Source organism: Balaenoptera ricei, chromosome 11 (genome assembly GCF_028023285.1).
Source record: "Balaenoptera ricei isolate mBalRic1 chromosome 11, mBalRic1.hap2, whole genome shotgun sequence".
Taxonomy (NCBI): domain Eukaryota; kingdom Metazoa; phylum Chordata; class Mammalia; order Artiodactyla; family Balaenopteridae; genus Balaenoptera; species Balaenoptera ricei.
This window is the reverse complement of record NC_082649.1, coordinates 29271605-29415783: the sequence shown is the minus strand read 5'-3', so window position 1 is coordinate 29415783 and position 144179 is coordinate 29271605. Positions and strand designations below refer to the sequence as shown.

The window sequence follows — 144179 nt, the reverse complement described above, 5'->3', positions numbered from 1 at the left end:
GGCTAGAAATGAAAGGAGAAAAAGCTGAGAAGCTGTAGAATGGTAATGAGATCAAAGCATATAGTAATCACCAGCATTTGGGATCTTTATTGTTCTATCAACCTGGGTCCCTGAGCAAAGACCCTCTGTTGAGGGTCATTTTCTTGCTTTAAAAAAATTAATCCATTTTATCATACATATATAGACCTAGGCAGTATATTGTTTTGGCTTTCGAACTTTATAAAAAGTATATCAAAAAAAAAAAGAAAAAGAAAGGGCTTCCCTTGTGGCACAGTGGTTAAGAATCCACCTGCCAAAGCAGGGGACACGGGTTCGAGCCCTGGCCCGGGAAGATCCCACACGCCGTGGAGCAACTAGACCCATGCGCTACAACTACTGAGCCTGTGCTCTAGAGCCCATGAGCCATAACTACTGAGCCCGCGTGCCTCGTGCCCGTGCTCCACAACAAGAGAAGCCACTGCAACAAGAAAGAGTAGCCCCAGCTAGCAGCAACTAGAGAAAGCCCGCGCACAGCAAGGAAGACCCAACGCAGCCAAAAATAAATACATTTAAAAAAAAAAAAGGTATATCATACTGCATACATTCTCCTGGAACTTGCTTTTTTTCAATCTAGTTCACCTATGTTCTTATTTATAGCAGTGATTATTTAATTACTGTATAATATTGTACTGTATAAACATCTCAATATTTTATCCGTTCTACTGTCTGACATTTGAGTTGAGTTCAGGTTTTTTGCTGCTATGAATTATGCTGCTATAGTCATTCTTGCACAGGTCTACTAGCATACATTTGCAAGAATGATGAGAGAAATAAAAATGAAAACAGTAAGATATCATTAGGTATAAAATTATTTGAAATGTCAAAAATGAAAAGGTCTATCAAGATCAAGGTTTGGAGTGATGAGCAGCAATTAAGATCTTGTTTACATTGCAGATAGGAGTATAAGTACCAACACCATTTAAAATAACTCCACATTATTGTTAAAGCTGAACATTGGCATACCCTGTAGCACATCTCAGTAAATGTTAAATGAATACCTGAATGGGTAAGTCATCACTCAGAGAGTTAGTTAAGATACTTTCAACCTCTTTTTCAAGTTTGTCCCTTTTCAGTCTCCTAGTGACTTTTCCATAATCAGGATTTTGATCCCTGGCCCACCGTTTTCCTCTCTGCCTCATGTCCTGCACCATTTAGGTTACTTCAATTCCCAAATGGATGACCCATCCAACACGCTAGCCTTCTCTTTACATGACATCAGTTATGAGGACTAAACAAGCTAATAAGTCCAAAGTACTTAGAACAGTGCCTAGCACAGAGTGTTACATAAATGTTCATTATTGTTGTATTTCCTTCAGTGCTCTTCCAGAAAAATATGACAATGGTATATAATTCAGGTGTTCTTGGTTCCTTGGCCAAATATATTTGTATACCCATTTCCATTTCATTTTTATTTGGGGCCAAGATATTTGTTTTCCTAGCATACTTTTCCAGATTTTCCAGTGGAAGTCCCCCAGAGTGAAAGATCAAATGTCCATGAGTTCTGGGTCTGCCCAAATCATCCATTATTCAAGTAAGTCACACCTCCTTTTCCATTCCTTTGGAGGGATAGTTCCACTCTGATGTTACCTGCTCATGGTCATTACAACACCTAATGAAATCTGGACTTCACCCCTTGGAGCCATGCCTGTACCTCCTTTAGTGAACTTCATCTCCCCTTAGAGTTCTGACTTTATAAATTGTCCAGGTGTTATCAGCCATTTCTACATTCTCCCCTTCAATCACACTGCCACCTTGAAACTTACTGACCAATGCTCAGAACAGCTTACTCTGATCTTGTTCTTTTCTTCCTCCAGCCATCCGAAATTTCTCTACCGGCTTACTGTATAGCTGTCCCAGTCATCAAAGGCAAGTTCCACTATTGAATTTACTATTGATTCCCTTTCTATAGCTTTAAGAGAACTGCTGGAAACTTTCCTCCTTTGTCAGGATCAAACGTGTGTTAGGCGTTGCTATTTTGGGATTGAAAGCATGTGTAATTGGCCCTGGAGTTTACCAACTAGATTCTCTCTAAACCAGGAAGGACTTGGAGAGCATAGCGAAGATTTAGATGAAGTGGCTTCCATACTGATTATGTGAGCCATCAAGCACAGTCTTTCATTTTTATCTCCACCAGGCAGAGGTCATCAAAACAAGTCAACTTCCAGGGTCTGTGAGAGGACTGTGCCCCAAGCAGCCTGGATATATTGTTTACAGGCTTCTGGGAAAAGGTTTGGAATGGGATACGGGGGGGTCTCATAACATTGCCAGGAGACAGCTTGCTCAGTCAGGAACTATAGCATAAACTGGTAAAAAGAGAACAGAAAGAAAGGTGGATGAGTAAGAAGAGTGGAAAAGAAGAATCAGATAACAAGGGTTGGAAAGGGGTCACACACTAGACCATGCACGCCTTAGAATTATTGAATTTCAGAACTGAAAGTGACCTTAGAACTTGTCTACTTTAACCAGCTCACTTTACAGTTAGGAAAATTTAGCTCATAGGGGTGAATGGATTTGTCCAAGGTCTTAGAGCTGTCAGCTGGATGGAAAATCCAGTTGTGGGAAATCAAATTTTTTGTTTATATCAAGAAGTTTATCATAAGATGCAAAAATGCTTCCTATATTGAAAGTTAAAATAATATGATAATGTACTATGATAAGATCATAATAAAATTAAATTAAATTAACCAAGAGTTAATGTCGTTCCCCTGATCGAGATCCCATGATTATTATACGTAGGTTTTAATCATTAGTGGCAGTTTTCTCTGGTACAAGGAATTAAAGGTATTTTTTTCCTTCTACTCTTCTGTATTTTCATTTCAATCACATATTCCTTTCACAGTCATTAAAAAAATGTTTTACCCATTTGATTTAGAGTTATTGGTCCCCATCGGGTTGTTCAGAAGGGAACAGTAAATTAGATAGTCTAACATCTCATTTTACGATATGGGAAACTTGGCAAATTTCTTTTGGTTGCTATTCTTAGGAAGGTACCATTTTAACATTTTGTTTCACAAAGATTCTCAGATACCTGTTCTGCTTTCCAGTTTCCAAAGCACTAATACACAGTAATCTAGGAGACAGAACAAATTCCCATGGGAAAAAATTCCTCTATATGTCAGTCATGTCAAAAACACAGACCTGGAGGGGAGGGATATATTGGGAATTTGGGATTAACAGATACACACTACTGTATGTAAAATAGATAAACAAGGATAGTACGGGGAACTATATTCAATATCTTGTAATAACCTATAATGGAAGAGAATCTGAAGAAGAGTTTTTATATGCATATGTATAACTGAATCACTTTGCTATACACCTGAAACTAACACAACATTGTAAATCAACTATACTTCAATTTAAAAAAATTTTTAAAAGACACAAACCTAGGAGGATTCTAGAAAGATGGTGTGTTCAGTTCCAGACCACCCCAACAGAGTGAGTTACATGAATGTTTTGGTCTCCCAGAGCGTATAAAAAAGTTATGTTTATACTATGCTGTAGTCTATTAAGTGTACAATAGCATTATGTCTAAACAAAGTACATAGCTTAATTCAAAAATACTTTATTGATAAAAAACACTAACCATCATGTGAGCCTTCAGCAAGTCATAATCTTTTTGCAATAGTAACATCAGCGATCACTGATCTCAGATCACCATCGCAAGTATAATAATAATGAAAGAGTCTGAAATATTGAACGAATTACCAAAATGTGACACAGAGACATGAAGTGAGCAAATGCTTTTGGAAAAACAACACCAGTAGAGTTGCTTGAGGCAGGGTTGCCACAAATGTCCAATTTGTGTAAAACATGATATCTGTGAAGCACAATAAGAAAACGAGGTGCACCTGTAACAAAATATATATAGTCTATATAATATAGTACATAATACATAGAATTATATATAATACATTTTTCTAGTTTAATTGTGATATTGACACGTAACAACTTTCAAGTATGCCGTACAGTATTGTCAACTGTACACACTATGCTGTACATAACATCTCCAGGACTTACTTACCTTGTAACGAAGTTTGTAACTTCTGGCCACCTTCACCGATTTCCCCCACCACTCACCCCCCAACTCTGGCAACCACCAACCTGTCCTCTGTTTCCATGAGTTCGTTTTTTTTAGATTCCACATACAAGTGAGATCATATGGTATTGGTCCTCCTCTGTCCGACTTATTTCATTTAGCACGATGCTCTCAAGGGCAACAGCCATCACGATGCCCTTCCTCTCCCTTCCCTCTACCTGTTGCTAGAATTCCCATGGTCCTTTTGATCCATCCAGCTGAAGGGGAGCTCTAACCCCAGCTTTCAAGACAGCCATGAAGCCTGTGAATGGAGACTGTCTCCACACACTGACCCCAGGTTGCCCTCCTTACTCAGGTGTTGTCATGGTGATCCACCCTCTATTCCCCGCTAGAACCTTCCTTCTGTTCTGTGTTACCCGTCAACTCCTCCAGCATCAGGGTTAGACTCTCTTAACTTTCCGCAAACCCAAGTATTTCATACATCTTTCCCAGCGGGAAACCTCAGTACACCATTTTGCACCTCTCCACTCCAACCCGTGAGCATTTCCGTGACAACTTCCTGATAACAGTATTTTTGCTGTTGTTGTCCTTTCATCATTTGTTACACTGAGGCTCATGTTAACATGTCAGACAAAAACAGCCGTGATAAGTCACTAGAGACATTTAGGGGCAAATTACTCTGTTTAGCAGAGTAACCCTGGATGTCAGACCAGGGCATGGGCGAGGGGGCATGAGGGCAGCAGGACTTAATTTTCTGTTTTCCTCCATGTTCTTGCCGGAGGAGTGGGATGGCTCACTCCATGTGGCTCTTGGTTACACCTGCTTGGTAGGGAAGAAAGAGTTGAATCTGGAGGGAGACCTGAATTCATTGCTAACTCACTCTGTGGCCCTGGACTCAGTTCTTAATGCATCTACCTGGGCCTCGGTTTCCACATCTGCAAAATGGGGAAGTGAATATCTACTCCGTGAGATTGTTGTCTAAAGCACCTGGCATACAATAGAGGCTCAGAAAATGGTTACTCACGACCAGCCTCCTTGTTCTAAGACTCCATCCTTGCTGCCCCCTTCTGAAGCGCGGGGGAGATGTGAGCACACATGTTTGGGAGGGCCTTGGACAGACTGGGTGCCGTGTCCACATTCAGAGAGACACCCTGGGGTGTGGCGAGCCTCTTGCTTTCCTTTCCCCAAGTTACTACCCCCACCGGCTTCCTACAGCTCACATGACTCTGGGGCCACCGCAAAGCTTCCTGCCAGCGTCCTCGCCCCTCCCTGAGTCCTCCCAGGGCAAACATGTCAGCACTTGGTGTTCAGAAACAAAGCTTTGAGGCCCATCCAGGTGCAGCCAATGGCCATAAAACTCACTTGGCCTGGATCCACATTTGGCAATCAGGGAGCATCAGAGGGTACGCTGCAGAGACATGTGATTCAGGGAAAGAAATCCCCTTTCTCCTTTTCCTTTTTAATTTGTTCTATTTGCAGAATGCCATCCATAATTGCTTAATAATTATATTCATGGACCAATCTCTTCCTGCCCCAGACCTCTCCACACTCATGCTTTCAACTTTTGATATTCCTGAGCAACAAAGATTTATGTCCCCACCGCATACATCAAAGTTAAGAAGACAAGCCCTCCGGGTTCCATCATGCCTCTGGGGTTATTCAAGCTATTCATCTGGTTATATTCATGGACACAGGAAACCAGCCTCCCTACTGTTGTGAGGCCCAACACTGTGTCCAACTGAGTCTCCCTTGGCCTCCCTCATTCAATCCCCTTGTGTCCCTCGTCTGTTGTGGTCAGCCCAGCCTGCGTGGTACTCAGCTGACCCCTCAGGCTGACCGTGGGCCTCTACCACGCGGGTGAGCAAAGCTTTTCTGTAAAGGGCCAGATAGTGAATATTTTAGGCTTTAGGAACCAAGAGACAAAATCAAAGAAATCATGTAGGTACTTATGCAACCCTTTCAAACGTAATAATTTTTTACTTTTATTAATTTCAATTTTTGTTCCTGAAGGTTCTATTTGATTGTCCAGTTGACCCAGTCATTTTCAATAATCTCTTATTCTTTTTTTTTAATTTTTTAAAAATTTATTTATTTATTTATGGCTGTGTTAGGTCTTCATTTCTGTGTGAGGGCTTTCTCTGGTTGTGGCAAGTGGGGGCCACTCTTCATCGCGGTGCGCGGACCTCTCACTATCGCGGTCTCTCTTGTTGTGGAGCACAGGCTCCAGATGCGCAGGCTCAGCAATTGCGGCTCACGGGCCCAGCTGCTCCGTGGCATGTGGGATCTTCCCAGACCAGGGCTCGAACCCGTGTCCCCTGCATTGGCAGGCAGATTCTCAACCACTGCGCCACCAGGGAAGCCCAATCTCTTATTCTTTACTCATCCATTTGATAGCATCTTTTCTTTGATAAGCATATTAAATATACTTCAATTTATTCCATAATCAATAACCGAATAGCTGAAGTGTCTGGCAGGCCGTACCTGTTGTCTGTTCTTTTTGCTGGTTCTCTCTCACAAGGCCTTGTTTCCTCAAGTGCCCTGTGATCCTTTTTTCAGTTGTGAACTCCAGTTCTGTGGAATTTTACATCTGGGCATCGGTAAGGTCTATGATAAAGGTGATTCCTTCAGTGTGGATTTGATTTGTTTCTAGACTGAGAAACTTGGCCCCATTAAAACAAACTATCAAGTAGGGTTTTTCAAACTACAGGGAAAGTGTGAAGTTGGCTGCAAGCCTGCAAAAGGTTAACCGGTAATCATAAATTCTCAGCTTGTTCCTCCTATTATCCAGAGCCTGTTAAGGCAGGCAAGTTTCCTTTCTATCCTCTTCAGTGGGGAAATGGAGTTGCAGGAATTCCTGGTTTCAACTGTCACCGAGGAGATATCCTTTGGGGTTAAAGTACTTTATAAGAGGGTCTCTGATCTGACTTCTCATGTCCTCTGGACTTTGTCTCACGTAGGCTGTGCAGATATTAAAACCAAGTCTCTGGGGGTCACTTGAGGGTAGAAAGATACCCACAGGGGAGCCGTCAGCTTCAACATTCACTTATGTCTCTGCTTCCTCATCTGTTCATTTATTTTGCCTCTTACTTTGCAATCAGCTTAGTGATACATTTTGAAAGATTTAAAAAAAAATTTTTTAAAACGAATTTTTTACTGAAGTATAAGATTTTTAAAAATATTTTATTTCAGAAATTGTAGGTATTTTAAAGAAGAAAACTTTTAGGATATCCAGGTCCCCCTATGACCTCTTGTATATTTTTGGAAAGCTCTAATCTCCCCAGAATATGAATTCAGTGGTACCAGCATTCCAGCTGCTCCCCAGCAATCCCACCTTCTGGTGTAATTCCCTTCCACGTTGCATCAAGGATGGTCTGTGTGACTGATAAAATACTGCAGAAGTGATGCTTTCGGCGACTCATAAAAGGCCACAAAAGGCACCGAGCTTCCTGTTCACGCCTTCTTTCTTCCATCACTTATTCTGAGGAAAGCCAGCTGCTGTGTTGTGAGAACACCCATGCGTGGAGAGACTCGTGAAGCTGAGGCCTCCTGCCAACAACCACGGCCCCAGTCAAGGCTTCAGAGGACACCACCCTGGCCAGTATCTTGATGGCAACCTCATGAGAGACCTCCAGCCAGACCTACCCAGCTAAAGCAGCCCCTGAATTCCTGACCCTGAGGAACTCTGTGAGTTACATGTTTATTGTTTAAAGCTGCTAAGTTTGGGGAGAATTTACTGCCTAGTAATAGATACCAAACATAAGCTCTGTCCTACCTGTGATTCCAAAAGTGTAGAAATGTTTTATAGCAATAGGTCCAGAACTGCTTCATTACAATGTAGCTCAGTTCTGTGGGTGGGTTTATACATTAATACCTAACCACAGCTTCTCTTACGTAACTACCGCTCTTCAGACGTGACATGCGTGAGATGTGGGATGGGGCGGTTCTGTAGAAGGGACCCTTGTGCTCTGGAGTGAAGACTGCGCTTCAGAGGGGCCTGCTGTGTTTGGGGAAGGAGCGTGGGTGATGCCACGGAGTGACTGGGGTCACTGAGGTGCAGCCTTTCCCCACAGCACCGCTCAAACTGTGTTCTCTGCTTGCAATCCTGCCTGGGCTTCTCTGGTTTTCCAAGCCCTGCCCATTCTTCACTCAACTCAAGTCTCACCTCGTGTAACCTTCTGTCACTGTACCAAAATAGAGTGATGGTCCATTCTCTAGGGAGCTCCTGTCGCTTCCGTGGTCCACAGCGCTCAGGCAGCACAGAGCCTGCACTGCCTACCTTCAAAGCTAGATTTGAAACATCTAGGCATCTATGTACCCCATACCCTAGAACCTGGCAGAGTACTTTGCATGTAGTAGGTGCTCTATACAATGATGAAGGCTGATGAAGGCCACTCTGGGAATGGTTTACCTCCCAAGAAAAGTCTATGATCATTTAGTTGGTAGCCTTCAATAAGATGTTTTATTCTCCTAGCTTCCTCACTGGTGAAAGAGGGATACAATTAGAGAGAAGTAGTTAAGAAGTTCCCATGGCCACTATGAACAGTTACAGAGTGTGTACCTCTACAAAGCTGAGGGGGAGCTGGAGGTTGAAATCCAGCAGCTACTCTCCCCCGCTCAAATCTTGTGTCAGCCCAGAGGAAGGGGCACATTTTTGTAATTCATCCACTCTGAAGGTGCCTTCTGTAACATACACAGGATGTTCACTGGCTAACAGGGCCCTGAGCACTTCACAGTAGAGAGCGGCGTGGTCTTGCCAACTACAACCTACCCTAAAGCACAAGCCCATGGGCTCTACCCTTAGAAGTCCTGGATGGTCAAGGAGGCATCAAAGAACCCAGGCAGGAAGCTGGTTCTGTGTCTTGCCCAAATGGTAAAGAAGTGAGTGGTATTTTCTCTCTTCCCTATGTGACTGACTGTATCTGGCCATGACCTTGACTTGGGTACTTTTTTCCTGGCTAGGATTCCTGTAAGTTGTCACATTTCTCTCTCGACTCCTGTTCACTCTCTCTTTTTTCTGTTTTTAAATGCTCATCTGTTTCCCGGTTAAACCAGTTTTCAGTGTTGATATTTAATACATCTGCTCATAATAAACCCTTCAGGGTGTTTCTATCTGTGCAAACAGAAGGAAGTCAAATAAATGGGCCTCACAACTGCCACTTGAACGAGCTGCCTATGATCCCAGGGCCCTTTGCTTCCATAGCACGCGTGCTCCTTTCCACCTTCTTTTTAACGTCTTCCGGCACACCATCAGCAGCCTCCTATGGCCAAGAGAAGATACTCATATTCCCTTAAATTATCAGAGTAAGCTCTTGGTTATTTACATGTAAATGAATTGAATCAACTTTTTTGTTTTCTTCTTCTTGAGTAGAAACCCATTACAGGATGAAAACATATAGGGAGAGGCAAGTGGACAAACTTCTACTTCATTTATTTGCCTCACTGGAGCTGAATAGCTATTATTTTTTGAAGTTAGTAGCTCTTACATTTTGGAATATATTTCTGTCCCCCAATAATATTATCATGAAAATCAATATTTCTAAGTAACATCATCATCTTCATTAGCACTTACAAGGATATTCTGTGCCAGGCACTGAACTGATTTTCTTTATATGCACAGATCATTTAAACTTTACAACCACCATATGAGGTTTATCACTACTACTACTATTTTTATTATTTTACAAATGTAGAAATGAAGGTTCAGAGAAGTTAACTTGCTCAAGGTCACAAACATACAGCTTGTAAGTGGTGCAGCAGAAACTCAGAACCCAGCATGTCAGACTCCCAAGCCCACTCAATAGTCAACATTCCAGCAATATTTACAGAGCACCTGCTAAACCCCACCATGATTCTAGGCACCAGGTACACAGTGGTAATCAAAACAGACTCGGTGCCTAGAAGAGCTTACAGTTGAGCAGAGGAGACATAGTAAACAAATAAACAGGCCAATTTTTTTTTTTAATAAATGTATTTATTTATTTTTGGCTGAGGTGGGTCTTCGTTGCTGCGCACGGGCTTTCTCTAGTTGCGGCGAGCAGGGGCTACTCTTTATTGCGGTGCACGGGCTTCTCATTGCGGTGGCTTCTCCTGTTGTGGAGCACGGGCTCTAGGCGCACAAGCTTCAGTAGGTGTGGCACGCAGGCTCAGTAGTTGTGGCTTGTGGGCTCTAGAGCGCAGGCTCAGTAATTGTGGCGCACGGGCTTTGTTGCTCCGTGGCACGTGGGATCTTCCCCGACCAGGGCTCAAACCCCTGTCCCCTGCATTGGCAGGCGGATTCTTAACCACTGTGCCACCACTCTGCCAATTTTGTTTAGTGAATACATTTTTCATGGAAATCATGAGTGCTAGATTTTGTTACGCCTCATTCAGCAATAAAAAAAAAAACCCTGAAATTCCCCAAAATGAAATTGGTCAAAGGTCACAGTCCAAAGAAGTAGGCCAATGGTATTGAAACAAAGATCAACTTCAAATGTAGATCATTAATGGCACATGACAACTTTCTTGGCGGGGAAGACTTTCTAAGGTATCCTGAAGATGAGAGAATAGGGAAAAGGGAATACAATCAGCAAAATCCTTAAAAAGAAATGGAAACAAAAAAGAAGACAAAGTCAATTGAGCACATAAAATGAATTGCACAGCCTCAGCCTGCTCCCATCCTGGCCTGGAGAAAGATGACGCAGAGTGAAGATCAACAGAGAAGAAACAAGTCTCTGAAAACTGGGTAACTTGCTGCAAAAGATTTCCAAAGGAAGCAGTGTAAAATAAACTTGGGAGGGAAAAGTCACCGAAATACCTTCTTAAGAACTCTTTTCACACAGCAGAAGAGCAGAACATGCTGTTGCTTCCACCTCAGCACTTCTGAGCAGTTGTGTCCATATTTCCACAGTTACACAGAACGTGTTTATATCTAGGATTAATCCCAGCAACTGAGACAAATAATCCTTGACTACAAATCACAGGAAAGTTTTAGGGCCCAAGTTCCACAAGTGGGGACTATGGGGGATCAAAGTAGACTGTGTTTGATCTTTTTGTCTTATATCCTAGTAAACTGGACAAGAGGACAGCAATATAATTGCGATGATTGTCAAAAATAACTAAATCAGAATCCCTGACGACAGGGTCCGGACGTCAATACGTTGGATGTACTGGGTTGATTTTAAACGTGCAGCCAGGGTGAAGACCTCTTGGCTTCGGCGAAAGAGCCGGAGGGTTGGAGTCAAGAAACTGGGTTTGAATCGCAGCTAGAAGGTACCAGCCTTGAGGCCTTAGAGCGAGTTCCTCACCTCGCTCATTCTGTTTCCTCATCCACAAAATTGAGCACATCTACCTTATGAGCTCTTGTGAGTATTCGATGGGACTTTGTAAGCCAAGTATCTCATGGTGCCTGGTGGAGGGGTCATTAAATTCGGGGAGAGTGGGTTTTGCACATAGCCCAGTAACAATAAATACATGTCAGATTTGAGTGATTTTGCTAATGGCCACCCATTCAACTGTGCCTGGATAATTAGGAGATGCCAGAATGACTTATTTCTTCTCCCATCACACACACACACACACACACACACACACACACACACTCAACACATTACACACACACACACAAGGCAAAAGTATCCAAAGGAAGCTGCAAATAATTTCTAGTTGGGGAACAAAGCACCCAGGACCAGGGGAAAGGGAGAAGAGGGAAGTAAACTATGGTCGTGAAGGGCTGGATGAGGCGCTACAACATCTCAAGGTGCTGACAAGACAGGCTTAGAACAAGAGATGAAGAACTGACATCTTAGAAAGCCAGACAATACTTTAGCCTGAGAGTAGGACATACCTTTGGCTTGGGACACTGGAAAGAAAAACCAAATGAGTTAAGACATTTCTCCAAAGGAAGACGGGGATCCATCCTGCATTTTTATGTTTCCAAATGATATATAGCTGATTCCTTTATAGAGTCCTTATTGTCTGTAGCAAAGTGGTTGCTGCTAAACTCAAGCTATCTAGTCTGAATGTATTTCAGTGTTTCCAGTAGTAACAGCTAACAATTACTGAACATTTTCTATGGAGCAGACACTCTGCTAAGCCCTTAATGTGCGTTCAGAGGACAGAAGGTAGATAGTGACTACAGAATAGATACCCGTGTCTTCTTACCATTTTACAGATAAGCATGATTTGAGAGTGGGTGGTTTGCTAAGGCACACGTGGTTAAGCTAGTGATGGGAACACAACACGGTCTGGTCCTCTGATTCCAAAGCTACGGCTCTTAGGATCTGTGCTCATACCTGCTGGTGCGACAGTCCCTTTACTAATCAACAAGAATTTACCAAGCAACTTCTTTGAGGAAGAAACACTGGGGGATGCAAATGTGACAAGCTTGCTATCGTCACATCTTGTACCCTTCAGTGAAGGATCCAGAAAAGTGCACAGCTATCTGTTAAAAAGTTAAAACACACACACGCACACGCACACACACAATACAGGGTGCTCAGTTAAATTTTAATTTCAGATAACCGACAGAAAAATTTTACCATAAGTATTCCCCCTATTATATCTGGGCCATAATTATACTAAACCAATGTACTCATTGTTCATCTGAAATTCAAACTTCACTGAGTGTCCTGTATTTTATCTGGCAACCCTGCTGTGTGATAGGTTTCATGTCAGAGATTCAAAGTAGAAATTCAGAAGAGAGAGAGCTCTGGGAACAACGAAAGCCAAGATATAAAAAATGGTGAAGAGATAGAACACTGAGGTAACTCCAAAGAAAGATCACACCTAGTTGTTCAGTTAAGGAAGAATTGGGAATTCCCTGGCAGTCCAGTGGTTAGGACTCCACACTCTCGCTGCCGAGGGCCCGGGTTCAATCCCTGGTCAGGGAACTAAGATCCCACAAGCCGCGTGGAACGGCCAAAAAAAAAAAATAGGAAGGGCTCACAGGCGGCATTTGCACTTGACCTTAGAGGTGAATAGAGTTTGCCTTTATATGAAGGAGCAGAGATGGCATTTCAGGCCAAGGTAATGGTGTGAGCAAGGGCACGGAAGTGGGGAAAAGTCAAGTTATAGCTGCATCTAGTTAAGAACAGTGAATTGAGCTGGATTAGGAGCCAAGTTTTTCTGTTTCCAGAGCCCATGCCTAAAACATTCTACCACTGAGAGGAGACCCAGGTCACACAAGGTAGAAGCCAGGGACAACGGTTGGCTGGGAACAGACTGCCCAGGGATTAGAACGCCAGGCTGAATCCTGTGGCCTTAATTAAGAATAACTCAGTATGAGGAAAGATGCAACCATCCAAGGCCACTACGTGCCCAAGCCATAGCTAACAGAGGGATTCCAGGACCTTTGGGACTGAGGATCAGGAGAGAGGCAGGGTCACAAAGCTGTCTGTCCCCACCACCCCAAGCTCATACACTGCATGGACATCCTCAGGACCTGTAACTTGGTGTGACTGAAGACCAAGCAGTCCCATGGCATTTTATTGGCCAAAGATGCATTTGGCTTCAACTAAATATCAGTATTCCAGGCACCGCCTCCATTTTGCACTCATTTTTACCAGAAAAGCTGCAAGAGTGGGCTCTCCGTTGTAAGTCAGAGAAAAAGAAAAAAGCAGTTTAACAAGCTCGTCCATGATTGTGCTGACTCTGAAAATGCTTTTCTGATGAGTAGCTCGGTCATGACAACAGTCATTCTAACCTTATCTTGGCTACAGAAAAATGCATCTTTTCACCCAATTGCTCTAGGGATTGAGATGCAGACATTATCCTGCTTCCCATACCCCTTTTAGAGATGAGGAAGCCAACTCTGAAAGATAATAGTTCTGCTCAAGTTCATGAAGCTGTCGTTGGGGAGGACGAACGTGAGCTAAGGCCAGGGCTCTGTCCACTGTGCTGCTTCTCGTTATAAACGTTTGTCCAACAGCTGGCCCAGGAGAGGGCACACTCTGGGACTTAGGTACAGCACATCTAAGGACAGAGCCTCTGGGGACTGAATTTAGGATTTGTAGAGCCCTCCCAGGCCCAATCTTCTGCGAACCAAACATTCTTAATTCTCCTTCCCAGCATCCCTGGGAGACTCGGGAGGTTGACGTACAGTGACCTAAAGTCCCTGAGAGCTGGATTTTCTAAGTGTGGGTTGAGATGTTACAGAGGATGTGTCAAGACACATGGAGACATTTCTTCCACCCACTCTTTAGCAATTCATCAGTCTGATTAACCCCTTTCCTTTCTGGGGTTTAGCCTCCAGCCTCATGACTCATCCATCAACCTCAACTCTCTCCTCTATGGAAACCATCACCTCCCTTAGTTATGAAATAGTGAGTAAATAAGGAAAACAACTAAGATATCAGAACACCATAGGGACATCTGTACCACTCAAACCGATTAGAAGGTGATGGCCTGGGAAATCCAAATTGAAGGAAAGCGTGGAGCCCTTGCCCGCTCCTAGCGCTCTATGGCAAGAGAAGGCAGATGCTGAATTAGGAAGCCTGTGTCCTCATTCACACTCCTCTTCCAATTCATTGTGTGATCTTGGGTGAGTCACTTCCGGTGAGCCTTTGTCTCCTCATCTGGACCAATGTACGAGGCAGCTCACTCTGTGAAGTTCTATAACATCAGGTGAGAGTGCCGGATCTGGCATCATACAGCCTGAATGCATAACGCTGGTTCCACCAATTGTTAGAGAGATGAATCTGGGCAAAATACTTAGCTTCTCTGGGTCTCATTTTTCTTATAAATAAAATAAGGATGCTAATAATGTCATCATCCTTAGATTTATTGTAAGGATTAAATGACATAATATGACTTATGCCCTTAGCACAGTGCCCGTCACATAATTAGCACTTAATTAATGTTAGTTATTGTTGTTACAGGTTAGTGATTCTCAAAGTGTGGTCCCTAAACAAGCAACATCAGCCTCAGCTGGGAACTTGTTAGAAATGCCAATGCTCAAACCCATCCTAGACATTGTGTACCAGAAACTCTAGGGGTCTGGAACACAGCAGTCTGTGTTTTAACAAACCTTCCAGAGGATTCTGATGCCACATGTTAACGTTTGAAGAACCACGGGTGTAGATGGTTCTAAGATCCCTTCCAGTTCTAGAATTCTATTATTTCCTTCAATTGTATACATTTATCCAAGGCCCAAGGAAATCATTATTATTCACCCATGTTGTTCCACAAACATTTATTAAATCTCTCTTTATACTGGGACCTGGGGATAAAAAGAAAAACAAGACATAGCCTAAGGCCCGAAGTAGTTTACAGTTCATCTCATGACAATTTATACATTTAAAATCGTTATATGTACAGTTTTCTGTATTTGTCCATGGATACTTGAGGTTCACTATAAGAAAATAATATCTTTCTTTTAAAAAGTAGTTTCTTGTAGTTACAATTTGAGGAAGATGTTAGCTAAGTGACCTTGAATCTCAGTTTCTTCAATTCTAGAACAGGATTAATAATATCTCACTAATTTGTTGTGAAGATTAATCTGATAAAATGTGATGACATGTATGAAATGACATAGTTGGTTACAGATGCCCAGTAATAATCAGTTAGATCTCAATTTGAATGTAGTTTATAACTAAGTATCGTTGATGAGCATTGACTTGGCTTTATGGTGTATATTATTGATACACAAAGTAGAGGAAAAATAGATCAATTCATGATATGTTGAAATCTAGCTCCTGAAAGTTATAAACAGTGTCATCACTTTCACTTTCTTTTTTCTAGAATTCAGGCAATTAAGACCCTCAGAAGAAACTTTGTACTTCAGAGATGTCAGAGAACTAGCTGGTGTTTATCCAAAAGGACTTCTGATTAACCAGACAGATGGCAGATTCCAGAAGAGTTTCACCCCTTTTGTTTAAAATCCAGAACCTACCCAGAGCTTGAACTGGAAATGAGGTTCCCTGCAGTTTCCAAAATTCAATTCGACAAATATCAAAGACCTGGATGGACTGCCTTTGAAGTCCACAGCTTCTTCGATGAAGAGGGCTCATTCAGAGCCTGAAAACTTTCTACCCATGGGGAGAAAGATAGCAACAATCAATCTGTTGATATGAAGCATTGTGTCTGCTTTTTGTTTATCCGCCAGAGCTACTAAAGAGTGTTTGTCTTGAAACGCTTCAGGTAGAGATTTGAAATGTGAACCAAGATTTCACTGAGCCAATAAGTCCCAGGCAGGGAGGAAAGGTCTGCTAAAAGACTAGTCTGTCACCTTATCTACAGATGGGTACATTCCTGCTATTTACTGAATCATCATTTCTCTGGGCACTAGAACTTCTGTCCTGTTCCTCACCCTTCCCCAGCCCAAATCTAAGTGGCTTCTCGCTTGTCTCTGAATCAGGTAAGCCTTGGAGTTCTAACAGGGCAGTATAGTCCCAGGTCCTATGAGTGAGATAGCAAATCAAAATAAGAATGTCATGAGTACTTCGATGTTGAAAACTTCAGCTAAAGAAAAACGGACAACCTAAAAGTTGTGAGTTAAGTTTTATTTGGAGACCTTACTGAGCACTCAGCCCAGACTTCAACCTCTCAGTGACTGGCACATAGTAAGTGCTCAGTAATTTTCCTGGAATGAAAAAGAGTGAGGGTAGTATATGACAGGTGACAAGTAGGTTGTACAGAAAACAAGATAAGAAGAGTGACTGAAGAGTTTGAGAGAAGGAGGAGATCATAGTGGGCCGGAGCATCCAACAACATCCTCATTTTACGTAAGAGAAAACTGAGAAACAGGGAGGTTAAGTATGTTGCCCAAGGTCACACAGCTAGTAAGTAGTAGAGGTAAGATTTGAATCAAGTTGTCAGACCCCAGGCTCTACCTGTATAAACCTTTTGTATTTTAACTGTTATGTATTTAATTTACAGAATATAAAAATACAAATATGAGCCAGTGATTTCATGGATATTCTTGTTTAGAATGAGGATAAGAAAGCAATGAGTCCATTTAAAGAAAATAACAGAAGAAAAGTGGTTGTCTGAAAGGACAAAAATCAGGAAGGTGGAATGCTAATGACCAATTAATGATTATTTTTATAAAACACCTAATTAACTATGATAAAAGGTAACAGACCTGTAGTTTACATACCTGCGCAGATAGCTGATGAGGTGTGCTCTATCTTCAGGTTGACTTGACTGAGTGAAAATGTATTGACTGGTTAAACCTTGTTACTGTAACCTTAGGACCTCTCATTCCACTGTCAGTAAATTCCTTTACACTTTGGACCTTGGCCTTAAACACTTTCACCTTTTCCTCCCCTTTCATTTCTCTGTACTACTGAACACCTACCTTTCTCTTTAACCTAGCTTTTCACACTCTCAGGTAAAGTTTGCTTCCTAATTTCTCCTATATCTCAGTCAAGGAAGGGCACATTCTCATTACCCTCTACTCCACTGTTGCTTCTGGATCACCTCTGCATAACTTTCTACCTTTTAAACTCAACAATCTCTCCTCTCTTGAAACTCATGTCAGATTATCACTTTCTCTCCATCTTTGCCCTGCTGTCCACCAACTTTCAAGTTACTTTTCCACACTCTGAAGACTCTGACCCCAACAATATTTGAGTGTGACTACCCTTCTTGAAAAATCTCTTCATCTTTTCTTTGCTGACTTTGTGTTTCTCCACTGAAAAGGAGAGATTTCTTCAAGGTCCCCCTCTTTTTCCTTTCTCCTCTCTCCCTGGTGACCTTCATGTCTTCAACCATTACTTCTTGTCAAATGGCTCTCAAATCCACATCTCTTGCTCAAACTTCCTCTGAGCTACAGTCTGGAATTTCCAAATGTCTCTTGGCAATATCTCCAAAATATCCTGGCAGCTCAAACCGTATATGAAAAAAAGAAAAGAATGCGTTCACTCTCTTCCTTCTAATCCTGGCTTTCCCTCTGTGCCCCTTGTCCCAGTGAATGGTAGTGGTATAGAAGAGAATAAATCCTCTCTTTCATCATCCCTCAACGTACCTTTGGTCACTATGCCCCTTCAGTGGATCATCGTCTTTCTCTTCTTACAGTTGCTCAACCAGGCTATCCTGTGTGCCTTACTTCTCAGGTCATACTGCACCAGTTAACAGAACAGACTACTAGACTAACGCTAGAACACGACATACTCTCTCTTAGGTCTCTTCCAAGTGTCTATTTTGTCTATAGCATGGAGTTAAAATTTTTTGATTTGAAAGCCAACAATCTCTCCCAACCTATTTGTCCCCTCCTCTCTTTCTGTATGCACCCTATTGTAACCAACCCAGAGTTCCTGATGCCACCTGAAGAAACCATTCATTCTTTCAAGAAGTATTTATTAAGTACTTGGTATTAGCCCACCTCTGTCCTAAGTGTTGGCAATATAATGGTGAACATGACCTCTGCGTTTAGATTTAGATGATACAAGCAATGAAAATACAGTGTTGTAAGCACCAATCTAGGAAGATAGCTGGGTACTATGGGCATTCATCTAGAAGCTCCTGACCACACAGGGGCAAGATCTGGGGAGCAGGAAGATACGGAAGACTTCCTGAGCTGAGACCTGAAACGTAAATAAGAATTATTCAGATATAATATGGGAAGGGAGTGTCTATTACAAGAGAAGAAAATGTATGCATAAAGAATTGGGGCAAGAAGGGATGGCCAGAGAAAGGGAACTGAGAATAGAGATTAGAGAAGAAGAAGGAAACACAAGATGTTGTAGAAACCAAAGGAGGAGTGAGAAGACAGGAGCAGACCACAGCATCCATGTTGCCAAGAGGTCAAATAAGATGAGGATTAAAGAGTGTCCATTGGATCTGGAACGGAGAAATCATTGATGACCTGACCAGAAGCCCTCTGAGCAAGTGATGTAGACAGAGGCTAGATCACAGTGGAGAGAGGAATGAATTAAAAGTGAGGCATTGGAATTACAGACAAATCTGAGGAAATTCAAAAACCACTACATCTTTATGCTGTATCCTCATTTACACCACTTTCCTCCTCTCCTGCTTCTTTCCCTATTTTACCTATACTGTCATCCCCAATTCTCTTCCTATTGAAAACCTAGTCATTTTTTTAAAGATCAAATCAAATACAATCTTTTTTGAAATTTTTTTCCATCTATTGTCTTATTTTATTTTATTTACTTATTTTTTAAATAACAGAACATACTTTATTTTTTTTAATTAATTAATTTATTTATTTATTTTTGGCTGCTTTGGGTTTTCGTCGCTGCACGTGGGCTTTCTCTAGTTGCCGTGAGCGGGGGCTACTCTCTGCTGCGGTGCGCGGGCTTCTCTTGTTGAGGAGCACAGGCTCTAGGTGTGCGGGCTTCAGTAGTTGTGGCTCGAGGGCTCAGTAGTTGTGGCTCATGGGCTTTAGAGAGCAGGCTCAGTAGTTGTGGCGCACGGGCTTAGTTGCTCCACGGCATGTGGGATCTTCCCAGACCAGGGCTCGAACCCGTGTCCCCTGCACTGGCAGGCGGATTCTTAACTGTGCCACCAGGGAAGTCCCCAGATATAATCTTATTTTGAGCTTCCTGCACTCCTGGCAGTTAAAACGGATTACTCAGTACTGGCTACATAAATCTTTGCTGAATTAGCAAACTGTTCTCATCGCACTGATCATATGGAATTTCCTTTGTATGTCTGTTATAGCACTGACTTCTTATTACCTTGTAATCTATTTAGTCATACACACCTGTCTCCCTGACTGTACAACTTGATGATGAACTAGCTATGTATTAGTCACCTTTAAACCTCTCATAGTTTCTAAGTGTGTTGGGCAGTGGCATCATCCAAATTGAACTCTACCGACTGTTCTCTAGCTTGCATTGATGTAAGCACATGCTATGTATGCCATGATCTTTGTCCTTGGAGACAATGGTTTTTAATGGTATCTATAATCCTAGGATTTGTTAGAGTCATCTTTAACCTCTCAAAATCTTTCCATTATTATTCACATGCTTTACATATTCTAAATTCTATAAAATGTTATCAGATTGGATCTCTGTATGAATGAATACTCTACAAGCCAACTTTCTGATTGAAGGAAAACAACCCACTCAACTTTTAAGCTCAGAAGACTCAAGTAGCAACTCATTAATGAAATTAAGTTAATATTCACACATATCTCTCTTTCCAAAGAACAACCTAGGAAATGTTAAGCCAAGCCAAAATAGAAAAATGACATTGAACTTTTGGGTTTCTAAGGACTAAAACCAAAAGAATAAGTCATATTCTTAAATTCTAAGTACCTGATGATTATTTGGATTTGATTGATTTGAAGAGGGCAAGGACCATACAATGTTCGATGGATTTATTATGTTGTAGACTGAAAGACTTCCAAAAACTTTCAAAAATTTAGTAGTTGGGGAAATTAAGAGCAACTTAAACTCTGTTAAATTCATACAATTGATAAACTCCAGTTTTAAAATATTTTAGAATTTCTATTAGCATGTTACATAATTCTTCGGCAATGGAATCTGGAACTTTTGTCACCTCCCCCCTTTCAAAGCCCCACCTTTCACCGCATTTTAAACAAAAAGCACAGAAGTAGCCAACTCATCTCTGGGTCACTCAATAGAATTGGGATTAAAGTCCAAAACTCCATTTCTTTAGAAAACAAAATTCGGAAGCAACTATGGTTAAATGTTAATATCTGACAAAACTGGGTAGTGGGGACCCAGACAATAGTGATATTTCTCTCTGTTCTTTTCTCTTGGTGGGAAATGTTTCATACCTTTAAAATGAGAGGGAAAATATTCATGTCATCCAAAATTACTGGAGAACTCAATAACTGAAAGAATTTCTTGTACTGATTCTTAGTTACCCAATTTCTGTACTTGCCCCATGAGCACTTAGGGCAGAGCTATTTCTTCAGTTTCCAGAGGAAGAAACAAAAGTAGTTAAGAGAAACCAAATAATTCTGGAGTAAGGGTAGGTGCAAGTTCAAGTCAGAGTTAAAATTCCTGGAGTATCAAAGGACAAGAGGCTGCCTCCAAATACTGAAAGGATAATAGACATTCAGTTAGCAGTGATTTGATTAATTGGTTGCTTGTTTAACAGGAGCAAGAGCTCAGCGCTTTGAGAAAGATGGCAGATGTCACCTTTCATTCATCACTGACCATGGCAGTGCTGGACCAGACTCAGGCGACCTTTGTGTGACTTCAGGAGCGGTGAGAGTTTAATGTGGAAGCAATCACACTCTCAAGGGGCCGTGAATTTATAAGGTGACTTACCTGGGGTTATGGGTACTGTTAATAGCCTCCGTGTGGAGCAAAGTTAATAAATCCAGTGATAGGAAGAACTACAGAACCTAAGGACAAGAAAGAGCAAAAATATCCCCAAGGAGATTAACATCCAATCTTCCTCATTTTGCAGCATTTCTGTTGCCGAAGAGGTGACTAGATGGTGCTGATTTTGTTGGTGGAAGAGTCCACCAAACAAGAGAGAGAATGCCTGGTGGTCCCAGTCCAGCTCTTTAAATCTTCTCTGTCCTTCAGTTTAATACAGCAGCATTTATTAAGCACGAGCTTTTACTGAGTGCCAACAGTAAGATACTACACCGTCTTTTCTCCCTCACCTTCTCAATGTGTTATCTCTCTATCAATCCTTCTCAATCAATCCCAATCTCTCTCTCTCTCTTTCTCTCTCCCTCTCTCTCTCTCCTTCTCACACACACAGACTCACACACACACACACACACACACACACACACATTCCCAATATTGCTAGCAATTTGTTCTGCCTACAAGAAACCCATGTTCAAAGTCTATGAGGCATCACTTTAAGCAGCTGTAGGGAGTTGAATGAGCCAAGGAAGGCCAACCTCAACTCTAAGGAAAGATATTGGCTGAAAAAACTAACTGAGCTCTTGTCAGTGCTCATTTCCTCGAGGCTGTCTTAGGACTCCTTAGCAGTGCTAACTCATAACTAAGTCGCTACAGTCAGCTGACCTTCCTCAGCAGCGACAAACACAACCTGAGCCCACCTTTCTAGGTGCCAGCTGTTCAGCTCATCCCCAGCGTCCTTGACTGATGCCTCCTTCTTCTCTCCAACATCGTCTCCCACTGCCCATGAAACCCTGCCTCAAACAGGCAAGTCCAGGCTCATCTTGGACCTCTTCTTTCTCGCATGCATCTCGGTTCATGTTCTCCTGGGAAATCTCCCTGTATCCACCCCACACAACAAATCCTCCCAGCCCTCACATCTCCACTGCAGGCATAACCTCTAGAAAACTTCCCTGGACCTATCAGCTCCTCAGCTGAAAGGAGGACCCTTGTGGCATTGACATCCTCTCCCCTCTCTGGGTAGTTACTACATAAGCCTCTCTGCAGGACTGCTCACCTGTCTCCCTTAACCAGACTGAAATCTTCCTTCAAGCTGAAACCCTGGCTTGCCCTGGTCTGGAACAGCACGGTGGGCCATGCCAGAGTCACCAGTACTCGACTTACCCATCCCCTGTTGACTATTGCTGCTGTGGGATGAGGATAGCAGGAAAGAGGGTCTGGCAATTCAAGGATGTGGGGCAGATCCGAGGATCCAGAGATGCTATGACTTAGGGACCACATGAGTCCATGAAACATATAGAATTTCCCTTAGCTTTGTCTTAACCAAGGGCCATTACACGGTGCAGGAGGATTCTAGTGACAAGGGCACAGTTGGTATGTTCACTGAAGCTTCTTGGGAGAAGTGTAGTTCAAATGCATCCTCTTAGAGAGCGGTCAGAGTCACAAGAAGCAAAGATGTGCGTGTGTCTATGTGCGTGAGCACGTGTGTGACTGCTGTTTGCAGGAGTGGTTCCTACATGGAGGTGGCATTCATGTGCCCTCCCTGGGCAGCCACAGCCCTGGTTGGAGCCAGGATTCCACCCCAGCCAGAGCTGAGGATGGGAAGGTCCTCAGGAAATCCTGAGGGCTGCAGCTGGAAAGGACTTAGCAAGAAGCCCAGGCCCCCCCCATTGCACAATGGAGAGGTAGGACCGGGAGGTGATGCTGAGCTTGGACCAGACTCTGGGTGAGCGAGAATGTCAGCTCAGACTCTGTTCCTGACCTGACTGGGGTGGGGCACAAATGCCCTCCGGGAGCCTTCTTTGTCACCTATAAAACACCACCAATGACCGAGAGGAGGAATCATGGGCTCATGCTCTCATTAAGTCACCCTCCCAGGCTGGGCCATATACAGTGTCTTTCCAAACCTTGCCCCTGGGACTGGCAGTGGAATTTTTCCTCCACAGCTCCATGAGAAGGAGCCAGAGAAAGTTAGAGAAAGTTTCAAGAAGGGCAATGAATGAACAGGTGGGAGAAAGGGCTGCACAGAGGAGAGCGGGTATAAGATGAGCCAAAGGGAAACCAAGGTCAGCCCTGGACACGTGACGGCAAAGACCAAGTTGAGCAATGCTTTTCTCCTCTCTGCAAGGGAGGAGAGCCAGACTAGGCAAGTTCTGGGAGTTGCCTCTGAACACTCCAGTCTGCGGAGTCGTTTGGTTTCCGTGACCTGGAAATGGTGGGTGAGGGAATGGCATGGAGGCAAAGCTGGTAGTGGGATGAGTCCCAGACACACACAGTCAGTGCCCCCGAGTGAGTCCATCCTTCCTAAGCAGGCTGCCATCACTGTACCTGGGGGACAAACGCTGGGCCAGACCTCAGAATAGGATACCTCCTTCAGGACTTCTCGTCAACCTTTGGTCTGAACTTGCCTAAGACCAAGACGTCCTATGCCTCAGCCAGCCTAATCCTCCTAAAAAATGCTTTCATCTCACCCCTCCCCGGATTAGATCACTCTCCTGGCTCCAGAGTGCCTCCTGCTTCAAGTCTCAACTTCTCTGCCCCCTTCCAGGCGCCCCTAGTTCAACCCTGCCTCCTTCCCCATCCTCAGATCCCTCCCCTCGCTGCACACTCACTCTGTCTGCTCATTCATTGCCTTTCTCTCACTTCTCTTACCCAGGAAATCCTGTCTTCTCCCTCTGCCTAAAAATAATCTGCTTATCCATTCAAGCGTGGCTTGGGCTGACTTCTCCCATGAATCCTGCTTCTTTACGAATTCACATGGATCTCTCCCTTCTCAAAATGTCATTGTAACAATCCAGAGCACACCCGGGAATGTAGACTCTGAGCTCCGGGGAAAGAGAGCTCCCGGGCAGCAAGATGAAGAGTCAATGGTCTGACTCGCAAGTCTGCTGGGCAGGTTCACACAGGGCCTCTGATAGTCCGTATGACATCTTTGTGCCCATTAGAAAGAGGTGACCCACCTGCACAGCGGTACACAGCAGCCCTGGTGCCAATCCCTTGTCTGCTGCCCACTAGCTGTGTGCCCTGAGACAAGTCCTTAATTTCTATTAGCCTCAGTTCCTCATCTGTAAAATGGAGGTAATAGTGCCTACCCCACTGGGTTATTCTAAGAGTTAAGTATGAAAGCTGATATAAAGTGCTCAGCGTTTGAATCCATGGAGCAGTCACTAAATGTTAGCTATTACTGTCATGAGCCTTCACTATCTCTTTGATGAGATGTCTCTAGAAAAAGGAAAGGTCTTCAGTAATTTTTTAAGACAGCCACTGATGCCTCTGCCTCCTTCTATTCTTTTTTCTTTGCCATCGTATCACCACATCCCATAATTGGCAATTTCAAAGACCCTGGAACCAAAAATAATATAGCTGTGGGGAAAAATTACATCTGAGGAGTAAGAGGAATCAGATTTAGCCTAAGACAATCCAGGCATCAGGAATACAAGAGAGAGAAGAAATTAACCTCTAAAATGGGAGAAAGGGAGTGAGAACATTGTCCCTGAAGCCAGTATTCGAGAGTGGGGAGGTATGAGCACAAATGAAATGGATGTGGAAGCCGAAGCATTATAGGGCTGACTTGGGCAGTTCTTAACGATTAAATGAATTGACTTTGGAGTTTGACACCATAGGGTTCAAATCTTCAGTTTGCTCCTTACTAGCAGTGTGATATTGGACAAGTTGCTTGACCCCTCTGTGCCTTAAATTTCCTTTCTAGGGATAGTAGGTGAGTGGAACCAATTAAGGGAGATAGCATGCTAAGTGTCCCCATATTTGATAGATATTTAATATGTAAGAGGCCCTCTGTGGCATCCACGGAGAGGAGAAAGCTCTGCCCATTTTTCAGCCATGGGACCATTAATAACCCTTACCATCTCCTCCAGAATAAATCATCCCTGAACTGAGTCAGGGTTCAGGACAACCAGGATTCACGTTGAGGAGGAAGCAGGAAACATAGGGACAGTTGCATTTATCACAGTAAATATGTGATGCCTTGTCAAGTATCCGACACATTAACTTTTGTTGAAGGCATGCATAAACAAGCAGTTAGTATATAATTTAGCCTGGAATATTACTTAACCAGAGCAGAATTCATAATCCTGATGAGGATTTATTTTGTATTTTTTATTATGAATAATTTATACAAAAGTAGAAAAGTTTCATAAACCTCAGCGTATTCATCACCCAGACGCAACAACAGTCAACTCATGGCCAGGCTTGTTCCACAGACATCCCACTCTCTCCCTGCCCAAAGCCAAATTATTTTGAGGCAAATCCAAAAGACCATAGTATTTCATGATGAGGATATATTTTTTGTAAAGGAAAGGGAGAAGGGACACATACCTTTTACATAAGTTTTACTTTTCCTAAAACAAGGCATGCACGGCAAAGAGGAGGCAGGATGAGCAGAAAGTGACTAATTTTAGTCCTTTTTAATTGCTTCTTCACTTTATATTTACACCATTTATTCTTTATCATTGCTGTTATGTATGTTGCCCTGTAATGTGTAGCTTTAGTCGTCTCACTTGGATTTGTTTCATCAACTCCAATGGAATCGAAAACACATGGCTAGCAAGAACCATGTTTTCCTCTCACTGAATTTAATGTACGGGCTAATGTTCTGTGTGACATCTGGTCTACCTTTCCACGTCCCTTTCCTCTTAACATCCTGCCTTCCACCATCACTAATCTCCTAACCTCTTAATAGCTTCCTAACTTCCTTCTATTAATCCCATCAACATTGACTGGGCGCAGATCTTGGCGTACAGTAGACAAAATGAAAATGAGATGGGAACACCTAGCAGACCACTGGAGGTTGAAAGCTGGCAGGAAGGTGGTGCATGCAGCTGAGTCTTAAAGGATAAGAAAGAATTAGCCAATAAAGGAGGAGGTGGAAGGCAGTGAGGGTGCAGGAAGATCATTTTAGGCAGAGGAAGCAGCCCTGACAAGGGTCTAGGAAGAAAATTTGGGGTCTCTTTGGGGAACTGCAAAATGTACCATGTAGCTGGACCAATAAATTTGAGTGGCTAAAGGGGGGAGAATAATAAGGGTTGAAAAGGTAGAATTAAACATAGTCCAGTCGTTGGAGAACAGTAGTGGTTGGTTAGGGTGGGGGCTTGTTGGAGTAGGGCTGGTGGGAGTGAGGAGCCCAGATATGATGGAGACACAGCTAGGAGGCACTCTCCAAGTACCTGGAAGTCTTTTCAAGTCCTACAGCATCTCCTGGGAAAGCATAACCTCCCAAGACTAGCATATCTGTTTGCTAGTTTACTAAAAACTGGTTCCTCCCCCAGATATTTTTTTTCTTGATATAGAACCTACATGTCAAAGTAGGCATAATATCCAAAGCAGATACATTTATTTTGTTTGCAAACATTTGTTTTCCCTGAAAATATTCTCAAAACAGAAACTAGACCAGACCTTATTATTATTAAATACATTTTTAAAATTTATTTATTTATTTTTGGTTGAGTTGGGCCTTCACTGCTGCACATGGACTTTCTCCAGTTGCGGTGAGAGGCGACTACTTTTCGTTGCGGTGCACGGGCTTCTCATTGCGGTGGCTTCTCTTGTTGCGCAGCATGGGCTCTAGGCACGCGGGCTTCAGTAGTTGTGGCTTGCGGGCTCTAGAGCACAGGCTCAGTAGTTGTGGTGCACGGGCTTAGTTTCTCCACGGCATGTGGGATCTTCCCAGACCAGGGCTCGAACCTGTGTCCCCTGCATTGGCAGGCGGATTCTTAGCCACTGCGCCACCAGGGAAGTCCCAGACCTTATTATTTTTATCTATTTCTTTTACTTGGTGCAGCAAAATGCTAATTAGGGTGGAAAGTTGGTGATGTAGACAAATCATTTTTATGGTGGTGGTTGTTTTTATTAGGTTGACTGTATCTGTAATGCACCTGTGGAAATATATTTGGAAATGTTCACTTCATAGCCCTTGAGCTGTTTAATCATGTAGCTGAGGCTCTGAGTTAGATTTGTAAAACTCAAAATGAAATCAATTGACCACTGAATTGGAGTGCGTAGATAATCATTGCCATGGAATTATCTATTCTTTTGTCACTTCCCCAGTTTGCTCGGCAGTTGAAAATTCCACACTTTGCACTTGAGTTGTTGCACTTGACTACTTTTAGAGCTCAAGGGCTGGAGGGTTGTTTTTAAGTTTCATGGGTCATGAATTTGAATTGCAGTGAAGTATGCAATAGAGCACCTTGGAGTGAGAAGTGTGATTAAATGACCTCTAAGGTTCCTTCCATTTACATAATATTCTAGTCCCTGGACCACAGAGATCTGGAGCTACAAAATTTAACTATCTATATCTATATATTAGTATTATCACTTTTAATGTTCTGTAAAAAGGGAAAGGCTATTTTCTACCTGAGCCCTAGTGTGATCAGGAAGAGACCGTGTACCATGGGATAGGCTCCTTTCTGATGGACCCCTCCCCTCCAGGGATGGGGGGCAGAGCCAGAAGTGGGCTGGAGTTAGAATTAAACTAAATTTCAGGAGCATGACTCAACAACAAGTTTGGATGGTGGAGCTAAGAGTTTGACCATGTTGAGATCTAGTTTCATATTTTATGATATTTACATTCAGGGACCACAAAGAATCTTGTTCCAGGACAATTCCAGTTCCCCTGCATCCAGAAGTGACTTCGTTTCCACTCACTTGCTCCCCCTTTGAATCAGGGGCACACTCACCTGTCTCCCTCAATTCCCATGGTTTTTTATGCCCCGATTGTATTGTCTTGCTTGATTGCCATCCACCCACCTCTCATCCTCATCTATAACGGCAATTGTGCCCCCAACTCCAGGGATAGATCTGATCTTAGGGGAGGAAGGGCTCTTTGGGGAGAACTTGGAGCCTAAAATCCCTGTCTTTAAATCCCCCACTCTCAAACCATCATGAATGGGTTTCCACCCCTATTTCCATCTTTGAGGGGCTGCTTGCCGAACCCATGCTGCTGGCCTTCTAAGTATTAACATCTCTGGGCTTTGGCTCATCTCCTACCCTACTCCTGCTTGGGGCCACCAGTGATTTTAAACTGGGAGGCCTTGAAAATTGTCCTTGTGACCTACGAGTTCTAGATCCCTGGGACACACACCCTCTGGAACCCTCCTCCACCTGTCTCCCAGCTGGGCTCCCATGTGGACCTTCAGGTTCTGTCTTGACTCAAGCTAAGCTCATAATCCATAATCCATAATTCCCTAGTCTGTCCCAGCCCCTGCCAGGCCTATGACCCTGGACTTGGTTTCAGGCCAAGGAGAAAGTGAAGGTGAAATCTCTGGCTCTGCCAAAGCCTTGCCTCCGTTATCAGCTCCACACTATCACTTTCTAATTGCTTTTCCCTGTATCGATTTTATTTCTTATATGTCCAAATGCTGGTCTCTGACCCAGAGCTTGACCTGATGATCACGGTAACAGTGTCTGTCTTATGCTTCCTGCTTCCTTGGAACTCTCAGGGCCTCTTTAGCCACTGGGATATTACCTTACTCTGATAGATGGCTCAGATGTGCTCAAACCTCCCTAGTCTTAACCAACAGCAGCTGTGGGCTAAGGACTTCTGACCCCAAATCCAGTGCTCTTTCTAGGATGCCACAATGTTATGATTTATACCAGTGCCCTACCTTCCCACCTGAAAACCACAGGCTCCCTGGATGATGTCCAGTGTTCCCTACAAAGGTAAGGGCTACAGTTCTGGCTAAACAAAAGATCACATTTACTTTTCTCAAGTCAAAGGTCAAGATGGGACCTTGCTGCATCTACAGGACTATACAATGAGATGGAAGCCCCAGTGGCCCAGGTGTTGCAAAAGTCTGAGATTCTATGATATAGTCAGTGCAGGTTTATGACTCATGATATCTTATTTCACTTCTTTGAAGTTGGCAAACCTTCAATCAAATATACAGATAGAAACATAAATCAGGATAACATCACTTCCCAAGTGTTCTTGTTTAGTCATATGTTCATAACATCACTTCCCAAATATTCTTGATTAATCATACCTTATATTATGCTCAAAGCCATGAAGAACGGATCAGTTGCAGGTGGGTTCATCAGTGCAATTAAGCCATAAGATGTTGCCCCAACTGTGCTTGGTAGTGTATCGATTCCTAGCAGTTACATAACATTTTAAAAATTTAATTAATTAATTAATTAATTAATTTGTCTGCACTGGGTCTTTGTTGCTGCACTGGGCTTTTCTCTAGTTGAGGCGAGCGGGGGCTACTTTTTGCTGCGGTGCACGGGCTTCTCACTGTGGTGGCTTCTCTTGTTGCGGAGCACGGGCTCTAGACGCGTGGGCTCCAGAGCGCAGGCTCAGTAGGTGTGGCGCACGGGCTTAGTTGTTCCGCGGCATGTGGGATCTTCCCGGACCAGGGCTCGAACCCGTGTCCCCTGCATTGGCAGGCGGATTCTTAACCACTGCACCACCAAGGAAGCCCGCTAACAGTTACATAACATTTTACAGCAGGGTTATGTGTCCTAAAGCAAGTCTGCAGGGTTGAGTGGGACTGGCTATAGCAAAATGACAGTTGCAGATCCCCAGGTTACCCCCCTGTAAGATTTATCCATCAGATCTGGGGTGAGGCTCCAGAAGCACTCTCTTCACGAGCTCTTAAATCAGCAGTTGTGCAAGCTGACTACACATTGGCATCTCCTGGGGAGCTTTAAAAAATGCTCATGTCGGGGTCCCATCCCTGAGAGGCTGACATAACTGGTCTGGAGTTTAGCTTGGGCACTGGATTTCTCAAAGCTCCTCTGGCTGATTCCAGTTGCTGTAGATTCTGACCAGGATTGGATTGCCTGACGGTGGAAATCTCTTTAGATCATCAGAGATTTTTTCCTTCTCTCCTGCGGAACTGGTGTAAGCTTCTCCCATATCAGTGCTACTCTTTGTAAGCCTCTTTGAAACCGAAGCTTAATCTCAGGCCCCTCAATGTGATCTGGGGGTCAGCAGCACCCATGCCAGCCAGGCACCCCCTCCTCTCCCCGGCCAACAACTGAAAAAGAATCTGTGCTGTTAAAAGATCCCCAAGTGTTTCATTGCTTATTAAAGTTTAAGAAGCACAGCAAAGTGGCCTCAAACTATGCATTTCTAAAAGCTCCCAGATGTAGTTCGGCTGGTCCCCAGTCCACAGTGGCAAGGATCTAAAGCACTTTTCTCAATGTGACCCGATGAGGGTTTCCAGAAAAACTGTGTGGGAAGCTCGATCTCCACGTCACCACGAATCTCCTGAATCGAACTTTCCGGGAATCTGCCTATTTAGCATTCCCAGACGAGGCTTACTTACATGAAAGGTTCAGAAGCACTGAGGCATGTCCAAGTTCTCCTCAGAGGAGGAATCATTCTCTTTGAAAACCAGCCTCACCTAGTTGTGTCAAAGCTCCTCTGTATTTAGCCTAAGTTGGTCTAGAGAAGACAGTATGACTCTCTAAAGAAAAATAGTCTCTTGCTTAGCCTTTCAAATCACTGAAGGTAGTCTTTCCCTTGCCTCCATGGATCTTCCTCATCAAGTGTAGATTTCTCAGCCATTGCTCCCAATTCTGTTTCTTACTCTTCCCCCCAAACCCACAGTGGAGACCTTCCAGTTCAGCAGACCCCTCAAAGCAGGGCAGCTCCAATCAGAGAAAACCTCCAAAGTGAGCAAGATAGTATACAAATGAGATTATCATCAGCTCCAATCAGAACATTCTATTTTTTAATACTGCAGTTAAAGGCAACCTTTTTTTTTTTAAAGAAAAGCTATATATCATGTTAATTCAATATTCAGCTTCTGTTTAACCACAACTCCTATGTCCCTTTCCCCTGGGTCATCAAGATATGCCACCCCTTCCCTATATTTCCACAATTATTTATTGAACTTAAGCATAGGGCTTTCCTTCTAACCCAGATAAATTTTATCACCATGATCTCTGTGTCCACTGTTTCAGCCTGACAAAAGAGTTCTGGATAAACAGTCCTGAATAAACAGTCTTGGATTCAGATTCAAGTCTGATCTCTACAACTCTGCCGTTGGCCCTTAAGCAAGTTCCTTAGCCTTTAAAATAAGCCTATTTTTCATCTATAAAATGGGCACAATTATAGTCCCTGTCTTATAGGATAGTTGTGAGGATTCAATAACATAATATGAAAAGTACTTTGTAAAGTATAAAGCTGTGTAAAAGATTAATAAAAGCATCTCCAAGCTATGAATAATTTATAAATTACCGTTAACGCTGATTCATTCACTTATGATGTTCTCAACTCCACATAAAATAAGTGGCAGTCCTGAAATCCTCTGAAAAACAAAAAATCTGCCTCCTCCACTACCATCCAGGACCCATTCTGGCTTGTTTTCCTTTTGTGAAGAGTTTCTGTCTTCTGTTGACAAAGAGGAAAGGAAACTTGGCCCGAGAACCATGAAACCAAATCCCAGGATGGCGCTCTAGAAACCAGTCACACGTAAGTGGACAAAACCAGAAAACCCCTTTCATGTCACTGACGTGGGTGTCAAAGTGTTCAGACAGGGTATCTACTTCCAATTTCTCACTGAAAGAGGAACTCAAAGTTGCTGAGGGTTCTGGCTGTGGGAATTCTGTAGAGCCAGGGTTCCCAAACTAAGGGAGATAAGCAATGAAATATAAAATATAACATAATAGATAAAATATAATGTAATATATCCCACCAACATAAGATGTTACCCTGCCATACTGCCAAGAAAGCCCCCTGAAGTTAATCAGGGGCAATAAGGTTTCATATAGAAGCCTATGAGCTTGTGTAGATAGGCCCATGAACTTATATAGACCCACCCATGAGTATTAATTTCCAAGATGGAAATGAGTTAAGAAGAATATAATCCAAAACCTAGTCAGTATTTATACCTCTCCACCTCCAAATCCTCATTTCTTAAAGCAGAGACAATCTCAAAAGCAGGAGCCTCCGATTTACCCCCAATAAACTAGGAAATGCTTGTTCATCCTCAATGCTTGGAAGTCTTTCTCTATGAATCTCTAGGTACTTTTCCAAACACAAACCTTCGCTAATGTGCATGATTCACAGTTTAGGAACGCTCAGGTTTTTAGAATACACTTTTCCAAGAGACTAATCAAAGAGTTATAACATGAGCACACAAACAAGGCAAGGATTAAATATACTCAACTACTCAAGTAACAAACACCTAATATTTATTAATAAATTAGTACACTTGAAGGCATTTTTCTGATATCAGTCCCTCACCACTACCCACAAACCCCACCCACACAAAGGGAGTCCACACCACCTTTGCATTAGAATTCAGCAACTAAGCATCAAAGAGCACGTTTATAAATGGGAGCAGAGTTGCAAATATATCAGACAAGAGTTCTTACAGCTGCAGCCATTTTCAACTAAAGTGATTGAATGAAGGAAACCCACCAAGACCAAGGCCTTGAGGGCAGACCGGACCTATTGACTATGTGTGTATAAAAAACAAGACATCTTGTAAAGCAAAGCTGGACAAATTCCCTTTGGAAAAGGTGCCATTTGTCACCAGCACTTCAATTGTGACTTTCCAAAGTGCAGCAATATGTCCCAGAACAGCTCAATCTCTAAAAGTTGACGTTCAAGTTCCTTGGTGGCCCAGTTGTCAAGCCACTCAAATAGCAAGTCATGATGGCTTGTGAGGATTTCATGTCTCCAGCCCAGAGCAGATTAGCGTAAGGGGAGCACAAGTAATCAAGCATTCAACACGGTGTCCAGGTGAAAACCATACAATCAGCAACAGTGTGGTCAAGTTTCAGCCATAAATATGAACTATCCAACAAGGCATGTTAAAAAGATACCTCAAGATCTAATTGCATTACAGTAACTCAGTGGGGTCTTATGTTTCTTGAACCCTTAAGAAAATTCGTAAATGACAAATAATAAAATAGTAATAATAATAATAATAATAATAAAGCAGATGTGAATGTTGAGACATGAAGACAGCTTATAGCATTCACAAGATGCTATGACACTTTTAAGAAGTTAAGAGCCTCATAATCCAGTGTGTGGGAAAAGCCACACTGTATTTGTGATACATTAAGTGAATTTAAAGTGCATAGAACAATTTTGAGAATACATACGAAGGCAAAACAGAGAAAATATGGAACCTAAAAAAACTTCAGTGGTGGATATTCTGAAACAGTTGAAAAGGTTTATATGCTAACTTCCCAGGAGGGTTTTTAAAAAGAAAGAATGAACTCAAAACACTGGCCATATACTCTGTTAAACACACACACGCGCACACGCGCGCACACACACACACACACACACCAAAAAACAAAAATTAAAAAAAAATAAGAATAAAAACGCCACCCTGCCACTAAATTGAGTAATTTCCAGAGTGCAGTATTCCTCGTGTTCTACAACAGGTCGGGAAGATGGCTATAAACAGAGTCCAGGAGGGTCTGGCTGGCTTCCTGGCTCTTGACTCCAATGATCTCAAACAGCCGGTCCAGCTTGTCCTCAGCCTGAGGAATCTCTTCAATCACCCGCAGCTCCTCGGGATTCAGGATGTGGAGCATGTCATCAAAAATAGGCTGCAAGTCGCAGGGGTCCAGGCGCACCTGTCGCAGCACTGTGTCCTTCTTTTCTGCAGGGAAGAGAGGAGAGGGGACAGCTGTAACGGGACTGTATTGGGGGACGGAGGAGAGCTAAGATGACAGCGACCCTCTCCCCAGGCTGTCCCCATCCCACCCCGCGAGGTGAGGGAGTGAAGCTCAGGCACATTTTTAAACACCACAGTGGTTTTTACCGACGTTGCACGTAAGATAACAAACAAGATGTGCCTGACAGAGATCAGACAAGGATCTGCTTATCTGCTTGAATGCGTTGTTGATGGAACATGACATTTGCCTAGACTCAAATGACGTCTCCGAAATTCTCCTAAAACTCAGGAGAATGCTGAAATACTTAAAGAAACTTTAAAAAAACAAAAACAAAAACAAAACTTCACTACTTTCCCCATCTGTAACTTGTTAGTAAGCAAAGATATGAGCCCAGCCTTTCCCCTCAAACATTCCAAGTCAATAATCGGCTTATCTGACTTCCTAATTACATTGCCGTATTTTAAAATTAAACTGCTAAGAGCAAAAGTACATAAATAAGAAAATATTGCTTCTTGGGTCATATCTTACAATGGAGTGAAGAACTATAACTTCTATTACCATTTATAAAATGTATTCTCTAAAATATAATATGTAACATAAATTATAGACTAAAATATAAATCTTTATATAAGTATAGAGATAAATGAATATATAAAGTATAAAATAGAATTATGTAAAATAGAATTATTTTATAAATATATAAAAAAACAACATAAAATATAACCCTTTCGGTAAAATATAACCGGTGTCACCCAAACTAGGAAATTTCTAACAAAAACCTGTCATCAGTATAGTGTACATGCTAATTCCCTACCCTGCTATTCAAAACTGCAAGTGGCAAATTATTTACCGAAAGTACCAACCCATGATGTTTAAAATAGTGTTATTTGCAACCAAGCCTAACAGAGCGAATTTTAACTTGAGTCACTAAAACCTCTACTCCAGACTCTCAAGATAAGTTATACTTTAAATCCCCGGATTCTGCAAGCCTAGTAAATAATTTGCACACACACACAAAAAAACCTGCCAGACTACATGTTATCGGACCTTCCCCGAAACACACACTCGATAGCATCATGAGGCTCAAGGGTGACCGATACTCCTGGACGCAGGCTCCTGGCCAGACGGTCCGGGCTGTAAAGATTTTCTAGACAGGTCCCGACTGGCTCATAACGTGGTTTCTCGCAGGTCAGCCTCACCTCGGAGTCCAGGGCAGGTCATTTAGATGACCCAGCCCCTACTGGAATGGGGAACTGATGGAGGGAGAGATCCCACGGGCTCTTTGAGGGGAGGCTGAAGAATGAATGTGGGTCCGAGCCATCCGTACCTTTGGTTATAAAGGATCCGGTCCTGCTCAGCGCCGAGGAGCCGCTGGACGTGGAGTCACAGCGAAGGAGGGGCTCGGACTCGTCCACGAAGAAGCCCTTGTTCTTATCCAGCGGGGAGGGCTCCACCGTCAGGAGTGTGGAATTCTCAAGTTTCGGGTTGGGGCTGGCAACCGGGCTCGTGCTAAGCGGGCTGGGGCTCCTCGGGAGAGCCAGCTTGTCAGTTTCCAGCTGTGGAAAGAAACAAACAATTTTGAATTATATACTTCAAAAATTACAGAAACTGGGACTTCCCTGGTGGCGCAGTGGTTAAGAATCCGCCTGCCAATGCAGGGGACACGGGTTCGAGCCCTGGTCCGGGAAGATCCCACATGCCGAGGAGCAACTAAGCCCGTGTGCTACAACTACTGAACCTGAGTTCTAGAGCCCGTGAGCCACAACTACTGAGCCCGCGTGCCTAGAGCCCGTGCTCTGCAACAAGAGAAGCCACCGCAATGAGAAGCCCGTGCACTGCAACGAAGAGTAGCCCCGGCTCGCCGCAACTAGAGAAAGCCCGCGCACAGCAACGAAGACCCAATGCAGCCAAAAAAATAAAAATAAAAATATAGAAACTAAATGGAAAAGCATCTGAAAAAGAATATACATATACGTGGATAACTGCATCACTTTGCTGTACATCAGAAACTAACACAAGATTCTAAATCAACTATACTTCAATTTTTAAAAAAACAAAATAAAAAATAAAGATAGAAATAATTTTTAAATTAAAAAAATTATAGAAAAAAATGAAATTAAAAGCCCTTCTTGGATGCTTTTTTTTGGTTCCACTTAGTATTTTGTGGATAAATTCTCCCATTTTGAGAGTCCATAACTTACATTATTGCTAGATACACACACACACACACACACACACACACACTTCAAAATGCACGAGAGGATATGTATGAACATTAAAAATTAGTAAGCATATGCACCAAGCTGTTACCTCACAGGAGTAAAACTGGGCAAGAAAGTGAGGAGGAAGATCTCCAACAAAAATATAATTTTGTACCGCTGGAAATGGTCTTAGATATTATCCAGCATATTCCCCTCTGTTTCGGGATGAATTATGTATGCGCCCCCAAAATTTGTATGTTGAACTCATAACTCCTTGTACCTCAGAACATGACTATATTTGGAGATAGGGCCTTTAAAGATGTAATTAAGGTACACCTGGGCCCTCATCCAATATGACTGATGTCCTTATAAGAATAGATCAGGACACAGACACACAGAGGGGAAGCCATGTTGAAGACACAGGGAGAAGATGGCCATCTTCGACACGCCTAGGAGAATCAACCCTGCTGACACCTTTATCTCAAACTTCTAGTCTCCAGAATTGTGAGAAAATACACTTCTGATGTTTAAGCTTCCCAGTCTGTGGTAGTTTATTATGGCAGCCTTTGCAAACGAACACACCCTCTCTTTACAAGTAAGGAAACAGGCCCAGAGAAGGTAAGTGACTGTCTTTAGGGCACCCAGCCAGGAAGTGGCAGAGCTAAAAACTAAACCTTCCGTTTCCTGATTCCCATTTCAAACTAGCTCAGGAAGTAAATAAAACTGCTTGAAAAAAATGAGAACAGGAGAACACCAGAGCAAAAGCAGCTGGAAGGAGAGAGGGAGAACCACCTCCACTGGAGCCAGTGGATAGGCTCTTCAGGACGTAGGGGAGACCGTGAAGCTTGCATTCCAGGGCAGGGATCAGAGAGAAAATAACAAGAAAGCAAGCAAACAAGATGGTTTCGGGGGCTTCCCTGGTGGCGCAGTGGTTGAGAATCTGCCTGCCAATGCAGGGGACACGGGTTCGAGCCCTGGTCTGGGAAGATCCCACATGCCGCGGAGCAACTAGGCCCGTGAGCCACAGTTACTGAGCCTGCGCGTCTGGAGCCTGTGCTCCGCAACAAGAGAGGCCGCGATAATGAGAGGCCCGCGCATCGCGATGAAGAGTGGCCCCCGCTTGCCACAACTAGAGAAAGCCCTCACACAGAAACAAAGACCCAACACAGCCATAAATAAATAAATAAATAAATAAACCCAAAAAGTTAAAAAAAAATAATAAAAAAATGCTTATAGGTTTCTGTTAAAAAAACAAAAAAAAACAAAAAAAAACCCAAGATGGTTTCAGATGGAGACAGTGAGCAGCCAGTGGAGGCTGGATTTTAGGGAGGTAAGAATCAACACAGGAAGACACTGCCACAGGAGTGGGCAGGTGAGGTGTAATCATGGCTTGTACCAGGGTGCACAGTGGAGATGGGCGTAAGTGATGAGTGGTATCACCCCATTTTGCAGGTGAAATGACTATGGCCCAGAGAGGGCACACAGACCCAGGGAGAAAGTCAGTGCTCAACTCAGGCCAGCTGGACATCTCTAGTTGTCCCTGTCATTTGACACCATACCCTGGAAATCTGGAGACACTGGTGGCATCTCCTAGTCGGCTGACTTATATTTTTATTGGTTCTTCCAGCACAGAGGCAAATCTGGGAGCCAGGTGGCCAGATGACACGGGGCAGGTTGCAGACAGTGACGTGCGCTCTTCCCGGAGCTGTTAATCACCGCTCATTAGAAACCTCATGACTCGACTCCCACTTGTCAAGGGAAACATTTTCAAGTTCCTCAATCAGGAAGACATTGACCCTTGTTTCAAAGGATGACGTTCACCAGTTGTAAAACGCACAAAGCAAAGCACAACTGCCTCTTTTACAAGCTTTACGGCCTGAGAAATTCTTGCAACTGTGCAGATTCTAAAGGCCTCTGACATGGCAAATCTAATGTTCCGACAGCATTTTCCCTGTACAACCACCCACATCCTGCTTCTGCAATCTTAAGGCTTGGATATCACGCATTCCCACCAGCCCGCTTCTGATCCACAGACAAGATTTATGGATACGCTTTTAAGATTTGAATTCATTAGGCCCTGGCATGCATGTGCCCCTCCTCCCTGAAAGTGCACATGGCCATTCATGCCAAAACATGTGTTTTATTCACTCAATTAGACAAAGAACACTTGTCTACACTCTGGTTCTCAGGGACAGTACATCGGATGACCCGGCCAGTCAATATAGTGCACTGTTCTTGCTTAAAAAAGAAATTCCTGCCCACAAATCACATGCCAACAGCCTGAGAAGTCCACCCACCTATTTCCTGAACTCAGTTCAAAACCTTCAATATTTAAAATATTCCCCCCAATTTTGCCAAAGGATATTATCAGCGGAAATTAAGTACATGACTTCTAACATAATTTGGAAGGCAGAATGCTGAATTGATGCTGTCCGATCATTAACAGTGAGTCAAGTGAATGGGAAAATGCCACTAGGAATGGTTTTAGCATCTCCACAATGGAGCTCACAACCACAGCTAAAGCCAGAGACCATCTGACAAGCATCTTTCTAGAAAATCTATTCCTCTACCAAGTATAGGTATCTGTCACTATGTACAGGATAATACACAGTAGCTGGTTGCATTCCAGATTTCTCTAAAGTTACTTGCATTTTTTTCCTAGCAGGGAAAAAAAAAATTTGCCCCTAGAAACTTACTTCTTTCCTCCCTTTACCTTACTATTGACAATATCCATCAAAATTGTTTTTGCAGCACTGCAACTCAAGCATTGTGTTGTTACCTGTGATTTCTCTAATAAGAAATTGAAGCCTCAGGATGTGTGGAATAAATTAATTCTTTATTTTCTTAGTTCAGAAAGTTCATGGTTCAGTATTGAGTTTATAGCCAATAAAGAGCACTTATAATAAGATTCAGATACTAAAAAAGAAGACAAATGCTCTAAACAAGAAAGCTAGATGTCCACAGAAGTGGGTTGTATCCTCTTGGAAAAGATTTGAACATAAACTTATCAAAATAGTCACAAAAGAGATCCTGAGTAAATTAATTTATTCCTTTTTCTCCTTTAAGCTTCCCAAATTCTCTACAGGACCATATTAACTTTTATAATTAGAAAAACAATAAATGTTATTTTTAAAAGCAGTCACCACTGATAAGTATATTTTCCCTCTGTTAACTGGAAAATGTGGCTGCAACAGCTCTTATTTATATTGGTAGCCAAGGAACAGGACAGTTGGAAAATCATCTACTTGGCTGAGCTCCTCTCTTTACTTTTTTTAAGCATTCACAGGCACAAAAGGACAACACTCCTCCCAACTTATTGTGGTGAAGCAAATATTAAGACTTAAAAGAAAGGCCTCTGGGAAAACTTGGCCAATGAAGGCAATGGATCCACCAGATATTTGAAGTCCCTTTGGAGAAACTTGAAAAGTAGAGTTCTTTTTGCTCTATAGCCATGTGGTAACCATGCTAATTTAGAAGACTCATTTGAGAAATCAGGGTGAGACAGTTAAGACAGACCAAAAAGGGGGAGAAGGCAGGGATCATGAGGGGAGAGGTCTCTAAGTAACCCAAATCAGTACGAGTCTATTGTATGAACTTCAAGACCATGAAATTTATTTTGGCCAAATGAGCCCCAAATGTCCTCCTGATTAGCTTCCATACAAATACACTTTGTCCTTCCAGATACTGTATTTATTGGTCTAAACTGATAAGAAAAGAGAGATAAGTGGTTCACCTTACTGGACAGCTGAGTCATACCTAAAACTCCATTGCTGACCTGACTATTTTCCTTTTGGATTCCCAGAACCACTGAGTATGAGGAACCATCCAAACGGATTAGGTAAACAAGCTATTGATTAAAATTTGTGGGCTTGAATGCCTCTGGGCTACAGAGGTTTGAGCAGTATCGGTGAGGACAATGATATAACTTGTCCTGGGTTGCCCTGGAAAGAGCCATTTCCAGCTGTGTCCTTGCAACCGTCCACTCCTCCCTCAGCCAGCTCCCCAAACTGACATGCTCGCTTTGGGTGTGCAATCAAATCACAACCTGGAACTGAACCTCAAAAATAACTCTCCTCTTAACAAATATACACTACTATAGATAAAATAGATAATCAACAAGGACCTACCATATAGCACAGGAAACTCTACTCAATATTCTGTAATAACTTATATGGGAAAAGAATCTGAAAAACAATGGATGTATGTATACGTATAACTGAATGACTTTGCTGTATACCTGAAACTAACCCAACATCATAAATCAACTATACTCCAATATAAAATAAAAATTAAAATAAAATAAATAACTCTCCTCTTTTAACATCAAACAAAATGCACTTCCCTGTTGATTGGCCTTTCCGAGGATGACACACTGTGGAAGGCTGAAATGTTTCTCCAGCCCTTGGGATGGTGGAGCCATGGATGCTGAAGCCATTGTCATGGCGAGGGTGGTATATAAGTGAAACGAGTTTGAGACTACTTTGCTTCTCTCCTGTGATGGAGCAGCATTTCTGAGGCTACTCTGCAAACAGGAAGGGGTGGAAGACTCCAGCCCCAGAAGCCTTCTTTTCAGCGTGTTTCATGATCTTCATAGTCAACTCCTAAAAATCAAAGTCATGACAATCCTGGAACATCATGGCAAAGGAAGAAAGGAAATCTACCACTAACTAGCTGTGTGGTCTTAGAAAAACCGCACGCCTTTTCAGATCTGTTTCCTCATTTCCAAAAGAAAAAGGTTACTCTAGGTCATCTCTCTTCAAATGGTCTTATGGTTTGTCTCACTATGGCTCTTTCATTCTCCCCCCTCCCCACCTACAGACCCCAACTCCCTTTCTCCTTCCAAGTTACTTCCACTGGTTCCTCAACTAAGGTTTACCACCGAGTTATTTTCAATTACTACCTAATTACAATCTCCCTGTGGTTGTACAATTTGTTTTCATAAAACTAATTAACAACTTTGATGCATCAGTGATCCCCTGAAATGAAGCCTTAATTACCCAGCCCTGATGCCCCTTGCCAATCTGCTAAAATGGTTCAACTTAACCCCTTGGTTCCTGGCATCACCCAATCAGATTCCACAAGATCCTTTTCTCTCCCCTCTGTAGCCAGATATGTCTGATAGACTCAAGAAGAAAGCTCCTTACAATTAAAAATCACCTTCCTACTGAACTTTCCCTCCAGACCTCATCCAACGCTTAGAAAGAAGGAAGAATTCTTATGTTACATTTGTGAAAACTTCTGTCACTTTAATGATGGTTTTCAAAAACCCATTTGCTAAATTCAATGGAAACTAATTGCTATTCCATCTGAATTGACCAGCTTGTTACTCAGATCCAGTAAACAAAAAGGGACTTTAAAAAATAAGCCATCATCAATACTCTGCTAAACAACTCAGCATGAAATATATGGAATCCATTTGATGTTAAGGTAGCTCTTATTAGCTCCATTTTACAGATTAGAAAACTGTGGCTTTAAGAGGTTTAAGTAACCTGCCCAAGATCACAGAAGCCAGGACTCAAGATCAGGTCTGGTCTAGTTTCCAAGTAATCCTCTTTGCTGAGTCACGTCACTTCCCTGTCTGGACCCACTGCATTTACAGAAATTGACAAACCCTGTAAACTCAATACAAAGACATCACAGGACCACAAGGGGCTGCCCTGGCCCATCAGCCAGGGTGAAGGGGCCAGAGCCAGGGTCTGCAAGGACCTGTAACTCAATGGCAGATCTTGCAACCCAGCTGGATGACTGCCCTGAGATAAAGATGAGAGATTATGTAATGAAACTTAAAAGCTTTTGCACAGCAAAGGAGACCATAAACCAGACGAAAGGACAACCCTCAGAATGGGAGAAAACATTTGAAAATGAAGCAACTGACAAAGGATTAGTCTCCAAAACATACAAGCAGCTCAGGCAGCTCAATATCAAAAAAACAAACAACCCAATCCAAAAATGGGTGGAAGACCTAAATAGACATTTCTAAGACATACAGATTGCCAACAAACACATGAAAAGATGCTCAACATCACTAATCATTAGAGAAATGCAAATCAAAACCACAATGAGGTATCACCTCACACTGGTCAGAATGGCCATCATCAAAAAATCTACAAACAATAGATGCTGGAAAGGGTGTGGAGAAAAGGGAACGCTCTTGCACTGCTGGTGGGAATGTAAACTGATACAGCCACTATGGAGAACAGTATGGAGGTTCCTTAAAAAACTAAAAATAGAACTACCATACGACCCAGCAATCCCACTACTGGGCATATACCCTGAGAAAACCATAATTCAAAAAGAGACATGTACCACAATGTTCATTGCAGCACTATTTACAATAGCCAGGACATGGAAGCAACCTAAATGTCCATCGACAGATGAATGGATAACGAATATGGGGCACATATATACAATGGAATATTACTCAGCCATAAAATGGAACAAAATTGAGATATTTGTAATGAGGTAGATGGACCTAGAGTCTGTCATACAGAGTGAAGTAAGTCAGAAAGAGAAAAACAAATACCGTATGCTAATGCACATAACATGGAATCTAAAAAAACGGTACTGATGAACCTAGTGGCAGGGCAGGAATAAAGACGCAGATGTAGAGAATGGACTTGAGGACACGGGTGGGGGGGAAGAGGAAGCTGGGACGAAGTGAGAAGGTAGCATTGACATACATACACTACCAAATATAAAATGGATGGCTAGTGGGAAGCTGCGCATAGCACAGGGAGATCAGCTCGATGCTTTGTGACCACCTAGGTGGCGGGATAGGGAGGGTGGGAGGGAGGCTCAAGAGGGAGGGGATATGGGGATATATGTATACATATAGCTGATTCACTTTGTTGTACAGCAGAAACTAACACAACATTGTAAAGCAATTATACTCCAATAAAGATATTAAAATTAAAAAAATAAATAAAGATGAGAGATTTATGTAAATAACCAGACACTTCAACTGTGGCCAATAACTGTTTTCTATTAGAAAATATTTCCGATCCCAACAGACCAGTGACTATTTTAAAAAAGCAAATTCAATGTCCACTAAAGGTTTACCTCAAAGGAATTACAGTCACAAATAAAGACATGACTACAGCTATTTAAGGATGATGATATTATCTGAAGCTTGTTTCCCCCATTCTCCCAGCTGCCCATGTAATCAAGATCAAATTAGATTTCATGACCTCCCAAAGGTCCATGTAGGTATGTAAGATTGGGCTCTGATAAAAACGAGCACTTTCCTCCTTGCTATACAAATATCTCTTGATATCTGAATCCATGTGGTTCCTACCTTGAGAGAACAGGAATTCGGATGATAAGAAATGCTTTGTCATCCAAAGCTATGTGGTTCCGGGACTTCAGATCTACATGAGGGTTCAGATAATGACGGTTACCAGCCCTATCACAAAACATGTACCTGAATCTATTCAATTCCTAAGTTCAGATGCTAAAGAATACCTGTATACGATGATTTCTCCCTAAAAAAAATAAAACAAATACACCGCCTCCAACAGACAAGAGGGAAAATAGGTAGGTTTCTTTAAAGTTCCAGCTGATAGGGGACGATGACTTTAATTATTCTTCTGAGGGTGAATTCTTGTTCAATCCAACCCAGAGAAAGGGGTCTTAAGAAGAACAACCCAAATTTACTCAGCAAAATTTTTTGCAAACAAAAAGAAAAAAATTAAGAGGAAATTGAGAAGACGCTGATTCCTAAGCCTTTAAAAGAAGGGCTATCAGTTATAAGAACTTTGGAGGGAAGTCTTAGAAAGAGGAATATGGGCTGGAAATATATACACACATATATAGATAAAGCAAAGATGTCAAAATATAATAGTTGAATCTAGGTGGTAGGTTCTGGGTAATTGTTGTACTGTGTTTTAACTTTTCTTTGTTTCCTAAGTCTTATTTTTAAAAGTTAGGACAATAAATAAATAAAAAAGAAGGGCTAAGGGCCAAATAACCCGAAGACAGAAATTCCCCAAACTTTTCCTAGGCTTCTGATTATTTAGTCTTTTGTTGACCTTCCTTCTTTCTTCTCCAGCCCAGCCCAGACCATAGGAAAGGGAAGCACCGAGGGGCTTCCATTGCATAAGTAGGGAATAGTGCTAACACTTAAACGTAAATCATCAGCGGGCAAGCGGACACTGCAGCGTTATGCTGTCTACATCTCCCTGGGTTCACTGGAGGTCACGGGATGGAAGCGGGAACAGGAGTACAATGCCAAGATGCCCTGTTCAGCTTCCCTGGGAACCCCTGCGCTAGACCACAGAGGCAACAGAGCTGAGTGAACACTGAGCTATATGCACTGCCCAGGTAAGCTGCAAGCCAACAGCAGAACCTGCAGAACAAACTCACCCACCCTCAGGAAGCTCACAGGATTAACGTGACCAAAAACTGCCCAAACCACTGGGGAATTATTTTAAAAGACACCCTGCACACCCCCTACATCTGTCCAAGCGCAGGATAATTAAAGAATTTTGTTTCAACTGCAACCTCACTTAAGATTCCATTTAAACATTAGCCCAGGCAAGCTGGCCATGGCTGGTTTCTCCTTTAAGTACGTCAAGCCCCAATCAAGGCAGTTGTCCGAGTCCTGTGTATACATGTCATCTGCTAATTCTGATCACGTCTAACAGTTCATTTCAAATCCACCCACATTTAAGCCAAGGTGCGGTTGGTGGCCAATCCTTGCCTAGCAAGAGAACTTAAAGAGAACTAGGTGCACGGCTGGGCGGGGTCGGGGGGGGGGGGGGGTGCGTGCAGCCACAGGAAGCCACAAGCAGTGCTGTGCAAAGCTGCCAAAACTGGTAAGAACCAGCTGGCTCCGGAGGGAGGAGAGGAGGGCGTGGCCACCAGCTGCTGGCACATGTGTCTGCAAGCAGTTCAGGCTGCTGACATCAACCGTAATGTTGCAGCCCTGAGCTGACTCACCGACTAGCTTTCTCAAAAAAGGAAGTGAGGAGAGTAAGTCAGGGGGCTCCCTGGGTTCAGAGCCCGAGCCCGCTCACACTCAAATATACCGCCCAGCTTTAAAAGAGCACAGCCCCATCATGATAGGAGGAGATCCGGCTGTTGGAAATGCCTCGGGTTTTCATAAACTTCACTCGATGAGACCTATTAGGAAGCCTTTCCCACAAAAAAGCCTTTGGACAATTCTAATCATGAAAAAAGGTTGCAAGAATCATAAGCTTGCCTTAAGACAAGATAGAAGTATCCAACTATATAAAAGGAGGTCTTGTGCATTTCAAGTTTGCAAGGCACCTGTGTACTTAAGCTATGTACAGACACTTACTGTACGGTAGTTTTGACCCTTTATTTGGGCTACATTAATCTTACAGTATTTATCCACCCAACCCCAGACTGAGATACTGCTCCAAGGGGCCTTCAGTAGCTGCCAGTAAGTTATTTTAATGGCTGTCTTGAAGTTAACAACTGTTATAATGAAATAGTCTGCCTGGTGCTAAATAAAGCCTTTAGAATGTTTTTTTAAAAAGTGTGGAGGATAGAAAATAATTTCATGAAGGAAATGCATGACCTTGAAATAAGAAGGCTCAAGCCGATCTTTGTGACTCAAGTTTTCTAAACGTCCCAAATTAGATTAAATTAGTGTTGTTTAATAAAACCGTTAATTGGATTCATGCCATTAGAATTAGACTATACGTGGTACACAATGCCACAGGTACAAAAGGGGACCCTGAAGATACTTCCCCCTCACTAAACCCTGACTTTAGCTTCTCAGTACACAGCCCCCAGTGTTAACTGCTACCAATTCCCCGTGTATTCTTCCAGAAATGGTCTATACTTATACCAATTGGTAGGTACATATATTCTCCACCCCACTCCAGACCTTCTCTTTCATTTTTTACAATTTTTTTTTACAATATGGTGGCAACGTATACATACACACTGCCCTGTACCTTGCCCGTTTTTGTTTAAAAACACTTGAGGTTAGCACATAAAGAGCTGACTCACTGTTTTTGATAAGTGCATACTGTTACACTGTGTAGATGTTCTATAGCTTACATAACCAGTTTTCTATTGAAGGGCATTTGTGTTGCCTCCACTCTTTTGTTATTAATGAGGGATACTACAATGAATACTTATACTTGCATCATTCTGCACATATGTGGGATGTATATAAGGATATATGTAGGATGGGGTTGGGAAGGGATGGATTGGGAGTTCGGGGTTAGCAGATGCAAACTATTATATAGAGAATGGATAAACAACAAGGTCCTACTGTATAGCACAGAGAACTGTATTCAATATCCTGTGATAAACCATAATGGAAAAGAATATGAAAAATAATGTGTATATATATATATATATATGTATAATTGAATTACTTTGCTGTACAGTAGAAATTAACACAACATTGTAAATCAGCTATGCTTCAATAAAATAATTTTTTTTTAAAAAAGAATATATGTAGGGCTTCCCTGGTGGCGCAGTGATTAAGAATCCACCTGCCAACGCAGGGGGCACGGGTTCGATCCCTGGTCCGGGAAGATCCCACACGCCGTGGAGCAACTAAGCCCGTGTGCCACAACTACTGAGCCTGGGCTCTAGAGCCCACGAGCCACAACTACTGAGCCCACACGCCTAGAGCCCGTGCTCCACAACAAGAGAAGCCACCGCAATGAGAAGTCCGAGCACCGCAACGAAGAACAGCCCCCGCTCGCTGCAACTAGAGGAAGCCCGCGTGCAGCAACGAAGACCCAACGCAGCCAAAAATAAAAATAAATAAAATAAATTTTTAAAAAAGAATATATGTAGGACGTATTCCTAAGAGTGGAATGTCCGTGGTCAATGGACATGTCCTTAGGTAGATGATGCCAGATGGCGCTCAGAAGGGTCAGGGCTGATGTACACACCCAATGGCAATGGATGCTGTTCCTCTTTCCTTATTCCCTTCACAGTACAAGAATGGTGTCATACCTTTCCCTCTCTGCCAGTCTAAAAGGTTAAAGTTGTATCTCAGTGTAGGTTTCAATTTGAATTTTTCTTATTTGAGCAAGGTAAAAAAAAAAAAAAAAAAATCTGTATACCTTTAAGAACCTTCAGTATTTCTTTTCTGTGCACTGTCTTGTTCACAGACTGCCCATTTTGCTTTTGGATGGTTGGTTTCTTAATTAATTTGCAAAAGCTCTTCATTATTAAAGGAAATTAACCCTATATTGCAAACAACTTCCCCAGTTATTATTTTGTCTTTGATTTACATATGGTGTTTTCTGGCTTGTATATATATTGTTAAGTAGTTGAATCTTTCTTGTATGGCTTCTGTGTTTTATATCATTCTCAGAAGAGCCTTACTTATTGTTGTGATTATAAAAAGAAAAAATTTCCTCCATCTTTTTCCCTAGTACTTTTTTCCCTAAGCCATTTTAATGGTTGGTCATTCCAGCCTACCCCCTGACTCAGCCCAACTGTGGATAAATCAAAGTTCCTTCTGTTAAAAAAAAAAAAAAAAATTAATGAGGAATTCAGTAGTGACAGCTGTCTCTCCTAAGGAAATGGTGAGGAATAAGCGATTAAAACGTTGAAATTAACTAGTGTACAATAAAACCTACTGCTGACTGAGATACAATTCCTTATCAGTAAGTGTACATACTTTTGGAACTTGGGTTATAACAGATGAACAGACAGTCTCACAAACATAGGATGGAGAAGCTAGGTCAAAACTGAAAGGTATTAAGCTTTGTCTGAATATAAGTTTTGGCTTTAAAATAAAAAGAAAATATGATATCCAGCACTGGTAATTGATTGGGAAAATAAGCTTCTTTTCACAATATTGATTCTGATTTCCCTCCAATGCACATTTTGAGAAAGCCAATAAGGGTGTGGATTAAAGGGGTAGAAAATGTCATCAACTGATAGACACAGACTTTTCTGAATGTTGAGACACTGTGTCTCAGGAAAAAAAGAAAAGCCCACTGCAAGTCCTCTATGAGGCAGTCTCACAGAATGTATTCTAAAGTTTGGCTCACATACGCATCCCTCCTATAAAACTGCCAGCATCTTGAGGGATGATTCCCTGTTTTTGTGTTTTGGGGTGTGTGTGTGTATGTTTTCTTTTTTATACTGTTTTGAAAGGTTACTTTCCATTTACTGTTATTACAAAATATTGGCTATATTCCCCATATTGTACAATGCATCCTTGAGCCTATCTTATACCCAATAGTTTGTACCTCCCATTTCCCCCCCTTATATTGCCCCCCCCACTGGTAACGACTAGTTGTGGTTTTTTTTTTAACATCTTTATTGGAGTATAATTGCTTTACAATGGTGTGTTAGTTTCTGCTGTATAACAAAGTGAATCAGCTATCATATACGTATATCCCCATATCCTCTCCCTCTTGCGTCTTCCTCCCACCCTCCCCATCCCGCCCCTCTAGGTGGTCACAAAGCACCGAGCTGACCTCACTGTACTGTGTGGATGCTTCCCACTAGCTATCTATTTTACATTTGGTAGTGTATATATGTCCATGCCACTCTCTCACTTTGTCCCAGCTTACCCTTCCCCCTCCCCATGTCCTCAAGTCCATTCTCTACGTCTGCATCTTTATTCCTGTCCTGCCCCTAGGTTCTTCAGAAACGTTTTTTTTTTTTTTTTAGATTCCATATATGTTAGCATACGTTATTTGTTTTTCTCTGACTTATTTCACTCTGTATGACAGTTTCTAGGTCCATCCACCTCACTACAGATAACTCAATTTCATTTCTTTTTATGGCTGAGTAATATTCCATTGTATATATGTGCCACATCTTCTTTTCCATTCATCTGTCGATGGACACTTAGGTTTCTTCCATGTCTTGGCTATTGTAAATAGAGCTGCAATGAACATTGTGGTACATGACTCTTTTTGAATTATGGTTTTCTCAGGGTGTATGCCCAGTAGTGGGATTGCTGGGTCGTATGGTAGTTCTATTTTTGGTGTTTTAAGGAACCTCCATACTGTTCTCCATAGTGGCTATATCAATTTACATTCCCACCAGCAGTGCAAGAGGGTTCCCTTTTCTCCACACCCTCTCCAGCATTTACTGTTTGTAGATTTTTTGATGATGGCCATTCTGACTGGTGTGAGGTGATACCTCATTGTAGTTTTGATTTGCAGTTCTCTAATGATTAGTGATGTTAAGCATCCTTTCATGTGGGTAACGACTAGTTTGTTCTCTATATCTGTGAGTTGCTTCTTTTTTGTTATATTCACTAGTTTGTTGTATTTTTTAGATTCCACATATAAGTGATATCATACAGTATTTGTCTTTCTCTGTCTAACTTATTTCACTAAGCATAATACTCTCCAAGTCTATCCATGTTGCTGCAAATGGCAAAAATTTGTTCTTTTTTATGGCTGAGTAGTATTCCAATGTATATAGTGTGTGTTTTCATTTCGTATAGCCGGTGCCTGGTACAGGGATTGAAACAAAATGGGTGTTCCATTAACGAATGCTAAATAAATTGCATGTCTTAAACTATCTCATCTTTAAAGGCTACTAAAAAAAACAAAAAGCATGTGTAAGTCTGTGTGTGTTGGGGAGGGAGGGTATATCAATCCCAAGATCCCAAGAATCTGTTTCCCAGACTTTTCCCCCTATAACCTGTACTCTTCAAGCTCAACTACCATATTTCATTAATTCTATGGTGGATATTTCTTTTCACATTTTAACATCTCTGAAATAGGGATGTATCTAACAACTATAATTAGCAATGTTTTTATTGCTTTCTTAGTGGTACCTAAAATAACCGTACATACATGGTTGCCATGACATTCAATGAAATACAGAAATATATCTTAATTCTAATACTGACCTATATCTCACAGGGCCATGAAGCTTGCTAGATAAAAGCAGATGCAAAGCACCCAAGACAGTGTTTGGGACACAATAGATACTCAGCAAACACTGGTCCCCTTTCTCCTTAATCTCCTTTTACAGAAAGTAGAGTGGTATTGCTCTTGAGTCAAAAAAGGAGAGTGTAGAATTCAAATTCCAACATGGAAAACAGTAGCTAAGATTTACTGAGCCCCCCTAGTAGATGTCAAGTGCACTACAATCATTACCTCTATTATGTACACCTATCTCACCAGATGCTTACAAGACGGCTACGAATTCAAGAAGTAGGGAATTCCCTGGCGGTCCAGCGGTTAGGACTCGGTGCTTTCACTGCTGTGGGCCCAGGTTCGATCCCTGGTCAGGGAACTAAGATCCTGCATGCCGCATATTGTGTCCAAAAAAAAAAGAAGGAATTATATATATATCTGTTCTTATTTTCTAGGTATATTTTGGTGGGTCGCATACCCCTGCCTTCTGATGCTATCTTACAATTCCTCGTGCACACTTCTATTATACATTTGCTTATCCCACTGAATTGTCATTATTTGCACGTGTCTCCATCTCAGTGAGTGAGCTATTGAAAGGCACACACCTTTCTTCTTTACACAGTACCAGGAACACAGCTGGTGCTCGACAAAAGATTGTTGACTAACTGAATGAAACCTTGGAGTATGATAACAAGTAGAATGGCCTGAAATGTCATTAAAAGTCTAAAGGCTTATTCATAGACATGGCTGCTTTGTACACAATGACCACCTTAAACACAAGCATCACTCAATGTACTTGGGCCTACTGTGTGTCAGCAATGCCTTTACAATGTCCCCTTCTCACCACCTCACAAGTTCCCCAGAGCCCACAGTCACACCCTGCAAATTAAGTAACTTGACCTGAAATGACCTTCCACGCAGTGGGCACTCAGCAGAAGTCAGGGGGGCTCGACACACGTGAGTTTAGCTAACATCTTAAGGCCTTAGGACGATAATCCCTGTTTTCTAAGAGATGATCAACTGGCAAGTTAAAGACAGATTTGAAAAGCCAAAAAGTCAACAGCTAAAGGTACAGCTGGTATTTGCCTCCACTCACCCCCGCTATATTAAATTTCTGAAAAGAGCTGGTCTCAGTCACACTGTAGATAAAGACAGCTGCATCCTGCAGCTGGTAAGCAAAAAAAAAAAAAAAAAAAAAAATCACGTAGTTCCCTTTGCAGCAAAAGCAGTGGTACCGTCCTCGCAAATAGAATGCCCAGTACTCACCTCACTGATAGATTCTCCCTGTTGATTATACAGAGCAAAACCACTCAGTCTCCAACACAGAGTCCACTATAGTTGAGAGAGAGGGAGAAAGAGAAAAAACTCTGTCCCTGGGATGTAGGTTTCTTATGCGGTTTCTGGAAAGGATTAAGAATCTCTAACAAAGAATCATTCTACTACATAGACGTTAACCACAGCAATACTGGCTTCAGAGCCACTGGTTGGTACATTACAGTGTAGTTTTAATCTAGTTAATCCTATGGAAGGAGGGCAGGGGGGGTTGAGCTACCCAAACCCCCTGCCTGATCAACACCAACTCTTTTCATTTATGAATCTCTGGTCAAAGCAGGCAGCTAAAGTAACACTTTATATTATTTTAAATGATTGTGGTTGTTTTTAATATGATCATTTCTTTTTATGGAAGTGTAGTTGATTTACAATGTTGTGTTAGTTTCTGGTGTACAGCAAAGTGATTCAGTTATACATAGGTATATTCTTTCTCACATTCTTTTCCATTATGGCTTATTACAATATAGTTCCCTGTGCTATACAGTAGGACCGTGTTGTTTATCATTTTTAAATGTACCTAAAATTCCTTTTTCCTCCCTTTCTCAAAATGAAACTATAAAGGAATGCTGGAAAATTCAAATCACCATGACTTCCAAACCTAGCCAGTAAGCATCACTTTCATTACCTCATTTTTTTTACATCCCACAGTTCAACAAGCCATTATCTGATTTAATTCTGAAAAGCACTTGAATTCCCATTTTAAATAGAAAACTCTGAGTCAGAGAAATCATTTGCCCAAGGTTTCCTAGAGAGAAAAAAACAAGTTCAAGGTGAGGGGAAAAAAAAAGAAAATGATAGCACTGGGTAAGCCTATTTGAATATACAAAGTCCCGAAAAAAAAAAAAATGAAAGGAAACCTAGAAATCCAGTTGCTCAATTTCATGTCCTTTTTCTGACAGCCCTTGAGAGCGTACTTGTCTACACACACACCATCACCTTTGCTTCTTCACTAGAGAAAACATCCCTGCCAGTCTAGGAACGCTCACTCAGGCAGTAAGGAATAAATATCTACAACTACTGGAATTTCCAGTTCTTGGGCACTGAATGCAGATGGCAAACCTCATGCTCAACCATCTACCCGTCAAGCAGTCTTGGGCTTGGCTGTCCCTTCCCACCCGACACTGAGTAACCCTTGGCCTTCAGGATTTAAAGGATCCATCATGTGAGGTGGAGCCAGTCAGGAACATTCTTCCCCCTCTCTTGCCTCTAGAGCCTGGGAATAATTGCAGTGATTCATGGTAAACATTCACCAAGAGCTTTCTGTGGGTCACACTCACCTAATTTCACAACAACTCAAAGGACAGGCACTAAGGGTGCTCCCATTTTCTCAGGATAAAACTCAGGCAGAGAGGTCAAGTAATTGACCGTTGAGTTCCCAGTGTGATATGCTGCCTAGACAGGAATTTAACCCGGCACACATCTCCACACTGACGTCCTGATTTGCAGCCTTAATGTTGATAAACTGTACATCCACCAATTCCCTCCTCTCTCCCTCCTGGGTTTACTCCCTTAGATTAAACATTGATATGAATACGTTTCTTCCCTTCAATGGTAAGCTTCCCTGACAGCAATGACTCTGTCTTCCTTGTCTTTGCATTGCCCAAAGTCCCTGGTGTAATATTGCACACGTAATTCGTTATGTAATATAGATTTAAAAATAAAATCACATCCCCTCCTTTGCTATTTATTTAGCAGGGGAAACTTAAACCCACGCAAGAAAGTACTGAAAGAAAAATAACTGTCAAGCTGAAGTTCTATTTTCCAGCTCACCTTCAAAAACAAAGGGCAAATAATGCAATTTATTTTAGTCAGTGGGCATTTTCCAGATGAAGAAAAACAAGAGTTTATTGCTGGAAACCTACACTAAGTATTCTTTAGGCCAAAGAAAAATGATCTCAGGCAGAGATGGGGAATGAAGAACAACAGAAAATATCAGTAAGCAGGTAAATCTATGTGGGTCGTGACTGTGTAAAACCATAATAATTATGCCTTTGGGAGGTTTAAGAAATGTGTAGTGTTAAAACGTATGACAACAAAAACACAATACAAGAGAAGGATAAACAGGATTAAAGTCTTTCAAGGCTGCTGTGTGGTCTGAAAAATAGTAGAAAGTACACATTTATAAAATGGCTCATAATTTAAGTAGGCGTGTTGTCACCTCTGGGGTATCCATTAAAAGTAAAGAAGAAATGTGTAACTAAGAAGTTAAGAGGAAAGGTAGAATAATAAAAAAAATGCTTTATGAACAAGAAAGGAAAGGGGGGAAGAGAACAGATAGGACAAATACAAAACAAATAATAAGATGGCCAAATACACGGGTAATTACGTTAAAAATGTAACCACACTGAAATTCTCTAGTTAAATGACAAAAACTGTCAGAATAGATTTTTTAAAACCTTAAATATATGCTCCTTACAAAAGACTTTCTTGAAATAAAGCCACAGAAAAGAATCAAAGTAAAAGGACGGAAAAAAAGAGATAACATGAAATTTGGAAGGCTGTGTTAGGTTTTTGTTTTGTTTTGTTTTTTAAAGAGTTTCAGCAAAGTCCCAGTAACTTCCAAACTATTGTCCCACTGCTTTACTGCTTCTCCCAAAAGCTCATGACCAGGAAGGAAAGAATTCAGATGATTCTGGAAGGCTGGGTTCAGTTTTGATGTTGAACTTGAAAGAAGAGCGAACTGAAAAACCCAGCTCATACCTCAGAGAAGGAAAGAGTCAGGCAAGTGAATGAATACATAAACTGTGATAAATCCAGACAACTGAATATTATTATTTGGTGCTTAAAACAAATGAGCATTCAAGTCATAAACAGACACAGAGGAAGCTTAAATGCATATGACTGAGTGAAAAAAGCCAACCTGAAAAGGCTACACACTCTATGATTCCAACTATATGACATTCTGAAAAAGGCGAAACTGTAAGAGACAAGGAAAAGGTTAGTGGTTGATGTGGGAGAGAGGTGGGTACTGGAGAAGAGAGAAATAGGCAAAGCATAGAGGATTTTTTGAGCAGTGAAAGTATTCTGTATGATAGTATAGTGATGGACATATGTCATTATACATTTGTCCAAATCCATAGCACATATACGACACCAAGAGTGAACCCTAAGGTGAACTATGATGGACTTTGGGTAATTATGATGTGTCAATGCAGGTTCACTCTTGGTAAAACTGTACTATTCTGGTGAGTGAGATTGATAACGGGTGAGCCTGTGCATGTGTGAGGGGAGGGAGTATACAGGAAACTCTGTAACCTCCCTCTCAACTTTGTTTTAAACCTAAACCTGCTCTAAAAACTTGTTTAAAAAAAAAATGCAAAGGAACAGTACACCAAAAAGTAAATTTTACTGTACAATTTGTTATGCATAAATTTTTTTTTAAAGTAAGACTCTGGATGTGTTTAACTCAAAAATGGCTAATAGGCCACCATGGTTAATAATGGACCAGCTGTTCCTGACAGAGGTAACTAAAAGGAACACCAGGGCTAATCCTTTGAGTGGAACATAACATAGGTGTTCTCAGGCTCATGAATAGGAAAAAAACATTAACCATTTTAAACACACACACACGGAGTCATTTTTGCATATTAAGAGCCTATTAACTCCTGGGGCAAAGTCTCAAATTGTCAGCAGTACCACCGTACACACAGACTACAGATCCACTAGAAAATGGAAACTAGGTCTCAATTATGTCCCCTGCGTTTTGATTCTCGTTTGACTCCACAAATCTGAGATAAACTATGAACAAACTGTGCAATCAATAATAGCTGGCAGCCAGAAATCCATGCTCATTGGCTGTTAAAATTAGAGTAAGAGCAGGGTCCACAACACTGCCAGACAATGACGGACATGATTAAAACATGGAACAAGAAGCTTAATACTGCCTTCTCAGCCTCCATCCTAACATGTAGGCTACACTAGAACCAAGGAGAAAGCTACAAGATGTCTTGATGTCACTGTTTCTTACAAAATAAACAACAAAAAATAGATACTAGAATCTTTTGTATATGGAGGAGATAAGAGGAAGGAAAAAACTAAAAGGAACAAGAGCTCGGCACTCGGGGACTAAGGGTTTTGGTTTCTTATTCATTGACCCAGTGAATTTTGCTATAATCACTCTCCCTGACATGTAGTCTCCTAAATGGAGTCTGCACCTTTAGCCCTCTTTTCCCAGCACCTAGGACAGTGCCTGGAATAAAGTAGGTGCTCCATAAACATTGATGAAACTCAATGGAACTATAAGAGAAACATACCAACGTCATTTGGTATAGACAATACTCTACCACCATCATTACCATCATTAAGAAGTACCTTAAAGACTAGGCCCAAGGGGCTTCCCTGGTGGCGCAGTGGTTGAGAATCTGCCTGCCGATGCAGCGGACACGGGTTCGAGCCCTGGTCCGGGAAGATCCCACATGCCGCGGAGCAACTAGGCCCGTGAGCCACAACTACTGAGCCTGCGCGTCTGGAGCCTGTGCTCCGCAACAAGAGAGGCCGCGATAACGAGAGGCCCGCGCACCACGATGAAGAGTGGCCCCCGCTTGCCGCAACTAGAGAAAGCCCTCGCACAGAAACGAAGACCCAACACAGCCAAAAATAAATAAATAAATAAATAATAAAATTAAAAAAAAAAAAAAAGACTAGGCCCAAATTCTAAGTGATTGCTGAGTGTACACAGAGAGAGGAGACAGATCTGCAGAACCCGAAAGTAAAGTAAGTTTTAGGCAAATATGACCCAACATAGCAAACCTCAGCCAGTCCTCCCAAGGAAGAATGGATGGCACATAAACCACTGTCTGCTCTTCCTCAATTAAAATGAGGATGGTTCCGTCTTGCAATTCAGCACGGTAAAACAAAGCCCTACCTATCTTTCCTCATGGGCCCTTTCAGCTGTCATTTAAAAAAATGTTTTAAACCACAGAAGTAATGTTTTCATTACAGAAAATAATTTTTAAAAATCACTTCTAATTCAACCACCTAGATTTAATAAGATAACATTAACATTTATGCATTTTCCTATGTTTATATTTGTTTTTTCTAATGAGAAACCTTCTTTTGAACCCTTAACAAGACATCATGATCATCCTTCCACCTTATTAAATACTGCATTGAAGCGACATCAATTACATTTTCTCTTTTTTGAGAAACATCGCATCAATTACATTTTCTCTTTTTTGGAGGCATTATCAAGGCGATCCCGTGGCTTATTCTCAAGCATCTAAATCCTTCTTCAAATCTACTGCTCGCCCTAGCAGTTCTTTCCTTAAAGCCAGCACTCCAAGTAAGCACAATAATGTTTTGCCTCTTGAGTCCCTTTGTTTGAACTGCAGCCATTTTACTCAATTGGGGGTCAAACATCTCCCTCTCCTTTCCCCAAATCCAGCTACTCAAAGCCTTGTTTTAGTTGTGAACCATACTTAATTGAGATCGTTTCGCAGAAAGTCACAAGACACTGGTGTGTGCCTTTGAATATTTACCCCCGAGTCTATTATTAAATCTTTTTTCTGAAATTCCACATTTCAAAAAAGTTAAAAATACACCAGGGGCTTTAAAGACTACCTTCAGAGTCAATTAGCACCGATGAACTTTTATCTAGTCACTTAGATAAAAGATCCACCTGATGAATGTTTATTTCAATAATGAAGAAACATTACACTGTTAGTATAGAAAGATAAAGGCACTTGGACTTCTTAAATATATAAAACTGAGTCCCTTGATATACAAATGTGGTACAGAATGATAGTAGATTAGAGTGGACAGGGGGAAAATCTCTCCCTTGCACTTTTAGGTAATGAGTTTGGACCACTGGAAAAGAACACAGGCAGAATTGCCTTTTAAATTTTAAATGGGTTTTATCAAGTCTCAGGGGCAGCGTTTTTCCTTTGGGAACACGTTACAAAACTTCAATTGAAGTCTAAGAAATATGATTCAATAGCCAAATTTGTATTTAATTCATGGCCTTTCAGGGAAGCACCTCATGATTAAGGAAAGGCTAAGTAAAATGAGTTACATCATGACCATAACTACGATTTGCAGAACACCTTCAATGTGTCAGGCATTTTATATACTTTATTTCCAGTTTTTATTAACCTTATAAACTTGGCTTACAAGGGAGGGAACAGAGGCAGAGAAAGTTGAAGTAACGTACCCTTGGTCACCCAGCTAGTAAGTGTCAGAGCCAGGATTCCTATCCAGTGCTGTCTGACTCCAAAGCCAGGGCTCATGGACCAACGATTATAAATAAATCACACTCTGGGGTCCCCTCAGTTTCATCTGAGGCACTGATTGGACAAGCCCAAGGAGAAATATCAATCCTGTTACTATAAATACTGCCAGCGCCACCTGCATCCTTGGGGGTACTCAGGGGTAAGACTGAGCCTTCTTAAACCACATCACAGAAAATATCGTCTGGAAGGGGAAGGGAATAGAAAAAAGTCTTCCTTCTTGCTTTTGTTCAAAGTGTGTTATGCAAAATGAAACTGTCAATTGGGTAACAAGGAATAGATCTAGCCATACAGTCTGATGCCAGAATCCACTCCAAAGGCAAAGATTCTCAACTTTGTACATCAGAATCACTTGGAGAACTTTTAAAAATACTGATTCTTAAAAATACTGGTTCCTAGTCCTGTCCCTAGAGATTCTACAGTGACTGGTCTACAGTGGGGTCCAAATACCAAAATTTTTTAAAAGTTCTCTAGATGATTAATGGAAAACCATTGAGAAGTACTGCCCTAGAAGAGGGGTGTATGTGTGTGAGTGAGACAGAGAGAGAGAACCTAGACACCTACTATCAGTTCTTTCTCCTTATTACATATACCTGGTAAAATCTGGAGCACAGGGACCTAAAGGTTAGTGGGAAAGACACACAATCCGGGTTGCATTACCTGGGCTGTATCTTCCATCAGGCCACGGATCTTCTCCACGACATCGTTGCGCCGGTGCTGGCGCAGGGCGCTAATTAACTGGGCCAGGCTGGCCTCGGGGCCCCGGATGGTCCAGTGCTGCAGCGCTGCGTAGGCCCGCTCGTGGTCTGCCGTGTACCCGTTGGAGAAAGCGGCCACCTCCCTCTCGCTGGCATTGCACAGAAGCTGATAGATATCCTTCCACTGGCTTCCCACTTGGGCTGCTACAAGCTTCAGGATGTCAATACCTATACCAGACACAAAATAAAATAAAACACAAATACAGATATGTGAGGTCTTTACAGAAGGCCAATCTGTTTTAATGAACTTAAAGAAGCATGCTTTCCCATGGCTCTCGACCGTCAAAGGGATGCAGTGCCTCCTACTGCACACGCAGGCCATCCTGGAGACTAGTTAGGTGCCCTCCTGCAAATGTCACTTCCAGAACATGGAACCAGAAGAAGCAACCTGGAAGAAAAATAAATCGCCCCTAAACAATATTTTGAAAGTCAAACCCAAACAAAGTACTCAGAATGATTCCTTTATCGCTGCTAAAAACTGGAACCAAATACATTAGAGACTCAGATGAAAAAAGTGGCGACTTTATAAAATCTAGAAAAGGTAAGCCACAGGTTCAAACTGCAGTGGAGTTTATCCAGCAGTGTCTGGGTAATGGGTGGTAAGAGTCTGGCTATGGTGTCCAGTATATCAAACTGATGAAATTCCCAACTGATCCAGCCCAATGGGGGCATTCCTTCAGAACTTCTAACTTCCCATGCTCTAAAATTCTATGCTCAAAAGGCAACTTTCTGATCGATTAGTCAGTCTCCTAAAGTTGACTTGCACAGTAATAATGAAGACAACAGCAAAATGACAATATACTAACAATAGCTATTATCTTCCAGGTATTATGTGAAGGCATTCGCTCATTAACATTCCAATTGCCCAGGTAAGAAAAAAAAAAAAAAAAACAACAGAAAAGTCAAGCAACTTGCCCAATATCACAAAGGTAGGTGGGTTGGGTTTTGAACCCAACTCACTGGATAATATTATAAATGGAGTCATTCTGGCTCATCAGTTACTTATAAACTCAATCAGCATGGGTCTGCAATCCCCAGATCTGATGAACAGAGGGTGAAAATGCCAAAATCAAATCTTGGGATTTGACAACTCAGGATAAGCACCTGGCACCGACCCTCTGTGAGGTGGGTTTTTCCCTGAGTGGCACACTTTGGTGTCTTCCTCTTTAAGGCACCTTCTCTCTGCAATTACACATTGGCTTTTCCCAAATTTATCCATGGAGTGTATATATAACCCCACAGTAAGGGCTCTGGTAGGTATCACAACAGGTGAATGAGTCTTCTGAATCAATACCATATCTTTGAATGAGGCCATACTCACAAACCCAGGTACCAGATACCAGAGTTATTATAGTTAGCTACAGCTAACAAAGAGGATACACAATGGAATACTACTCAGCCATAAAAAAGAATGAAATAGGGACTTCCCTGGTGGTGCAGTGGATAAGACTCTGAGCTCCCAGTGGAGGGGGCCCGGGTTTGATCCCTGGTTAAGGAACTAGATCCCCCACGCATGCCGCAACTAAGAGATCGCAAGCCACAACTAAGGAGCTGATGAGCTGTGACTAAGGAGCCCAAGAGCTGCAACTAAGGAGCCCGTCTGCCGCAACTAAGACCCAGTGCAGCCGAAAAAAAAAGAATGACATAGTGTTATTTGAGCAACATGGGTGGGCCTAGAGATTATCATACTAAGTGAAGTGAGACAGAGAAAGACAAATACCATGTGATACCACTTATATGTGGAATCTAAAATATGACACAAATGAACTTATTTACAAAACAGAAACAGACTCACAGATGTGGAAAACAAACTTATGGTTACCAAAGGGGAAAGGGAGTGAGGGAGGAATAAATTAGGAGTTTTGGATTAGCAGACACAAACTACTATATATAAAACAGATAAACAACAAGGTCCTACTGTACAGCACAGGGAACTATATTCAATACCTTATAATAAACTATAATGGAAAACAATCTGAAAAAGAATATATATGTGTATAACTGAATCACTTTGCTATACACCAGAAACTAACACAACACTGTAAATCAACTACACTTCAATTTAAAAGTTGAAAAAAAGTCTTTAAAACATTTACTACTCAAAAAAAGGGGGGGGGGGGCGGAATTCCCTGGCGGTCCAGTGGTTAGGACTCTGTGCTTCCACTGCAAGGGGTACGGGTTCGATCCCTGGTGAGGGAACTAAGATCCCACAGGCCACGGGGCGAGGCCAAAAAAAAAAAAATGAAGTCAAGTTCCCAAGTGAAACTTGGGGAGGAAAGCAAAAGAAGAGAAGAGGAGCTTACGGTGGTGGTTAATTGAATTTTTCAATTAACTAGAGGCTAGTCTGGAGGGAAAGAAAAAACGTTTTTTGCTCCAATCATTTGTTGGGGAAAATATTTATAAAATGAGCTATCAACTTTTGCCTGAGAAAAGAGCAATAAGAATTCCTGAAGTTTCCTCGTAAGTGGAGGAATTTGTGGTTCCTCCATGGAAACCCTTCCTCTGCCACGCAATCCCATTGAAGCAGATGACTTGGAAGACTTGCGTGTACATCCTGAACCAACCCTCTGAAAATGGTTTCGGAAAGTAAGTTCCTGGTAGCAGGCTGCTTTCTTGTCAACTGTAAAAGTAGAATGCCACAGATTGAGACCCGACTGTACTTCCCACACTATTTTCCCTGGCAGTGTGAAATACACTTGAACCCTCTGCTTTTCAGTTTTCATAGCAATGTTTAGCCAGATACAGAGCTTCTGATTTCAAGCAGACAGACACCTCAAAAAAAAAAACATGTCTTATTTAAAACCCCGCAGGTAACTTTCAGGAGCAAGCCAGCTCTTTGCGGTTGGTGTGGTCGATTCTTCCAAACACCAAAAGGCTTCTTAGCCCCTGAATCTTAATTTAGGTCAAGTTAACGAAGGCCCACAGTGTCTTACATGGAAACATGACTGTGTTTTCTTGTATGTGGGCCCTTTGCTTAAATCTTCCTAGCGCCAGTGACAGTGTGGCTTTGGGCAGACCACTAACTGTCACGTTCATTTCCTCATTTGTACAATGGAGATACTCAGTATGGTCCCTGGGAATGAGCTGATTAACATTTTCTATAGAGTGGATTTATTTTTGGAAGTACCCCATCATTATAAATGTTCCATACACTGGGCACTACAACTTCAGACTAAATGCATTTCTGATGGAAACACACAGGCTTTATAGAGTAATTACAGAGTTTAAAAGGCTTACGCTTAACAACAGCTCCTTCTTCCAAAAGCCAGTATTTATACTTTTTTTCTGCCACAAAATTTTTTTTAAAAAAGGAAAACATGAAGAATGGGTGCAATGAGATTTTCCTTCAACTACAATTGACTGGAAGCTAAATTTTAGGTCCACAAATCAGATTTCACCTTATTCTTTTGCTATGTAAACATGGAGTCAACTTATGTGAGCCAGCCTGGATCAACAAGGTTCCTCACCACGGGCCCCTCCCACTTCGGAGCTGATAAATACAAAGATGTCAGAGACAACCACTACCTCCGGAGATCCCAGCCTCTCAGCCTAGCACAGTATCACAAACCACAGCAGCAGGAGGGAAGACCAGTCTGAACTAGCCCACGACTTTGGTGTACCCTGCCCCGATCCCGCTATCGCCACCAAAGGGAAAAGAAAAACCTGCAGAATATTTCAGGAGTATTTGTGGGGCAGCCACTGTGTCTTAACTTTGTTTTGCTGGACTGAAAGCCCTTGGGAGATTTTCAGACAAAGAGTTTAGCACCAAGAAAATGAAGTCACACTGATGAAGCACAAAATTTGATGGGATCTGAAAGTGCTCTTCCTTTAGAAAACAAGTTTCAGGCCAAACTAAACAATACAACTAAAGGGAAAAGCAGTAGAATGATTAAACTAAATTGAGATAGCTACCACTGGGGAGGGAGGGGGGTATGTTAGCTGTCCACTACTGGACAGGGGCACAGAGGGGACTTCAAAGGTATTCCCGAGGTTCAATTTCCTAAGCTGGATGGTGGGGCAATGGGTCTTCTTTTTATTTTATTATTGTATTTGATATTTATGTTATTATTCCTTTTAAAACTACATACATATATATAATACACATATATAGACATATATTTACATATACTTTATACCTATACATACTATGATGTGGGATACATAATTTTTTAAATGTTTAATTTTATTGGTGAGGAATCTCATGTAGAAAGGTTAGTGACTAATTCAAGGTTGCCCAGCTAGTTAGTGGTACCTCTGTTGTGGTTAATAGGGAATATGGTATCGCAGAGGAACATTGCTATTCGCTGGAATTATGCTCCTAGGGCATAGTCCACATGTGAATGCACTCGGCATAGACGATGGTGTGTGTGCTTCTTCCTGGCCTGTTATTACTGACCAAGCAGATGCTTGGAAAGTTTTTCTTTAGGGCTAGCAAGTGTAGTTTTTTCCTTTAAAACTATGGTACCCTTTTTTTTAAAAAAAGGAAGTTTCAGCAAGCTTTTTCTATACAGGGCAAGAATAAATATTTTAGGCTTTGAGAACAATACAGTCTCTGTTGCAAGTTCTCAACTCTGTTGTTAGGTGACAGCAGCCATAAGCAGTACAAATGAACCCATGTGCTGTAGTTCTCCAACCCCTGAAACCGTAGCAAATTAGAGAGACCATAGCTAGACTGTCAAATGGCAAAAAGATTTAGAAAAGCATTGTGTTAAAAGAAACACAAACACACACAAAGCTCCCAAAATGAAAGTTCCTACCCCAATGATTAATCTCAATGTGAAATGATAGTAAAATAGAGACCAAATCTCTGGCTGGGTGCCCTGGTCATCTGTCCATCAGCGTTCCGGTAATTTTCATCTAGAATGGAGATAGTCACCATGTGTTGAATTAATCTAACTTGTTTAGCATGATGCCAAATCTCTTTTTTCTTAGGTTGAAAAGTAATACAACCGTCAACCCACGGAAGTGCTGATTGATAGGCAACGAGCTTAACTTCGCTTTTCTTGTGATGGCAGGTCCTGGAGCTCTGGAAAATGGCTGAAGTTTCCAAAGAAGTCATGAAGTAGCCACGCCCTATAAACCAGGGGCTGTACTTGCCAGGGGCTGTGTCTGAGAAGGTGGTCCTGGCACCAGGGAAATGGCTTGTGACTTTTAAGGTGCAGGTAATAGAAAGATCATAAACTTGCTAATCCCAAGATACAGTTTCAAACTCCATGACTTGTTAGTTGTGTGACCTTGGGCAAATGACCTCTACGATTTCAGTGTCCTCATCAGTAAAATGAAAATACCACCTCTTATCTCATAGGCTGGGTAAGGAGATGTATGGGGTCAGGTATTAAACCCGTAAAGCACCTTGCTTCTCCTTCCTCTGTCCCCTCCAGTTCTGGACAAGAGTCACTGGGGCAACGAAGCTGACAGGCGGGAGGAGTTCTGCATAGACATGAGTTCTGCATAGACATGGGTTTTAGCACCAGGACCACAGGCGCTGAACAATGAAGCCGGGCACCAGCATCCTTGCCTCCTGGGTTTTTCAGAACCTCATCAGTATATGTCCGAGGGGGCACCACTGCACAAGAGGGGCACCACCCACAGAAAGGCACACGTGAGAGGTCAACGCTGCCCCCCCTGCCACACACAGGGCATCACAACAGGACTCGGGGGGTTCTTCTGAATGAGCGGACTCTGCCCAGCTCTGATGTGAGGGAGCTCAAGGAAGAGGCACGAGGTGAGCAGTTGGGTTATCGTGGAAGACATGGCATTTTCCCATGCGTTATAAAACCCTGAATCAGATATAATCTGGGTGACAACCCTCATCGGAGGCTCAAGGTCAACGTCAGTATGCAAAAAAAGTTCCTCCTCTTTTAATACGAACCTGAATTGACCTTTATAAGAGAAGGTATTAACGCTCCTTCCTTTTGGAGATAAATATCTGAAATGAGTGCCATCATTAAGAAGCCATGGTAAAGCCTTCCCTGGAAGAGGTATGAAGGACAGTGACGACAGAACTGGAGGAAACAAAGGCCGTCTGGACCCCATGACACAGCCCTCTGGATTTCATGCTGTACAACCATATTTCGTACAGAATGGGTACATCGAAGAGGCGAATGTGTTTATAAGCTTTTTGCTGGTACCACATTCTCATCATTTAAAAGATTCAGGTATTCCCACTGCATCTCCCATCCTTGTTAAATGTCATGGCAGTTATCATTATTCTGCGAGGAAAAGAAATGGCGGGGGTGGGGGGGTGAGAACAAATAATGAGAAAACTCCCATGGAGGCAATTAGTACACAAACTCCTCCCGCGACAGATGACTCCACAGCTATCCCTGTGCTGGTCTGCTGGTTTACACACACACACACACACACACAGAGTCTCCTGAGACACACATGTCGAAAACAGGCCATATGAGCTCAAAACGACTTCCCTGCTACCAACAGCCTGACCCCAAACATGCCCTTCATCGGCAAGTGCTGTGACCCCAGGCTTGCCAACTGCGGACACAAGGGCAAAGATGGACACGACACATAAAACATTTGTACAGAACAACAACTTGTAAGTCAAGTTCACAAATGTGAATAAAAGTCTGGCTTTAGCATGCCATGATGGTCTTCCCTGTACAATGGTCATGTCCTCAGAGATGCCTTTTCTGGCCACCTTCTGCCCGAGCCCCACGTCTGCTTCGAACACCATTATCCCCAGCTACTCCCGGAGCCTAGCACATAACAAAAGTACAATGAATATCTCTGACTGAATGAGTGAATGAATGAATGAATGAGAGCCTTTTTACATCCCTCCCCTCTTGCCTGAAACTCCTCCCCACCATCTGTTATCCCATTAGCCCTGTAACTTAAGTCCCTGAGAATGAGAGGGACCAAATGCTATCACATCCTCGCTGTGTAGCCCTGCCAGATCTACAGTCTCTATGATGACAAGAAGGAAGGCCCACGTGTGGCTGCCAATGGGGGAAACGAGGGCTTCCTGGCACAGGAACCCAGCTGTTGTGCAATAACCTCTCCCTCTGCTGGCGCCCTCTTCCCATTGAGGGCGGTCCACTGAATCCATGTCAGGGCCCAGAGCTCACGGTCTGTCTGGCCTGATAACATAGTAAATGCTCCTAAAAGCAACAACCCCACATGTGCATGGCTTTTTTGCAGTAACCAGCATGTCATAGGATGGTTAAAACATGCTATATCAGGACTTCCCTGGCGGTCCAGTGTTTAAGACTCTGCAATTCCACTGTAGGGGGCATGGGTTCGATCCCTGGTCAAGGAACTAAGATCCCGCGTGACCAAAAACAAAAACAAAAGACAAAAAACACACTATATCGAAAGTGATCACTCCCAAAGCATCACACAGGAAACTGCTTCATCCACGCCAGGAACTTGGTTTGCCCCAGGTTAAAAATACTCCTTCCCTATGGGGGTAAAAAGTTGGAGGAACTGTTTAGATTTCATTTGAAACCCCAAAAGTGATTTCCAAAGCTGAATTCATCAGTATCTTGTTGAAGGTTCAATGGACAATCATTACAAGCTCAGATGAATCTCGGAAGCCGCTAAAAACCACCGTGCAAAGGTCTCGCGGTTAATGGAAGAACTGTTTACCAAGGGCAAACTCTATCAAAGCAGTCGGAATGGAAGATATAAATTTCCATTTCCAGATGGAAGATATACATTTCACTGAGGCTGTGAGGACAAAACTAATAACCTTTTCTTTCATTCCAGGAGGAAAACAAAACAACACAAAACAAAAAATGCCCTCTTCCTCCCTGTCTTAGCCTCTGTATGAAGCCGTTCGTTTATTCATGTAATGAAAATGTACTGAGCCCTTACTGAGCACCAGACACGATTCTGGGCACTGGGGACGTGGCAGCGAACGAGGCAACACAAAATCCTTTTTCCTGGTGAAGTCTGCATTCTGTTGGGGAACGCGGGAAGTAATAAAATATTCCATACGCTGCACAACCAGGAGTGCGAAGAAGTAAGAGACGGCAGGGGAAGGGGACCGAGCTGCAATTTTAGATATGGGGCCTTCTCCCTGATATCTCAAAGAAGGTTCCACTGAGCTAACGTTGGAATCAAGCCCTAATGGAGGTGAGGGAGCAAGTCCTGCGGAGGGAACAGCGGGTACAAAGGGAGGGAGGGTGCGGGCATGTACGAGGAGGGCAGGAAGGCCAGTGTGGCTGCAACAATGAGCGATGGGGAGGGTGGCGGGCGTCAGAGGCCGGATACGGATGGCCAGGAGGGGAGTACAGGTTGCACTGGGCCTTCAGGCTGCGGCTCCGCGTGCAGTGAAAAGTCACTGGGGATTTTGACTTTTCAAGGACAGGACCGCGACGATGTGACTTACATTGGACAGGATCACTCTGGCCGTTGTGAAAAGAATAAACTCAAAGGGGCCCATGCAGAAGTGGAGCAACCAGTCCAGAGGCCATGGCAATGATCCAGGAGGGAGGTGACAGTGCCTTGGGCCAGGGTGGTGGCTGTGGAAATGAGGGCAAATGGTCGCCTTCTGCATCTGTTTTGAAGGTACTGCTGATTGGATTGGCTAATGACTTGAGCATGGGGTGAGAAAGCAGGAAAGGAGTTAAGGACGCTGCTAAGGTTTTGCTCGGAGCAGCGGGAAGGCCAGAGGAGCCGTTTTCTGCGCTGGGTAACTGATGCGGGATTCAGGTTTTCACATCTTAAGTGGGAGGTGCCTGTTGGACATCTGGGTCCATCAGGCAGGTGGGAGGCTATCTGTATGTTGAGTTCAGGTACAAGATCCAGGCTGGGTCGATGCACTTGGGAATTAGCAGCAGATAGATGGCATTTAAAGCCATGGGTCACCCAGGGAAGGGGTGTGTGAGGGTAGAAAAGAGGGGTGAATCCTGAGCCCTGGGGCTCTCCATTATTCAGAGGTGGGGTCCAAGAGGAGGAACTAGCCAAGGAGCTGGAGAAGGAACAGCTGGAGAGGTGGGAGGAGAGCAAGAGAGGGTGGAGTCCAGGAAGCCAAAGGAAGGAAGTGTTTCAGGAAGAAGGGAACCAGGGGACCCAATAGGCCGTAGAGGAAAACTCAGAATTGAACAATGCAGTTAGAATCGTGCTGTCAGACTACGTGAAAAAGAGGCAAGACTGGGGCTAAAACATTGCTACCATATTTTAGAGGTGCTAAAACATCTAAATGCACTTTTTAAAAACTGAAGTATAGTTGATTTACAGTGTTCCAGGTATACAGCAAAGTGATTCAGATATAGATAGATGGATAGATAGATAGATAGAGGTATCCTTTTTCAGATTCTTTTCTCTTATAGGTTATTACAAGATATTGAATATAGTTCCCTGTGCTATACAGTAGTAGGTCCTTGTTGGTTATCTATTTTATATACAGTAGTGTGTACCTGTTAATCCCAAATTCCCAGTTCGCCCCTCCCCAACTCCCTCCCCCTTTGGTAACCACAAGTTTGTTCTCCAAATCTGTGAGTCTAATTCTATTTTGTAGATAAGTTCATTTGTATCAGTGTTTTAGATTCCACGTGTAAGTGATATATATGTTTTTAACCAATGCCTTTCCGTAGCTTGGTGGCAGTGTGCTTTTTTCCTTAGTGGTATATAAAATAACGGTGCGTCTCACAATCAGTGGTGTCTTAGATTTGACGAAATATAGTAAGAACTATTATTTTTTTAATTTATAAACCTGAACCCACCTAATTTTTACAATCTGACATACCATCAACAACCTAGTACGTCAAATTCTGTTCATACGCTGCAAGGGTAACGACCAATTACTCGTGAACAACAATCAACAGAATTAGAGAAATTTCTCCTTCTCTGCAAAATCTGCTTACATAATACCTGACCAGGTTGATTCAAGGACACTCATTTGTAAGGATTTTCTTTTCTACTTGTATTTTAGCCCTACGTGGGGAAGATGCTTATGTGTTTTTCAGTGTCCCAAACAGCTTAAATTCAAAAGCTGTTCAATAAATTAGAGAATAAAATATACATTTAAAACATAAATACCTGTCCTCTAAAGCCTAGAGGAAGAAGCCATTGGTGGGTGGGCCTGGGGAGGACAACAACCTTCCAAGGGCAAAGGCCACACCTTCCTTGACTCTGTGCATGAGATAATGCTTTTGAGGCTGTCGCAATAAGAGGCTTTTCTCCTGCAGTGGTTGTGTGTGCTTTATAATTCTCAAACATCCTAGAGGTTCAACCGAAAGGTGCCATCCGGCTGGAAGTAGCATTACGGGAAGCAAAGGTGGCAAAGACTGGGGTTGGGGAGCGGGGGATGGAGAACAGCCTGCCTGTTCCTGCCTGCTCCCCGAAAATGACTACGGCCCTGGGGGCAGAGCAAGGGCACAGCAACCTCTTAAATGGAATAATCTGCTCCCTTCAGCCCAGCTTCCCGGTGTTTATACTTCAAGTCTACTTCCCGTAGGAAATTTGGGCTGACAGACAGGATGACTGTCTGGAATTTGGAGTCCAGGAGCCTTCTGGCAAAGGAAGGAGAGTTTCTTTGGTTGCAGCTGCTGCTGTCTGGGGCTGAGAAAACTACCCCCTAGTTCAACAGATGTGAGTTCCGATTAGCACGACTCCATCACCTCTGACTTATCTGAAACAGTCTTTATGTTTTCAAACAGCTCTCAGAGCCTTCAGCCATTGGGTATCTGGCTTTAGAATTTTTCCATTTCAAGCAATCCAAGAAAACAGTGAAAAGGAGGAAATCGGGGTGACTTCTATGGAGGAAAACTCATTATTGGTGACAATTTTTCAGTTGTTTTATTTCAGAACAAGCTGGGTTTTGCTAAGGGAAATAAATTTTTCTTGATTGAGCACAATTTTAAAAAATCAACCATAGAAACTAGAGATTTCTAACATTGGAAAAATTAAAATCCAGATTCCAAGAACCAGAAAAATAAATTCAGATTCTAAGAATCAAGGGGCAGTGTCCAGAGTCAGATCAGTGCCTGAGTTTAAAGCCTAGCACTGCCCCTTTGTAGCTGTGTGACCTCGGGCAAGCGATTCTCTGTACCTCAGTTTTCCCACCTGCAAAATGGTGATGATAGTTGTCTACCTCATATGGTCAAGAAAATTAAGTTAATATTTATAAAACATGCTTAGAACAGGATATGGCATTCAGTAAGCATGATACAAGTCTTTGTTAAAGAAAAGCAGACAATGAAAACTTAATGGTTGGGCTTCCCTGGTGGCGCAGTGGTTGAGAATCTGGCTGCTAATAATGCAGGGGACACGGGTTCGAGCCCTGGTGTGGGAAGATCCCACATGCCGCGGAGCAACTAGGCCCGTGAGCCACAATTACTGAGCCTGTGCGTCTGGAGCCTGTGCTCCGCAACAAGAGAGGCCGCGATAGTGAGAGGCCCGCGCACCGCGATAAGGAGTGGCCCCCGCTCGCCGCAACTAGAGAAAGCCCTCGCACAGAAACGAAGACCCAACGTAGCAATCAATCAATCAATAAATCTTTAAAAAAAAAAAAGAAAAACTTAATGGTAGCAGAAACCTTTCTCATAAGGTTAGAAAATTATATTAGTAAGTCACAGTTTATTCCATCTTTTGCACCCCAAAATCACCTCAAGATCTTGCCTATGTGGGTGGTAGCAAACACTCCCTAATCTCACTTTAGAAAAATGTAAAGTGGAAAAGTACTTATTATTGAATTCCTAATGCACTTCATTCGTTCTTCATTTCTCAACACTGCTTATGGTGGTTTTAAGAATTCAGGCGAAATGTTATGTCATTCCTGAAACCTGATTGAAGAGTATATTGATGTTGTTCAAATACATCCAAGGCACAGATTTCAGTTACTCAGCATCTGTCCCTAACCAACCCCTGCAACTTCGGGGAAATATTTATAAGAGAAACACAATCACAATTCCACTCTTACAGTTCAATTGCATCTTACTGCTTCCCCTCGGAAGAGGATGAAGTCTGCAGAGTTGCGAAACTGGGGGATGGTTTTGCTTCATAAGCCCCAATAAAAACCACTTCTCCCACACTGGGCTAATCCTAAAGAAGGAAGCATTTATTCACAGCCTATTGTTGGAATTTGTAAGGACCCAGAACTGAGAACGTGGTCGTTACTGAGTAAAACCTAAAGACAACAGAGATGGGAGGGGATGTGTTTCTGCTTGTTTGCTGGGTAAGGCACGATGATGTCGGGTTTTGCTTTGCTTGAGCAGTGAGTTGTGGATGGGGGAAAGGATGGAAGAAATTAAAAAATATATTACCAGAAACTCAAGATCTAAAATAGAGCTCAGTGCCAGGACAATATCTGAACCTTTTAAGTAAGTGCACTAAGCCAATTCTGTCCTGTTCCTTAAGCAGCACTGTTTTCCCTAAGAACAGTCTTTAGGTACAGATTGGGACGTCAAAGTTATGCAAAAACATGGATGGACCTAGAGATGATCATACTAAGTGAAGCAAGTCACACAGAGAAAGACAAATACCGTATAATATCACTTATATGTGAAATCTAAAAAAATGATACAAATGAACTAATGAACTTATTTACGAAACAGAAACAGACTCACAGACATAGGAAACAAAGTTATGGTTACCAAAGGGGAAAGGGTGAGGGAGGGATAAACTAGGATTTTGGGTTTAACAGATACAGACTACTACAGGACCTAATGTATAGCACAGGGAACTATATTCAATACCTTATAATAACCTATAATGGAAAAGAATCTAAGAAAGAATATAGATAGATAGATAGATAGATAGATAGATAGATAGATAGATAGATAGATATAACCGAATCACTTTGCTGTACCAGAAACTAACACAACATTGTAAATCAACTATACTCCAATTTAAATTTTTTTTTAATTTAAAAATTAAAAAAAAAAGAAATAGCATCTTAGTATCTCGTTCTACAGAATGAGCCCTTTGCCTTTTTGCTGCTGCAGGTACAAAACGGTCTGCTTGAGAAAACATCCGCCAGCTGCCTTCACAATCCCTTTTGCAGTCCACTGAAAGGAGATTCTGTCTTTATATAACACGTGCTTTAAGAAACTACACAGGGAAGGATTACTGTCCCTGTCAAATGCTTCCGATCTCCCTAAGATCCAGGACTACGAATGTGCTCATGGGAACTAAGTGCAGTTTAAACAACATAAATCCAATTCCTTTGCCTCTCACCCTTTTCTCCCCTCATGTTTCTTCATAGCCTGAAGTCTGAAAGAAAAAGGGAATGCGATTGACGAGAGACACTGCCCGTTTTTTGCTCCCTTTCTCACTATCCAGAAGCTCCTCCACAAGTATTTCAGGGCAATTTCCACGCCTCACCTGCTTTCCAAACTTCCCCTCAAAATCCCAAGGGCAACTGGGAACCCAGCTTCATACTTATCACAGATAGTTACAGGTCACAAATAGGAAGAGAGAGAAGTGGGGAAGGCAGAAGGGAGGAGAGGAACAAAGCAAGGAAAGTCAACAGCAAGGACCCATATTAGAAACGGCAACGAGAGAATGGCACTGGCTACCGTTCTCAAGCCATCTCTGTCCTTAACTGGGACAGGACCACTGTTCTGTATGATCCATAATCCTAACAACGTGAATGAGGTGACTGTTTGAAGATCATTTGAGACTTTCTCAGTGCAATGGATGGCCAGTGTGTACACGCTAAGTGTCACTCTCCTTACTTTGGTGCTTTTTGTTTCCAAACCGATCAGACAAGAAATATTGTTTTCCGTGTAACTTCCCAAATAGCATGAACCCACATTAATCTTTAAGTTGAACATTTTGGGCCCCCACTTACCCCATTATGCTTGGGTTATGTTATCAAAAGAATTAAAGTTTTAAAAAATGACAAAAAGTGACTTCCCTGGTGGCAAAATGGTTAGGAGCCCTCCTGCCAATGCAGGGGACATGGGTTCGAGCCCTGGTCTGGGAAGATCTTACATGCCGTGGAGCAACTAAGCCTGTGCGCCACAACTACTGAGCCTGCGCTCTAGAGCCTGCAAGCCACAATTACAGAGCCCACGAGCCACAACTGCTGAGCCCGCGGGCCACGACTACTGAAGCCCGCACGCCTACAGCCCGTGCTTCCAACAAGAGAAGCCACCGCAATGAGAAGCCCGCGCACTGCAACAAAGAGTAGCCCCTGCTCGCCACAACTAAAGAAAGCCTGTGCACAGCAACAAAGACCCAACACAGCCAAAAAAAAAAAAAGACAAAAACATGGCACATTAAGCATTAACAATAGACTTACATCTTGATGTTACTTGGACCTGGTAATAAACTCTTAAATAAATTCTGAATGGACATTCAATTCCTGCTGCTGAAAAGGACATATTACAGGAAACCACAGTACAGTCCCAATCTACCAACAGAAAACTGCTATGACTCCAGAAAGGAAGGAAACATACAAAATGCCACAGCCCCTCAGTCTCCCATCCTCCTGGCCACCTAAGGTCTCGTCCTGGGTTTCCAACACTAGGATTCCATGGAAGTAGGGTAGCGGTTTTGTGGAGTTCAACTTTAAAACCATAAACCCATGGAAGGCAGAGAGGGGTGAGTGGAACCAAAAGAAGAGGCTCTTGTTGGTGAGAAAGATGGGAACCACTGGCCTGGCTTCACAGTGCTGGGGGTCTACATGGCATTCAGGAGCACGGCACCACCTGCTTAAGGTGGGTAAGGGTCAAGTGAGGTCCTACACGACCTCTTATACAGAATACACAGGACTAGGCGATTTTATCCCCACCCTCATCCTCTTGAACAATTCAGCATGAAATGGACAAGGACCAGAAAACGATCTTATTATACAAGATTATCTGCTGCCCAGAACTCACTGCAATCAGATCAACAAGGTATTGTTTCCAGAGGCCTCTCTGAGCACCTGGAATGGTTTTTCTGAAACAGAACCTCTCTTTGTTATGGGATTTTACCTGGGTGTACCTTTGAGAATAGCAATTTGGAAACAGACCTTCCTTAAAAAAACACCTTAAACATAAACTTCCCAATGCACAATCCCGGGGAAAAAGGTTAAACTACTGGAAGAGATAATAACATCTGAGTGAGAGGACTGTGATTTAGTTGGAAAAGTGTATTGCTGAAATACTGCTTTCTCGGAACGTAGGGTCAGGTTTTGTTTGATTTGGCACTTCCATTCTTTCTACAAAATAAGATTGTTTCAAGGACACAGACATAGTAGTTTACAAGGTTACAGTGGCCATAAGAATGCCTAAGATCATTGTATTAAATTGCTTTCTGCTGCTGGACCAGATTTACTTCTACAACTCCCTGTGTTCTCAAGAATTCTGAAAACTGCACTGCAAGAGAGTTTAGAACTATAGCTGACCATAATCTAATCTATAAATCCAGCTACTAAAGGAATGGAGTCGCTTCTTTAACAAAGTGAGGGCTTCCCTGGTGGCGCAGTGGTTAAGAATCTGCCTGCCAATGCAGGGGACACGGGTTTGATCCCTGGTCTGGGAAGATCCCACATGCCCCGAGGCAACTAAGCCCGTGTGCCACAGCTACTGAGCCTGTGGTCTAGAGCCCTCGAGCTACAACTACTGAGCCCGTGTGCTGCAAATACTGAAGCCTGCGTGCCTAGAGCCCATGCTCGGCAACAGGAGAAGACACCACAGTGAGAAGCCCGCGCACCGCAACGAAGAGTAGCCTCCGCTCGCCACAACTAGAGAAAGCCCGCGCGCAGCAACGAAGACTCACGCAGCCAAAAATAAAATAAATAAATAAATAAATTTATTAAAAAATAAAATGAAATAAGAGGAGAATTCCAAATATTTACATAATTAAGCACGACGTGAACACTGTTTTCTGCTAATTAGATATATTAGAACAAGTGTTCTGCCTGGCCACCTTAAAGGACAATTTAATGAAATATCGGATCCTAGGCAGGATCCAGAGGAAAAAGTATGCTGTCTGTCAAGGGCCTTACTGGGTCAACTGACAACTATGGAATACGGACAGCAAATTAAAATATTGTATCCATGTTAAATTTACTGAAGTTGAAAACTGTGCTGGTTTTTTAAGAGAATATCCTTATTGTTAGGAAATACATACTGAAGAATCTAGGCATAAATGGTCATAAAATGGTTCAGAAAAATTATTTTATGTCTGTATATATGTGCATATACATGCTATATATTGTGTACTATGTAACGTTATATTATATAACATTATATATAACATAGATTATTCTACATGGCACATTTTATAATATAAAATTTATATTTTTATAGAAAGAGAGCAAATGATAATGCAAAAGGGCAAAATGTTAACAATAGGTCAATCTGGGCACAGGTATATAGATATTCTTTGTACTATTTTTGTAATTTTTCCATACGTTTGAGATTATATCCAAATTAAAATTTTTTATTAAAAAGGAGGAAGAATTGGAGCCTCCCTTGCCCAGCTGGTTGCCTGCAAAGGGTTGTTTTATTCAAGTCTGTGTAGGTTCATCCCAAGTCAGGGGTTCACCCCAGTCTGACTTTCACTTGGTTTGATCGTTCATATAAATTAGCAAAAAGAAGCAAAATGAGTTGTTTTTTTAAACTTTCTCTACATTTCTGATTATAAAAGTAACATGTACTTATTATAGAAAATTTGGGAAAAAGACAGAAAACTAATAAAGAAGGAAAAAAAATCCACATAAATCTCACCAGATCCCACCAAACTGGAAGAAACATCATCGTCATTTTGGCATATTTCCTTCAGTTTTTATTCCCAAATTTTAAGAGAACTAGGATAATATTCTATAAAGTGTGTAGTGTTGAGCTTTTTTCCCCCCATTCTTTAGCCTAGTATAAACATTTTCCTATGTCATGGGTAAAAAAATAAAAAAATTCATAATAAAATCTTCAATGTCAACATAATATTCTACTATATAGATATGCCATAATTTACATAGCCATTTCCCTAAAACCAGCCCTTTGAGTACTTCCAGTTTTTATTTATTATAAATAATGCTGAATTAAAAGCTCAAGATCTTTGTGCTTAAATTTTTTTTTAGTATTCCTGGTTTATATCTTTATGATAGATTCACAAAAATAGAATTGCTGGGCCAAAGAGTATAAACATTTTTAAGACTCAATACAAAAGGTCAAACCACCTTTTAGGAAGTTAAGCTTACCCCTTTATCTTTAAGGAAAACGATCCCAAATGGGATTATCAAAACTTTGAGCTGAAATATCATTTAATATTAAAGAAAGGGACGTTACTGCCATAGTCTGAAAACTGTAGTCTTCAGATCACACTTAGCTGCTAGGACAAGTTCTATAAGCTATTTTTTGCCCTCAAAAGAGGAAGAACTGAAATAGTCCAGCCTGTATCCACACACACTGACAACTAGGTAAAAGATATAGGGCCCAGCCTCAGATGATAACCGATATACTAAGCTTTGAATGTCTAAAACCCAAAAGACCTTTCTATCTTCCTGATAGAAATGGGATCCTAAAAATATAAGGGGGAAAAAGTACATGTGAGAAAAGTGATAGGAACCTAAAAGCAAGGTTCAAATTCAAAAAGGCAAATTTAAGACAAGTTGTTTTTTTTCCTCCCTCAATTTTCTGAGCAGTCTCCTGTGAAGAAGCAAGGGCTCCAAAGTCAGGAGACATGGATTCAGTCCCATCTGTCCCAAACAAAAGACTCCCCTGGGTCAACGCAGCCAAACCTCTCTGAACTTGATTCCCTCACTTGTCAAATGACAAGGTCGAACAAAGTCCCTAAAGGTCACTCTCACGTCTCTGATGCCAAAACACTGTCCTCTAAATGTGCCATGGGAACAGGTGGCAGAGGAGTTATTCTCTCTGAACATATTATATCGAATGCTGACCACACAACGAGAGATCAAACAGCACTTGGTATTCAAAGATTCCAGAAACTTTGCATTTCCCATTCCTTCCACCCACAGGGACTAGGGAGGGAGAGGCGGGGGATCTGGTAGCGAGGGGAAAAGATGGGAGGCTCACCGTGGCCATTGCAGTAGTAGATCCACTTCTCCCGGTTCTGGGTGGGGGTCATGGATTTCTTGAGCCCCGCCTTTTCCACAATGGTGCTGGGATCCTGCCGGGGCCCCTTCTTCAGAGTCCTCGAGCTTTTCCGGATACTGCACACCACTATCACCACGAGCACCAGCAGCAGGAAAAGCACGATCATCCACGGCAGATGCTCATTGATGTCGAAATGCTTGTGCGGGTTCTGCCTGGGATGGCCCCTCTTGAGGCCTTTGATGGGCGTGCTGGACTTCTCGCCCCCAGTGGCCTCCATGGATGGCAGCAGCTTCAGGATGTGTCTGTGGTGGGGGCCTTGCTGGTGGTTGACTACCTGGAGGTTTGGGAGGGTCTTGTTCATGCCTTCCTCCCCCTTCGCTGAGCTTGTGTTCCCAGGGACTGTCCCTTCCTGGATGCCACTTGGCACCTTTGGTCTAACAGAGGCAGAAGAGTTGGATTCTGTTGAGTTCATGCCTAGAAAAAAAGAGTAAGGAGGGGGGAAGAGCTTTTCTATATGTGGGGCTCTATACATTCCCTCCTCTTCCTAGTCATCTCCAAACCAGGCCAGATAATCCAAGAAAAGATGACCTTTGGAGCCTAAGAATAAATGGCATTGTACATTTTCATAAAGACCCTGACAGCACCTTTATGTAGAAGGTAAAAACTCAGCTTAACAGCTAAACTCACTTCCTCATGTCAAAACCAAGGGCATCCTCAGGGATCCAGTGTCTGAGCTTCACAGCAGCTTCTGTGCTGCACGTACTGGGTCAACCCTTAATTGTTTTGATTATTCAGAAAACTAGTTCCAATTGAATTCCTTTGTCCTTTAGTTTCTTTAGTGCTACTCTCCCACCAGTTGGCTATTTCATGATGCAGTGGTAAAATGGAGAATATGACTAAAATAAAGAAAAGAGCTCGAACTCCAATCTAAGTTTGACTAGTGAAAAGTTTGGTGAGACAGGTCAGTGAATAAAATAAGGCAGGACTTGCTTAGTACGTGCTAGTGATAAGAGGAACAAGATTTGGGCAGGCAGCTTAGTGGAATGCTTTCAGAGAAGCTTCCACAAGCATTCTCTATTAAGGAGTGAAAGCCTGGGAATTTGAGTCCCAAGAGACGGGACCTGGCCTGAATCAACCCCTGAGGAAACCTGGGCAGGTCACGGGATCTCTCTGAGGCTGTTTCTTCATTTCAACTGGCGTTTGTGAAAAGGCCCTCCTTATGGAGTCATCAGGAAGGTCAAACGTAACCACACGTGAGAGTCTGCTGGAAGGCGCAGCTCACATTGGCTGTCATCTCATGAAAATTAAATTTAATCAAAAAGGATTTGAAAATAAAAACAATGTTATTCTTGCCTGAGGTTCAAAATGAATTCTGAGGAAAACTGGGATATACTTAATGGAGGATATAAAGTCCTTTGAAAAAAAGAAATTATTTTCTAGATGTGAATGCTAGTTACCTTCAACGTGACACGGATGTACTTGTTTCCTGAAGCTTCTGCCTTACTTTCCTTTTCTGGCCCACCTCAGATCCAACATTCATCCCTCCCTTCCAGATGTCATGGTATTTTTCTCCCCTTCTCCTTCTGACCTTCAGGCTGTGTCTCCCCCGAGGATTGACTGGGTGTTGGAAAACTTTTAATCTAGAAGGGACCTTAAAACAGCTAAATCACTCATTTATGGTGTCATATGATTGACAAGTTTGTAACCAAGGCCTGGAGAAGTTCAGTGACTTCCATAAGGCCACACGCTGACCTTGTTTCTCTCAGTTTTTATTTTCTAGCTTGATGTCACCTAGTTCTCAGATACTTGCTCCCCCCGACAGATAACTTCTGAGTCTCAATGTTTCTAACAGGTCCAAAGAAGCTAGACTTTAAATAGCCACAAAACGCAAGCCCTTTCTTCAAGGGGTGACTTTGGAATAGACCAGATGGAGAAAACATCCTGGGTCCAAGCCCATTCTCAGTACCTCCACGGGGCACAAAGCCTTCCTCACATACATAACTCATGAGGTTAAGTTACCTTTGGGAACATAAGTGGAGGAAGGGACTTCGTGGGATTCCACGTGCTCAGGGCGGGAAAGGCTGATTGTGCCAGGGGAAGGAGGGGTGGTGCTGGAGAGGGGTGGGAGCGTGCCACAGACGTTGTCTGCCTCCTTGGTCCCCAGCCTGATCACCACCAGGTTCTGACTCAGACAGTCTGTGTATGATCTGCATCTCATCACACTGGAAGGCACATCAGAGAAGGTCCCCCGAGCACACTGCTTACACCGTACGTCCTCCATCTCTGTCCCCTTCTTCCGCACCCCCCAACCCACAGGGCACGCCGTGTGGGGGGCGCAGGTACCATTTGACTGGAACATGCCAGGTGGGCAAGTGCATTCTCGGTCAGTCAAGGCAGCACAAGGTAATTTCTCAATCATCGGCCAGGGGCACGGCTGACTACACCCGTGGCATTTCTCAATACCATTCTCGTGTCTGGTAAAGGTCCCCATGGGGCAGCTGCTGCAGACACGCAGGCTTGTGTTGGTACAGTGCTCAGACACATAGGTTCCTGCCGGACACTTGTCACAGGTAAGCACCTGGCCGGTGACACGGTCGACATGGTGGTATTTGCCAATGAGACTTGGGGCCTTCTGTTCCGGCTGAGCCCTGGTGGTACTGAGGAATCCAAGCTGAAAGAAAGAAAAAGCAGGTGGGGGGACAAAAACCAAGAAGGTGTTACACGGGAAGAGGAGGAGAAAGGATGGAAGAGTCCCAACCCCACCATCATCATTCCCATGAAAGGTCTGAGCCGTTCTGTACCCTTTTAACACTGCGGCTGCAACATAACAGAGAGAGAAACAGACCCCAGTTCCGTATGGGGGCCTGACCTCCTGGCTCTGAAGCTTTGGTTTTGTTGCCTGACCTTTGCCTCAGCTTCCTTTTTTTTCCATCTGTAAAATGAAGCTGACAGTACCTCTCGAACTGATTGTAAAATCAATGGAGAATATGAATGTGAAAGCACTTTGGGACTCGTATTAAAAATGCTACACAGAAGTCAAAATCCTAATGCACGAGGAAAATAACTTGCTGAATAGTGTCCTCCTTCTATGACCCAAATGTTGCGTGGCCATTTCTTGATACCAGGACAAGTCAGCTGAGAAGCAGGATGGCAAATATTTGAGCTGCTACTTCCATACATAACAGGGGACCCGGTTGGAGTTAACCAATAGACAAAGGTAAATGTTTTTTGCTTGTATTTTGTAAAACAGAGGCAGGCCCTTGGCATTCTTAACGAGCTTTAAATAATAGAATTAATGCTTTTAGATGCACATCCTGTTTGTTGAGCCTCCGAAGGCCACAGTCAACCTGCAGCCACCTAGGAGCCCAAGCACAAAGCTTGGGGAGGAGGGCAGTCAAGTTCAAAAACAGTATTTAAGAATGTTCCCTATGAAATGTAAAGACAAATTTAGATGATACCGAAAATCTGATGTTAGGGAAAACACCTGAATCGAGAGACACAGTCACTGAGAAAAGTTCAGGAGAACAGGAGCCAGAAAACCTGAGGCTGGTTCTCCCTGATCGAGATCCTTACTTCTCTCCTTGACACAGAGGCAGGGAAACTAAATCAGAGCTTCAGACAAAGACTCGGGCCTCAAACTCAGCATCAGAATTACCTGAGAAGTTTTTTAAAAATCCACATCCCCAGCCCATCACCTGAGATCATGTGGCTCTGCAGTGTGGCCAGGAATCTGTTTTGGTTTGGTATGGTTTGCTTGTTAAGCTTTCCAAGTGATTCTCATCCCCAACTAAGTTTTAGACCCCCTGAACTACGACGGGCCTCCTCGGGCTCTAATCACCTATGATTCTAAGACAGCCCAGTTCCACGGTCAGAGCCCTTCCCTCTGCCTCTCACCCAACCTGGCACTTTTTACTGTTTTAATATTGCTCTTTTTTTAATTATTATTTTTATAACAAAAATAAACATTCTTGTAACAATTTTAATAATTATGAAACAGAGTGAAATGTTTAAGTCTCTGCTCAAATCCACCCATCCCCAGAGAAGCGCACTGTTCATTTTGGCGTGCACCGTTCCAGACCATTTTCTGAGCATTTACACATAAAACACACATACACGCTTTCAGTTGGCCAGTTCAGCTACTTTGGGTTTGGTTTTGGTTTACGTATATAAAGGGGACAGGCCATACCCACCATTCTGTGACTTGCTTTTGTTCACCTTCTAATACTGCATCACTGAAATCGTTCCATGTTTGAACACATAGGTACTTCCTTCTTTATAATGGTCAAGTTCTCTTCAACAGTATGGATATGCCTTTGAACATGCGCATGGCAAAGAATTTAGAGATTCTTCCTTCTGAGGACATGTAGATTGCTTCTCTGTCCATGTGTCAGTGTACACATGCGTCATTCTATAACCCGTATTCGCCTCCTTCCCTTCCCACTCCACGCCCCAGTTTCCCTTTTCTTTCCTTCTCATCCCAAATGACAGCTACAACCATGCTGCTCTCAGTCTTTTGAGAACCCCTGTCTTCAAGGACCAAAGAAGTCTCCATAAAACCCATAACTAGGAACCTCTCACTCCTTCTCCTCTTTATTACTATGAATCTACTAGATACGTATTTTCAGCCTACGAGAGCACCAGACCTGAAATACAAAGAATACCTGGGCAAAGATTTAGAGAACAGAGGACTTGTGTTCTTGTCCGGACTCTGCCTTAAGATCCATTGGACCTGGTTTTACACGCTTGCAAAATTATCAGGTTGGACTAGGTTGTATTCACCTCTAACCTTCAAAGTGTCTGTGATTGTTTACCAAGTTCCACCTTCTCTACGAAGCCTTTACAACCATTCCTAGACACCCAGATTCCAAGCCGACGAGCAAACTCTTCATCGCATTTCCTGTTTCTTCTGTTCATCATGTTGGTGCCTAATGACACATTGCCCTGTAATGTTAGTTGATGGCTTCCTCAGTGTATATATTTATCTTCCCATAATGATTATAAGCAGCTCGAGGCCAGGGTCAACCACGTAGATTGCATTTCCTCCCTTGCTCAACCACCTCAGTGATGAAGGTCATGGAAATGATAAACAAAGCATCCTCTGAGCCAAGGGTCAGCAAACTACCTGCCCCCTGTTCCTGTAAATAAGTGTTATGGGAACCTAGGCATTCGTTCAGCTATTGTCTATGGCTGCTTTCATGCTATTAACAGCAGAGTTGGATAGTTGCAAGAGAGACCATATGGCTGCAACCTTAAAGTATTTACTATCTGGCTCTTTACAGGAAAGAAAAAAAAAAAAAGCCTGCCAATACCTGTGTTCAGCAGTCAAAAGAAATGTCAAAAAATTCAGGGACCAGGAGCTCACTCACAGAAACACTCATACCTCCTCGGAGAGTCTAGCAAAGAGTATGGAGTTCGTGGCTTCCTTTCTTGACACCCATTCCAACTGACACGCCAAATCTGATCCTTCCATCCTCTGCTTAAAATTCTCAATGGCTCCCCCCACATGACTTACGATGGAATGCAAAATCTTTACCAGAGTTAGGACTTCCTCCGAGATGCCGTCCCTGCCCTCCCCTCCCCAACTTAAAACTGGTCTCATATTCTCCCCTCATATACATTTTTTTAGGCTAATAAATGTTTTATTTTTTTTAATTTATTTTATTGAAGTATAGTTGACTTACAGTGTTGTGTTAATTTCTGCTGTCCAGCAAAGTGACTCAGTTATACATATATATACATCCTTTTTCATATTCTTTTCCAGCATGGTTTATCACAGGATATTGAATACAGTTCCCTGTGCTATGCAGTAAGACCTTGTTGTTTATCCATCCCCTCATTCCTGTTTTTCCTATACGACTACCCTTATTTTGTAGTTACACATTCATCTGCTTAGTGTGTCTTCCCCTCTGGACCACAAGCTCCATGAGGATAAGAATAGACTCTCTGTTACATTCTGATGCTCTCCAAGTCCTTGAGGATAGTACCCAATGTGTGGTATAACTGGCAAGGGTTTGTTGGCTAAATGAATGAATGGCTTTGTAGACCATAAGTAATTAGAAGCAGCAAAGTAAAGGGTGGGGATGGAAGAGGTTGCTGGGCCTGAGCATGGATATAAAGGCAAGTGAGAGAAAACCAAAATGCCTCCACCATGTAGCCGTCATCACTCAAAAGAGATAAAGCAGGCTGGCACCCTTTGGTGGAAGGGCAAATAGTTAGTTTCACCTCCAAAGCCCCTGAGGATATCACTCTGTTTTAACAGAACCAAAACTGGTTTATAAGAATTATGCTCTGTGTGGTGCTTAAGAGGACAAGCAAACGTAATGAAGAATTTCAAATATCTCCCCTTCATTTCATAAAAAGATTACACTAACTTGGTGCTTGCAATTATAAGCAGTACAATGAGATTATTCTCCAGAAGTCACCTATGTCCCATCTTAGTTTCAACTTTAGTTATCTGAAAATTTTCATGTACTTAGGACACTTATTTCACCACCAATCATGGTTAAATGAGCAAATATCAGTGTACCACCCCAAACTGTACAGGATATGGGAGCACTATAAATACTTATGAAGTGATTAAAAGGGAAAACCCAAGACAAAGCAAATTTCAAAGGAGGGAAGAGGTAGCTCTAAAATGACCAGCTATAAAGGCCTCCACACTCACCTTGGTGATACACGTCACACCTGTCCTGTTATATCACTTCTACTCTAGGGGCACAGAGATGGACCCAAGAAGCACCAGATGTGCTGATACATGTCAGAATACTGATGCCTATTTCTCTTTAACAATTCTTATCGCATGACGTCATCCTTCAAACAAATGGGGAAAAAATTCCATGCAGTTTATAAGTACAACGTGTTTATGTCATTCTTGTTCCCTATCAAATTCCAATCACTTTTTATGGAAAATGAGCAATTGTTTAACGCTGCCTAAAGCTAGTACATCAGAAGGAATCTCAGCTACTGTGGATACGATAACAAAGAAAAGGGAACCAAGTTATTCCTGAGATGGTGACTATAAGACATACTAATAGATGCTCAAACAGCAAAAGCCTGGCAGGGTAGAGACACCCCCAGAAGTTCTGACCATTTTATTTTCAGCATCACATTAAATTTGTAATCGCAAGACACCGACTGCTGGGAATTCTCTAGACTTGAAGAAAGAAAAAGAATGTACAAAGAGAAAGGCACCAGGGATAAAGCTTCTACAAAGCACAGACAGACCTGTTCTCAGTTGTGTTATATAAATTTGGTTGGCTCTGGCACTGCCTGCTATCCTCTCTGATATAAAAAAGCCTTCTGTTGCTAGGGCAAAAGCAGGGACTGCTGTTAAAGCTGGCAAATCTAGAGAATGCTGAGGCTAGAATGTGCTGACAACAGGACCGGAAGGAGGCAAGCTCAGGGGACACAGGGGAAAAGGGGAAAAAAATGGGCAAGACTGAACTAACCCAGATGCTGTCTTCCCTGGAACCTACAATGCAGAAGGGTGTGTACTCAGCCTTCAGGCCTTGGACCACAGAAACGCATCTCCCTCCATCCATCACGATGGCTAGTTCTATAGGCTAAGACCCCACCTACATGGAGAAGCCAAGTTATAAATAAGACAGTGGTAAAGGTGTAGGGGAAACATGCCTCTGGGCTCACTAAGAATTTATAGAATCCTCATATAAACCAAGGCAAAACTAACACCACCAGCCAGGCCAGCAACTCCAGCCTGAAAGTATAAACAAAACCTAATTTAGCCTGAAGCATCTGAGCAAGCCCAGCTCTACCAGATCCTGATTTGGAGCTGGGGGGGGAGGGGGTAGGGGGTAGGGGGGGTAGGGCATGGAAGTGGTTTGACCTGTGTCTCCATTTCCTCATTAACATAATGGAGATAGGGCTTCCCTGGTGGCGTAGTGGTTGAGAATCTGCCTGCCAATGCAAGGGACACGGGTTCAAGCCCTGGTCTGGGAAGATCCCACATCACGGAGCGGCTAGGCCCGTGAGCCACAGTTGCTGAGCCTGTGCATCTGGAGCCTGTGCTCCGCAATGAGAGGCCGCGATAATGAGAGGCCCGCGCACCGCGATGAAGAGTGGCCCCCGCTTGCCACAACTAGAGAAAGCCCTCGCACAGAAACGAAGACCCAACACAGCCATAAGTAAATAAATAAATAAATAAAAATTTAAAAAAAAAACATAATGGAGATAATAATAATACAATTAAATAATTTTAATAATAATGCAATAAAAATAATACATAGGGTAACAATCCTAGGGTTGTTTTCACAATTAATTGTTACTACACATAAAGCAGGTAGAACACACATGACCCAAGGACGTTCTCCATGAATGTTAGTTATTTTAATCATCACTCCTATTATCATTTTACTCTAGTTGAGCTTCAGTCCCTTGGGATTAGACAACTTTTTAAAACGCCCCAATTAAAACACAAATATCCAATAGAGAACAAACTAGTGGTTACCAGTGGAAAGAGGGAAGGGGGAGAAGCAATATGGGGATGGGGAAAAAGGGTCACTATGGGATTATACGAATACGAATCATGTGTATGAAACTTTTGAAAATTGTAAAGCACTACAGAATTTAAAGAATCTTTCATTCAATAAAAAAATAATAATAATGAATAATACCTGTTTTTTTACAACACTAACTAAAGAATAAACGTGTAGCCTCCTTTTTATTAAAAAACAAAACAAAACACGGGAGTTCCCTGGAGGTCCAGTGGTTAGGACTACATGCTTTCACTGCAGAGGGCATGGGTTCCATCATCCCTAGGTGGGGAACTAAGATCCCACAAGCTGTGTGGTGCGGCCAAAAAAAAAAAAAAAAAAAACACGAAAATATCCGATTCTGGATAAGTGTGTCAAAGACTCTAGATTAAAAAAAGAAAAACTGCAATCCTAAAACACACCCTACTAGGCTAGGAGCCCACACAAAACAAAACATACAGACTGCATGGCAAGGAGGTAAAAGACAAGCAAGGACCAACCGGCGTTTCCAAACAGATTTAGAATATAAACTTACTATACAGCAAATGAGAAAACACAAGAGGAGAAAGGATTTGTTACTAGTAGGTACACTGGAGACAAAGGGAGAAGAAGTTAAGTCAGCACTTTGCAGAGTGAAATTCCCTGATCTTGTCCCACAAGATGTTCACGATTCTAGGGTCTACAACACCGGTGAACAAACTCCGGCTTTTACATTTTCAATAGTTGGGGAAAAAATATCGAAAGAAGAATAAAATTTTGTGACACATGAAAAAAATAATTTGAAATTCAAATTTCAGTGTCCACAAATCAAGCTTACTTGGAACCCAGCCACACCCATTCTTCTGGGCATTGCCTAGGTCCGCTTTCAAAGTACAGAGGCAGAGTTGAGTAGTTTCCATAGAGGTCACATGGTCTACATGGCCGAAAATACTATCTAGCTCTTTATAGATAAAGTTCACCAACCCCTGGTCTAAAAGTTTAGGAGATGCTCCTGATTGGAGCCCTCTCTTGCAGAGGCACAATTAATGGCAGCCTGATGATGGCTCCAAGAGGCCCAGCGGGAGGGCTGCAGAAAATGGTGAAACTTATTTGACCATGAAATCCTTTACTCACACTAGGAGTATGAACATTCTGCAGAACACACTGATGTAGTTCTCACCACCAACATGATGCTGAATTCCAGAAAGGTTAATAAACCCAACATTAAAAAGATCAAATATAAAATTTAAAGTAATAGCAATAGTTGATTTAGCCCATCTGTAAAGAGATCGATGTCTAGAAATAAAGACACAGACGTAGAGAATGGACTTGAGGACACGGGGATGGGGAAGGGTAAGCTGGGACGAAGTGAGAGAGTGGCATGGACTTATATATACTACCAAATGTAAAATAGATAGCTAGTGGGAAGCAGCCAAATAGCACAGGGAGATCAGCTCGGTGCTTTGCGACCACCTAGAAGGGTGGGATAGGGAGGGTGGGAGGGAGACGCAAGAGGGAGGAGATATGTGGATATACGTTTATGTATAGCTGATTCACTTTGTTATAAAGCAGAAACTAACACACCATTGTAAAGCAATTATATTCCAATAAAGATGTTAAAAAAAAAAAAAAGGAGATCAATGTCTGACTGTGAAAACAAAAATCAACAACAAAAAAGAAGATACTCTCAGACACAAAAGACAATACTCTCATTTTCTGATACTCTCAGAAAATAGGTTTAAGAAATTAACTGAGGGAACTCCCTGGCAGTCCAGTGGTTAGGACTCCACACTTTCAATGCCATGGCCTGGGTTCAATCCCTGGTCGGGGAACTAAGATCCTGCAAGCCGCATGGCATGGCTGAAAAAAAAAAAGAAAGAAAAAGAAAAAAGAAAAGAAATTAACAGAAATGTTTGCATTATGAAATATAAAAACATTAAAAGCAGACTGGAAAAATATATGCCATATACAGCTAATAAAAGCTTATAACTGAAAATGTAAAGAATTAATGCAAAGGAGGTTAACACAAATTCCACTCAATAGTTGAGACAGAATAATTACAAGGGAAATTATCCCATGGATAAATTGATGATATCCCTAGCAACTACTGAAATGTAAATTTGCACAGCCAAGGACCTTTACATGTCTATATTAAAGCAGCATAAATAAATTAAAATGAGAAACTTCAATGTTGGCAGGCTTGTGGGGTAGAAGGTACATTTATAGGTTCCTGGTGATGCTCTTAATGAATTTAGTTTTTCTAAAGACAATCTGGCAACACGCAGCACGAGCCATAAAATGGTTCATTCATTTCCTGCGACCCAGCAATTCCACTTTGGGGAATACACTTCAAATGTACCTCACTTTTGGGAACAACCCAAAAGGAAAAAGAGCAACTCGTCTGTACAGAGACAGCTCTATCAGTGCTGCTCGCCTGCAGTAGGAAAACAATGACAATAACCCAAGTGTCCAACAACAGGGGGATGACTCAACACACTGCCAACCAGAGAAGAGGTGGGCTTAAAAACTGGCGGGCATGAAGACTGCACTGACATAAATCACAGCACCTCAAACTCACATCCAAACTTTGGGTGCCCCAATCCCACCCACTCCTTCCCCAGCCTCCCCTTCAAAGGAATCAGACCATCAAAGACTCAACTCAAGAACCGGAGAGTCATGGGATTTCCCTGGCGGTCCAGTGGTTAGGATTCCGAGCTTCCACTGCGGGGGTCACAGTTTCGACCCCTGTGCCCCCCAGGGAACTAAGATCCCACAAGCCACACGGGGCCAGGGAGCCAGCCTTGATGACTGCTTCCTTTTCACTGCACCTGCCCGCTCGTATTTCACCATCAGGAAACTCTCTTCAAACTCTTGCAAATCTAACTGGTAACCCCGCATCTTTACTGCCACCACCCCAGAACCATCATCTTTCCCCTGAACTATGGCAAAAGGTTCCAACTGGCCTCCTGCATCTACGTTCCTCCTTTCCAACCCATTTTCCACAGAACCGCCAGAGTGATCTATTAAAAAAAAAAAATCTAATTAAAGCCATATTATAACCCTGCTTCCCACTGTACTCTGAGTGATATCCTGACATATTTGTATCTTTAAAGATCTTGTACAATTTGGCCTCCGCCCACCTCTTCGACCTCAGTCCGTGCTCCCTCTGCCTCTATTCGCTGAGCACCAACCACAATGGGCTTCTTTCCAGTCTCTGGACATGTAGGCCATTTCCTACCTCTGGGCCCTTCCACGTGCTGCTCCCTCTTACTGGAATATTCACGCTTCTGCTCTTTCAGAAGATTAGTCCTTAAATATCAACCCTTCTGTCTTCCCTGATAAACTATAACCTTCAAGAGGGAGGACCCATTAATAGCCTTTTACTATCACATACCCAAAGTCTAGCAATGCCTGATGTTTAACAGATGCACCATCAATATTTATTAAATGAATGAGAAATATATCCCTGTAAGATCACAGAAAAGTAGCTACATAAAGAAACACAGAGCACAAGCATGTACATATTAGTTTTAGCTGTACATGAATGGTTGTGTAACATCCAAGAATAAGAATGAATTGGGAAGACACATAAAGAGACGTCCACGTCCACTAGGCTCTTCTAGTCTGCCAACTTGCTTAATGTTTACAATGTTCTTTGTTGGGAATTCCCTGGCGGTCCAGTGGTTAGGACTCCGTACTTTCACTGCCGAGGGCCCAGGTTCAATCCCTGGTCACAGAACTAAGATCCCACAAGCGGTGCAACGCGGCTAAAATAAATAAATAAATAAATAAATAAATAAATAAATAAAATGTTCCTTGTTAATAACTCAAATACCCTTGAGATGTAGCTCAAAGTCTTGAGAGATAGATCAAGCTCCCACTACCCTCTAACTTGTCTAGAATGAATGAACAGTTAGTTTACAGCAAAATCCTTCTGGAATTCATTCAACAATCATTTATTGCTTAACTACTATGTGTCAGGGCATTGAGCCAGAAACACAAAGATGAATAGCACATTGTCTGTCGTCAGTAAGAAGCTGAAATGGAGTAACGCTGGCCCTGAGCATTCCATATGGGGAGGGAAGCATACACAAATCTCGTCCGATTTGCTATTTCTCCTGGACCAGGTACACAAGATTTCAACCAAAGAGAGAAGAGCCATAGACTTCCAGAAGTAAAGGAAGAGCAAGGAGTGACTAACGACCAGTTAGATTATTCTGGGAACCTGTCACCATTTGCCTTTGAGTATTTTTCCCCCTTCCCATCCTCCTGCCTCTCTTAATCCTGGTTATGCTGAACTGGCCATACCTAAGTTGATAACAGATTATGGTCTTGTCTCTAAAGGGTTCTTTGGGAAACCAGAATGCTAACCTCTTTCCTGGAACCAATGATAACATTTCTTCTCACCTTATGCCTTTCTTTAGTCTACTCGGCACCTACAATCTATGAAAACCTTGCTTAGGAGAGCACTACAAGCGTGATAAACCACACACAAACACATCACATACAAGACCATGCAAATCATGGAGCCCAACCAGTTTCTAAGAGACCTGAAATGAAAAGTTAACAAAGAAAATACTAATAACAGATGAGGCAAACCCATGCACTGATCCTATACAAATAATCAGGCTGGCAGCAGAGAAAACACCCCAAGAGGTCCTCAAGTTCTCAGGATGAGTTGAAACTGCCGTGCTAAGCAGAGCCCATGTCATACTGTTACTCACTAAGCAAATATTTTTCAAAATGACCCAAGGAGCAGGAAAGCAAAGCGTCTATTCCCTATTTATAACATTTCAATTTGCAAGAGTATCTTTCCATCTTAACCATGGCACCATTCTTCGTCAGAATCACACCATAGGAAAATGCTTGCCAATAGCTCCATGCCCTCCCCTTTCAATACACACACACACACACAGGTTGCTCTTACTTTATAATCAGCCCTTTTGGCTAAACTTCCAAATGCCATCGTGGAGCAGAACTGTTCCCCCAGTGGAAAGAGAATGTTCGACTCTCAGGTAAAAGCATTCCTTTAACGGGAAACAAAATTCCAGTAAATTAAGGTTACTTGTGCCCTACCCACATCTTGGCAGAAAGAGCAGTGTGTAGGAAGCCAGGTTGGCCTAGATCTGAATTCTCTCTCTGGCAGTTGACAATTGCTTGACCATAACTTCTCCTAAGCCTCATTTCCTATAAAATGGGGCTAATGCTACTACCTCATGGACTTGAAGGTCTTATTGAGATCATTTGTAGAAGGTATTCAACACAATGTCAATGGTACATGCTCAATAAATAGAAGTTTAACAATACCAACATCGATGATTCATATTAAGAGCCATTACTATTCCTTCCCTCCGGGCTGTCAGGGCCAAAGCCCTCTTGAAGCCGCCGCTGCTCATTTGATTCCAGAACCCATGAACTCACTCCTTTCCTTTCTCCTAAATCCATTCAACTCAGGCTCCTTCTCCCAAAACAGATTAGCAAATGGCTCCAAGAACTAGAGCCACCAAGCAGTCCTGGTGGCAAAAGAGCAAATGGAAAATTGTATCGGGACTTCCCTGGTGGCGCAGTGGTTAAGAATCCGCCTGCCAACGCAGGGGACACAGGTTCGAGTCCTGGTCCGGGAAAATCCCACATGCTGCGGAGCAACTAAGCCCGCGTGCCACAACTACTGAGCCTACACTCTAGAGTCCATGAGCCACAAGTACTGAGCTCACGTGCCACAACTACTGAAGCCCATGCGCCTAGAGCCCGTGCTCCGCAAGAAGAGAAGCCACCGCAATGAGAAGCCCGCACACCACCACAAAGAGTAGCCCCCACTCACCGCAACCAGAGAAAGCCCACGCACAGCAACGAAGACCCAACGCAGCCAAAAATAAATAAATTAAATAAATAAATTTAAAAAAAAATTATATCAATATCAGCTCGAGCCTTGCTGTGACTTCGTTTATGAAGCCCCCTCTTTTTTATTTTATTTTTTTTTTAACTTTTTGGCCACGTCTTGTGGCATGCAGGATCTTAGTTCCCTCACCAGGGATCAAACCCATGCCCCCTGCAACGGAAGTGCAGAGTCTTAATCACTGGACCACCAGGGAAGTCCCAGAAGCCCCCTCTTTTTTAAATTTGGTTTTGTTTTTTTCGTTTAGAACAAAGCCTTGGACAAAATTTTCAGATATTCTCAAGAGAAGATGGGGCTAGAGCACACTGCCCTGACTCCCCCCCCATGTCCTGCCCAATCCCACCCCTGCTTGAGGACCCCCTGAGCACAACTGTCCCACCACTGCAAGCATCCATCATCTCCAAGGCCAGGGTGCTGACATGTGGAAAAACTCCAGAGAGCCAGAATCCAGGAGAATGGACCGTTCCTGGAGGCCTTCAGCAGCTCTTACGAAGAGTGAGATCACCACTGCTTTCAAGCAACGGCCTAAACATCCATGGGCGCCAGGTTTCTACAGCTCTCGTGAGCGTTCAGCAGACACTTAAACATCTGCCAGGTTCCTCCCTACTTATAATCCCTGCCTGGCTCCTCTCCGCTTGGACTCAGGCTGGAAATGGGAGGTGGCAGAGTAGCCAGGTGGCAGCACACAAGCCAATTTAGGATGCCTGTTTACTTTTTGGTATTTGACAAATACAAACACTGGGGCAAGGCCAGTATTTATTCACGATCTCACCCCGCTCCTAAAGAATCGAAGCTCAGCAGCTGCTATCCCAGCAACAATAATGCCCAGTGTCCCGCTAACGCTAAATGGGGATTCAATTTGGGGACCAGGTTAACTCCTATTACGGCTTCCGTTTTCATTCTGTCAAACACACATATCTGCGCCTAATGCTCCAGACTGCATCCGCTCCAAATGGTCATCGGGCACATGCCCAAAGACGATGATGAGAGACTCTTGCCACCGAAGAGAAGCACCTGAGTTTTCCAGGAAGTTGCCGGATGACCTGGCATGACCGGAGTTTGCCAGGTCTGCTTGGGGGAAGAGGGCCAGCAGAGTTAGTGCTTACTGGAAAAAAAGGCATGGCAGTTGACAGAAAGAAAAGTCACTCAATTCACACTGGCCCCTGAATAATCTGATGATGCATCTGACCATTTCCCATCACGCGCACACACACACACACACACACACACACACACACAATTAATAAAGTTTACTTGAGCCAATTATAGTTTGAATGCTTTATAAAGGGCCGGCTGAGTACAAAACCAATTTGCAACTTCTCTATGGAATCTCCGAAGAGACATTACCTCTCATCCTCACAGATGGAGTCAAGTGTAAGGTGAAATGTGATGTCTTCTGATCTACAAGCAGACTGAGCCTACGCTCGGTAGGGGTACACAGAGCACCTGCTGGAGCCAGCGCAAGCCCACGCCCACTCACCCCATCCACCTGGAGAAAGGGGCCTTCTGCAAACGGTGCTGGAAAAGACGGCCTTAACTGTGCTAACCACAGCCAGCTTGAAAGACTCTGTCCAAACTTAGCCACACTAAAATATGTAATCTAGCCGGTTGGTGGACCTATGCCGATTTAGTCCCGTGTACTTTCTCAACTTAAGGTAGCATGCATTCCATGACAAGGAATCGTTTTCTTGCTGATTTGGTGCACCTGTGTATTTTCTTTACACGGTAGGTTAGTTTATTTGTTTCAGACTGGGCCTGAGACAGATTCAGCCATATGCCTTTAGAAACAGTTGAGATGAGAATTCAGATGAGAAAGCTCGATCCCATTCTATACATTTTGACAACAGGGATGGGAGATTCACGGGGTACATGAGAAACCCTGCCTTCCGGGACAGGTCTGCATTCCCTACTCTTCTGAGTCATAAGTCACTTTCCCTACCAAGGCTAGTAGATATGATTCTGAGAGTAGGAAGACGTTTCTTCTTCTGACTTTCAGACTAAAAGCCAAAATTATTTCAAGTAGTTTAAAGACGTTAACATCTATCACATTTTGTGTATTACTTTGAGTATAGTACATTCATCCACTGATTCTTTCTGAACGCGTGAAACCCAACCAGCACTGTTGATAGCCATGTACGTTTATACACCATATAAATTGCGCCTGAGGGGCAAGATCCAAATCCTAATTCATCCCCGGGCTCCCACAGTGCCTCTCACAGTAAGCGCTCAATGTAGGTTTGTCAACATGAAAAAATAATTTGCTTCCCCAATCCAGACTCTTTTTACCCCTCCAGTTTTCTCTTCCGGTTTTCACACTCTAGGATTGTGGAGTTCAAGTACATAAAAAAGAGAAAATCTTTTGGATATAACATCAGCTCTAATTTAAAGTTCTCCTTGAACTTGTCACTAAGTCCATCCAGGACTTCAGCTCCAGCCAGCTACTCCACACCGACCTAGTCAAATAGCCAAAGTCAAATGCCAAGATACGAGATAATTAACTTTGATAAGCAAAGGTCAGGAGATGGCATTAAGCTAGACATCTAGTCTCAAAGACAGTGACAAACACCATACTTGGAACTTTCTAGACTAGCACAGCCGAAGGATCTTACAGCAACTGTCCTATCTGGAATTCATAATCTGTGCAGATTAGTGGTTTCTAAAATGTCAGACCTCATTCCCTTATCAATTACGGCTCCCTTCTTCTGACTGTCCCACTGCCAATATTCTATCTGTCCAGTCAAAGCAACTCCCTGACGGCAAGAGACATCTTTGAGTGTGTTGTGTCATACTGGGCAAGCCCTTCTAGGGCATTCCTTAACATTGGCACAAACCTTAGGTCTCATTTATCTGCTCTCCAGACTTTTGGCCTGAAACACGCAATATTGTTTTTTTGTCTTTTGGTTTTTTTAAAATATATTTTATTTATTTATTTTTGGCTGCATTGGGTCTTCGTTGCTGCGCGTGGGCTCTCTCCAGCTGCGGCGAGCGGGAGCCACTCTTCGCTGAGGTGCAGGGGCCCCTCATCGCGGTGGCCTCTCCTGTTGTGGAGCATGGGCTCCAGGTGTGTGGGCTTCAGCAGTTGTGGCACACAGGCTCAGTAGTTGTGGCGCACGGGCTTAGTTGCTCCGTGGCATGTGGGATCTTCCTGGACCAGGGCTCGAACCCATGTCCCCTGCATTGGCAGGCGGATTCTCAACCACTGTGCCACAAGGGAAGCCCGGAAACACGCAATATTTTGCCTTTCAGTGTGTGGTTCAGTTTCCAATATCACACAGACATCTCAACGTATCAGAAACAGGGGCTTTCAGACTTCCCTGGTGGTGTGGCCATGTGGTGTGGCCAAAAAAAAGCCACGTGGTGTGGCCAAAAAAAAACCAACAACAAAAATAAACGCATCAGAAACAGAAGTGCAAGCAGTGAAAATACTCTCCTCCAAAGGCACTCATGTAATTCTCATCAATGTCCTGCAACAACCCAAACCACCAGCCTCAACTCTCCCCCAGTGAGCCTTCTCTCTTATTACGTTTCATCATCAGGCAATCTGGAGTTGTGAAACCCGCAGAGTGGCACAGGAGGGAGGCGTGAGGCGGGAGAGGGAGTCAGGTTGTCCTGGGTCCCAGTCCCAGTGCCATCAACCCTTGGGAGCTGGGTGGCCCAGGACAATCAGTGAAGTTTTTGCAGCCTCCATTTTCCCAACTGTAAAATGGAAATCATCCCACCTGCTTCAGAGATGTTGGGAGTAAGAGAGATACTCTCTCTAAAGCACCTGACACATACGATAATAACAATCATATTATATGTTATATATATACATATTATATATTATATAAAGATTTTTTTAAAGCTTATAGTAAGTTCTCTTTCAGTTAGCCTGTCATCACAAGAAAGAAATAGTCAAAAATGATGACAATAACAAATACTGTCACCCAAAAAAGGAGATATTTGAAAGAAGAGGAGTGATGGAAAGCCCTAATAAAAAGACATTTTATTGGGTTTATTATTTTTGAAGCTCACGGCAATGAATGGGTAGGGCATTATCTCCCCACTGGCCCCGGTAGTGTTCTGAGCGTGCTTCCGTGTCTACCTGAGCTCCAGTACCTGGAGTCTGTCACTTTCACATGGCCAAGAATCCCAGTGGGATAAAGAATCCTTATAACAATGTCATGAGGTCATCATTTTTTTTTTTTTTTTGGCTGTGACTTGCAGCATGCGAGATCTTAGTTCCCTGACCAGGGATTGAACCCGTGCCCCCTGTATTGGGAGCGTGGAGTCTTAACCACTAGACAGCCAGGGAAGTCCCATGAGATCACCATTTTATACACTAACAATGCCTGGGCTGAGGACTGGAGCTTGCAGAGCGGGAATGGGAAAAATAAAAGACATTGCCTCCCCACCCTGGTGACCCCTGGTCCACCCTGTCAGTTTCCCTTCAGGACAAAGGGGTCAACTCTAGGCCACTCCATGAACTGAAGTGGAACCTTTCTATCATAATTAGCAGAAGAATAAGGACTCTTTATTTTAGTTAATATCTCGAGATTGCTTCTAAACTCCACTGTAAATTTCATTTTTTTTTTTAAAGACAGCCAAACTTACATTCTCAAGTCTTCAGTTGCAAACCCAGTGCACAATTTTTAGGTCAACCGGACTTAATGATTTCGGAAAAGGAGCTGGGCTCTTTCTCCGGAGGTTAAAGCAAGCTGCACTTTGATTACATTCTGACCTTACTTTAAGCATCTCATGCAGAAATGGAAAGTCAATGAAATAGTGCACTGACTTAAGACTTAATCCAGAAATGGGGAGCATAATGATCAGATGTGTTGGAGGGATTGGAGAGGCATGTAGTGGGGTGGCACGTAGCGGGGTACAGTAGTAGATCTAAGGCTGACAAGGAGGCAGCTGAAGGATGGACCTACTTCACCTTAGGGTCAACGTTCCCTGGGCCTTCGATGGGTTTCTCTCCACACCAAGACTGTCCAATCCAGGTTCACTGCTTTACGAGACCCTCCCCCTCTACTACTCATCATCCACCACCCTTGTGTCAAGGATAAAAATCTTGACTTCGCCATTTCTATAAAATGGGCAGAAAAGGGTCTTTGAAGGAAGACTGGGACTTGCCTCATTATAAATGCTAACAGCACCAAACTTTTCTTTAGTCTCTCTCTTCCCCTTTAAAACACACCCTCACACAGGGAACCAGAGTGTCTGTAGGATGAATTCCCAGGCCATAGCAACTGCAATGCCCTGGGATCTAAGAGATCTTGGCTGGCCAGGCATTAAGCCCTTTTCGGGAAGGAGACAGCAAGCCTGCCTTTCCCTGACACAGCCCTGCCATGAAAATAGGCTCTTGTTTTTTGTTTTTGTTCGGTCTTTAGCTAAGAATCTCCATCCTCCTTGCGGAGACAAAAAGATATGCACAGGAAGCTTACGGTGGCTTGGGTTTGATCTTAAATCAATGTTCTTCCCCCTAACTCATCCCATCCCCCTTAACATTTGCAAAGAAGGGGAAGGCTTCTGGGGAAGTTGGGGATAAGTTTTGGGTCAAAGGTGCTTTCAGGCTCTGACCAGATTACTGATGGAGAGGACTACCTACAGGGCACGCCCTGGAGCTGAAAGCAGACCGAGTGCAGAAGGAGGAAGCTGCCTCACCCTGCAGGCTCACCTGCCCGGCCACAGGTAAGCGAGGGATAGGAAAGACTGGAGAAAATTCAGCTTCCTTTATGGAGAGCTCTCTCCCCCTCCCCCCACACAAGTGCCAACGCGCTGGCTGCCTGGCTGCGAGCCGGCGCTTTGGAGGCGCCTGAGAGCGGGTCTCAGGGTTCTTCTTTGGGCGTGCCGAAACCGGGACCCACCCAGCCAAGGCGGGGAGGTGGGGGAGGGGCGAGGCGCCCGCGCGGAAGGCTAGGCGCGGATGCACGCGGCGGTCTCGGGAGCCGGCGCGCACAGGTCCCGCGCTCTCCCACTGCGGTAGCATCCCGACATGACACTGCGGCTGCAACAAAGCGGCGGCCGCCGCCAGCCTCGGCGCCCACCCCGCGGCCCCAGCCCCACTCCACGCGGCGGGGACAGCGGCCGGTGGCCGTGGGGGTGCGTGGAGGGGGTGGAGGACCCCGGAGGGGCAGAGGAGGGGGAGAAGCCCTGAAATGCGCAGGAAGCCCGGTGGCCACCTCCCGCACCTCGCCCGGAGCAGCCAGACTGCAAGGAAAACAATTCGCCTTCATGCCGGAGTCCCGGCTGAGCCCTACTGCTCCCCCAAATGACCCGATCCGAGCCCTCCGCTGTGTTGCCTTCCCTCGGTCGCAAACCTCCCGACCCAGCCGGCCGGACCCCAGCCCCCCGCAGCCCCGGCCCGGGGACCCGCCCGGCTCCCGGAGCGCGGTGCCTTCTGCTCCCGCGCGGCCGCCGCCCCCGGCTCCCCCCCAACCCCCTCCGCCCCCAGCAACCCCGACGTCTCACCAGGAAAAGGGAGCCCGCGATCATCGTGGCTCCGGCGATGCGGCTGCAGGAGGCCGGGGCGGTGCTGCTGCTCGCGGAGATCCCCATGGCTGAGCCCGGGGCTCGCAGGGCGCCCGGGGCGCGTGGCCCCCCGGCAGCTGGAATCAGCGGCTGCTTCTGCCCAGCGCCGCATCCACCGCCGCCTCCCGAGCCGGGAGCCCATCTACCTCCAACACCCCATGTGCACTGCGGCAGCCGGACAGCCCGACAGAGGAGGGAGGCGGCGAGGGAGGCTCCGGGGGCGCTCAGCACCTGCCCAGCTGCGCGGCTGCCCGGGCGGGGAGAAGCAGCCGCGGCTGCAACCCGCGCCTCCCCGTGCTCTCCTCCGACAGCGGCTGCGGAGAACCAGGGAGGAGGGCTGGGCGCGAGAGAGCGAAGGAACAACTTCCCATAGCGAAGCCTCCAGCCGCTGCCAACCACCCTCCTCCGCTGCCCAGACCGGCCGGCGAGGGAATGAGTCGGGTGGCCGCCGGGCGCGGGGACACACGTGGTGGTGCTGAAGGGGCGGGGAATCGGCCCTTTGTGATGTCACCGCGAAGGAGGCCGGCTCTTTGTGCGATCAGAAGTGGGAAGGCGGTCCAGGAGGAGCGAGGAGGGAGAAGATGCCGCCTGGCGTTCGCCGAAGAAATTGCAGCTGCTTATTGACCCGGGGAAAACTTTGCGAAGGTATGCACACCCTTGACCCAAATTTACTTCCTTTTTCTAAGATGATTCTCAGTAAATTATTTTCCGCGACAGACGCCTTTCTGTTGCTTCTGGCTCAATGATTAAGGACAGCAAACGACCATAAAGCATTAGATCAACTGTATGCCATAAAGAGACCAGCAACTTGGTTCTCAAACGTAGCTGCGCTTTAGAATCAGCTGGAGAGTTTAAAACATACGCGTTGATGCCTGCCTGGTCCTACCCCAGAGATTCTGCTTTACTTGGAACAGGATGTGGCCTGGGCATTGGGATTTTTTTCAGTTCTCCAGGTGATATGAGGAGATTATGGGGCAAAGTTTGAAATCCTCTGGGCTAATGAATGCAGTTAAGGAAATCCAGACTAAAGAATTCCAAACCCGGAGTCCGCGGAAGCTGGGTCCGTGGATGGTCTTCCAGAGGTCTTGGAAATCCTTGAAATACGTCGGCCGGTGCATTTTCCTAAATAAAGGATCCAAAGTTTTGAATCAGACTATCACAGAGATAAGAAACACCCTTCCCCTCAAAAAAAGTGTTAAAAATTTTTGAGTTGAGTTCCAAATGCCTTTGTGGGATGTGAGTGGGTACAGAGGGAGGTAATATTCTGCCTCAGAAGTAAGAGCAACCGGAGCATTCCCTTGGTTGGTTGGCATCTCCTGCGTTTCTCAGTGTGAGAGAGGACCTGGCCTCCCTTTCTTTGTCTCTCCTGGGGGGAGGCAGAGTCTCCTGAGAGTGGCCACCATTTCTGGTACAGTGTCCATCCTCTAGGTTCTGCCAGCACAGGGCACACTATATTGAAATTACCTCTTTGGCCATCTGGCTCATACCACTCATTTGTGAACCCTATGGTACTGGGCTTCTTCTAGCTTTCCCTGACCCCTTCTACTTCAAGATAACACACTTTCTCAATTATCTGCTTCAAGACTCAATACAGTACTCCTGAAGGTAACTTACCAAGGCAGAGGTGCCAGCTATTTATTTTCTTATTAAAATATTGTGCTTTGGCCTTTGTCCTATGCACACTTGGAAGATGCTAAAAATTAATCTGAGGATTAATTCCAATCTGTTCTTTCAAACATCTGTCAGTAAAGAAAAGGGTTGTCCATAAATATTGGAGCAGGCAGAGCCAAAATATGTAACCTCTGGTGAAAGTCAAAGAAGTTCTAGAAAACATTACCACTAAATATGGAGTTTGGGGGAAAGGATTATGTTTGGACTTGAATTTCTCTAGCTAGTTCCAGAAGTTCAAAAGAGGGAGGGACATGCATTGTGCCTCCATAGATAACAGCTTCAATTATTTCTTCAAAAATTCAAATGACTGGTCAGTACCATCATAAGTCTTGTTTGGGAAATTCCCTGGCAGTCCAATGGTTAGGACTTGGTGCTTTCACTGCAGGGGCCCGGGTTCGATCCCTGGTCGGGGAACTAAGATCCTACAAACCCCGTGGAGTGCCCTCCCCAAAAAGTCTTATTTAAAAGAAGTTGCATAGGTGTAAAAAAATAAATAAATAAGAGAGCAGTTGTTTGTTAGTCCATTTAACTCCTTCCATCCAAACTTACATTTCTCAAAGTAGATTCTGATTGATTCACTCCATGAAGTCCAGCAAATTTAGAGTTTAGAGTTTGGGTTCCTATGTTGAAGTCCTTTCTCAACTGTCTGTCTTCCTGAAATCTGAAAGAAATCTGAATTGTGCTTCCAGTGCTTTCAAATTTCATCATTTCACATAAATCTGAAATCGAACATCCACTTTGAGAGATGAAAAATTCCCTCAATCCTGTTTACTACTAACATTTAAATAATTGTCCCCCTATATGAGTGATAGATTGTGAATAGTTAGAATCTCAATAGAGTGTGAAACTTTTATTACTTTGAATTAAAATATATAAATGCTTTTCATTTCACTTTGTAAAACTTCTTCAACAACTGTTGATTAACTCATTGCCACATTTTCAGAATGGTCACTTAGTCATGTGTATTTTCTGGGAAAGGACAGAAATTCAATAACGCATAAGGATTACCTCTGCCCTATCTTTGCCGTAAAATCACCCTTCAACCCCCATCTCCTCGCACACATAGCGGCTTCGGGATTTTTCTATTTTTGCCAGTGCTGCCCAGTTCTCCTTGTTTCCCAGCCTCAAAATCATTGTTAATTCCTTCCTCTCCCTTAATCCATTTCCAGTCAATCTGCTTTTTCTATCCTCTTGTTTCCATTTTCAGTCTTTCCATTTCTCTGATTATCTATCTGGACACCAGAGAAATCACCAAAATTCCATCTTGCCTTGAGTTTTGCCTTATTTTTTAATTTATCCTGCACATGTTTGACAATTCTAGTAAAATTTCAATTGTTAAGAATGTAAGTACGAAGTGCGTGCGGCGAGGACGGCGCAGCGGGACCCATGTGTGGTTGGTGACTTTCTCCCCAGAAGCTGAGGTGCCTGGATTCCTGACGCAGGCAGTTACTGAGCTGCAGCTGGACGACACTGTGTCTTCTGAAGCACTCTCTGTTTATGATGAAGTTGCAGTCTCCAGAATTCCAGTCACTTGTCACAGAAGGCTTGAAGAGTCTGACAGAATTATTCGTCAAAGAAAATCATGAACTAAGAAAAGCAGGAAGAGCAGTGAGGGATTTATTAAGTGGAGTAAAGCCGCAGGATGTGGGTTTTGTAACCCTTGCTCAAATGAAGGAGCTGTTTCAGTCGGTTGACATTCAGCATTCGTATGATCAACAACAAAGGGAAAAAGCACGGGACGATCACCGTCAGGCTTCATGAAGAGAATTTTAAGTTACTACAGATTGACGTTGCCGCTGAGGGAAGACATGCTGAGGTCGAGTTCACAACTGGCAGAAAGATGCCAAACGCAGAGATCTCACTATAAATTCTATGTTTTTAGGTTTTGATGGTACTTTATTTGACTACTTTAATGGTTATGAAGATTTAAAAAATAAGAAAGTTAGATTTGTTGGACAAGCTAGAGGATAAAAAAAAAGATTATCTTTGATTTAAGATATTTCAGGTTTTATGGGAAAATTGTAGACACACCTGGTGACCACGATCCTGAGACTTTGGAAGCAATTGCAGAAAATGCAAAAGGCTTGGCTGGAATATCAGGAGAGAGGATTTGGGTGGACCTGAAAAAAATTTTTACTGGTAAGCATGTAAATCATTTGATTCACCTCATCTGTGATCTTGGTGTGGCTCCTTTCATAGGCTTATCTGCTAGTGCAAGTTTAGAAGAATTTAACAAAGTCAGTAAAAGTGTTGAAGGTTTTTCACCAAAGCCAATGACTCTCTTGACCTCATTGTTCAAAGTACAGGATGACGTCACAAAATTGGATCGGAGTTTGAAGATTTCAAAAAAAGAGAAGAATCTTGGTTTATTTATAGTTAAAAACAGGAAAGATTTAATTAAAGCAACAGATAGTTCAGAACCATTGAAACCCTATCAAGACTTCATTATAGATTCTAGAGAATCTGATGCAACTGCTCGTGTGTGTGAACTCCTCAAGCACCAAGGAGAGCACGGTCTTCTGAAGGAGATGCAGCAGTGTCCATCCCTCCATTTCCTATCAGTGGCCATGACATCAGAAAAGTGGGCATTTCTTCCGGAAAAGAAATTGGAGCTCTCTTACAGCAGTTGCGAGAACAGTGGAAGAAAAATGGTTACCAAATGGAAAAAGATGAACTGCTAAGTTACATAAGGAAGACCTAAGATTGATGAGAGCTGGCTACTAAAAAGCAGAAAATTTTTGCCAGTCATAGCATCTTTGTGTGCTACGGGCAAATAGCAATATTGGACCTTGATAAAACAGTTTTGAAAAGCGTATTTCTATTAAAGCCCTGCTAAGAGGAAGTGTGACAAACAAACCCTCAGTATATTAACAGAGGCTATGTTGCAAGAAAAGGAGCCTCAGAAACGACTGCACACAGGTCAGTAATTAAATGTATTATAAAATAATCCACTGAAATATTTAAGTACTATTAAGATATATATTTGGACCCAACAGTGTAGAATTCCTACTCTGCTATATAGGAAGTATGCAGATTTAGCTATTTGAGGTCTGGTTTTGTCATGTATAAAGAGACTTTAAAATAGAAAAAAAAAAAAGATTGTAAGTGCCCACTTTTTACAATGAAAATAACAGTTCACATTCTTAGTAGTGCCTGCTTTATGGTCAACATCCTGAGCTGATCCGTGAAGGAATGAATGACAGGAATTTGATGGGAAGAGGTGTGAGCATACAAAAGGTACAAGAATCAGCTTAAAGCCATGCTCAAAGGGAAAAAGAGCATGAAATTCATCTAAGCAACAACAAGATTGTTTCAACACTTACTGAGTAACTCCTGTGTGTCCAACACTGTTGGGTACAGCAGAAACAATATTAAGAACTGATCTCGTCTTTGAGGAATTCACAGTCTCAGGAAGGAGAAAGGTTAAAAGATGACTAAAATAGTACAGCAGGTCTGGGTGTTAGAGATGGCTATTGTGCCCCATTATAGGTGTATACTTATTTCAACCAATCATGTGGCTGCCCAGAATAAAAGACTACTTTTCCCAGCCTCCAATGCTCCTAGGTATGGCCATGTGACTAAAATTCGGGCCAAGTAGAATTGCCAAGTGTGTCTTCTGGGAAGCATTCCCATTGGCTAGACCTTAGTTATTCATCATCCCTCTCCTCCAAGGTCATGAAGACCTGCTAATTCTATCTCAGTTAATTCTAATCTAATTCTATCTCTGTCATTTTTCCCCCCTTGCTCCTCCTCTAGATCCCTTCTGCTCTGGTCAAGGCCTCTTGTCTAGACGATTACACAAACCTCATGATTGGCATCCCTGCCTCTAGTTTTGCCTGGACCTCTCAGTCCTGCAATAAATCTCTTCTTCACACCCTAAGGATAATGAACATTTTAGAACCTAAATCTGGTCATGTTCTTTCCTCGCCAAAACCCCAACAAAGTTTCCTCACTATTCTCAATTTGAAGTTCAAAATCCTAACAAAACAATTCATTCTGATCTCTGTTCAAACCTCCCCACTGCTACAAGGTTGAGTAAACATGTACAAATACAGCACATAGAGCCTTTACTTCCTACATTCGGCTTAGTTTCATCCCCACTACATGCCAATCCCTACAAACCCCAGGTTCTACACACTAATCCCATTAGATCATTGTGTTTCTTAACTACCTTGTCCTTGTCATACTTCTGAGCCTTTGTGAGGTGTTGTTTTCTTTTCAATTCCCCTCCTCTGCTTATTGAATCCCTATGAATCTACCCTTTAAGACCAACCTCAAGTGGTACCTCATCTCAGAAGCCTTTCCTAATGTCCTCTCCTCACCTTCTCTACCCTCGTATGGAAAGACAATTGTTCCTCTACTTTTATCCTACATGTCTCTGTTACAGCATGTATGACATTATACTATAGTTAGTTTATCTCTCTGTGTCGCTGGCCAGATCTTGAGCTCTTTGGGTCCAAAGTTTATGTCTTAATCATCTTCTATCTGCATAGTCAAGATTCAAGATATTGACCTGGCTCAATAAATATTTGTTGAGTGAAACAAACTTGGAAAGTTTAACAAACCATGGAACAGTTAACACACCTGATGTACCTTTTCCTTTTCCAAGCCTTAAATCAAACATCCTGAGTTGTGTTATACAAATAATAACGGGTTTAATCTTGTGTTTTGCCAAAGTGCCGTGTCCTGGACTTGGGTTAAGTGTTTTCTCCACAGCTTTGTTTCCTTAAACTAGTTCACTTAAGAACTTGCCGTTCTCTGGCCTAAGAAGGAGTATCAGCCATTCCACAACAGATTGCAAGATTAAGTGCATGGGCATGGTTTGATCAAGTCTCCATGATGACATTCTACAAAGAAGGCATTCTTGGATAAGATCAAATGGGAATAGGATTGCAAGGCAGGCACGGTTCTGGAAGCTTCCTTCTCTCTTGGATGGTAAAAGAGGGATGATTTGAAAAAATAAAATAGCCGATCATTTGAAGGTATGACATCTTTGTCTCGCTCCCAGGAACAGTGAGGTGATTAAATTAGTTCCTTTTTCTTTTTCACCTGCAGCGCTGTGAAAAGTGGCCCTGACCTTGAATTGCCCATCATCCATGTGCCTTAGGAGTTCATACCTGTAATGTTCTCATTATGCCATAAGCTCTTCCATACAGGGGAATGGACAGAGAAACAACTTCATTAGCAAGAGAAAATTGGACCCAGAATCTTTAAAGCAATGGAAATTTAGGCAGTATAATCACATACCCCCCAACTCACCATCCCACACACACCCTGCCTCACCCCTTCAAGGGCCTTTAGGGTTTTTTTGGATGATTGGCCTTTGGTTCCCTGCCTACATCAACTGATCTAAGGAAAAAGGGATTTTTTTTCTTTAGAGGGAATTTTCCCTTCTGATTCGATCTTTTTCACTTTTATTCTCCACAACACTTACTATGTATAGTATTTGACAAAAGATGTCCCAAAGGTCTTAGTGCAATTTTAGATGTTCATACTTTCAGAAATATATATGTTACAAACTTTAAAAGCCATTTGAAAGTTCAGTTTTTTTACTTCTTCGTGCAATTACTACATTTTTTAATGTTTTAGAATAATTCATATTTAATTTTAATTTTTGTCCCTCTAATTGAAGTTAACAAACATTGACCAAAACAAACAAACAAACAAAAATGAAAACATTAGTCATTCAAGGGAATTCCCTGGCGGTCCAGTGGTTAGGACTTGGCGCTTTCACTCCCATGGCCCAGGTTCAACCCCTGGTCCAGGAACTAAGATCCCACAAGCCAGCTGCAAGCCACGTGGTACAGCCAAAAAAACAAAAAACAAAAAAACAAACAAAAAACAGAGTCATTCAAAATACACCAAAATGCATAAAGGTAAAGAAATTGAAATACTAACACTTTCAAATGATTTTTTTGTTGTTTGTAACATATATACTGTTGAAGTAATGAAAGCTTGAAACCACTTTAAGATTTTGGGGACATTCTACACACACTGTGCCTTAGGCTCAATTGAAGTAACTTGCTTGTATCTGAAGTCACTTTTAAAGCAGCATGAACTTTGCTTGGAAAATAATCATTTTATGGAAATATCTGAAATATTCAAAAGCCTTAGAGTAATCAACAATGTGGTTGTCACTTTGTGAGATTTTCAGCCATCTGTCTTCACAGCACTAAAACTAATATTAAATAAAAGATTCATAATGATGAACACAATGGATATTTGTATCTTAATGTAGTCTTTTCTAGAACTGATTTATGAACAGGGTTGTTTAAAAACCCATCCTCCTCTTATGTCTTTTCCCAAATCAGTTAGACCCTGTTTTTAATATAGAAACATTTACTGCTTTTAAAATTAAGAATTGTAAATGAGTTGATTGGCTGCTAAAATGGTATTTTATGCAATTTTTCTCTTAGAAGTAATTGTAAAAATGAGTTTCATTTTAAGGCATTAAATTCCTGTTTCCCTAATAAAATAAGTATATCTGTTTACAAGCAATTTTAAAAAATAACTGCACCCTAATTCCTATTGCTTTTTTTTTTGGCCGTGCCACACGGCTTGTGGGATCTTAGTTCCCCAACCAGAAATTGAACCCGAGCCCTTGGCAGTGAAAGCGCCAAGTCCTAACCACTGGACCACTAGGGAATTCCCTATTGCTTCTTTTTCCAAATTCTCCTGTCAGGTGGGCTGAAGACAGAGGGCTTTGCAAGGCAGAGAGCAAAATTTAAGGATGGGGAAGCCAGGGGTAGAAGGTTGAGTGTTATCTCTGTGGAACTCAGAGAAAAGTATAACTTGAAATTTCACAGGTCATAAACTCTTAGTTTGAGTGATTACTATATGCCAGACATTTTCACAAATATCATCCTACATTAATCTTATGAGGCAAGAATCCTTAATCATATTTTACAGATGAAGAGACAAATTTTCAGAGAGGCAAGCGACTGGTCCAAGCTCACACAGCCAAGCAGTAAAGCTAGAATCCTACCCAGCTGCTTGGCGATGACTCCTGCTGGTGGCAGAAGCTAAGACCCAGTTTGAGAAATGCAACTTTATTCAGCTCAGATCAGGAAAGAACCTGAGATCCATCCTCCCTTTACCTCCGACCCTCGCTGAAGACAGATCTCTAAATTCACTATGTACACTGCCCCCAGCCATTATATATCCACACTGTTGAAAGTTTTTCAAATTTGTTTGTTTGGCTTTTTTCTACCTTTTGACCCCATTCACCCATTTCTCCCACCCCTACCCTCCACCTCTGGCAATCACCAATCTGTCCTCTGTATCTATGTGCTTGTCTTTTGGGAGTTTTGTTTTGTTTTGTTTTTTAATTTATTTTTGGCTGCGTTGGGTCTTTGTTGCTGTGCGCAGGCTTTCTCTAGTTGCAGTGAGCGGGGGTTACTCTTTGTTGCAGTGAGCGGGCTTCTCATTGCAGTGGCTTCTCTTATTGTGGAGCACGGGCTCTAGGCACGTGGGCTTCAGTAGTTGTGGCATGCGGGCTCAGTAGTTATGGCGTGCAGGCTCAGTAGTTGTGGCCCACAGAGCTTAGTTGATCTGCAGCATGTGGGATCTTCCAGACCAGGGCTTGAACCCGTGTCCCTTGCATTGACAGACGGATTCTTAACCACTGTGCCACCAGGGAAGTCCCTGTTTTGTTTTTTTAGATTCCACGTGTAAGAGAGTCATACAGTATTTGTCTTTTTCTGTCTGACTTATTTCACTTAGCATAATGCCCTCGAGTTCCATCCATGTTATTATATTGCAAATGGCAAGATTTCCTTCTTTTTTATGGTCCATCCATGTTGCTGCAAATGGCAAGCTTTACTTCGTTTTTACACACATACTAGAATTTCTTTATCCATTCATCCATTGATGGACACTTAGGCTGTTTCCATACTTTGGCTATTGTAAATAGTACTGCAGTGAACATGGGGGTGCAGATATCTTTTTGGATTAGTGTTTTCATTTTCTTTGGATAAATACCCAGAAGTGGGATTGCTGGTAGTTCTTATTTCTTAGTCGTGTTTGTATTACCTCACAGCACTTGGAACAATACTCTTCAAACAGGGGCTTGAGAAACATTTGCCTGCTTAATTCAAGATTAGCAGTAAATCCAAACTTTTTTCTGGGATACATTGACTTGAGCTGATATAAAAACAAGAATATGTTTGGGAAACTTACCCCCCAGGAATTTATATTCCAAGAGAGAAAGGAAGGGGAGAAAGAGAATTATGTAGTCTTTTCCTTCCTTCCTTTTTTCCTTCCTTCTTACTTTCCTCTCTTCTTTTTCTCCGTCTCTCTCTCCTTAATGTTTTTGGTTTGGTATGACACCTGTTATACACACTGAAACTTTTTCTTAGAAACATGTCAACATGTTTATTAAAATCTTTTTGGTATATCTGTACTTTCTAAATATCTTTAGACTGTCATACCACTCTAAAAAATCAGAAAGAAGGGGTGAAGGGAGGGACCGAGGGAGGGAAAGCTAGAAAGGAAAGAGAAAGAGCACTAACTACAGGCTAGGCAACTTGCTAGGTAGATCTCATTTCTTAATTTGTGCATTTGTGAGCTGGATAATTTTATCCACATTTACACGCAAGAAAAACTCAAGTGTGAAGAAATGTAACTTCTTACATTGTAAGAAGTAAATCTTCTTTCCCCATATAGGTCATTACGCCAACTCCTCTTTCTAAAATAACAATCCTTGTTATTTTCCGTACTCTTCCCTGTTTTATTTTTATCAGCATTTTTCTTTACCTGGCATTGTATTTTATCTTTATGTGTTTACCTTATCGTGTTCTGTCTCCCTGATAAGAATTTAAGCCCTGTACTTACATCTTACAATGTACTTAGATACCTAAGTTACACAGGTGTGAAGTTTCAGAATCCAGACTTGAACCCAGGCTTGCCTAGCTGGCCTACTCTTTGGATTATTTTGTACAATAAACCAGAGTAGTGAGATTTGTCTCAAAAGTTACATTCGGGGAGTTCCCTGGTGGTCCAGTAGTTAGGTCTCCGTGCTTTCACCACCAGTGCCCAGGTTCAATCCCTGGTTGGAGAACTAAGATCCCACAAGCTGCGCAGCACAGCCAAAGAAAAAAAAAAAACAAGTTACATTTGGTTTTTGTAATTATGTTGTTGTTAATATTGGGTTTTGCCTTTTCAGTCCTCAATTTTTTTTTTTTTTTAAAGAATACTACAACCCAAATATCGTTTGTGTGGAGGAAGTAAGGTGTTTCCCCCATTCTTTTTTTTTTCCCCCTTTAATTTTTATTTATTTATTTATTTACTTATGGCTGTGTTGGGTCTTCGCTTCTGTGCGAGGGCTTTCTCTAGTTGCGGCGAGCGGGGGCCACTCTTCATCGCGGTGCACGGGCCTCTCACTGTCGCGGCCTCTCTTGTTGCGGAGCACAGGCTCCAGATGCGCAGGCTCAGTAGTTGTGGCTCACGGGCCTAGCTGCTCCGCGGCATGTGGGATCTTCCCAGACCAGGGCTCGAACCCGTGTTCTCTGCACTGGCAGGCAGATTCTCAACCACTGCGCCACCAGGGAAGCCCTCAGTCCTCAATTGTGACCAGTGTAATGAGCAGATTTAAAACCCTGTGGCCCATTTTTCATCCTCCACATCCTCAAAGATGAGCTCCCCAACCCTCTGGCATGTCAGCTGCAGGAGCAGGCGGGGCTGAGCCACCTGGTGAGGACAGGCAAGGACGTCCCCTCTGGCCCCTGGACCAGGCAGAAGGTGTGAGCAGCAGTGGTGTGGAAGCTGATTCCCAGGGGTGTCGGACTCTCCTTCTTTGCTCTGTTTTGTTTCTTTACCCTTCCTTGAATCACATGTTCTCAGCTTCACCTTCCAAGCTTTCTCCCACCTCCCCCTGACCCCACTTACACTTTTGAGTCCTCCTTCATCCCCTGTGTCCAAGATGCTAATCATGGAACAAAATCAACAATAGGAGAAGTAAAGCAAACCAGACAATGGAGAAGAAAGCCAAATATCTTTCCAAATATAAGAGGAAGAAGCAAATCCTCTGCAAGATGCTGTCATGAGGTGATGACTTGGGTATCAGGGCTTGGGAAGGGAGGGTTCCTTTCGACTCTCGCAGGAAGATTGAGCTGGTCCGATGCAGAGGCTGGGATCTTGAGAAATAAAGGCTTGCCCGAGGTGGGGACTCTCAGGGCCACGGAAGGATGCAAGCGGCTATGATCAGTTACACCTTCAGGGGATACAGGAGGGCTTCTCAGCAGAGATGACACATGAGGAGGGCTTTCCTGAAGGCAGCTTAGCTGTGCCGTTGAGACGGGGAGAGGGGCATCTGTCTCCCGCACCAGAGGAGCAGTCAAGCAAAGACAGAAGGTCCCCTAAGACCCTCCGGGGTACAACCCCTGGAAACCTGTCCACTTCCACCTAGCAGTCCTTTCCATGCTCACTCCTCTCCAGCCACACCCACTTCCCGGCAGGTTCTCAAACTCACTACCCAGATCCTGCCCCAGGGCTTTTGCACTTCCTCCCCTCCTTCCCTGCCTATCTCTTTCCTCCTCCCTCACTGCTCACGTGCCACTCCTCAGAGAAGCCCTCTCCAACTCCTCTTTCTTTTTTTTTTTTAATTTTTATTGGAGTATAGGTGATTTACAATGTTGTGTAGTTTCTGTTGTACAGCAAAGTGAATCAGTTACATGTATACATATATCCCCTCTTTTTTTAGCTTCTTTGCCCGTATAGGTCATTACTCCAACTCCTCTTTCTAAAATAACAATCCTTGTTATTTTCCGTACTCTTCCCTGTTTTATTTTTATCAGCATTTTTCTCTACCTGGCATTGTATTTTATCTTTATGTGTTTACCTTATCATGTTCCGTCTCCCTGATAAGAATTTAAGCCCTGTACTTACACGACCTTTTCCTCTAGCTTCTTAGCAGACCTGGAAAGATTCCCCTTTTCTGCACTGGCCACATAACTTTCCCTCTGCCTTAGAATTCCATCACCCAGAGGGCTTTGCATAAAAACTCTTCCCACTCAGGGCAAATGGTCCTCACAATTCATTTGTGAATCCAAATGAGATTGCCTTATCCCCATTTAACCTTTGCTATCTTTTTTTCCTTGGACTTTATTATCTCAAAATGAATCATTCTACCTCTCCCTTACCTGTCCATGCCCTGGTCTGTGTCAAGCTGTCTGCTGTAATGCTGAGGGCCTGCTTCAGATCTGGGCCAAAAAACGTAAGGTGGGACCCGCTGGCACGGTTGTGTTTTTCTCCAGACTGGTCGAGCTGCTTGGATGCAAGCACCTGGAGGACTGGGTAAAGTTGAAGCTTACAGCAGAAGGGAGAGGCAAGGTGTGAAGGGTGCCTGCAATGGGGGCCTCACAGAGATGGGTCCTGGAATCTACGCTGAGGAAGTGAGGACGTGGGGACAGATGGCAGGTGATCGGGGGAGGTGGAGGAACCTTCTCTGCCCCACCCAAAGCCACGTCCTAATTCCCAGAACCTGTGACGGTTACCTCAGAAGGCAAAAGAAACTCTGCAGATGTGATGAAGTTAAGGATCTTGAGATGCGGGGAGATTACTCGGGGTTGTCTGGTGGGTCATAAATGTGGTCACAACGGTTTTGTTTTGTTTTGTTTTTCTTTTTTTTTTTTAAAGGTGTAGGCTTATTTATTTATTTATTTATGGCTGTGTTGGGTCTCCGTTTCTGTGCGAGGGCTTTCTCTAGTTGCGGCAAGCGGGGGCCACTCTTCATCGCGGTGCGCGGGCCTCTCATTATCGCGGCCTCTCTTGTTGCGGAGCACAGGCTCCAGACGCGCAGGCTCAGTAATTGTGGCTCACGGGCCCAGTTGCTCTGCGGCATGTGGGATCTTCCCAGACCAGGGCTCAAACCCGTGTCCCCTGCATTGGCAGGCAGATTCTCAACCACTGCACCACCAGGGAAGCCCCACAAGGGTTTTTATAAGAGGGAGGTAAGAAGGTCAAAGGATCAAGGAGGAAGTGTGATGGCAGAAGCAGAGGTTAGAGTGATGCGCTTTGAAGATGGACGAAGGCCATGAGCGCAGGAGTGTAGGTGGCTTCTAGATGCTAAAAAACACAAGGAAATGGATTCTCCTCTGGAGCTTCTAGGAGGAACCAACCGTGCTGACACCTTGACTTTAGCTCAGTGAGACTGATTTAACAATTCTGACTGCACCATTGTAACAGAATAAATTTGTGTCATTTTAAACATCGTCCCTCCAAAAAGAGTTCTGCCCTAAGGCTGTGTGAGAACTGTCAACTCCCAGGGTGTCCCCTGGATTTAATCAGGAAGCCACTTTCATTGCACCCTCATCCTCATCCCTCTCACCATCCTCACCGTTAGCATCTTCAGGCTTACCTTCACTGCCACCAGCCTCAGCAACAGTTAGTATTTACTGAGCTCTTGCCATATACTGGGTTCCTTGATGAGTGTTTTATATGCATTATTTAAATTTCCTATCTATAATAACCCTCCATGGAAGATACTATTATTACCCTTATTTGAGAGATGAAGAAAATGAGATTGAAAGTTAACTTATTGGACAGAGGTTTCATAGGCTGTCTACCAGGTAGAGAAATGCACATATTTCCTGTTTCATGGTTTGCCAAATTGTGCCAAACAGGGTTCAAGATTGGAAGTAGGGGAGCCAGTGGGGAAAAGGATCTGATCCCTTAGTATATCCCTTTCTTATATCTGCCTCCCTTTTGGGGATTTGGGGTGGGGGAACAGACACCCCATCCGTTAGAACCAAGCTAAGATAGAGCCCTAGTCCCTGATCCATGACTCTTGGCCATGGGTCCCTGGAAGACACTCGAGTAATAATAATAATCACCATTTGCAAACCTACTATGTCCTGGGCACGCCATAAATGGAATTTCTAATCTTCACAACTATCCTGTATAGTAGGTGTTATGACTGACATTTTATCGATGAGAAAACGAAATCTCAGCTAGGTTAAAGGACTGCCCAAGGTTGCCTAGCTGTTATACTTAGGAAGTGGCTAAGTCAAGATTCAAACCAAAGTGTAATATTGCAGTCCACGTTGTTTCAAGTACATACTTTCTGTACTCAACTCCCACAAACAGGGTATATCTTGAGGTCCATTCAGGCTTACACTCACCTTTGGCTTCAGTATCTGGTCTTGTCTTGGTTTAACTGGGGCCTCAGTGGGTGCCGTGACTACTGTAGTTCAGATTTCTGCTGAGCTGGACTCTTCATAGGTGGTGTTCTAGCTTTTGAACCCAGATCATAACTACCCCAGCCTTGGGGTTGGTTGCTTGGCTGGCTGCTTGGCCAAGCAAACCTCAGTATTTCATTCTGAGATAGTCACAGGTTCCAGGAATGCGGACATGGACATCTTTTATTAATTATTCAACTACCACCAAGGGGGGAAGGTGGGGGGGGGTGATGAATTGGGAGATTGGGATTGACATATATACACTAATATGCATAAAACGGATAACTAATAAGAACCTGCTGTATAGCACAGGACTCCACTTCGCTGTACAGTAGAAACTAACACAACATTGTAACACAACTATACCCCAATTAAAAAAAAAAAAAAGGAAAAAAGAAAAACAAAATTATTCAGCTACCACGGCAGGTAACGCAGATCAACTCAACCTTGGACCTGGCGCCCAGGTCCCTGCTGTCCAAATGTGGCTCTGGAGTCCACATCTCATCTTACTGTACACTTTGTCCCCCTGTCACAACCGGCCAAACTCTCCAGAAATTCAACAGTAACTAGTTATAGAATGCATAATACATGCCAGTCACTGCGAGAGGCTCCAGGGATTCCAGAGAACCTACTCTCCCATCACGGATGGGAAGCAGAGGGTAAAAAACAAGTAAAAAGAGAATTAAGTAAAATAATTAGAAGTTTTAATAAGTTCTACAAAGTAGCAACATTCTGAGTGACATGGGCAGGAACTCTCTGAGGAGGTGTGCTTAAAACTGGGTCCCAAAGGAAGAAAAAGACCAAGAGCACATAAAGGGTGTGGGGAAGAATATTCCAGAGAGAGAGAAAAGGCTGGGCTAAAGCCTTTAAGGAACTTGGCCCCTTCAAGGCACTGAAGGAAGGTGAGAATGCCGAAGATGGCCAATGGGGTGGTCGGGGGCCAGATTCTGTGAGCTTCGACAGTCCTCTGGATGTTATTCTCAGCAAAGTCCACTGAAAGGAGAGTACGATTTAAGCTGAGAGAGGTCGTCATTGATATTAAAGGACTTACTTGCCCTCCAAACTCGGGTTGTACAATTCTCCAACAGAAAAATGGAGGACAAAATGCAAGCCACACCTCAAAGAAGCAGGCTCCCTTCCCTCGATGGAGGAAACTGAATGTTCACTCAAAGATGTTTCTCTGTACTTGGAAACGGGTTCCTGGCCTTGTTCCCATGTCTGACACTGAAGCTTCTTTACAACTCAGCCTCAAAGATAGCTTTTTTTGCCTTAAATATCATCATGCTCTTTCACTATTTCCCAATCTGGGAATCTATCCTAAGGAATAATCATCAATGCAAACAAGAATGTATGTAGGAGACTTATAGCCTCATTGCAATAGTGAAAATTGGAAAACAACCTAAATATCCACCAGGAGGGAAATATTTAAATTATACTATATATTGAAATAATGGAATATTATGTAGTTATTACAATAATATATTTTGAGAATAATGTCTTTCCATATGTTTAGTTATGTAAAAATCTTTGTAATATAACATGAAATTAATATAAATATTAGTTAAGAATATTATACATATATGCATGTACATACACACATTCTCAATTTTATTTGAGGCATTGAAACCAAGCAAGACCCTGTGGAGCCCTCCTGGGTACAAAAGCCTTTCCATGTCCCCCAATTCTTGTTTCTGGAAAAAGGCTTTATTCCCCTAGGCCTTCCTGGGTTCCAAAGAGCAAATTCAAGCAATTGCTAATTACAGAAGTGAGTGAATGCAGAAACTGAGGAAAAGCAGTCAAGAAACAATAGTGTAACACAAAACTGATAAAACCTGAGTCCTAGTTCCTCCTCAAGGGATATCCATAACAATCTGATACTATATCTTTGAGTTGTTCTGCAGGAACTAAGGCCCCCACCCAGGTGAAGGAGCTAACTACCTGCAAAGATCCCAGACTGTTTGGAACCAGAAGGTTGATGATTGCAGATTCCCGGTAACCACCGTTACCTTCCACCAACCAATCAGAAGAAAGTCATGCCCCCTGCAGCCTTCACCCCAAATGTTTCCTTTAAAAACTATTCCCAGGGCTTCCTTGGTGGTGCAGTGGTTAAGAATCCGCCTGCCAATGCAGGGGACGTGGGTTCGAGCCCTGGTCCGGGAAGATCCCACATGCTGTGGAGCAACTAAGCCCATGCACCACAACTACTGAGCCTGTGCTCTAGACCCTGCGAGCCACAACTACTGAGCCCATGTGCCACAACTAATGAAGCCCACGCACCTAGATCCTGTGCTCCACAACAAGAGAAGCCACCACAATGAGAAGCCCATGCACCGCAGTGAAGAGTAGCCCCCACTCACCACAATTAGAGAAAGCCCGTGTGCAGCAATGAAGACCCAATGCAGCCAAAAAAAAAAAAAAATTATTCCCTAAGGGACTTCCGTGGTGGCACAGTGGTTAAGAATCCGCCTGCCAATGCAGGGGACACAGCTTCGAGCCCTGATCCAGGAAGATCCCACATGCTGCAGAGCAACTAAGCCCATACGCCACAACTATTGAGTCTGTGCTCTAGAGCCTATGAGCCACAACTAGTGAGCCCATGTGCCACAACTAGTGAAGCCTGTGCACCTAGAGCCCATGCTCCACAACAAGAGAAACCACCCCAATGAGAAGCCCGCACACCGCAACGAAGAGTAGCCCCCACTCGCCGCAACTAGAGAAAGCCCATGCACAGCAATGAAGAACCAACACAGCCAAAAATAAGTAAATTAAAAAAAAAAATTATTCCCTAAAAGCCATTGGGGAGTTTGCATCTTTTGAACATGAACCACCTGTTCTCCTGCTTGGCCCTGCAAAAAACCTTTCTCTGCCCCAAAACTCCTTTTCTATTTGTTCGGCCTCACCATGTATCAGGCACATGGACTTGGGTTTGATAACAATAAGGTAAAGTGAATGTAAAAATTAAAATATTTACAGTGGATATGTAACTGGCATTGTAAAAATATCACCCAGTCCCTAATAGGCACTATAATAATATTTGCTGATTAAAAAATAATGTTACCAAATAAAGTTCATGTCCCTGACACACAGTGAGTCCAAACAAACCAAAAAGTCAGAGTCTGGAGCAGAGAAAGGTTTAGTGCAGGGCCAAGCAAGGAGAATGGGTGGCTAATGCTCAAAAACCCCAAACTCCCTGCTGGTCTGGGGGGAGAGGTTTTTATAGGCAACATTTGTGGTGAGGGCTGCAGGGTGTGTGACTTTCTTCTGATTGTTTGGTGGTGAGGTAGTGGGGAGGTGCTCCAGGAATCTTGTGCTCAGCCTGAAGTTGCCATCCTCCACCTGGGTGGGGGCCTTGGTTCTGCAGAGGGGCTCAAAGATATTGTTATGTATATTCCTTGAGGAGGAACCAAGACCCTGCCCCAAGGCTGCACTATTGTTTCTTGACTGCTCCTCCCTTGTTTCTGCATCCCCTCTCTTCTCTGATCAGCAACTGTTCGAATCTGCCCTTTGGAACTCAAGGAAGGTCATGGAGGCTGAATGAAGCCTATTTCCTACAAAGAAGAAACGGGAGACACAGAAAGGATTTGTACCCGGGAGCTGCACAGGGTCCTTCTCCGTTTCAATAACTCTACAGGAATACAAGAGAATTAACTTAAGGTCCGTGAATGACAACTTACCTCCCCCTTGCAGGAGAGTGCAATGGGTAATGGAAAGTTTGAGAATTCTTAAATTAGAAACTTTTTGCCTTGTAAAACGACCTTCCCATCCTTCACCTTGTGACTTCTGAGCCTCTTTTAGAGCATAAAATGTGCTTATTTGTGCCCATCTCAACATCCTTAATCTGGCTTATACCCAGAAAAGTTATTCATTTCTTAATCTTCATCAGTGAAATAAAGGTGGTGACTGGGGAGATAATATATGTAAAAGAGGCTGGAAGCTATATTTATTGGCACGCAGAATAAGTTGTTGTTTGTATGGTAATTGGAGTAGCCCTGGGAAATTTGCTCCCTTCCAAATCTTTCTTTCCTTCTAGCACAGTATGAAATGCCGCATTAGAGGGTAATTTGTTCGGCTTAAGGCATCATTAAAATGTAAATACCCAGGATATAGACTAAGCCATTCTCAGTTATAATTAGTTTATCACCTCCTTTTCTATAATTCCAGGATCTGACCCTGGGTCCTGCTCTATGGGAGAGTGGATGCCACGTGGAGTGGGAGCTGGTGAGGAAGAAACACACAGGACCAGTGAGAACCAGGTGAGTTTGGCATGATGAGAAGGGCACGGAACAAGGAGTCTGAACACCTGGATTTGAGCCCTACCTCAGCCACTAATAGTTATGGGAGAGGCTGCTTGGAGAGGGGGTTCAACAGTGCCACCAGCACAGTCCTGTCTAACAAAAGCAAATTACTGCCACCCTGGGCACAGGCGATGAGTCCCAGGACAGCTGATCCCCAGGCCAGGTGGCAGTCTTCGAGGAGATCTGACACAAGAATATTGTCCACGAAGAATAACTATGAAACTAAAGGGGGACTTCCCTGGTGATGCAGTGGTTAAGAATCCGCCTGCCTTGGGCTTCCCTGGTGACGCAGTGGTTGAGAATCTGCCTGCCAATGCAGGGGACACGGGTTCGAGCCCTGGTCTGGGAAGATCCCACATGCCGCGGAGCAACTAGGCCCGTGAGCCACAACTACTGAGCCTGCGCGTCTGGAGCCTGTGCTCCACAACAAGAGAGGCCGCGATAGTGAGAAGCCCACGCACCACGATGAAGAGTGGCCCCCGCTTGCCACAACTAGAGAAAGCCCACGCACAGAAACGAAGACCCAACACAGCCATAAATAAATTAAAAAAATAAAAAAAAGAAGAATCCGCCTGCCGATGCAGGGGACACGGGTTCCATCCCTGGTCCGGGAAGATCGCATATGCTGTGGAGCAACTAAGCCCGTGCGCCGCAACTACTGAGCCTCCGCTCTAGAGCCCGCAAGCCACAACTACTGAGCCCTTGTGCCACAACTACGGAAGCCCGCATGCCTAGAGCCCGTGCTCCGCAACAAGAGAAGCCACCGCAATGAGAAGCCTGCACACCACAACGAAGAGTAGCCCCCGCTCGCCACAACTAGAGAAAGCCTGTGCACAGCAACGAAGACTCAACATAGCCAAAAATAAAGGAAGGGAGGGAGGGGGGGAGGGAGGAAGGAAGGAAGGAAGGAGAGAAGGGAGGAGGAAGCTAAAAGAATTAATCAGCCCCTCTCTTGGGAACTTTTTTTTTTTTTGGCAGCGCCATGCAGCTTACAGGATCTCAGTTCCTGACCAGGGACTGAACCCAGGCCACGGTAGTGAAAGCCCTGAATCCTAACCACTAGGCCACCAGGGAACTCCCTCTTGGGAACTTTAAAGGCTAGACTGAGAGAAGGACTTAGCAATGGGCACAAGCCGATGATTCACAGAGACCCAGCAAGCAGAAACCACAAGCAGGAGAGGCCAAGAGTCAGCATGAGCCATAAAGAAGACAGACGAGTTGGTTTTTTTCTTCTCAAGGTATTAACCTGTGGCAGCAGAAGTAGCAGGAATAGCAGAGGCAGAGATAAGAGGAGTGAGGCTGTCACCAGGCGTAACCCTTGGGTGGGACTAAGAATTCCCTAATTCTGGGTATGTGGCCGGATGCCTGTTTTCTGTGCTGTATCAACCCCTGCAGAACCTTAGAATGTTCCAACATCCATAAAGCCTGGCTGTATGGCTGCTGGGATTGTGTCTTACATTTTCCACCTGCCTGCATGGACCAGGGTGTCCTACCACACACTCTTCTCCAACACACACACATACATACACACACACACGCACACACATGCCTATCCCCCAACAGAGTAGAGAACCAAGATGTACCTCTGTTGCTTTCAGCTCCAGAGTCTTGTTAGCTTGAGATAAATTCCCCTGATCTGTTTTTTTTGAAAATGAAGGAGCTAGATTTCACTAGACAGTCTCTAAGGTCCCATCCGGACCTTGCCTTTAGAATTGCATGAATCCAACAAAGATGTGAAGAGATTAGGATTGAACCATGTTTTTATTATAGTACCTTCGCCCACATTAAGGGAGACGGGGTCTAAGAATTTACCTCTTCCTTGCTGTGGAAATCCAGTGACTGTCATGGCTTGCCATGACAAGAGTTAAGACAACAGGAGAGAGCCTGAGATGACTGAAGTGTGTGTGTGTGTGTGTGTGTTGGGGAAAAGGAGCTGACGAATGGAGAGATGGAGAAGTAGAAATTAGTTCGGAAGACAGGCTGAGAAGCAGAGTGGGCTGAAGCAGTCAGGACTGAATTAAGAAAGCTTGAGGTTTGCTGCTTTCAAACTAGTCCTAATTACATGACTTGGGCGTATATAATGGGTCTGGTGCCTTTTCTCCAAATGATGTTGACACATGTCTGCTCAAATAAGTCAGTGCTCCTATCTCTATGGACTCATTTGGTGGGAATGACAAGCACGTATGCTGGCTGGAATAGCGATGAGGAGAGGGCACAGCAGCAGGAAAAAGAAAGACAGCGACGTCGTACAATTGATCAGACCTTCCCTTTGCCACAGGATAATATCCAGACTCCCAGCTATATGCGTGCCTGGCCCTGCCTCCATCTTTGCCTTCCCACTGCATGTCCTATGAGCCAAGCATATTAAGTTTCCTAGTGCTTTCATTATATTTCATTTTCTTTCTTGCCTTTATGGCTTTATGTATCCTGTTCTCTCTGCTGGAAAAGTCTTGACTCCCTTACCTATGCAGTGAATGCTTCTTCTTCCTGCAAAACATGAATCAAAATTCATAGCCCCCAACTAGAATATAAACCCTGATAGGGCAGAGCCCTTGCTGTCTTGTTCATGACTATGTCTCCAATGGCTAGAGCAGTATCTGGCACTTAAGCTGGCACTCAGTCAATGTTAGATGTGTGGATGGATGGATGGATGGATGGATGGATGGGAGGATGGATGGGAGGATGGATGGATACATGCATGGACTATTCGTAAAGCTTTCCCTTAATCCCCACAAGTCCCTTTGCATGCAAGTCTTTCCTTTCCTGATGTCCTTTCAGCACTTTGTACATAGCTTTATTAGGTGTTATTCCCAAGAGACTAAAATCTCCTAAAGGGAAGATAACATGCCGTAGTAGAGGCAGAGAGTAATGGGAGTAGGGGGAGGAGGAAACCTGCTATTTACAACCACAAATTTCCATTTACCAAGGCTGGATTCTGTTAAGTAGAGATCCCCTACTGTGCTGTTGAGCTCTCAAATACCCCATTAGCCTGGGGCCTGGGACCTGGGTACCTTCTCAGAAAGCAAAGAGAAGAATTTTAAGAGACATGAGGAAGAGAGCAGGAAGGTGGCGTCACTGGGTGTCTGTGCTGGGACAGTGGAAAGTCACTGTTAGTGATAAGTCTGGATGACAGTAGATTTGAAGATACCGCCTTACTGCATTGTAAACCCTCCCTCTGTCCCCTTAAGTCTTCAGGAAGTCCTATATCACATGCTTGGAGTGAAAGTTTCAGCAGGAAGAAGGGGCAGCACCTAGAATTTTGCCAGGTGATTCATCAACCTGTGAACTCAGGAAAAACAGGAGCTCAGGTCAGAACAAACTGTAAGCTTCCTGGGAACGTGGTTATCTCAGGGTGGGCTTTGCACTCCCATGGGGCATAGAATGGGGTTCAAGACAATCATGTCTAGGTATTTGGGACCAGGGAAGGTCCAGCTGATGGCTAACTCCTAGAAGGCTCTGAACAAATTTGTTGGGGAGAAAAAAAAGCAGGGATGAGAGGAAATGAGTGTAGAGGAAAGGGAAAGATGTGAATATGTATGCCTCGTTTTAAGAACGGAATCCCTTTTTTAGAGTCAGATCTTTATTTTAAAATCCGATCTAAAAAATAATAATTAATTAATTTAAAAAATCTGATCTGGCAATTTGACATTTTCCACCAACTCAGGGAGCAGAAACCTTCACTTCAAAATTTGACAATTTCCACCAACTCAGGGAGCAGAAACCTTCACGGGCTTCACAATATTTTTCTTACGTGCTGCCTTTGAGGGAGGTTTAGCAGCAGCCTTTGCTGTATTTTTAGATGCTTTCTTAGCCCTCTTTTGCTTCCTTGGCAGCCCTGTTAGGTTGTTCTAGTTGAGCCTTTCTGATTCCTCTTAGCCCTTATATCAGCAAGGGCTATACCCGTGATGGCCTCTGGAATTTGACTATACCGTGGGTTCTTTTTAAAATTTCTTCAGCTCTCCCTTTTTGTGCTTTCTTCTGGAGAGAACAGTCCAGTTTACCTGCCAAGGATTCCTCTTGGAAAGGAATGCCAACTTGCAATTTTGCATTACAAAGTTGGAAAACCTTCCAGTAGGTCCTGGTGTAGAGCCTCCGGTGTCCAGGGTAGATTGTATACCCACCAAAACTGCAGAGCTCGACCCTCTTGTCTGCGGCTGCCAGGGAAGAGGAAAGATGGCAAAGAGAAGAACTGGGTCTTGATTATTTAGTGCAGATATGGAAATGAAGATAGTACCCTTGTAATAATAAGAGCTACTCAAAATTAGAATTTTCTCTCACAAACTGTCAGCAGAGTCTTTAGCAAAATTAAAAATGGGAGAAAATTTGTCTTACCCTCGCATCCATTTCATCCCAGATGTCAGGTGCTCTCCCAAAAGCATTTGCACTGCCAGAGGACAACTTTCTAACCCCAAAAGACCTCTAAAGGAAGGAATTGCATGTGTGGGAAAGGGAGGGAAGGTTTTATGCATGAGAACTTTAGGATTCTCTTCCTTTTCTCTGGGTCAACAAAATTCCCCAGAATTTTGAATTTTGAATCAAGGAGTAATTAGAGGTTCCACCTTGAGCCCTCATGCCCTTTCCCTCTATAAGTCCTCCTGCCCAGTGTTGAACACATTGATGGACTTAATAACTAACTGACCACTGATCATCTCTTTGGGCTTCCCCTCCAAAGGACCTTTTTCTGCACTGGAAGCCTCCACACCTACAGATCTTTGTGCCACATGGGAATTTTTTTTTTTTTAAGAAAAATCTGTATGTGAAAAATTACTAGTGAAACTGTGTACGTGTATGTGCGTGCAACATGAAAGTATAGCAGAACCTAAGGAGCTCAAATCTTGGTTCCTGTAAAACTGCAAATTGATGTGGTATTACTACAAAAAGAACACAGTGGAAAAAACGTAACTGTTTGCTGTGTACAGATTCTCTGCCATCTGTCCCCACCTTCCCTTCTCTGTGTTCACGGCTCTAACTTAGGATCCCTAGTATCTCCCATCTTGTTCCTGATTGACCTAACAAATTATCTCCTCTCCATCAATTTCCATCCTCCATCAACTAGTATTAAAATGCTGTTCTGATTCTGCTGTCACCTGTGCCCTATTATGAAGAATTAAGAATAGACTCTCTCATCAGCATGTCTCCTGGGCTGCTGCTTCAAGTTCCTGCTTTCTTGGGTGAAATTTAGTCCTTCCTATTCTCCAAACAGAGTACTTTTTACAGGTTCCTACTGTTAGAATTCATTGTTTTTGTGTCTGTTTCCACACAAGATTGTGATCCCCCCAGGATCCAACCATGCCTTAGTTCTCTGTAGCTCTGTGGCTCTGGCCCAGTTCACTCACTCCATGACTGTTTGTTGAGTGAGTAATGGGCATGAAAGAAACATTTTTAAAGTAATTGGGAAGCTACAGTGTTCAAAGCTCCCCACAATTTGGAGTGAGACCAATGTAATGTAGTAAAAAAGTAAAGATGTGGGAATAGACAAACTCAAAGTTTCAATTTAATCCCTGTGACTGAGTAGCTGTGTTGGACAAGTTCTATAGCTCCCTGAGCCTCAGGTACTTCCATCTGGTTGTTATGAGGATGGGATGCAGGCTGTCAGGTTTCACATCCTGACTTGACCTCTTGCCAGCTATGAGATATTAGGCAAGTTACTTCACCTCTTTGTACTGTACTTCACTTTTATGGGTATGCAAAGTAAACCTCAACAAAGCTGTTTTTATTTATTTTTTATTTTTTATTTTTAAAAATTAATTTATTTATTTTTTGGCTGCATTGGGTCTTCATTGCTGTGCATGGGCTTTCTCTAGTAGTAGGGGCCACTCTTCGTTGCAGTGTGCGAGCTTCTCATTGCGGTGGCTTCTCTTGTTGCAGAGCATGGGCTGTAGGTGCACGGGCTTCAGTAGTTGTGGCACACGGGCCCAGCTGCTCCGCAGCATGTGGGATCTTCCTGGACCAGGGCTCGAACCCGTGTCCCCTGCATTGGCAGGCAGATTCCCAATGACTGCTCCACCAGGGAAGCCCAACAAAGCTGTTTTTTAAAAAAGGAAGGGAAAGCTACCCAGGTCTTCTTGTATTCCCTCCACGGGTGAGAATTGCTATTCTGAAGCATTCACGTAGTGCTTTGTTCATCATGACCGCTTGGCACGATGTGTGCATCAAAATGTAACTGGATTGATTTAAATGTATGGAACAAATGGCCTCTGTGTTAAAGCCAGGTTATAATTACGTTAAGTTCCTTTGAAGGCTATAGCCCTTCATAGAAATTTGTGTTACATTAAAAGGCGTAGAGTCCTTTGGCCCAGGTGCCTTGGCAGTCACCCTGGAGCTGGCTGAGTGATTGGCTTCCTGGGGACGACCATGGCATGGAAACTAGAAGGGCACTCCCTGTGCACTCCCACCATGCAGGACACACAGCTCCCTGCACCCCCAAAAATAGGAAGCACCCCTTTTCCCAGTGAATCTTGGGGAAATGGGCTGGTAATATAGCCATGAAATTGTCCATTTGGCTTAAGGATTTGAGATGAACTTTTGCTTTCAGTACCCTCCCTTACCAGCTAACCTGTATTTTCTCTGCCTGGGAACAGTAGGATGAAACTGAACTATTTCTGTGGTTTGGTGTATCATTACGGGCCTATGTGAAATTATGAGTTTAAATGAACTAGAAAGAGAGAATCCTTTTTGACTGTGGGTGTTGCCTAGTTATCTAGAGAAAAGAGTGATTACCTACTTTAGATTTGTCATAGGAAAAATAAAGTGTCCAGCTCCCTTTGTGACAGCAGAATGAGGAGCGATTGAGTCACTGCTGTATTTGTGGAGGGCGAAACAAAGGATCTGGTTTCCCCCTGCTGACACCCCGTTTAAAAACGTAAAGATAAATGAGTGTAGCTTCTCTGTGGCTGAAAATACTGCATTCAATTTTGTTTTACCTAAAACACCATTTTCTGATGAGAATTTTCAGACTTTTTTTCTATAACTGATGGCCAGTGGGGTATTTTAAGAGAAATGCAGGGGCCCCTCCATCCTTTATCTGTTCCTGGTACTTTGGTAATATGCAGCCAAGCTCCTGTTCTAATGAGTGTTCTTTGTGGGGAAGGTCAGAAGAAGGAAAAGAAAGTTCATGCTAAGCTCCTCTGGGTGAGATAAAAGTTACGCTAGGAAGTGAGATTACAATCAAGATAGGAAGTCACTGAGTTGCACCTGCAGGTGCTGGGGAAGTTCCGAGAAAGGAGAGATCAACTGAGACAAGAGGAGTCAAAGGAATGAGAAGGAGAGAGAATGTGTAAATATTGATTTGAGTGTCTGCTCTAGTTTTTTCATTCTCACAACAACTTGAAAGTTAGGTATTGTTTTCCCCATTTTGTTCAGGAAATTGCAGCACAATGAGATTTCATCTTCTGCCCAAGCTCATACAGCTAACGAGCAGTTGAGTTTAGATTGGAGCCCAGGTTTGTCTGTATCCAAAGCGCTTATTCATCCCATTCTCTCTTGGACTTGAGATGAGACTTGAAGAATGATTATGAATCAGATGGGTACTGGTAATAAAGTAGGGGCGCTCCAGGGTTAGCTAAGTAGAAGGAAGTATAATTTGGATTGGTACTTTATAAGGGCAAATCCTCTTTTTTTTTTTTAACTTTGGGAATTGCTGTGCAGAAGTAAGCCAAGGAGAGTGAAAGCATCCCAGTGACCTTCTTCCCTTGGAAGCTCTCCTGATGCTCTGGTGCCTCAGATTTTTGCCTTGACAGCTTTGTAGAGACAGTCCATTCCAGTGCTGGAAAGTTCCATAACTTTATGAGCAGATGGCAGTGTTTGGACCGTATTTCAGGACTTACAGATTTTGTCCAGGAATTTTTAATTTTCATTTTCTGGTATAATTCATATGATCCTTGACAGCTTGCCTTGCTGAAATATTTTCTTTTTAAGCTCTACCCTCCCAGTTAGTCTCTACCTGACTGAGCCACTGGCCAATTTAAACAAATAAATAGTCATTTTTATAGTAGCAATTCATACCTAGTTTTTACAAAAGTAATTCAAACTATCATTTCTGTGGAAATTTTCAAAGCCCATCTCAAATGTTCATCTCCCTAATTCTGGTGCTATCTCTGTAAGGTAGTCAGAAAGGAAAGGAGAATTAGCAAAGATGGTTGAACTGCTAGTCACTTACATATACCTTATCTTATTGTATCATCATCATTAATGGGTTTTTGGGAGCACAGAATAGGACTGATAGGAACAACCATACTCCTTAGTTTGTGGTGCATTATTGATGCCACCACCAACATAGTCCCTTTTAAATTTAATTTTATGCATTTTTTTTGTCTTCTTCATCTTCCATGCTCAAAGCCGTTTGCCACCTCCTTGCCACCATTCACATTCATGCTCCTGTATTTAATGTATATCATTCCATCATCCATGCCTTTATTCACAAATTTGTGTAACAATGAACAACAGAAAGCATTATTTTATGTTTTACATCAATTGCATTGTGCTAAGCATTTCATTGTGTTTTTTACTTTTTTAAGCTCAATACTATATTTGTGAACTATCCTTATTGATATATATGGATCTAGTTCCTTCTTTCTGATTGATAAACTGTATTTGATAACATGCATGTACCCCACCATGCTCATCCTTTCTCTGTTCAGTTTTTAGGTTGGTTCCAAATCTTTGCACTGACAAACATTAACAACAATGCTGTCATGAATCTTCCTCCCCTTGTTTCTTTGTGAAAGATTTTCTAAGGTACCCAAGCATGGAATTTTCCTGGGTCATAGGCTATATGTGCACTTAATTTTACTAAATAACACCAAATTGTTCTCCAAAAGCTTATAGTCTCACCAACAGTACGTGAGTCTTTCTGTTTCCCCACTTTCATCAGCATTTGATAGCTTATAACTCAATTTTTGCTTACTGTTGAGAGTAAAATGGAATCTTATTTTAATTGCATTTTTATGACTGTTAATGATGTTAAGTCGCTCCTCATGAATTCAACTAGCTGCAAGAGTTTCTTCCTCTGTGACCTGCTTAGTCATCCATTGCCCATTTTTCTATGAGGTTGCCCATCATTTTCTTGCAGATTTATAGAAATTCCTATATATTCTAGATGTATATCCATTAACAATATACAATATTTTATTATCAATCTACTTTGTAAATGTTTTATTTCAGTTGCCCACCTGGAAGTCATCAGTTGACTTTCTATCTACCACCCATCCTTGAACAAAAACTTTTTATTTTAATGTAGTAAAAACAACAAATTTCCCCCTTTATGATTTTGGAGTTTTGTTTAAAAAATCACTACTACTTCTACTTTCAGAATGGCAGCATGAGGAGCTCTGTGGATCACTTCACAGGATACAACTATAAATGGTGAAAATTATATAAAACAACCATTTATATATCTGAAGAAAATGAAGACACTAATTTCAAAAAGATCCATACACCCCAATGTTCATAGCAGCACTATGTTCACAGCAGTTTATCTATGTATAAAATAGATAAACTACAAGGATATATTGTACAACACAGGGAATAGAGACAATATTTTATAATAACGGTAAATGGAGTGTAATCTGTAAAAATTTTGAATTACTATGTTGTATAAATGAAACTAATGTAACATTATGAATCAAGTCAACTTCAATAAATAAATAGATATGGAAATTGTCCTAAGAGCAGAGAGTCATTGAAGAAATATTTACTCAAGAAAAGCTACTAGGGGGACTTCCCTGGTGGCACAGTGGTTAAGAATCCACCTGCCAATGCAGGGGACATGGGTTTGATGCCTGGCCCGGGAAGATCCCACATGCCGCGGAGCAACTAAGCCTGTGCGCCACAACTACTGAGCCTGCACTCTAGACCCCGCGAGCCACAACTTCTGAGCCCATGTGCCGCAACTACTGAAGCCCGCGCGCCTGGCGCCCATGCTCCACAACAAGAGAAGCCACTGCAATGAGAAGCCCGCACACTGCAATGAAGAGCAGCCCCCACTCGCCGAAACTAGAGAAAAACCTGCGCGCAGCAACGCAGACCCAAAGCAGCCAAAAATAAATAAATTAATTTTTTTAAAAAAAGGAAAAAAAAGAAAAGCAACTAGGGAATTCTCTGGCGGTCCAGTGGTTAGGCCTCGGCACTTTCACTCATGGGATCCAGGATCAATCCCTGGTTGGGGAACTAAGATCCTGCAAGCCCCGGGGTGCAGCCAAAAAAAAAAACCAAAGCTACTAAGTCTCAGTAATAACAACATGGATCTACAGCATTTGAGCCACCACCTCCTTCCCTCATCCACGTCTCTTAAATGACTGAAGCTCCAATCCAAGAAAACAAGGCTCCCTTTCCTCTCAGCTTCCAGTCATGGACCAGAGTACCTCACCAGGAGTGGCAGACCTCCAGCATTTCTCTCTCTTCCCTGGAAGAAATGCTATTAGCACCTTCTCTAGCTCACACAAATCTTAATCATTACTACTCTCAGTCATTTTGTTTTTCATTGTTATTGGACACCAAATCCCTGTGAGATGGGCAGACTGTGTTTCTTCTCCCTCATTTAAAGGTGAGGAAAGCAAGGCTCAAAGATGTTAAAGTAGCCATCAATACCCAGTGATGTGATGGTAAATGTTTAACAACAAGTTTTGAGGGTTGTGGATGAAGGAGCCCTGACTGACAGCATTTGCCAATTTCCATGGTGTAAATACTCCCACCACAGCAAATTTCAAGCTACCAACATGATGTCCCTGAACTTGAAACAGGGCAGAAATTGACCCTAAATCCAGCGTGAGCCAACTCCAACACACCACTATATGAGAAAGAGAACTCGTGGAAAGGAGGCGGAAACTGATTTCTGAGTACCTGGTAAGTACTGGGTAATCTCCAAGGTGCTTCACCAACAGTATCTTCCCTCATCATGATAATAAACGTTTGTGGTAGGTATTCATTATCCCCATTTTAAAGCTGTGGAAAATAAGACTTAGATTAGGTAACATGCCCAAGGTTGTTTGCTAATATATGGGATGATATTTGGCTAAGCCAATGGAAAACCCTCCCTCCTCCTTTACTTTTCAAATCTCCTGTATATTTGGGTTCTCCATCACTGGTCTTTGTAAAAGTCCTATTTTTGCCTGGACTGATTTCTATGCCAGCTCCCTCAAGGCTCTTCCCAAGACCAAGGTGACACCAGCTTGACTCACCAAAGATGCCTACAGCTGCATTTCCTGCTCCATTGAATGTTACGAGTTCTTCTAAAAATATTTTAGGGTTTCCACAGAACAGAAGGGTCATGGAGCCTGGGGTGGAGTGCTTTCAAGGGGGGCAAATACAAGTGTTCATGTGGTCACTCTGGCCCTAGGACATCCCTCTCCAGGCTTGGATCCACGGTCAGCGTGTATGTGATCATGAAACGTAGAATAAGACAGTATCAGCAGTGTGCATGGGATAGGAAAAGAAGCCCATCAGGATGACAGAAATTTATATTTCATTTTAAACTTATTTCAAGTAACCTCAGCTACAACGAAGAATGAGTTTATAAGCAAGATGGGTACAAAACAAAACAAATGGGTAAGGGAGGCAAGGGACTACTTTTTGAAGCAAAATTTCATCTTCAAAATCTATTTATTGGTCTAACTGGTAGACAGTAGTTTCTTTTAGCATGTAAGGGAAGAGTTGGCTACTTTCTCCCACCTGAATATACAACAGACATTATCAAACTTGACCTTGTCTCTCCCTAGTGTCAAAAACAATGACACATACTCATGATTGAGTGCTGCGATGTATCATATGGTTTACATACATGTCTCTAATTCTTACCACAAATCTAGACATTTAATAACATAGCCCTATTTTAATCTTGGCAGTAGGGCTCAGATATTTAAGTAACTTGCAAAGACCCTCAGCTGGGATTTGAATCTGCGTCTACCTAACCTCCAAGCACACGATGTCTCCATCACCCCATCCTGAAACGTAGGACCCAGACCAAAGCTCTGCTTCCTCAGCTGCCTCTCTGGGGCCCCTGTGCTGCCTTCTGTTTCTGTTGTTTCCCGTTTCCTTGCGTGGCTGCTCTATTTGATGCCAATCTCAGTTCTGAAAGCTGGGTTAGTGGCACCTGGCACGTGGGCAGACAGATAATTAAAAGACACTTTCCACCTGTCCTGTGTTCTCTTTGGTGAGGCAAACAGCAGCTAATGAAGCTTGCTGACATCCAAGTTACAGTCCTGGGGGAAGGCATGGTACGCACACACCCATTTCATAGATCAGGCAAACAGAGGACTAGGGAAAGAACCAGACCTACTCAAAACAAATGGGTGGGAAGAAAAGCCTAACACTTTGTCCTGTTGCCTCATCATTAGTACCTGCTCATCTAGATTACCTTTGAGGTCATGTTATTATTCTAAAACTTGATATCTAGAGGTCTATTTCAGAACTTTTCCAGAGGGACAAATTACCTGAGCCAGATGAATACTTTTTTTTTTTAATTAATTTATTTATTTTTGGCTGTGTTGGGTCTTCGTTTCTGTGCGAGGGCTTTCTCTAGTTGTGGCAAGCGGGGGCCACTCTTCATCGCAGTGCGCGGGCCTCTCACTATCGCGGCCTCTCTTGTTGCGTAGCACAGGCTCCAGACGCGCAGGCTCAGTAGTTGTGGCTCACGGGCCCAGCTGCTCTGCGGCATGTGGGATCTTCCCAGACCAGGGCTCGAACCCATGTCCCCTGCATTGGCAGGCAGATTCTCAACCACTGTGCCACCAGAGAAGCCCCAGATGAATACTTTTTGAGCAGACCATCCAAGATCTAGCTAATACAATTCCATGCTCCATTTCATGGCAGAGAATACACTATGTACCCATGAAGGGGACTTCGGATATGTATTTTTTTTTTTTTGCAAAGAAACCTGAACTATGGCAGCAGACTGTGGCACTGGGAAACTTCTAAAGGTAAGTGAGGGAACCCTTCCTGGTGAAAGAAACATTCACAAAACACCCAGGGATCCATGGGGATGTACGGTTTAGTTTCAAAGATGTAGTGGTGACACGGCCTGTGATATAAAGAACGGTGTGAAATCAAAGTATGGGCTGTTCTCTGATGCGTATCACAGAGCCCAAAGATGTATGTTTTTACCCATCTGTGGTGACTCTGAGCCTCTTTGATTTCAGCGTCCTTGGGAATACAAAGTGATGCATGATTCACTGATTCATTGATTCAACACACGTTTGTTGAGCACGTGCTATGTACAATGTACTGGATTACAATCTGAGGATTCAACAGAGGACAGGACAGATGGTCCATGCCTTTGTGGAGCTTACAGTCCAAGTGAGAAATGGGTATCATTCAAGTAATTACAGGAATACTAACTTTGTTAAAGATAGCCACACCGGATCTAATCGGGGGAGGGGGAGTTGTAATCATTTTAGAGATTGAAAACCAAGACTCTAGAATGTTGTCACAAATCTAGAAAATCTAATTGACCCGGACTTAATCCAGATTTTCAGACTCTTGCATCCAAATTTGGGAAAATAAGGTTTAATTTGTGTCATCTTAATTGACAGGCTGTACTAGGAATGTAGCTATCAAATAAATGGGGAATTCACTGGTGGTCCAGTGGTTAGGACTTGGAGCTCTTGCTGCTGGGAGCCTGGGTTCGATCCCTGGTCAGGGAACTAAGGTCCCACAAGCCCTGAGGTGTGGCAAAAAATAATAATAATAAAATAAAATAAATAAAATAGCCGTGCTATTCATTTGTTATGTTGGGTCAAGATTCCAGGGCCCGCTCCGAGCACAGCTGAGATCAGTAGGTGGAGAAACCAGAACATGCCATGTAGGCTGACTGCAAGTCAAAACCATGTTTGTCCTTCTCACTTGTTATCTAGTTAGGAAACCAAGTGGCCCTAACCTTCCCCCTCCCCATCAGCAGTATTCCTTCTTTCATTCAGTGATTCATTCAAAACATTATAAACTTAATAAACTTCAGTTTATTCAGTTAATTATTCAGTTAATAAACTTCAGTTATTTATTCAGTTAATAAACTTCAGCTAATAAACTTCAGCTATATACCAGACATTGTTCTAGGTCCTGAAGATACAGAGGTGAGCAAGACAGAAAAGATCTCTACCCTCCTGGATTTATAGACAATAGTCTAGTAATCAATAATTACATTAGGGTAACCAGTAACCACTTTTTTTTCCAATATAGCATAAGTAAACAATTCAGGGAGTTCATGTTCCCATCATCTGCTGTAAATCCCCTTACCATGTTCTATTAACCTTGCTCATAGTCAGTGGTCTGTGGTGGCAATGTTTACATAATGAATTAGCTGAGCCATGTTTGGAAGACTTCAAATCCCAGCATACCTCCGTAGTCAAACTTCTAACTAGTCCTTTAAGCCAGGACTAACAAATTGCTCAGATGGAAATAATAAAAGCTGATCAGACAAGGGTATTTATTAATTATCAAAAGGAAATTCAAAAAGGGAAACAAAAATGGAAGGCAAAGCTCTTGTCCCTGAAAAAGTGCGTCATTCAAATCACAAAGCAGGCAGAAGTAACCCATGAATGAGTATCAACCTGGAACTCTAGATCTGATGACAAAGTTAAGAAAGAGTGAAATGCATTCAGTCAACAGATATTTACTGGGAGCTCATTAGATGCCAGTTTCTGTTCTAGGCATGGAGGGTAAAGCAATGCAGTAGGCAGTACCCCTGCCCTTGTGGGTCACATATTCCAGTGGGAGCCAGAGGCCATAAACAAATTATTGAATAAAATTATAAAATGATGTCAGCTGTTTGGATGAATATAAAGTAGGGTAAAGGAATATGATTGATTAGGGATGCTGTTTTGTATAAGGAAGTCAGAAAAGGAGGAGGCATGATGTATGAGACATGAGAACTTATGGGGGGAGAGAGTTCCTAGGGGAGACATAGGCCATGAAGTGTAGTTGGCTGGCATTTCAAGGACCAGGATAAAGACAATGAAGATGGAGGGGAGTACTGCAGCTGCATTTTTCAGGCCTTGGTGCCCTTGCATTCCTCCTCCATTTCTTTCAAATGATAATTGCTTTGACATTCCATCTGAGAGCAGGAGAACAGAAGTTAAAAACATGGGTCACCGTCTACCATTAATGGAGTTGATTATAGGAGCACCACGGGAGAGTCTGGTTTTGGAGCGTGCATTACTATCCTCCCCTGCTTTCTTATCTCCAAACGCCTGCACTGAGAAGCAGTGGAAAAGAAAAAGACATCAGCCTTGGTGAGATTTACTTCTGTTCAGAGGCTTCCTACTTCTCAATATCCAATTAGTATTTAGGTATACTCTCATAATTTTTTTATTTGGGGACTTAGATTAGTTTTTAGATAACAGTGACTTGGTATATGACATTCCTATTTGAAAGATAAGAAAATTAAGTTTCAGAGAGGCTGGTCACCACATCCATCCACCACCAAACAGGACTGTGGGAAAGAAGGTCTCACTACACAGTATATTGGTTCCCACCCCAGAAGCTCTAGACTATTCCGCAAGACACAGCCATGAGCTACGGTAGATCTAAGTATGCATCACTCAGGGAGATTGGAATTACATTAGGAAATTCTGATAAAATACTACCAACTAGAAAATTCACTTAAAGGAGATCTGTGAAAAACACCTTAGGAGGGGGACTTTTTCTCCTGTGAGTTTCCTCCCATCAGACTCAACAACCCCCTCTTGGGAATTCCCTGGTGGTCCAGGGGTTAGGACTCCATGCTTTCACTAGGTTCAATCCCTAGTTGGGGAACTAAGATCCTGCAAGCCACACGGCATAGCAAAAAACAAAACAAAACAAAAACCCTCTTATAATAAATATTTTGTAATATCCTTTTCCTTACTCTGAAATGCAATTCACAGATGATATAACCTCCTGGTTATTTGTCAAATGGAGATATGTTCTAGACCCAGATAAGTATAAACAGGTTCTTCACCTACATCAATGTCCAAGGGGACGTATGCAAGTGGGGTAGGACTGAAAAGTTGTTATAGATCATGGGTCAGTTATTTATGTGGACGTGTCCCACACAATGAACATCCCTGGTCCTTGCCCACTCTGCGTCAGTCCTTATAACTCCCAAATTTCCAAAATTCTCTCTAGGTGGCATTACGTTTCACATCAATTTCTTTCCTTTTGAACGTCAGCATATTTGACCTACAGAAGAAAGCTGGGACACTCACCTTTAGCCATGTGTAGTGGGTTGCGTGGTGGCCCCTGCAAAAGGTATGTCAATATCCTAACCCCTCAAACCTGTGTATGTGAGCTTATTTGGAAAAGGGAATCTCTGCTGAAGCAATTAAGTTAAGGGCCTCGAAATAAGATCATTCTGGATTATCCAAGTGGGGCCCTAAATCCAATGACAAGCGTCCTTATGAGAGAAAGAAGAGAAGACACAGATAAGAAGTGAAGGCTACGTGATGACAGAGATTGGAGTTATGCTGCCACAAGTCAAGGAATGCCAAGAGACAACAAAAGAGTCCATCTTAGAGATTTGGAAGGAAACACAGCCTTGCTGACACCTTGATTTTGAACTTCTACCTTGCAGAACTGTGAGAGAATTTTTGTTGTTTTAAACCACAGAGCTCATGGTATTTGTTAGAGCAGCTCTAGGAAATGAATATGCTATGGATACCTCTTCTTTGGAGATACGCCCTCAAAAAATTTTAGGAAGTTGGATCCTGAGACTGGACACTGAATTAACATTCTACATTCTCCACAAAGAGCTCTTGTACCACTTTAGCCATGAATCATTTCTCCTGTAGAATTACGTAGCAATGGGAAAGGTTGCGAAGTGCTCTTGTCTCAGTTCGCAGGTGAGGAACCTGAGGCCCAGACGGCAAAGAGACTGGCCCAAGGTCATGCAGCTAGTTGGTGGCTAAGCAATGAACAAAACCAAGGTCTTCTGATTTGCAGAACACGGCTCCATCCACAGCACCAGTGCGCCTTCTCTGCTGACAGCTTGCTGCTGTCGATGTCCACTACTAGGCATTTAGCCCTGTTATCTCACAGCCTGTGCTCAGAAGCCCTGCCCTGTAACTCTAATGCGGTCTCACTGAGGGCAAGCATCCTTCTTTTGTGTCTCCTTTGCCATCACAATAGTCTGAAAGTGCTATCAGTAAGACCCATCACTTTGCTATCATAATAAGTCTGGAAGTGCTATCAGTAAAACTCCTCACTTTGACAGAAGACTTTTTCTTCCCTTTGGTCCCATCTTTCCAGCCTCATCTTCCACCACTTCCTTTCTCACACCTTGTGCTCTAACAACACGAGCCTTCTCTTTATTCCTCTAATGTACCACCTTTATCCTTTCCTCTGAGCCGTCATGTGAACGGATGTATCAGTTCCTTTCCCAAGTGCAGGCTTCAATAAGCAGCCCAGAAGAAATACGGCAGGAACCAGGGAAAGGAAAACAGAGAGGGGAGAAAACAGTAATTCCCAGAACTAATATCCTAGAGCCCTGGCTACTCAGGCTTCATTCGTATTAACTCAAGCTTATCCTCACGTGATCCAAGGATGTAGATACGTTATTTCCCCTGTTTTAAAGATAAGAAAACTGAGGCAGAAAGGTTAGCTAACACGTGCAGAGTCAATAGTTAGGAGAAGTTCTCAATATTAAAATGCATGTGGCCCAGCCTGTTCTTAGTGTCCATTATAAATTACCCTCAGCTGACCTCTGCCATAAAAAGAACAACCTATCATATTTTGTATTTTAAATATTTCCCTTGCATTAGGGATTTTATATTCATAATCTCAAATTCTCAAAACCTGTGTAAAAATAAGTGTTATTTTCCTTCTACAGATAAGGAAACTGAGGGGTCAAAATGGCTTGCCTTAGGCTACTTCACTGGTAAATGGTAGAATTAGCATTCCCAAGCTGGCCCCTTTTTGCTGCCATAATTTTACTGGTCAAGCCAAGCATATTGATAAATCATTAAGGAGAGAACAGAGAATTTCTTCAGAGCAGTTTGGAAAGGCTGCCAGCAAGGGCTGTCCTCACACTGGTCCATGTGTGGCACTCAGGTCCAGCAACCAGGAATACAGCATGCCATGTAGATGGTGTTGGGGCCACAGGTTAGGGGGTGGGCAAATAAAAACTCAGATACACTGTGACCTCCTTACAGAATCACCTGGATAATATAAGACAAAGTTTCATCCTCTCTAATTTATCCTTTAAAGTCTGAGTGTCCCTTTAATTAAAGCCAGAACCATGGAGGAGGCTGGCAGCCTCAATGGTGATGATAATGGTAATGATGATGGTGATGATGATGGTGATGATGACGATGACAAGGACAACAATGCCAATAACTTTAAGAATCTCATTTGGAAAAATCTTTCACACTAAGCCAGTTGGCACAAAGCTGTCTGGAATTGGCAGCTGCAAAAATAAATTGGAAGAAATTAATCCAGAATTAATTCTACTGATTTTCTCCATCAACTTGAACTCCAAAAGGCACTTTATTGAATAAAAAGGAATTATTGTGGGGGGCGGGGGGAAAAAAACCTTAACAGAGTTTGAGAGTGAATTTTTTGTTCATATTTTTGAAGTACGCTGAAACAACCTTTTATCATTTAAAAACAATCTGAACTATCATTTAAAAATTATTGCACTTAAATGAACTCTAGAAAAATGAAAAGTTCTCCTTGTTTCTACTTCAAAAATGAATGCTATAGAACAACTGACTCCGCAGAAATACAAAAGATCATGAGAGATTACTACAAGCAACTATATGCCAATAAAATGGACAACCTGGAAGAAATGGACAAATTCTTAGAAACGCACAACCTTCCGAAACTGAACCAGGAAGAAATAGAAAATATAAGCGGACCAATCACAAGCACTGAAATTGAAACTGTGATTTAAAATCTTCCAACAAACAAAAGCCCAGGACACGATGGCTTCACAGGCGAATTCTATCAAACATTTAGAGAAGAGCTAACACCTATCCTTCTCAAACTCTTCCAACATATAGCAGAGGGAGGAACACTCCCAAACTCATTCTATGAGGCCACCACCACCCTGATACCAAAACCAGAGAAAGATGTCACAAAAAAACGAAAACTACAGACCAATATCAGTGATGAACATAGATGCAAAAATCCTCAACAAAATACTAGCAAACAGAATCCAACAGCACATTAAAGGGATCATACACCATGATCAAGTGGGGTTTATCCCAGGAATGCAAGTATTCTTCAATATACACAAATCAATCAATGTGATACCCCATATTTACAAACTGAAGGATAAAAATCATATGATCATTTCAGTAGATGAAGAAAAAGCATTTGACAAATTCAACACCCATTTATGATAAAAACCCTCCAGAAAGTAGGCATAGAGGGAACTTACCTCAAAATAATAAAGGCCATATATGACAAACCCACAGCCAGCATTGTTCTCAATGGTGAAAAACTGAAACCGTTTCCACTAAGATCAGGAACAAGACAAGCTTGCCTACTCTCACCACTATTATTCAACATAATTTTGGAAGTTTTAGCCACAGCAATCAGAGAAGAAAAAGAAATAAAAGGAATCCAGATCAGAAAAAAAGTAAAGCTGTCACTGTTTGCAGATGACATGATACTATACACAGAGAATCCTAAAGATGCTACCAGAAAACTACTAGAGCTAATCAATGAATTTGGTAAAGTAGCAAAATACAAAATGTATGCACACAAATTTCTTGCATTCCTATACACTAATGATGAAAAATCTGAAAGAAAAATTAAGGAAACACTCCCATTTACTATTGCAACAAAAGGAATAAAATACCTAGGAATAAACCTACTTAAGGAGACAAAACACCTGTATGCAGAAAACCATAAGACACTGATGAAAGAAATTAAAGATGATACAAATAGATGGAGAGATATACCATGTTCTTGGATTGGAAGAATCAACATTGTGAAAATGACTATACTAACCAAAGCAATCTACTGATTCAATGCAATCCCTATCAAACTACCAATGGCATTTTACACAGAACTAGAACAAAAAATTTCACAATTTGTATGGAAACACAAAAGACCCCGAATAGCCAAAGCAATCTTGAGAAAGAAAAACGGAGCTGGAGGAATCAGGTGCCCAGACTTCAGACTATATTACAAAGCTACAGTAATCAAGACAGAATGGTACTGGCACAAAAACAGAATTATAGGTCAATGGAACAGGATAGAAAGCCCAGTGAAAAACCCACACACATATGGTCACCTATATTTGATAAAGGAGGCAAGAATATACAATGGAGAAAAGACAGCCTCTTCAATAAGTGGTGCTGGGAAAACTGGACAGCTACATATAAAATAATGAAATGAGAACACTCCCTAACACCATACACAAAAATAAACTCAAAATGGATTAAAGACCTAAATGTAAGTCCAGACACTATAAAACTCTTAGAGGAAAACATAGGCAGAACACTCTATGACATACATCACAGCAAGATCCTTTTTGACCCACCTCCTAGAGAAATGGAAATAAAAACCAAAATAAACAAATGGGACCTAATGAAACTTAAAAGCTTTTGCACAGCAAAGGAAACTATAAACAAGATGAAAAGACAACCCTCACAATGGGAGAAAATATTTGCAAATGAAGCAACTGACAAAGGATTAATCTCCAAAATTTACAAACAGCTCATGCAGCTCAATATCAAAAAAACAAACAACCCAATCCAAAAACGGGCAGAAGACCTAAACAGACATTTATCCAAAGAAGATATACAGATTGCCAACAAACATTGGTTCAGATTATCTTACCTGCCCCTTTGGAAAAAGGGGAGCAGAGGCTGAGAAAGGGCACCAGAAGAGACAGGGTCGGGACTTCCTTGGCAGTCCAGTGGTTAAGACCCTACGCTTCCACTGCAGGGGACATGAGTTTGATCCCTGGTTGGGGAACTAAGATCCTGTATGCCACACAGCACGGCCAAAAAAAAAAAAAGAGAGAGACAGGGTCGATTTTGGAAGGTTGGAAGGATTGGAAGAGAGTGATATAGAATTATCTGAAAATTAAACTCTTCCCAGAAAAGATAGGCAATGATGAGGCAGCTCAGTAAGGGATGACTTTATTAGCCGAGGCTCTTTAGGTCACAAGAAACAGACACCCAAATCAAAGTAGTTTAAGAGGGGAAATAAAAATGTAATGTATTGGCTCACTTATCTGGGAAGGATACTGGGGCAATTCACATGACTGAGAAGGGAGCTACAGGAATCAGCTCTTAGGACAGAGGGACTCCCAGACACCAGGACTCATTATCTCTCCTTCCATCACCCATCACCCATCCCTGCTTGTTTCTCCTTGTTTTCATCCCACAGACAGGCTTGCTCCACTTAGTAGAGAAGCTGGCTTAGGGGACCCCTAACCTCGGGCCCAGACACAAAAAAGGACTTCTTTTCCGTGCCCCTTATATGAATTTTAAATAGGACTCTGATTGGCCCTGTGTGGGTCACGTGACCTTTACTGCATCTGGGGGGAGGGGAGCCTCACCAGAATAACAAGAAAAAAAGAGAACAATTACTCAAAGAAAAAGAATGCTGTAACCTAAAGAAAAGGGATGAGGAAGTATGATAAGCAGATAATCAATAGCTGTCGTCAGCCTCCCAAGGGGCCCTAGATGTCCTGAGAGCAGGAGGTACCCAGGAAGAGGGAGTGCTGACAGTGTTGCAGGGAAGGATGTGCCCAAATCTTCGTGCACAGCTCTCTTTGGCTACAGATAATACTAAAAATTTCTGAGAACAGAAAGCAACCACTAAAAACAGATGATATCAGGCAGAGAGCAACAGAAGCTCCTAAGGAGAGGGATAAGCAGATTATGTAACCTAAAAGAGAGATGTCACTTAGACCAGAGGGATGTGGTGTCTCAGTTCATCTTGGAATCTTTCAACTGCCTCAATGAAGGCACTCAATAGACAATTTTTGAATACGTGGATGACGTCATATTTAATATTTTCACATGTAGCTCTCAAAGATGGATTACCCCAACCACTTCTGCCAGGAATGTGAACTAAGAGATATGACTTGGAAAAGCCAATCCTTGTCTCACTGCAGATTTGTGCCTCTGTATACCTACCCAACTAACAACGAAACTTCAAATATTAATACTGTATTTTCTGAATTTTTTAAAAATTACAAAACACAGGAAAAAATTATCTTTTAAAGCAATCTAATTTTTCATTATTTTAATCATGCCATAGATAGATAGCTCTCTTTCTCTTTTCTTTTTATGACTATTCTCAAGCCCCAAATCATTCCAAGCTAAAATTGCAGGAAAATGCACTGGCTCCAAGAACCTTGTGAAAAAGTCTCCTAGAAACTCACTGGGGACTTCCCTGGTGGCGCAGTGGTTAAGAATCCGCCTGCCAATGCAGGGGACCTGGGTTCGAGCCCTGGTCCAGGAAGATCCCACATGCCGCAGAGCAACTAAGCCCGTGCTCCTCAACTACTGAGCCTGCGCTCTAGAGCCCGCGAGCCACAACTACTGAAGTCCACATGCCCTAGAGCCCGTGTGCTGCAACTACTAAGCCCACGAGCCACAACTACTGAAGCCTGCACACCTAGAGCCCGAGCTCTGCCACAAGAGAAGCCACCGCAATGAGAAGCTTGCACACCACAACGCAAGAGTAGTCCCCACTCGCCGCAACTAGAGAAAGCCCACACGCAGCAACAAAGACCCAACGCTGCCAAAAATAAAAATAAATAGATAAAGAAATAAATTTATTTTTTTAAAAAAGAAACTCAATGGTATGGAAAGGACAGATATTGAATGCCATGAAAGGAGTCACTTTGTGAAGTCCCAGGGGATATAAATGCATAAACATAAGCCTTCTGATATGTTTGGGAACCACAACAGCCAGTATAAACAAATCATCTTTAAAACTGTAACTTGAGGGCTTCCCTGGTGGCGCAGTGGTTGGGAGTCCGCCTGCCAATGCAGGGGACACGGGTTCGTGCCCCGGTCCGGGAAGATCCCACATGCCGCGGAGCGGCTAGGCCCGTGAGCCACAACTACTGAGCCTGCGCGTCTGGAGCCTGTGCTCCGCAACGGGAGAGGCCGCGACAGTGAGAGGCCCGCGCACCGCGATGAAGAGTGGCCCCCGCTCGCCGCAACTGGAGAAAGCCCTTGCACAGAAACGAAGACCCAACACAGCCAAAAATAAATAAATAAATAAATTTAAAAAAAAACAAAAAAAACAAAAAACTGTAACTTGAAAAAAAAATACAAAAGGAGATAGGAAAATGAAGAAATTACTTTTGCCAAAATGCCTCTCAAACAGTAAGAGGGAGGACGAGGGGATAAATAATAGATTGGATGGTTTTAAGAGACCTTAGTAACCATTTAAGTACATTATTGGAAATTTCTGAATATTTACCACAGAAAGCCTGTGGTAAACACAATCCATGTTGATTATTTGCCTGCCATTAAAATTCACACACACACACACACACACACAATTTTTTCAGGCCAGGTCTTTTTAAAATACCCTCTTGAAAAGACTTACTCAATGGAAAACAATATTAATTATTGGATTACTTCATCCAAGCAACGGAAACCATGCAAAACGCTCAACTTTTTGGTGCAGACATATTTCTGGAGTCATGCCCTCAACTTTGGATGCAATGGCATTGGTGCAGTTCTGTACACAAAATCTGAAACGCAGCCTAGGTGATAGTATTTAACGAGCTGACTGCCTTTAACAGCAGCCTCAGAAATGGAGTAACATGGATATCATATCTATGATTTAAAAGTGAGATCATTGCCGTGTTTTCCAGTTTGGGAGAGAAATAGAAAAGTAGGAACCTGAATGCAGGAGAGGAGTATCCACGGAAGCTAAGAGGACCATATTAACTTCTGGTTCTAAAGGGGTACAGGTCAAATGACGTTTTCTTCCTTCTTTCCTTCCTTCCTGTCTTCCCTCCTCCTTCCTCCCCTTCTCCTTCTTTCCATCTCACAAATTCCCTGTTTGTAAAGTTCAGGCAAGCTTTTAATTTTTTTCATGTAAAGTACCAGGAAGTTCCTCATCTTTGAAACCTAGAGCAATTAACCAATTTGAGGGAAGAATGGAATTCAACTTATTCCAAAGCCATCTGGAAAATCAGCAGTGTCCTTACACTGCTGTTCATACTGCTTTATGAGAAAATGAGACATGGTAACCAAATGGCCTTTTATTAAGCAGTCTATCCGTTTCCAAAATATTATCCTAATAGCTCAAGAAACCACTGAGAATAAGAAATAAGTCTTGCTTGAATCAAATGTAAGGAATATGAAAGCCGCGTGCATCCTTCTCCTCTGGGATTGGTCCATGTGGCACATTAGAAGGGTATATTTTTTCTTGCCCTTTTAACGCATGTAGAACTGCAGTGTCAGAACTGGTTGTAAGGGGTGTAATCCTGAAGAATCCATGCAGAAGAACAAGATGCTGAAGGGTCCGAAGGGTCAGACATTGTCTGGGATGTCCAGAGATGCTTTTCTTTCCCTGTGATCCCTTAGCTCTCAAAGTCAGTTTTTTTAAACCAGTTTTAATCCAATTCCTTCTTTCCTTGTTCAGATTTACTCTTTTTTTTTTCTTTCTTTTTTTTTTTTTTGGCTATTGGGTCTTCGTTGCTGAGTGTGGGCTTTCTCTAGTTGCGGCGAGCAGGGGCTACTCTTCATTGCGGTGCGCGGGTTTCTCGTCGCGGTGGCTTCCCTTGCTGTGGAGCACGGGCTCTAGGCACGCGGGCTTCAGTAGTTGTGGCACGCGGGCTCAGTAGTTATGGCGCATGGGCTTAGTTGCTTCGCAGCATGTGGGAGCTTAGTTCCCTGACCAGGGATCGAACCCGTGTCCCCTGCATTGGCAGGCGGATTCTTAACCACTGCGCCACCAGGGACGTCCCCAGATTTACTCTTGACTAGGGTAGCCAGGAGCTTTAATTTCTTTCTAAAATTACCTCATGCTTTAAGAGTGTCTTTAAAATCTCAATGTCTTTAAAAGATCTGCATGAACATCGAAATGTCTCTATTTCTATCTTGCAAATCTAGTAACAATGAGTCTCGATCAATGGCTCCGATCTTACAATGATCAATGTGGTCAGCAGAAGCAAGACCCAAATGCTTGACTAAGTGTTCCTAATAACATGAAATGTCACAGGACAGTGAGTCAGCGTGTAAAGTCGCTCATACTTTGCACTTGGAAAGTATACTTAGTATCCTCAGTGCCTGCTTTTATTAACTAGATTTTTAATTACAAATGTGCTCTCGTTTTAACAAGTAGAAGCATAGTGAAAGTATGCTATAAAAGTATAGTAAATGTTAATCATCTCTCCCCTCATTACCTCTTCCCCACTCCCCAAACTACACTCCCCACTTTCAAGTCAACACTTTGAATGCCAATCAAGTCAAGGGCTCATGAGTATCTGCAAGCATCCTTTAGTGCAGGCTGCAACTCAGGGAAGAAAGGAAGCAATCACAGGGGTCCCTTCTCTTCTGTGGATGGAAAGATTGGGCTATAGATGCCACCAGACATACCATGGGGCTGTGCTCCAGAAGAAGGATCCCACCTCTCTGTGACTCTTCCTTTTTATGGGGCACGTATTGGGATGCGCTTGCAAGTAGGGAAAAAGAGCTTTGCGCTTGAGTACCAAAAGGGTGAGCGTGGGTGCCAGCTGTTCCCAGGCTTCTAGGACCATTATCTGCTAGCACCTGATAGCCTTGTGAGAAACTGAGTTGGAGTCTCACCTCCCCAACTCCAGAGAGGAGCAGTCCCTGACCCAGCCCACTTACTGCTACTGACACTAAATGAGACTCAGGGGCCAAATATCCAAGCATTCTGCTTGTCTCTTTAGAATAACTTATGTTAAAAGCTTTCTTTGTGTTTACCCATGTGTGCATATCTGTATCTCTATGTAGATGTAGACATATATATTGTATGTATCAATGTATGTATATATATATGCATCCTCCGTATATATCTATACAGTATATGTATGTTATGTATGTGACACATAACACATATATAAAGGGGGTTTTTTTTGGTTGGGCTTTTTTTGTTTGTTTGTTTTTTGGCCGCGTCGTGCAGCTTGTGGGATCTTAGTTCCCTGAGCAGGGATTGAACCCGGGCCACTGCAGTGAAAGAACTGATTCCTAACTACTGGAACACCAGGGAATTCCTGTAAAGGGTTTTTTAGTATCAAAACAAAAAAGGAAATGAAATCTTACTAGACACATTATTCTGCGACTTGTTTTTTTTTTTTTTTTAATTTAATTCCGTGATTAAAGTTGAGGAAATTGAGGGCCAGAAAGGTTAAATGATTACAGTCCAGGACTAGGAACCATTTAGTGACTGAACAGAATTGAAATCTTTATGTCTTCATCCCCTACACTGCCTGGTCTTGATGCTACCCTCAAAGCAACACAGACCTTGCCTGAGATGGGATTGGTAGATGCAAGACCCTTTGCTGGTGCAAAGCTGCACAATTTCTGCTCCTCTACAGAAGTGCAATTCATTCCAGATCTTGCAGAGCTGAAGCATCTGACTAGGCCAGTCTTCCTTTTTGTTCCTGTCTAACAAAGAGACAACAAGTCCCAGGGAGGGTCCCCTGGGCCTGAAAGTGGCAGATGCCCTAGAGGCAGAGTAAATAAGTGACACAGAGAGATCAACTCTAAAAATTCTGTCCTCTCTAATCCTTGTCACAAAGTCTGTTTGTATCTAATATATATTTATCTTGGTAGAAGATGGCAGCTTTGTTTCATTATGAGGACAATAAATTTGTCTCTTCTTGGCACAACGCCGTTTCTCAGTTTAGGGGAGTGTTTTCTAAGTGTCTTTGTCTTGTTATTCTGTATTATTTAGATGAAAAATTCCGGGGACAATTGTCAGATATTACACTGTATTTTTCGGGATTGTTTAAGAATAGGGAATGTGTATACCCGTCACAAACTCCAGGTACATAACAGTAAATGGATAAATGATATTAATGTGTATACAAGCTCTTCTAAATGAACTGTCAAATATTATACTGTAACAATTGAGACGGTATTCATGGCACTACACCATTTGATATAAGGGACTTGAGCATCCTCGGATTTTGGTACCCACAGGGTCTCCAATCCCCCAGGGGATACTGAGGACATCTGTATAATGCTGGTAATGTTAAGTACTTTGAAGAAAAACAAAACTAGGATGGGGACAAGAGAGCAGTGGGAGGTGGCATTTCAGGTAGAATCGTCAAAGAAGGCCTCGCTGGTAGATGACATTGGAACTAAGCCTGAATCAAGTGAGGGAGTGAGATGGTGGATATATTAGGGGCAGAAGGAAAGGCAAGATTTGAATACATAGCAGATAAATATCACTACCTCAGTGACCTACTTATAGAAATGTTCTTCTACGTAAATGAGCACAAAGTATTTTCATTTCCTAGACACTTAGCTATACCACTGTACCCTTCCTATCTGCTCATCAAATTTTTTTTTAAATAAAAGTGCCTATATAACAGATGCCATTGACCCTCCATCTCCTTTAGAGTTAAGTGTCAAAGTATCGTCAATGGCCCCAAAGTTCTACCTACTCTGCCCTGCCTGTAACCTTCTCCTTCCCCTCTCCAATTCCCTTTCTGACCCTATTTCCTACTACTGTGCCTCTCCCTCACTCAATTCAGCCACTCTGGCCTCCTTCGTGGCCTTTCCAGTCATACTTCAGCTTCAGGACCTTGGTACTTGCTTTTTCATTTGGCCAGGATGCGCTCCAGCCACGTGGCTTTTATGAATCACTCCCTCACCGCTCCCTGGTCCTGACTCACATGCTGCCTCCTCGTGCATCCTTTCTTGACTAGCCTTTCTACAATTGCAGCCTCACCCCACAAACAAATTCCTTATCCCTCTTCCCTGCCTTATTTTCTCCTTAGGGTTTAACATCAGCTAGCACACTATAGTCTAAGGTCTTATCTAATTTTCTTGTGTGTCCATGAGGTCAAGGATTTGCAGGGGGTTG

The 144179-nt window shown here is 42.9% G+C and overlaps 1 protein-coding gene, 1 long non-coding RNA gene and 2 pseudogenes across 2 annotated transcripts; 1 reads left to right on the top strand and 3 right to left on the bottom strand.

The window, feature by feature from the left end:
• Positions 1-10027: 10027 nt before the first annotated feature.
• On the bottom strand, positions 10028-17227 carry LOC132373968 (uncharacterized). The gene is made up of 2 exons (XR_009505567.1): positions 17151-17227; positions 10028-10606 (listed from the first exon to the last, which is right to left on the bottom strand). It is a non-coding gene; the product is annotated as an uncharacterized LOC132373968 (long non-coding RNA).
• A 15222-nt stretch (positions 17228-32449) lies between these two features.
• On the bottom strand, positions 32450-97521 carry TNFRSF21 (TNF receptor superfamily member 21). The gene is made up of 6 exons (XM_059938543.1): positions 97022-97521; positions 78224-78875; positions 76184-76678; positions 58156-58421; positions 35237-35465; positions 32450-33893 (listed from the first exon to the last, which is right to left on the bottom strand). Exons 1-6 carry the CDS (start codon positions 97106-97108, stop codon positions 33664-33666), a joined length of 1959 nt encoding a protein of 652 aa, XP_059794526.1. The 5' UTR covers positions 97109-97521; the 3' UTR covers positions 32450-33663.
• A 2716-nt stretch (positions 97522-100237) lies between these two features.
• LOC132374631 (CCA tRNA nucleotidyltransferase 1, mitochondrial-like) lies at positions 100238-101453 on the top strand (annotated as a pseudogene).
• An 18446-nt stretch (positions 101454-119899) lies between these two features.
• LOC132374386 (large ribosomal subunit protein eL24-like) lies at positions 119900-132407 on the bottom strand (annotated as a pseudogene).
• Between the last annotated feature and the right edge of the window lie 11772 nt (positions 132408-144179).

Coding starts and splice junctions, on each gene's coding strand:
- TNFRSF21 (XM_059938543.1), bottom strand. CDS start 97,108: ATGGGGATCTCCGCGAGCAGCAGCACCGCCCCGGCCTCCTGCAGCCGC. Junction 78,876..97,021: donor TCGCGGGCTCCCTTTTCCTG/GTGAGACGTCGG, acceptor TCTTTCTTTCAG/CTTGGATTCCTCAGTACCAC. Junction 58,422..76,183: donor CTACTACTGCAATGGCCACG/GTGAGCCTCCCA, acceptor TGTCTGGTATAG/GTATTGACATCCTGAAGCTT.